Below are 144,179 nucleotides of genomic sequence, written 5' to 3'. Positions count from 1 at the left end.
AGAATGTTTATAGATGGAAACTCTGACCTAAGGCTTTAAACAGACTCAGACCACCGGAGTTTTGTCCTCTCATGCTTCACGTGCCCGACGCACACGGTTGCCTGCGTGGCACTGGTGACTCCTCGGAGCAAATCCCGAGCAAAGCCCTTTGCGGCAGGAATCTTGCGCGAGGACAGTGACATCCGACATGGCAACGATGCGTCTCATGTCAGCGAACGAATTCTTGCACCCAAAAGGGCAACGCCGCTCAGTAGTTGCCCTGATGACTTCCTGACAATCATAATAAGCACTTGTGAGTGGCTACAGGGACAAACGCCCACCATTCATTTCTTAGTAGCAGCACTCATTCCAGCGGAAGTTTCTACTGAAAGGACAACAAAAATAATGGAGCTTTTTTCCTACAGCTATTGGTTGGGCACTAGGGGTGAATGGAAGAGGAAAATTAGGGAAAGACCTGTAGCAATCAACCAAACTAAGCTGGAGAAGTCAGGATAGACACTATTGCAGTGGGGAAAAAACAGCATAAAACCAGTTTTGCAATTTAAGTAATATAAAGCGCACGAAAGAGCAACAAAAGATTACGCTTGTGTTATTTTTTTTTACAACTTCCCTTGCAGTGGGACAATTAATTGCCCTGAAGGAGGTGGCAAGCTCAGGGTTTCAGACCTTCAGCGTTGCATTAATGGGAAGAGAAGGGGAAGGAGAGTTGGGACGCAGCTGGCCAGTCCATTTAACACGTCCTTACAACTTTACTTCAAAATACCATGAATGCATTTTGAGAAAGTATATATTTGTATTTCCCCCTGGAGCAGAGCTTACAGAGGATGCTTCAAGATACACTTCCATCCAACCCTGAGCAGAGGAAATCTGTCTGAGAGATTTTACCAGCTAATTTGAGACTCACTTTGAGGTGACTTCTGAGGCAGAAGTGTCCACTGTACCCTTCTCTCAGAGCTCCTTTATGGGAAAAAGAGATGTGGTAGAAGGATATCGATTTACACCACCAGCTGGTTTTGAAAGCTTCATGCTGCCGTCTGAGTTAACAGCAGTAAAGGTGATTTGCTTGAATTAGTCTTTCATACACAGACATTAGACCCTCCCACAGAAAGCTTTAAAACCATTGCGAACGTCTTCTTCTTAGCCCAGTAAATCAAAAAGACATTCTGAGTTCTAAAATTTACGTGCTCTCATAATAAAAACTCCAAGATAGCATAGCAGCTTTCTCCTCTGTGTAAGCGTGCGGCTTTTAGTGACCTGCTTTAGAGGCTAAAGCTCACGACATCGTCAGCGTGTTGGCGACATTATGAACAACAGCTAAATAGCGGTCAGGTGGTATAACAAGTATATATATGTATACATATTAAATCACGTCTACAAGCTATGTTCCTACACATAGATTGCTGTTGAAGAATAACTTTTGTGTTTCCGAGGGTTTTTTGCGTGTGATGTTTCATAATAGATAGGCATGAATAAATATATAAAATAAAAAATAAATGTATTTTTCAAAGTCTATAAAAAACGTATTTAAAATACTGTTAAAAAGAAAAGAAAAAGGAAATTCCCTGGGGAAGAGGCTACCTCAGCGCACAGGCAGAACCCGTGTTTTCTCAATGGGCCCCTCAGCGTATTCGTGAAAAGAATCGCGTCTAGCGTCTCACCGCACGCCACAGGTCACACAAACCCATTCCCGTCATCTTCGGCCGAGGGTGGCAGCGGAGCCAGACTTGCCGCGTGGGCAGCAGCTTCACGCGAGGATGGGTGCAGGCAGGCGCAGGGCTGGGCTGGGACGCCGGCTGCCCGGACAACCGCACCCTGCTGTCGGCAGTGGTCGCCAGCCGAAATCGCCAGCTAAATTGTTTTTTTTTTACTCTGGCAGAGCTCTTGAGTCCTTTGGTTCGCTTACGGAAACATAGATAGGTGACCGCGGAGTCTGTAAAAGCTGTTTACACGCCTTTTGCGACTTTGTTTTTAATGGAAATGGTGTGTTCTGTCATTTCAGTCAAAAAGGCTCAAACATTTACTTTGGAAAGAAATCATAAGGAGCCAGAGCTGCCACTGAAATGCAACAAAGATAAACATTACTTTATGGTAATTAATTGATAAGGTATTTTAAAAAGTTTCAAACAAAAACAAAAAAAATATCTTGTGAGCCTGAGGCAATTTCTTTTATTTCTCTGCCATGAATTCCCTCTTTATCCTTCGCACCGGGAGAGAACAAGCGGATTCATTTTGTTCCCTGGCACAACGTACACGTTATAAACACTACTTTTTTTTTTTATGGCCTCTTTAGCTCATTAAGGTATCAAAAGTTTCACTAGACTTCGTTCTGCGTGGGGTGCTAGGCGCTGTTGGACACTGGACGCTTGGCAGAGGCTTCTCGCGTTTGACTTGCCAAAGCTCTAATGAGAAGTTTGCCTTTGAAGTTTTTGCCTACTTGCTGTAGGACCGCTCTGTCCTACGGTAATCCCGTTTCCAACCGAAGAGCTTAACTAGAAAAAGGGTTTTTGACCCATCTAATTCTTGGAGACAGAGGTTGCGTAGCCTTATGTCAGGGGGGAAAAAAAAAAAAATACAACTCTGATTAATCTGACACCTGTGTCGGCGAACGTTGCTTTTTCAGCAGCCGCCTGCTGTGGAAAACAGAGCTCTAAATCAGTCGGTGAAATTAGTTTCCTTGTTCCTTATGCTCTTAAAAAGGAGCAAGCGAGAAAGCCAGGTTCATATCTACACCCTAGAAAAACCTAGCGAGAGTTTCATCACCGTGAGGCAGCTTTTTGCGGTCATGACAGAGCACCGAAATGACGATCTTGGAATCGTGCTGAATGGACAAATGCGGATTACAATTTGGATCAATATTCCGTATTTTTCAAGAGAAAGCTTTTTATTAGGCTGTTAACAACTAAGTTTCAAATATCCCTGGCCTGGAAAAAAATAGTGGTACTTCATACTTTGCCAAAAGCTTGGGAAAGTGGTTGGTCTTTGAGTGTACATTGAAGATAGCCAGGAAGACAAGGCTTTTGAATGAGCTTGTTCTTGAAAGCCCACAGGGAACCCTTTGGTGACCCATACTAGAGACTAAAGCACCATCACGTTGCCGGAACAAAATCCACAAGTTCGATCACTTAAAGGAAATTCAGCTCGGGTGTCCCTATTTACTTACCCATGCAAACTGGTATTCTGCTGTTTGGTGCCGGAGATCCCGACCACTGCTCATGTTGTGGTGTCAGACACAAGGAACTGCAGTCTATGAGGGGGGACAACAGTTATCCAAGGAAAAACAAAGAAATGTGGTATTATGTGGGACCATCCGGAAGCCCCCAACCAGGATAATTGGTTAGTAAACCTTATGAACTGATTATTCGTTCTCTATTCTGCCTGGCCTCCAATAGAAATTTTATCAGCTTCTCTCCTAACCATCTCTTCTTTCTTCTGTTGAGCGCCCCATCTATTTTTAAAGCCATTTCCTTCTTCTATTTTTTCAAACTCTTTAAGTCTCACTCATTCTGCAACATGCAAAACTTGTGTGATTCACTGAATATCAACTTATTTTTATGCTTCTGGATATTCTTATGCTGAAACTTACTCAGGATCCATTTTGTTGTTATGTGAGATTGTTGTATCCATATTTAGATTTTTTTACTTTCACAGTATTTGAATGTCCTGGCAACAAAAATCAGTTTTGTAACAAGTAACAGTTATTCAGAATTACTGGACAACGGCAGGCAAAGACTCCATTGTTTAAAATCAGCAGATTTCCATGGAGTAAAGAAAAGGTTTTGTGGATTGTATCTTGAGAGAGTTTGCCATGAGTTTTTTTCCCAGGTGTTGAGTGTGGAACCTTTGGTTATTTGCTTTCTGAACATGCTCAACAGCTGAGGCTTCTACAGGATTTCTTCATCTAAAGAATAAAACCTAAGGCTCCTATTGTCCTGATCACTGTCTTTCAGAACACAGCAAAGATTACGAAACTCATATTTAAAACATTATGTTTGTCAAACTTGAAGAAATTAATTTAAATAATATCCATGGGAAAGATGCATTACGAATGGAGTTTCACCAAATTAAAGATTAAATGTTAATAAAAGTCACATGAAACTACATGAAATGGGAATGTTTTGTCCCATTCAATAGTAAAAATAAATTAGAAAAACAATGACAAAATAAAAAGGTCAAAAGTTTTGTTTGCTCTCAAATTGGTGCACAAATCGATGCACAAATTTACACAAAATCATGAAGGTAGATACCGTCTTCAAAGGCTGTGAAAAAGCTGTATTATAATAATTACGCTTCTAGTGTAACAGTTAACTTTTTCCTATTTTAGACAGTTAGGATATGTGGTTACTTCTCAGTCATCACATTAACATTACTGTTTCTGCAGAGCTTTTTCTCTGGCTCCGTACACTTCATGCTCCAGATACTACAGCTCCCAGTACTTATAAATGATTTACACAGATTACACAATGCTTCGTTTATGTATAAAAATTATACAAATGCACTGGAGTATGAATTGGGAAAACAGTCAGCTTTATGTAGTACATTTTCCAGTTTCCATAGTATTTTCCTAATTCTGTCAAGTAAATTCATGTACTGCTAGACACTTCATTTTAAACAGACTCCGATTGTTGGTTCAAGAGAATTATAATGAGTGTTATTTGTTCCCCTTCATTATTATGCATTTGTAAATGGCAATAGTCATCTCCCACCAAAGGAAAATAATTTTCTACGATAGGAGAACCCTTGTTCTTCTCCTCAAAGCTATGTGTTTTCTTTCATGAACAGTACCCTCATAAAATTTAACCATAAGAGAGGACTAAGAAGACACGCCATAGAATTTCTTAGACTGACCCTGACAGCAGTTCGGCAATAGCAGTGCCCTGATACTATTGCTGATACAGAACATTTTTTTTTCCCCCAGTCATATCTTTTTACCAATCTTTTCCTAATCGTCTGTTTCACCTCTCGGCAGACTCAGTGACTGCACTGGACTTTATATTGCTGCCAGATGGTATTTCAGTTTAAATCATTGAACTAGCCAAAGATTTGACCATACAGGTTATGCTGAAAAACACTGGAGGCTGTGCTCTGCTGGGATAAATAATCACCGAGATCTGCATCCCAGTATGCAAAGTAACAACTGGTGAAGGTCTTGGCAGCTGTTAGGCTCAAAAAGAACAGTTTGGAAGCAGAGCCGAGCCATCGCTAACAGAGACCGAACAGTTTCCAGCTTTTCCTGGGGGGTTATTATAAAGCTGACACCTCCCTGGGTATTTCTGCCTCCTCTTCCTCCACTCGTACAACTAGGAGCATCAGGATGCTCATCTGGCCACCTCAGTCAAAGCACCACACCCTGGACATCTGTAGGACCCCAATACTCCCCTTTCTCTTCTCCAAAACGTCCTCGTTCTGCTTGCACCCACCACCTGTCCCTGGTAAGTCTGGTGAAAGGAGGGTCAGAAGTGCAATCGGTAGAATATTTTCACTTGCAGGAAAGCGTAAACAGGCTGCTGATAGGTAAGACTTGAGCTTGACTTTGAGACCACGAGTTGGCCGTTAGGCTAGATATTTTAACATGATCTTTCTGCTCATAACTAATGCTGAGCCTAATAATAAATGTAGCATACTTATTTTCCTGTGCTGAATGTCTTCACCGGACGTGTACCTTCTTTCATGATGAGGAAAGTCTCAAGCTCACCCATCGGGTTCTCTGCGTGCTGTGAACTCCATGGGATGGGGCAGCTAACATTGCGCTTCCCTTTCACTTGGCTCCCGTGGCTGAGCCATCTGCAGCCAACAAGGAGAAGGTCTGTCCCATAAACAGAAACATATATCAGATGCAATGAACGGTTCCATAGCTACATTTTCAATATATAAAAATATAATTAGTTTCGTTTACATCTTCGGATTTTCACAGCTTGCATTTGTAATGATGACCGTCAAGCTTGGCATTTCCTGGCAGTTAACGACCAGTGAAACTCAGGCCTGGTGGTTTCACCATACCTTTTACCCCAACCAGTCATTAACTGTCAGGAAATGCCCTCCCCATTGGTCATTACTGCTTAATTAAGTTCATTGATTCCACCTGTGAAATGCACCCTGGGTGCATTTTAAAGCATTATAGGAGTATGTCGATGAAAATATTAGCGATGACCTTTTTTTCTTTCTAGTGGGTGCTGTATGCTATTTGCACTTTTAGAGTTAAGGCTATTTCAACTTTTTTCCATTATATAATTCTCCCCCCTCAATGGTTTATAACTGTGCAATAAAAATTCTCTCAGTTTGAATCTTGGCAAAGAAGGTTTCAAGTTGGGAAAAAAAGTCCCTAAAGCCAAGTTGGAGTTTAAAGAGTGTAAAATATAAAGGAAACCGAATTTTCTTAAATACATTTTTGTGCTTGTATAAATGAAAAACAGATTAATCCCTTATATTTATTGAACTTCGATTGCCATACGCAAAATAAGTTCACTGTTGAGTGTGTTTTCCTTGGTCCGAAAGTACAGGTGCGTTAGATATATTACTTTTTGTCAGACTGTGGAATGGAGAAAGGTGGTACCTAGGCAAGAAAAATAATCATACGAATAATTAACTTGAACTTGAAATAAAGCTCAGAATATGAGGTTTTCCCAAGCTTGTCTACTTAAGTAATGAGGCAAAGCATTCATTTAAACAAAATGCAATGTACCTCCCGGTCTCAAAAACTCGGGGGCCCATTTTCCTCTCAGAAACACACTGCTCATGCTGTATCGTATTTTTATCTGATTTTTATTCACCACTAGGACGTCTTCAAGGCACCTACCTGAAGCAAGATGCTCTGATTCATCTCTTGGTTGCTTTAGAAACACTTTGTGAGACTGGTAATGTAGACTGCACCTCTGGATGAGCGCATCTAAATAGACACAGTGGTACCGCGGTGAAAAGGAAACCTGGAACACAAGTTGCTGTTCACAAAGCGTGACTTTGCTATGGCTAAACAAACCCCTTATTAATGCCACCTAAGACGGATTAATTACTTCTATCATTTTGATCTCAGTGGGGGAAGGTGCTGTTAACAGAAAAGCAGCTCAAAGTGCCCAGAATTTGGTCGGTCGTTCAGCTGTGTGAATCAGGTAAACGATGTTTCAAAGCCAAGTAGATGAAAAGAGTCTCGGTTCTCAAACACATGAAAGATGTTTCATTTGATATCTTTACACAGTCTGTTTTATGGCTCTTTCCTGTTTAAGTACAGGAGCCGTGAGCTCTGGAGTCGTTCACGAAAGGATTTTAGCTGCAATCGTTGTGAATAAGCGCTAGGCCAAAGGCTGAGTTAGAGCTACAAAATTATTAAGCGTCTCGTTCTATTAGTGATCTTCACACATGAAAAATGAAAGTGACCGAGAAGAAAGATGAGGAGAAACATGAGCAGAAAGCCCAGATCTAAAATGAACCCAGCAGTGTCAGGTCCCATGCTGAACTCCAGAAGTACTTCTCTTTTGATCTCTCCTCTTAGTGGAACAAGTGCTCCTCTGTCCAGTCAATTGGCAGCATTTTGTTCAGAACCCTCTTTATTTTCAGAGCAAAGAGGCTTTTCAGCAATCTGTGCTTTACTGCTCAGCCAGTCTAGAAGTCAGTTTCTGGCACGGACCAACCTTCACCCATCCCTACTTTCAGTTACGAGATTAACTGCAAATATACCTGAAATTTGTCACTTCATCCATTACACTACAAGCAAAGATGAGCAAAGTCTGAACAGTCAATTATCCTTTTCCCCCCGTCTCAGCCTTAGCAAACATTTACAGACTCATATAAAGAAAGCAACCTTCCCATTTTTTCTTATGGTCAGCGACCAACTGGTCATTAGGACACCGAAAACTGGAAAAGAGCATGGCAAGGAGAGAGCAGCAAGACAACGGCTGTTCTGGTTACCATTTATTCCTGTACCGAAGACGTACTCTTCTCCCACCTATTCATCCACTTGCGTTTATCACGTTATCAACTCTCTAAAGCAGCTGCTCAGCTCTGAGGAGGTCATATGGTACTTTCAAGTTCTTCAGATTCGGGAAGCTGAAGAAGACTTCCTCAATGCGCTTGCATTATGCACTTCCTCTCCAAAACAACGAGCTTCTATAAAATGCCGATGTAGAATTGAAAACTGCTGCTTAATGGTTAGAACAAAGGTCCAAGAATCACGGTTCCGGATTTTTATTGTTAATGTTGCATTATTAATGTTGCCGCACAGTCGTTCCCTGGCTTTGGCAAGTCATTTACTTAGTTTCTCCTGGTTTCTAGCTTTATACTTTGCTTTATACTGATGTAAGATGTATAAAGTATCTAATATGTATTATGTAACATACTATATATTATATAAATGTAGAATAAACAAATGTGCAAGGTAGCCATTGTAATGAACTCTGAAGGCCTTCAGTAGAGGTAGGTACATGTAAATGATTTAAAACACATTTAATAACCACAATTTCAATATTTCAAGCAATGTATTTCAATACATTGTGTGGCATTGATAACGGTAAATTACAGGAGTACCGTAAATTTACCCAAGATTTATCATCTCATAGAGATGTTTAGTGTTGCACCAAGAATAAGCTGATGGAGTATAGTCCCTACTGTTCTTCAGAGATTAGTAATCATGAGAAAGTAAGAGATGTATTCCATTTTGTGCTGTTTCCCACAACAGTCTGACACAAAATATATTAGGAGAACTTTGGCAAGCCCCTAATATAATAAAATATTCAGTTTACAAAGCAGAAAGTGTGCCCTTTTTTCTTCCATAAATCCACTATAACAGGCGCTTGTGGCAAAAAAAAAAAAAAAAAAAACCAACACATTTTTGAATGCAGAGAAAACACAGATTACCGCATAATCATGATGTAATTGGTTGAAAGCCACCACGGCTGTTTTCTGTTGCAAGCCATATAAAAGGGTTTTGACTATTTTAAGTCCAGGATGAAATGAAGTGAGAGGAAGCCTCCACAGATTTAACTTTGCTGGAAGTCACATGAGCAAATGAAATGAGATCAACTTGTAAAGCAAAGGCAAGCTGTAGCTGGAAAGATTTCCTCATGGCTGCTGCCTTGCTAAGCTCAGAGGAGAACTAAAGCGATGTAGACCATTACTATGGACTTAGTGGGCCGAATACAGCGCACTTATTTTCTACCGTGCGCTCTTACATCACGTTAATAAGGAACCGATGGTAGCTCGGTCACTGATCAGCATAGCAACATAACCTTCAGACACAGAAGATACCGACACAGAAATTAATCCTGTTCCCAATGAGTGCTGTACATCTGGCCGTTTCTGTGAACAAACAAGGGATTTTTCCAGGAAGAAGTATTAGAAATCACTCGCAAATGTGTTGCATCGATCCAAAACGTTTACAATCATTTGACTTCGGTTTGGGCCGCAGAGTTTCCGTTTGCACATTCACACAGGCAGACAAATCCTCCCGCTCTCCCTCTCTCTCCCCCTCCCTCCCTCTCTTATGCTTTCTTATAAAAGCAGTTGCTATTTCCTGACTGGATTTCTTCCAAATTTGTGAACTAATTTAATTTGGCACCTTTTAACTCATTCCATTATGCCCACCGCAAGCCTAGCCTAGGAAAAAAAGGAAAAAAAAAAAAAAAAAAAAAGAAAAGAAAACATGGGATCGAGGGAAGGAGGTGGACAGAGATGAAAACTAAAGGAGCCGGGCAGCCAAGTGTAGCAACGGTGGCGTGCAAAACATATAAGGCTACCAAAGAGAATGCATACCGTGTGCAGTGCGTTTCCGCAGAACCAAAGGTGTGAGCTCGAAAGGGTACGGCTGTGCTCTCGGGGTACGGCTGTGCTTGCTTGCAGGCTTCCCATCCCAAGCCCAACGTGGCGCCTACGTGATGTGACTACTTTTGGGCACTGCGTTAGCATCCGCGCGCAACCTTCTCGGAGCTGCCTCCAGCCTCTCCCAGCATCATTCCGTGGGGCAGATAAATCCCCCATCTCAGGAGCCTGTCCACCCCGGTACAGGATGCTGCCACCCTCCTGCCTGAATGGGTGGAAAATCCTGGGACTTTCTGGAGGCTTTCAGATGCCCTTGCCCAGGACAGGCGTTGTGGGCAGGGAAAGGCATCCACCCCACCCCACCAGGTGACGAGTCCCCCCTGGCAGCAGGGAGGAAAATGCAAACAAAGTGTGACGGTCACAGAGCTGGGCTCCCGCACCAGTGTTGAGTCAGCACAGCTGTGTGCTCCACCACCTCCCGGCGCTACGGCCCAGCTGGATGAATAACGCCTCCCAGCCTCACAATCAAGGAAATATGCCGTTTCGGTCAACAGCCATTGCGGTTCTTTCCCAGGAGCTTTTAAAGCAGTCCTTCAAAAAGTTGTAAGGCATTTGGTAAGTGGTATGAATAGTCCAAATTTGCAATATGTCCTTCCATATTTTGCTGGATGGCCAAGTTCTTTACAAAGGCATTAAATATTAAGACACGTTTTTTGTTAAGAAACAAACAACAGAACTAAACAGAAGTTTTACTGCAAACTGTAGGTTTCTCATACATAGGTAGAAAATAACTCAGCTACTCAGTCTTGACTGTGTAAAAACACCTCAAAAGAAAGATTCAAAACACCTAAATTAGATCAACCCGATTGCCTCCTCTTCCAGGATCGCTCGTGCAACTGATGTACAATTTATGTGGCACGAGTTGTTATACGCACCACCATAGAAGAATCAGTGTGGTAATATATCTGTATTATTTCCAGGTAGAATAAACTTAAATAACTGGTATTTAAATAGAAAATAATTTAAAAAATCCAGATGTATGACTTCAGTTATAATTCATCTGCCCAAGGCAGACATTGTGATCCCCCATTCCCATAACATGAAGACAGAGCAGACATTTATGTGCTGCCAATGCCAGCCCGAAGGGGGAATATTTGAACATCCTGAGATCCTCACACCCTCTGTTGCACATGCTGCATCCCCTCCAACCTAGCTCACAACATCCCTGCTGTCAGGACTACCATGAGGAGCCATCGGTCTCCGTGCAGGCAGTCCCTAAGCCGGGCACAAGGGTCAGCATGCTTGTGCCATGGTCAGGTCTCGGCTGCCCTACCACAGCTCCTCCTGGAGATGCCCACTGAGAACTGCCACGGTCCTCGCAGGGACAAACGTTGACAGGCAGGCTGTGAAAGTGCAGAGTAGGCACCTGGAAGAGGGACAGCCACGGTGGAAGGGGCCTTGGTTACGTGTGCTGAACACAGCCCACGTGTGAGAACAGGAGAAGTCATTGGCCAGCTTCGTGCAAGGATAGCGTGTGATACCGCTCTGGACGTGGCATCTCATGTGGTGCACAAGGAGGACGTGGAAGAGTAGCAGAGGTAGAGCAAGCAAGGAGTCAAAAACCCAGCAGGTACACAGCCAAAAGCATCTTAGTTTTCCCACACGTACAGAAAAGTTGGGAACCCAGTTAAATAAATGACATTTGGTTTCTCAGAGTATCCACGGTTCTGCACTGAGTCTTCTCAACAGTTAACCACTTTGGGATCAGGAGCGGTGTCATTTAACGTGCCATATGCCAAATTCGGGAGTTGCAGCCAAAGTGGCAGAAATGACTGATCCACCCAGCAGCGAGCGAGGCTTACATGAAATTATGCGTGAGCTCCCACTGGGACGAGGCCGGGAAGGCTCGCATGGCTGGGAAGGGGGTCACGTTCTTCTGATGTTCTGCGACAAGATTATGTTGTATAAACAGTCACTTGAAATTCATCTCTGCATGTTATCACAGTTAGTCTTGTCAAAAGTGGTGTCTGAACCATTACAGTGATATTATACAGGACTTTCGCATTTTCACGGTTCCAAAAAGTCCCCCTCTCCACCGAGGCCCGCTCCCTAATGCATTAAGATTGTTGTCGCAGTGAATTAATAAAAAAAGCCAAATCAAAACTCCCCAAACCGCTGCTGCCCTGTAACCAGAATTTCCCAGAGTTACCTATCAAGACCGTGGCTGGAGAAACATGAAAGTTCTTTCTTTTCCTTCTCAGTACGGCGCTAAAGAGAAAGAAAGGTGGTTTGTGGTTCACAGCTCAGAGCAGGGCTGTGCTTTCTGGGAACGGTCCATCCATGCTCCCTTCGCCTGTCGAGACGAAAGCCATCCCTTCTCCGAGCCGGGTCAGCCTGACGGCCGCGTTTATCTCGCTTAAAATGAGGTTTCCTTTCGGCTTCATGAGAACGGCAACTGCAAATTATTTTCACGAGTTCAGAATAACACAGTGAACAGGTGAAATGTCTCAGGGAAGACAATGCGGTCTCTCGGACAGCACACGTTCCTGCTTAAGATGTCGAGAGAGTTGGAGCACGTTGTTAACAGTAGGAGCATAGGAAAATGGTTTTCCACACACAGAGGACAAAAGGAATGCAACTTTCAGTCAGATATAGTACTGACACCATCATAACTAAAAGCAAACGCTTTTCAAATTGTGAAATATTTTTCAAAAGCTTGATTAAGCTTTATTCTCAGATCATCAGCCATGGACTCGTAAGCTTGCATGGGTTAGCTACGAGGGGAGTTATATAGCGACTTGCAGGAACACAAACCCAACGGAAAATCTCACAACATACGGACGGCCTTACCAATGAGGATGTACAAACCTTTCTTTTAATGTATAACTGTAACTATTAAACTCACTTAAGGGAGATCCTATTTAGGGAGTGTCGCATAAGGTTTACTGAATTTGCCGATTTGTTTTCCTCAGGAATGATTTATCTGAAAGACAGATTAAGTAGGAGAAAGTTTAAGAGAATCCCTAAATAATGTGTTGATTAGAAAATGGTGTTGGGTAACTTTGTTAATTAATGTCACTAACACCTTTGTCAGCAGTTATTCTCTTTCTTACCTGCACCGACGACCGTCTGTTTTATCAACACAACATTCTTAAACTTGAAGAACAAACTCAAATTCTAAAATTTCTCTTCAATAAGGCAAAAGATACGTATGTGTCAGGCATCTTTTCCAGTCACCAGCTCACAGTCACCTGAGTCCACTGTAATCAACTCCTTCCGTTAATGCCAGGGGCCCTAATTTGAATATCGTCATTAGGAACACTTTCATTTTTATCCTTAGATATAATGTGAATTGGAAAAACAGCTGAAATAGTTACCAGAAGTATACTGCTAAAATAATACATTCCTACAGTCTTATTATCTAATAGTTGCAAATTATAACTTGTAAAACTGTGATATAGAGAGGTCCCTCCTGATAAAATTGATAGGGGTCATAAATAAACACGAGTGCTCATTACAAATACAGAAACCAAAACACCTTCTCTTGTCAAATTTAAATTGTTTACAGCCTTCATGACTTTGCAATACTTTCTCCAAAGAAAAGCTTCTTTACACAATACCTTAATATTGCTATATGTCTAATAAACCCTTTTCGCCACCCTTCATGTACAAGTTAAGTTTAAACAACATTTCATATGCGTGCCTCTCTATGTCTTTCAGGAATCAGTAAAACGAAAACTGAAAATATTTCCTTTCTGCTTCACTTTATGTTGAAACTGCCTTTTTTTTTTTTTTTTTTCCAGAAACAACTCGGCTTGAAACCTTCAGAGCACGAGGCTGTTTTCAATACGGACAGAAGCTTCGGGGGAAACTCTCAGCATTTACAGAGGCCTGGCAGTGCTGGCAAAAAAAAAAAAAAAAAAAAAAAAAAAAAAAGAAAAAGTCAGGAGCAGCTGTGCAGAAGTCACTAATGCAAAATGGGGCAAGGCAGCATAAAATTCGAAGTCAATTATCTCCTCAAACTGTAGAGGTTGGGAAGAAGAGGCAGCGATTCACACGCACCTCCTCCAAAGCGGGGCTCAGAGCGGTGCGAGCGCATGGCCGCGGCGCTGAGCCGGGCTGCTGAGAAAGCCGAGGGAGAGGAGAGACACGAGGCCACGGAAGGGCAGCGGGGCACACGGCACGGCTTTTCTCTCCGGTCTGAGCACAGCCCCAAGGTGCTCGGTTGCAGAAAAAAAAGGTGCCAAGTCATCAGAGGGAGCAGACGATGATGAGAGCCATAAATCTATTTAGATTAACTGAAATTTTCACCATTTGGCTTCAAGTGGAAGAACTAAATATTTTTTCTTGCAACTAATCTGTTTTGACTCTACGAAAAACATTTTCATTGCAATAAAGTTATTAAAGTCTTAGCACTTACTGTTTTGTAGTTAATATAGGAACTTTCTTCTCCCTGCCTGCTAGTTTCTCTGTAATAAATTTCTTTGCACAGGTCAGCTCCTCACTCCAGTTCTCTTATTACTTAATTTAAGAGAATAATTTATTTTAAACCCCAAACCAAACATAGGATTGAAGAGTAGAGGTTAAGAAATGGAATAAAAAGAAAACAGACCTTCACCTTTCATCGTGCTTGTCTTAAGTATCCGCTTTATTAAACTCACTCAGTGTTTAAGTCTGGTTTATTAAAAACCATCAATGTTTAGCTAATGCTATTTTTAAAGCAGTCTGTACTCTGTAGTATTTAATAGGCTGTCCAAAACGGATGAGTTATTTTATTTTTTTTTTTTTTGAAAAGCAAACAAATTCAGAATGCTCCAAGATATCCATTTGTATAAACCCCTTAACGTTCACATAGCCTCGGCCAATGTCATATCAAGTTGATTTTATAAATCAAAATCTGCAGTGCGTTTATTGCATCTAGTATGGCTACTCATTAAGTATATAATCTGGTTCCCTGTTAGAAATCTTAGCGCAGATTGACACTTACATCAGTGTTTAACCACGTTCTTTATCCATATAAAAATTTCTTTACGCCGTCAAGATCATGTAAAGAAGCACCTGTCAGTAGTAACCTGATTTTCGGTTCTACGCCTAAAACCTCGGTTGACAGACCAAGAATCACTTATAATCAGCTCAATTATTACCACTCGGTGCAATCACCGGGAACTTTGTTAACGATTTAGGTGAGAGCGAGGTTGGCGTACGGTGAATTTAGAAGCAGGACCCAGCAGCAGCCATGGAGTTTAAAACGTTACGTCTGAGCAGTCATTCCCATGATGTTCACAGGGAATGTGGCCAACACAAGGAACATGATTTTGGCTATCAAGTGTTATTAGGTCTGAAGCAGCGTAATTTGTAGCATCCCCACTGAATCATCATTTTTAGAAACAGGGAATTGGGTATGAATCACATGCATCTCTTATTTGGTATCGTTTTTCCCTTTTTCTTTATATGATGCAGTTTGGAAAGCTACAGCAAGAGACATAATGCCTCAATCCGGCCAGGAAAGTCCTGGTTTCCGTGGTCCTTATAAAGACAAGACCACTTAACACACGATAAGAGCAGTTATATACGATACAAAGAGATCTTCCTCAGCTCTGAATAGCCAACATCTATAACTTTAAGGACAGCAGACAGCACATGATTTATCTGCCTAAACCCCTTCTGCTGGTTTAGATGCTGTAAGACATGACTGTCCTGCAATCTGGCCAAAAACGCAGAGCAATTTTTGCAATCAGTGCCCCTGCCCAAGAGTGCCCCCTTACAGCAGCTGAAACCTGTACCTACAGAAGCCATGCAGCTCCTCCCAGACCTCCTCTGGGACAAGTCCCGTTGTCTCTCCAACATCACTGCAACGTCAGTCCACTCTCAACCTCCCGGGACCGGGGCACCAGTCGGTCTGCAGCCACCAGGACCACATGGAAATTCACTGGGGTGGCCACAAAGAGCATCACTCGGTTCCCTGCAGCCACTCTACCTTGCCCCCAGCCACAGTCATTTCATTGCTGGCCGGTTTCCTGGCTCCTGAGGGGGATCAGCAGACCATATGGTCCTTCCAGGGTGGGTGGCTTGCAGCCCATGTGTTTTCTCCTTCCCCAACCTGACTTATGCTTGGCTGTGTTCAGCGTCTCATGACTGTTTGGCAGGACTCCTCGGTCACGCTGCGGCGCTTCGCCAAGGCCAAAGGGCAGTGGGTTTGGTGGAACCCGTCTGAGGAATCCCTCTGCAGCCACCAGCAAGGGCCAACACCGTCTTCGGGGACAGGCGTGGGCACCTTGCGTGTACAGGCAGGCGCCGTAAGGGGTACTGCTCGTGCGTTGTCCTTTCTTGTAACTAAGCCTTATGAAGTGCAGCTCTGAAAGTCCGTTTCTCTTCCCTGTAAAAATACAGCGGTATTTTGCAAAAACAAACAAAAAGCCCCAAACTTTGTTCCATGTCAGAATGAAAAGTGGACATTTTTAAATTCCCAGTAGATAAAGCCATGTTTGAGGAAAACCAAATTTCTGGACCTCACAAGTTGCCACATAGCAGAACTGTTGTTGCCCTTCAGTCAGCTCTAATTATGAACTAATTGGATGAGTTTTTGTTTCAGACATTTCTGTGAATAGCCTTGAACTACAGAGCCATGGCCAAATTTCTTAATTTAAAAAGCTGCTCCCGCCTTCATACTCTAAACGTATTGCACACCCTTTTGGAATACCCAGGAAAGCAGGTAAATAATTCCAAATTTGTAGCCCTCCAGCTTATCCCCAAATCTAATGTCTAGCACATTATAGAAATAACGGTGAAAGGAAATAAATGCAAGAGGGAGAAGTCATAAAAACAAAGTTCTATAAGGTTCCCATGTAAGGTCACCAGAAGAGTTTAGTGTGTTGTTTTTCTTCTTCCTAATAGAGGAGCCTAAATTTAATTTCTCCTTTCATTTTCTACTTTCCTCCGCTCTTTTCCTCTCAATCTCCCTCCTCCTCCTCCTCCTTTCTTCTCCTCCAGTTTGAAATTCCATTCCCAGCCATATGTTTCTCATTGTGATCCACCTTCCATTTTTGGTCATACAGCAAAATGTGGTTTGAAGATCCAAGAAAGTCAGAGCGTGTTGACACAAGGACGTTGGATTCTAGGTTTTGTCAACACTGAGCTGAAGAGCTTTGGGCCTTGAATCAATTTGAGCCTCCTTGACCAAGGAAACCCTGCAGAGAGTCAGACTAAGATCAACGCGAAAAGATTTTCAAGTGAACAGAGCCATATAAGTATATCTCGCGCAACAGGGGAGTGTTTTTTATTTTCTGTACGATCTGCCCTTGCTCCAATATTAAATCCAAACACTACGCAACTTTGCTTGGCATGCAGCTCTCTGCAACCAAACCAAAAAGCTTTCTCGTAGGTGACATACAGTAACGGGAGCCTTAAGACAGACCTGAATTTCAAACATCAGATGGCTTTTTTTTTTTTTTTTTTTTCCTAGAAATTGAGATAAATAACAAACCCCAACAACGCCGAGGTCTCGCAGTGATCTATTCCGAAAGCAGCACAGCTGGCAAATGACGGAGAGTCCCGCTCCTTTTCCAGATGACCCGCGGAATTTCCTGTTAAAATACTGTGCGCCCAGACGTCTGGGCACGCGAAAGCGGGTCCACCGGCTAGCGACTGGAAGTCCAGCCCCTACCTCATGATTCAATCAAAAACATGTATATACGGCCGGGGAATGGAAGTGGGTGTAAGGGAAGGGGAATTAAACCGATGTTGACATTATTTGAAATTTGCTTTAATTCATGCCCTGCCAGCTAGCTGAAGATTAATCTCAAACTGTTTATTTTAATGTATCATATTTCTGACTTCCAGCTAGCTATCAGCTGGTGTAATATAAGCTTTAATTTTGGCACCACCGAGTCTTCATTGCGTTTACATTTTCACTCACACTTTCTTTGGTTTTATCATAAGCAATTTCATGATTTAATGGCACTTACTTTCCTGAATAAGAACAGGTGTAGTTAATTTTTGGAGATGGGAGAGAGACTTTTTATAAACCACCTATTTTCCATGTGTAGTTGCTTGCGACGTCAGGGGCTTGAAAGATCCCTTAGTTACACGGCCACTTCTGAGGCAAAGTGAAAACGAAACAGAGGATTATCTTCTTCTTTAAATTCTGGACTGAGGATGGGGCTCATCTGATTAAATCTAAAAAAGTTTTAATCATTTTTCTAGCTAGGACTCCAAACTCCGTGGTGGAAATATCATACGTTAATTCCGCTCAAACAGAGCTGTATTATAATCAGGAAATAACCAGGAAATCACTGGCAATAGTAATGAAAAGAGAGATTTTGCTGGGCAGAGTTATTCTAGTGCAATCCATTCTGTGAAAGAATTTGGATGAATTCATTTGATCCAAAATATCTCGAACCACTTGGAAATATTGCTTCTTTAAATTAGTGTACACCTACATAGGTGGGGGGGAGGGGGGAATTCAGACGAACTGCCTGGACTAACCCTTCGCAGACCGGGATAGCCAAGGCCAGGAAGCGCTCACTGCTGTCACCTCACCGGCCACCTCGTCGACAGCCGCGTTCCCGTCTTCCCTAGGGCATGACGGGCTGCGGCGCTCGAGCCTCTTCTCGCTCCCTTCGTCCTGCCAAAGGAAGAGCTCACCTCTAGATGAAGTTTACAACTGCCGGTCTGGTTTTAGGATCTGTGGCAGGTCTCCAAGATGACACATTGGTGCGTTCAGATGACTCCAATAATTGGTAGTGACAGGCCTAAAAGGCATTTTTATGAAATTCATATACATAAAGCTCAAGGATTCGCCTTTTACGTGGGAGAGTGTGGTCTGAAGGTTCAGCCTTTCTAACCAAGGTGATAATGCTGAAGCGTCCGAAACTACACTCCAAATATCACAACTCACAAAACACTATAAGACCTCTCAAGTGTGGAGACACACAAATAGGAAGCAAAACGCATCATGACTTCTAGCCAGCTTTCTTGGCTCGAGAAAACTTCCCAGCTAGAGAAAGTTACACTGATTTTGAAGCACACTAGAGAAATTCAAACAGGAGCAATACATCTTGAAGATGCATAAAACATTGAAAATAAAGACAACATTTTTTACACCTATATCTACAGCTTTTGTCCTCTTGGGACACGGAGAATTCACACATAGAATCTGTGGGAGAAAAAGAAATGTGTAGGGGTAATGAAAACAGAGAATAAGAAATTATAAAGCGAGCAATAAAACGAAAAGAATAGGAGACAACTCCTAGACCTCACACAGCCTCTGTTAAACAATGGGAAGAAAATCTTTCAGGAATTCAGTAAGACCTGAGAAGAAATAGAGGGACTGTTGGAACAAATGGCTGCTGGCTCAAGTTCCACGGAATGACCTTGACTGTGCACATTAGAGCTAGTTGTTACATCAGGCACTGAAATAGAGAACAGACCATAAAAAACTCTGAACATTTCCTCCCATAAGATTCCTTTGTTATAAGACTCTTTTGTAGCATTTAGTAATAATTTCCTCTCTGACTAATGTTCTTGTGCAAATTATAATGCCATTATGTTCCGATGCGAGCTTTTCCCTCGTTTCTTAGTCAATTCATCTTTATAGAAGTTCTTCAGCTGCCAGCCAGCACTGAAAAGTTATTAATTTCAAGTGACTTTAATAGTGCATGGGAGCTGAGGAGAAGTTTAGCAAACTCTCAAAATATTTCTTTACCGACACTTGACTATTATATTTGTCCACAAATTGCTTTTTCTTTGCTGGAAATCCTTCACCTGGATCTCTGCCATGGTTCATGGCTTTTTCAGCTCTGACAAGGAAGCGTTGGAAAGATGGAGACTGAATCGGCTCTTTATCCCCCATTTACACGGTAGGTTGATCACAGGGTTACTGCAAAACCTCTCCTCCGTTCCTTTCTGCACAAAACGTTAATTTTGTTGCACATATGGCAGAGCCAAGGAAGTCAGACAAAGCAAATGAGGAAAAGAGCTGCTCAGACTATTCCTTCCTGTGTGGTTGGCCACATCCAGCTATCAGAGTAAAGGTGGTTCAAGACAGCAGGAACTTATTGCTCAACTATTATTTCTCTTCTGATTGTTTAGAACGCTGCTCTCTCATTTTCTTCCTCTATACGCCAGTACCTCCATAAGCACTCCAAGTTACGGTCTAGTGGTGCCAATACCTTCGCAAATTATTATTTTCTCTGCTTCCCCCACACATGGCTTGTGCTCAGTCTGATCAAAAAAAACCAAACAACTTGGCAAAAGATGGAACGTGATGGATGCACCAGAAAGTTTGACTTTGGGAATTCACCTAATACTCGCACAAAAGATGGTAGAAAAATGTTTACAAAGCAACTTGTAGCAAACTCAGGTTGCAGGTGGCACCAGGGTGCCTATTTGCGTGTTCACAATTGGAATTGTGTCTGAGATTACACTGTTTTTCTAAATAACATTAACAATAATAATAAAAGAAAATAAACCTGCTTGCTTTAGAGTATCTGGCATTCAGTACCTGGCAACCACTCGACCGACAAAGGAGAAGGGTACCCTCTTGTTCTGAACAACCTCAGAGGAACCCCACCAATGGGAGCTTACTCATCCTCAAGAAAGTTTTCTGGGGAAGGGAATATTTCATCCTTTTGTAAGCTTCCCAAAAGATTCTTCTGACTGGCTGTGAAAATCAGCATGATCTCTCTTTTCTTCTGTTTAGCTTTGTTCAAGTTTAACACAAACAGCTTAAATTCTGTGTGGTTACTGGAACAAAATATAGTGCCAAGAACTGAAACTATTAAATCTTTTCTTTTATCTGTTCCTCATGAATATCACATGCCCAGACAAATTAGGTTGCTCATAACAGTCTGAGCTAAATATTTCCCCTGCTAAAAAAGAAAATAGTTGTGATAACACATGTACAGATGCACCCCTCCGCAGCGAATTTATAGTATTTTTTTCCAGTTACGCTAATTAAACAGATTCATAAGGGTTGCAGCTGAATACTGTTAGGCTTGCAAGGTGCATGCATTCGCTGTGATGCCGTGTTTAGAAGCTTGCTCGGGATCTTCAAATCATAAAACAATGGATCTTCTTTTTAACAAATTAATCACAGCAGGGGACAGTTTTGGGTGGCTGGGAGGCCAGCTAAATAACACGATCAGCCAGGTGCTGCTCACTTAGTCACCCCAGGGTTAACACTCCGAGTGACAGGGGTACTGGTTCTCCACCAGCAGGGGCCGTTACCCTCAGCATCCACACGAAGTGAGCAGAGCGACCCACAGGAGAAAGAAACACGTTGCATGAGCAACATGGGAATTCAGTCCAGCACTTCAGTTGACTGAAGGGCAAGGACGAAAGCCGGAGCATCTGGAGATCTGTTGGGACGAAAACTGTCTCACAGGACTACATCCAAACGGATCAGCTCTTTGTAGTGAACCAACCCCACACCGAGCGCGGGCTGGACCGCTTGCATTCCCTGGTCGGACCTCTGAGGAAACAGGCACAGTCTTACGAAACGGGGTAGACACAGCCTTAATTGCCGTGACGAAGCACACCCCTCACAAGATGCAAACTAGTCTTGGAGACTCGTTAGGGAGCAGCAAGAGTGGGAAACATGGTTCTTGTATGAGACTTCCCTCTCTACAGGCATCCTTCTGTGCTGCTTCTCCTGGATGCCTCTTTCCTTCTCTGAGCTGGCGGGAGCAAGAGGAAGGAAAGAAATGTTTTGTCGAATGCCATCAGCGAAGATAATCCCGCTTATCGCCGCAGGAGATTACACTGAGTGTCTGTAACTACAAGCTGTGAACTGAAGCGGCGATGAGGTGTCCAGGTCCCCCCCGCTGTGACCCTCGTGCTCTCAAAGCTCTCTATGTCTGACTGCTGCCACGGGGTCCTGCTAGGTTAGGGTAGGAAGGCATGGTCTGTCTCTCTCTCTGAGGGAAACGGATGAGGAACGTTCAGAAAGGATCAGAAATGGTGGCCGGATGGAGCAGTGGACAAGATTGCAGTGGGCACAGCGTGTTGCTCCCCAGAACGGAGTTACACCATTAAGGCATAAATAAGTTAGGTGCCTAAAGTATAACTAAAGCCCGATCAAGTACGAGGAGAGAATAAGATGTCCTGCTGAACTCATAATGTAATTTTAAAGGTGAGACTTAAGCTGCATTTAGTCATGTTTTTCCACAGGTCCAAATAAAGCAGGTAAAAATACAGTATCTAAATGACCAGTATTGATGAAGAGACTGGGAAGGCAGAGGGAGGAAACTGAAAAGAGAAAGCTTGAAATAAAATAACAGCAAGCCACTAAAAAAACCCCATGCATTACGGGCGGTTCATATGGAATACCGAAAGTTCAAAGCTTACCTCTCTATTGAATTATAGTTCTGCGTGGTTGACTAAAGATCACTTCTGTGTATGATTACTCTGTGACTACAGTTTGTGTGACAAACACACCCAGAGGAGGGAGGGAGCAGATCTGCTGATGAAAGCAGAGATTAACTTTAAACTGCCCCCTCTTGCCCCAAAACACACCAACATCGGGAGCTCTGCTGGTGACCCTGGTGCTCAACAGGACACATTTTGAAAACCTGAGCTCTGACTTTCCATGGCAAAAGTTGCTGCTTCGGATCATTTTTGGAGCAGAGAGAAGATCTGCTGCACTTAATATTGTAGTAAGCTCTCTCACGTGCTTTGTAGAGTTTAAAATTCATAATTTGTTTTAAAGAGTTTCTGAGCACCTCACTTCTTTTGCCTGGACCTCTGACTTTAACTTGGTAGACTTTGATTTCATAGTATATGGCCGATAGGAAGGAAAAAAATAAACAGAGATTCTTTCTGAAGGAGATGGATGCTACCAGAAAGATTCAAAAGACAAAAGAGGAGGAGGAAGCCGAAAGGGTAAGTCAAACTGTTAAGCTTCATGCAGGAATGCCTAACCAGGGTAATGAAAGCGCGTGCAAATGTTATCCTGTCCGTATGTTAATATTGCTGTTTAACTCAGTATATTTCGCTTGGACTTGTCTGATTGACAAAGTTCTCCACGATTACAGTTCATCCAACAGATATTAAGAATCTTGGGAGGGTGCTGAATTTCAATTAGAGAGGATTTTAGGTTTTTTCCTTAACTTTATACAGCCTTCCGTCCTGTATGTGCACTGCTGAAAAAAACCTGCCAGGAATTTGGTCAAGTCAAAGAAACACTAACTTTGGTCAGTATCGATGGAAAACATTTGGCTTTAAGGTTATTTATTTAAGGTGAGGTTTTGCTTTGGAATTGGAAGCCTCCAAACATATAAACACTGCGTAGGTTTCATTCCTTGAGTATCCTCATCAAGCTCACTTGAACAGCAATATTAAGAAATTGAGAATTTGCTAATGATTATGTAGCTATCTGATGGAGAAGGAGAAAGAAGAAGAATATACACATGTACTTTTATTGTTCCCTTCAGGCATTCTGGAATTTGGCACAACATTTGATTCAAAGTCTTTAAATAAAAAATGTGAACAAAATAAGAGCAGACCAAAAAAAAAAAAAAAAAAAAGCTACCGTAAAAGAAGAAAAAGCTCTGCAAATAAAACATACTTGTCAACAAGGAGGTAAAATATTAATAGTCATGTGGAGGCAATGAGGGTAAAGTACCTGTGTCAGGTATTCTGGGATTTAACGGGACTGTCACTCCGTAAGTGACACTCTAAAAGACTCAGAATCCAGAGAAGCCGCAGCCAAAAACCCGGCACTTTCGGCTGCCCTCCTTAGTTCAACTTCTAAGTAGCAGAGCAGAGATTTATCTGTCAGTCATTGCCCGCTTAGCACAAGCACCCTGCGAGCATTATAAAAACATGATAATTTTTTGGCAAGATTTTATTGTGAGGGCCGTTTCAACAACAACTAATACTCATCCATAGGAAAACCAAACTGTGAGCATATTAATATCCAACAAACCGATACTTTTTTAGTGCAGACAAAAGAATCCCTCTTTCAAAAATCAAGGGTGAACGCGTTTTTTAAATATAAGATAAGGTAACATCACGGCTGTATTCATCAGGTTCATAGAATCTTAAAATCAGGAAATCATTTAAACAGCATCTATGCTATTTTCATTAACGTTTTTAAAAGAAGAGCTACTTTTGCTTGCATAAGTTAGTAGGAAATTAATTAGCCTTTCCTAAAATTGTAAAAAAAGTATTAAATCTGCATAAAATCATAACAGCTGAGTTACTACTTATCCAAAGAATTACTGCTTTCCTGAAGAAAAATATATTTACCAGAGTAAACTCTAATTCGTTTCATAGGAAAACTAGTAACGACAACAGATGAGATTAATGCGAAGATTTTAATAGCAGTAGTATTGTTGCAGCTGTAGCGGTCTAAGGGCATAGGAGAGGAATCCTTAGTAAGAAGATGCAATATCTTTTTATTAGACTGACTGACACGGCCATAAACCACTGAAAAATCCTGGACAAAGAACACATAGCTCGGAAGAAAATGCAGAAACATGGTAAATCAAACATAGATGTCCTCATACCTCGTAGAGGAGCTCTTCGAACAGAGCTCCACGGAGGCTTCCAAGACCGTAAGGGTTCAGCCCAGCCGGGGGTTCAGACCTTGCACAGAAAGGTGTGCCACCAGGGACCTGATTAAACACAGCTGTGCCGGGGTACGCTCACCACCTTGAAAGAAACGTATTAGTCTGTCAGAAGAGGTTAGACTTCATCAGAGTCAGGACGATGAACTCCAGGGAACAAACGAAGAGAGAGATGTCACTCAATGTGATTTGTTCTTCTGGAATTTTATTTACGACTGCTATACTTAAAGGCACAGCAAAGTGCTGGCCAGAGCCAGACTTAAATTTAAATTTGGATTAACCCTGACTAAAGTTTATCCTGAAGAGGATAACTTTATTTACGTCCGAGACTCAAGCAAACTCTTTTCTCTCTCGCCCTATCCCTGCGCGTGAGCTACGGGAAGAAACTGAAGTCTACTCCTCTGCTAAGGAAGCAAAACCAATTGCAATGATTTACAGTCTGACAGTCCCATTCACTTGTAATGAAATGTAGATGCTTATTACCGAGATAAAATTTAAAACCTGAAACCAAGGTAAAAAGCTCTATGGTCATATCCAACAGCCCGAGCGCTTTGTGCATTAAATCAAGATGGCATGCTACGAAAGAGTGGCCAAAACCAGGATTCATTTTGGAAGAAAAATGTGATGAGGGACCGCCAGACCATCAATTCCGTCTAACATTACAAAAAGGTGTATCTTTGCGTTCAATTGGCCTTTCCTTCCTACGCGTGCCTTCAACGGGAGTCAGCTCGCAGCTCTCCCGAGTTTTCCAGTCAGCTTGACATAGGTAAACCTAAACACTCACGGGATGGAAATGGATGTGTGCAAACATACGAACAATAATTTGTACTCAGCCACACGTTCAAAACAATTTGTTAATTTCACATTCACTGAATACATACATTCTTATATATACATAGCCACAACCCCCCCTACCCTGTTGCACAAAATGCTAAATTTCTACAGGTGCAGATTCACTGACGTTACTATACGTGTGCATTTATTTCTGACAAAGGCGACAGCAGAAACAAAAGAACAAAAAGAATTCTCCCTTTTAAGAGCCAAGTGAAAGAAACACTTCTGAATATTAGAATTCATTTAACCCTAATTTATTTGAAATGCTGTTCACAAGCATCACAGAGTTATCTCCAAAGAAACAAACTGAATTGGGATGTTGCCCTGAAGCACATTTTTTTTTTTTTTTTTTCAAGTTACGAAACCAGACATTATTGAATGCAATTGAATGTCTAAGCTGGTCACTGTGAAGACACTGGAACAGCTGAGGAACTCACCAACCACCCATTTCCACGTAAGAAGGGAGATTCCTGAAAGGTTTTTCTTAAAACATAAGCTAAATTTGGCCTCAACGTAAAGGAATCTTTTTAAAAGTACGCTTCTACGTTTCTTGATGAATCTGTGAAAACTGTGTTGAACAGGAACGGTGTCCAAGAATATACCGCTCCTTGAGGAGAGCCAGGTGCTAAAGACAGCTTTTGGGAGTATTAAGATGGAGGCAGCATTTCACATCACTTAACACCATGAGTGCTGGGAAATGGTAGAATATGAAGTCTCTGAAGGTTTTGTTTTGTTTTGTTTTTTTCAGGTTAAACAAAGAAAGAGTGAATAGGGAAAGACTGTACCGTAAAAGAGGGAAAGACCGTGGCATTTCCCTCTTTGAAAATATTGCAGCGGCGTATCTGACTGAAGCATTTGGATTCACATTCTGTTGGGTTGTTGTGGCCACTCGGCCGAAGAAAAATGAGGTTTGTAACTTGTCAGATCGTCACGAGTTTTGAAGTTTTCATCATAAATGGAAGTATCGCAATAGGGAACTGTGTTCTTTTCTCTGCCCTGACACAGCAGGTTTAAGTAGATCACGACTTGTTTCATTATAACCCGCTTAAACCTGCTGTGTCAGGGGAGAGAAAACAGCAGAGGATAAACAAATAGCATCTTAATTTTGTATACAAAGGTGTTTTTATATTTCAATTGTAACAAACGTTTATATATTTTCTGTCGAATGACATAATTAAGCGTTAACAGAACCGAAATCAAGAAACATTCTTCATACATCAGCAAAACTCAGATCCTGAACTTCAGCCCGTGGCCGCCTGTCTGTGCAGCTTTAACCCCTTCAGATTTTTGTTTAAAACTAAGAAAACGACTACAAATTGTGTTAAAGTTTTCACTTTAGCTGATGCAAAGGGGAAAAAAAAAAAATAAAAATCTGTTCAAAGTGAGTATCCTGTCAAAAAGCCCGCCGTGATGAAAGAGGCTTTGTGAGAGACGTGCCGCGACTGGCGGAGGAGTTCTGCTGGAGGGGCGCAAGGCAGGCAGCACGGGCACAGCCGTCCCCCCCCAGTGCCTTGCTGACCAGCTTTGCCAGACTTGAGAACCGCTTAGAGCGGAGATTCGAGTTCGCTTGTGCAAGTATTACTGTCAGGAAAGGGAATTTCTCCTCTTCTAACGTACATATATAACACCACTGCTATGACGCAAGAAATACCTGATACCCTACAAAATTACTTCCTCTGGTCGCTGGAATTGGACACATAAACATCTCTTTAGAGCGACAACTAAGCAATTAGTGTTACTGGCTTATGGTAGCCGAATGGTATTTTCTGTCAAATAACTACAGCTGTAGTAACTTATTATAAGTTATTTATTGTTCATGACTATGCAAAAGTTTGACAAACCATCTGATAAAACTTCTTTTCTAAACTTCTGAGTTATAAAAGTAAGGGTTTAACTCTGTTGCCTTCCTCTTTTCTACTGAATATGCTGTAAAATACTTAAAAATGAATTATTGTTGAAATTCTCAAACCAAAGGTTTTATGTAAATAGTCCACACGTAATTTATAGCATTCTTGTTTGTGTAACATCCGCGCTTATTGGCATTTGTCCTATGAACATACTGTTTTGGAAATTATGCACTAGGGTTATAAAACATTGTTTCCCCAATACACCATTTTAAGAAGAAAAAAAAAATAATAAAAATCAGTCCTGAAAGACTTGTCTGGTAAAATATTTTAAATTTAAAGATCACGGTGAATATGGACTTTCATGAGGTAAGGAACCACCAGCTTGTTATTAGAGCAGCAAACTTTGCAATTGTATAGGTATCCCGTGAAGTGTACAAGGCTTAGGGACGGGCATGAATATTATTTATATTACAGAGACCTTGGAAGCGCTGACCAACTCGTACTGACAGCAAAAATAGCCATGGCCTGAATAAATAGCATCCAAGAGAGGAAAAAAAAAATAAAGGGAAGGAGGATGGACAAAATGATGGGAATTTTCCATGCTCACCTAACTTGCCAATAAGAACCCATAATGCCCAAATCCCAGAGCAGGTTCTTGCCCTGCATACCCGCTGATGCTGAGCCTGTAGCGTTTTTCACATCGATGCATAGGAGTGTTTGATCCAAGTAAGCAAGCACGCACAAAGCAAAAACACATGCAGAATCAGAGTAAAAAAATAAACAACCCCCCCCCCCACTAAAACCACAAAAAAACTCCCAGAAATCTTTCTTGCACAGGAACCACTAGAAGATGTTATTGCACCTGTCAGTCGAGCATATTTCCTTCACATTAGCTATGATTTTGCTGCACGTACAGCTTAAGTATTTGCAGCAGTGGTTGAGCAGGAGCACGTAGCCCGCAAATGTGCTCGGTAAAATACTGATGTAATTTAGAAAAAACAGTATCATTTTCAGAGAGCTTTCTCTGCTCAAGAAGAGCAAAAGTCTTCCTCATTCATATAATGACCTTTTTTTGGTTTTATCACTGAACCTTTCTTTCTCTTCATTCTCTCAAGCCTATCTAAGGCCCCAGGAAGATTTAAAAATACCAACAGCCACACTTTCCCCCAGAAGGAGGAGGTTGGAAGGCAGAAAAGGTAGGTGTCCTTATACTAACTCCAACCTGGACGTAGAATAATAACAACAAAAGGATTCCACATACCCAGAATAACAGGGGACTCATTTTTGTTCTGCAAAGTTGCGATTTGGCCGCAGCCTCTAACTTGATTGACAAAAGATAGTGTTCCCAGCACATTAAAAACACATGTATCAGACTTAAAAACACACAAATCATTTCCAACAAACAGGATAAATAATGGATGCAAAAGCATTAAGTGAGAGAGAGAAGAAAAATAAAGGCTAAATTCTACGGTAATTATAGTCTTAGAACGCCATTACTATACATAAATCATTATCAGTTTCAAAGTCATAACAATCTCACAATTATTAATGCAGACTTAAAATATCAATGATATTGTGGTATCACTAATTTGCATTTGGCGGTTGTTTACTCTCTGCAAGCCAACATTGGACTCTTGCTTTAAGTACTCAGTATCTTCCTGATTCTGTAATATAAAAAAAAAAAATGAAATAATGAAACTTTCTTATTCTTCATTTACTCCCTCCCACATCTACACTCCACTGGAGATGGAAGGTGTCAGTTTTAAGAAGGTGTTTTCCCCCCAACAGGATATAGATTTCATCATGACATTGAAGAACCCTATAAAACAATGACAAATATGTAATTCTTCAGCTCCTTACTAATAGCACGTAACTTAAACAACTCGGGCAGCAGTTTGAGCAACACTAGAATCACAGAATAGTCAGGGTTGGAAGGGACGTCTGGAGATCATCTAGTCCAACCCCCCCGCCAGAGCAGGGTCACCTACAGCAGGTTGCACAGGACAGCATCCAGGCAGGTTTTGAACGTCTCCAGAGTGGGAGACTCCACAACCTCTCTGGGCAGCCTGTGCCAGTGCTCCACTATCCTCAAAGTGAAGAAGTTCCTCCTCATGTTAAGATGGAACTTCCTATGTTCAAGCTTGTGCCCATTACCCCTCGTCCTATCAATGGGCACCACTGAAAAAAACCTCCTCCCATCCCTCTGGCATCCTCCCTTTAAGATTTGAAAACATTAATAAGATCCCCCCTCAGTCTTCTTTTCTCTAAAGAGACCCAAGTTCCTCAGCCTTTCCTCATATGAAAGATGTTCTAATCCCCTAATCATCTTCGTAGCCCTTTGCTGGACCCTCTCCAGCAGATCCCTGTCTTTCTTGAACTGGGGAGCCCAGAACTGGACACAGTACTCCAGATGCGGCCTCACCAGGGCAGAGTAGAGGGGGAGGATGACCTCCCTCGACCTGCTGGCCACACTCTTTTTGATGCACCCCAGGATGCCATTGGCCCTCTTGGCCGCCAGGGCACATTGCTGGCTCGTGGTCATCCTGTTGTCCACCAGGACTCCCAGGTCCCTTTCCACAGAGCTGCTCTCCAGGAGGTCAGCCCCCAACCTGTACTGATGCGTGGCGTTATTCCTCTCCAGGTGCAGGACCCTACATTTACCCTTGTTGAACTTCATTAGGTTCCTCCCTGCCCAACTCTCCAGCCTGTCCAGGTCACGCTGTATGGCAGCACAGCCTTCTGGTGTGTCAGCCGCTCCTCCCAGTTTAGTGTCATCAGCAAACTTGCTGATGGTAGACTCTATCCCCTCATCCAGCTCTTTCACAGCTCGTTTAGAACTGCGGCGGGCTGGGCTGGCTCCGCCCCTGCCGCCTCAGCAGGCCTACCCCCAAGCTGCCGCTTTTGACACAACACGAGGGCGAGCTAGTCGCTTTCTCCGGCTTTGAAAAGCCCCAAAAGAGCCCCTTGCCAGCCCTTTTCACCTCCGAGCCCCTTCCCCAGTGCGGACTCACCTGCCCTGGAGCCGGTCTCCTCGGCGAGTGATGTGCCGAACAGAGTCTCCTTAAACCCCTTTGGCGGCTTCAGTGACACTTAACCACATGCATAAGGCTAGAAGGGATCAGGATTTAATTAAGAGCGCAGCAGACACCGAGCCAGCATTTTGAAAGCATTCAGGCCCTAGGCTTCCTTCGATCACCTTTTTCCCCTCCAAATCTAATCCTTATGTCTCAAATTTCCTAAATACTGACACTGCATTTTCCATATCTGATAGGTTATTACGCTCTTTTCACGCTATTGCTTACCTGAAGTTCATAAAGGAGAGCTGCTGAGCAGGATGCTACGCAAAAGAGAATTACACGGTCGTGTAATAAAGGAAATATTGCAGACAGGCGCAGGAGGTAGAGCGTGTTTTAGATCGTTAGGCATCCGCAGCGCAGTGATTTGCATTTCCATCCCACCTTTCGTGCTACAGTTTTGAAAGATAACCTGCGTAATGCAGACACCAAGCAAACCTGAAGTAAGACTTAGAAAACCAAAGTAGATTCTACTTTTGAGAATAACAATCAACTTCTAACCCCAACCGCTTGGGAAAAATGTTTCCTCTTGTATACCATGGCAGAAATCATATTCTTTGGGATCAAGCTCGTAGGAGGAGCAGCTTCAGTTTTAATCACAACCTAGCCAAGCCTTCTGCAGGTCACCTGGGACAACATTCAAAGGAGATGGCACGACACTTCCTTGAACTTCTCCCGTTTCTATTGATCAGTGATTTATTACATCAATCTTGGCTAGGATTTCATATTGGTTTGATACTTTGAGTTTTGAAACATTAACCGGTCGTTCCAAGCAAACCAGAGCCATCGAACTGCCCCCAGCATCCGTAAGCACTACATCACTCTAGCAAGTCAATTTTAAAATCTCACCATCAAGACTCCCATTTGCAGTCTACCGTATCCGTAAGTCCTCATTCCCCCCTGACCCTCCTGGGTTTTGTCTCACCCACGCCGTGACCATCGCCTCCCGGTCCTGTGCTCCGTAGGGTCGAGCGTGGGCACCTCTGGCCCTCAGCCGGGGAAAGCGAGCGGTGCCGGGCTCTGACCTGGTCCACAGCTGACCAAAACCTCACCCTGAGCTCAGCCTTACCTCCTGCAGCCCTCCTTACGTCTGCCTTCACTCTCCTGGTGGAAGTCATACTTCGGCTCATGCTCTTTATAAATACGAACCTTAAGACTCTCCCAGATTTTCATACCTACTCTAAGAAAGGATATTATTATTATTTCCACAAGCCGCCTGCCCTGTGTCCGCTCACCCCGGGAGCACTCGAGGGAGGTCTGGGTAGGAGGCACACACCTCGCTCGCCCCGGCGATCCTCCGGCTCCTGACCAAGCTGCTCTGCCGGCTCAGCCACCTCCTCCTGGGGAAGGATAGCTGTCCCGCCGTAAAGGACTGGTTTGAACACCCCTTCCCCAGCAGGCTGGGGGATTGGGAGCGGGAGGGAGGTGGGCAGCCGGCAGCCCACCAGGCGCTGCAGAGAGAGCACGGCTTTCTGCTCCCTTGCTCTGCCCAGCAGGCACCGTGACACAAGTTTGCTCAAAGGCTCCTGCCTGGACAATGAAAAAAAAAAAAAAAAAAAAGAAAAGATAAAAAAAAAAAAGAGAGAGCCACAAATAAGGTTTTGCCCTCCTGCGAAGTCAGCTGTTCGTGCTGGATCCAGGCTGTGCGGCCCCGGGCATCCTTTGTGAATTTTCTGCCTGATGTGACGAGGCGGCGTGGTGCCTTCTCTGTTCACCTCTCAGACCTTAACGTCCCAACAAGCAAATTAAAGAAGGCTTCATTCTTCCCAGACATCAGACGAAGCGATACCACCACCAGCCCACATATAAACAGATTTCTGGAATCTTTTCAGAAGCTAATCAGCATCGGTAACCTTTTAGTTTCCTTCCTCTAGAGAATCTTAGACTGGCAACGCTATTTGCAGTAGGAAAGGCAGCCAAACCCTTCCCTGGGTTTAGTTTTTTTTCCTACTTTATCTACCCAAACAGCATTTGGATGGTTTAGCTCTCTCCCAGCTAGGGGATATCAGTGCTGGCAGCTACAGCAGCCCTGAGCAGCGGATTAGATACAGCCGGTACTACCGCTACGACAGTAGTCAAAGCCAGCCTTGCGCGTTCCTGCCTCCGCAACCTCGCTCCTCTGACGAGCTTCAAGGTGCTGACTTCGAAGCAAGCGTCTGATGCGTCCAACTCCCTCCGTGGGATGGGCAGAAGCACAAGAGAAACTGCCCAGGGGCCACCTGTACACAGCCCTTCGCCCCCCTCTTCTCTCTGCAGGGAGAAACTGGGCTGGGGTCAAACAGGGATAGTTCAGCTGCTAAAATCGGTTCCTACAGGAGGATTGGAGAGGTGCAGCCCCTGTCTACAGCTCTGGATGACAGGTACATTTCCAGAGAATCGAAATGCTTCGTTCTCACTCAAGTCGATCATCAGATTTAGTCTAAAGGTGTAAAATGAGACGAACTGCAATATGCAGTCAGACATAAAATCTGATTTGTAAAAGCTCAGTTGAATTTGAAGAAGTAGGTTACCTGTTATTTACAGCTGTCAGAAGGAAACCCAGGGCAAGATATATGCCTGTAAACTACTATCCTCGTGATTTAAGTGCAGTGCCTTATCAGCTCTTTTGTCTGGACTGATAAAGACGCATCAACCTTCATAACTAAGATTAAAAACAAGCTCAGCGTAAGGCAAGCAGCATGCAAGCCTACAGAGTTATGCTCCCTTTCAAATATCCCCTTGTCCAAACCACAGAGGCAAAAATCCTTTTCTGTTAGTCCGTTACAAGAAACAAAATGGAATTCTGAAAGAGAGGAAAAAAAATAATGCTGGAGTTCAACAATTCCTAGTGTGGAGAAAAGCAAAAGATGCTGTAGTTGTAGTAATAATAATAATAATAATAATAATAATAATAATAATAATAATAATAATAATAATAATAATAATAAACAATTCCTTGTGAAAGTCAAAGCACGAGCATCCCCCTTCCAAGATCCTCCTGGCTCATCTTTATAATCTCCATGGTCGTAATTAGAAATCAATGTGTTTTATTAGGACCAGAGCGAGTGGTCAAGCTTGTGGGCATGATTTCAGGTGTATGGGGAATGAAGGACTGGAGCCTTGGCTAAATGCAAACCCATGCCATTTACAGTCCCTGCACGTCAAATGAAACTTTCAAAACTCTGTTCAGGGTGGGTTAAAAGTCCATAGTTTTTAATAAAGAGAGACGTTTGCCTTTACAGAACTGGGCTCTCGGTAACTATATTTCTCCGCCGCTTTGGTATGCGTTCAGCCTGAAGCTACTGGGGGGCTCGTGCAGTTCACAGCAAAGTCCCCACCACTTGTTTCCACCCAGCCGTCCTCTTCGCCGTGCCGGTACAAGTGCTCTCGGGCAAGTGGAGGAAGAACTTGAGAAGAGGAGACACATCCGTGAAAAGCAGCATTGCCTTGAGGGGTCTGCTTCAGGCCGTGGCGCTGGTTGTACCCAGAGCCGCTGGCACCAAAGGTGTACCTGAATTTGAGGAGACCAAGTTATAGATGCTCCTGACTGCATGTCCTTGCTGTGGTGAGCGTTGGCTGGAGTGAGGGCTGCAGAGAGGCTCTCCTCCCTCTGCCAGAGGTCCCTGAGGGCTTTTTTTTTTTTTTTCTTTTTTGAGAGGCCAGTGCTGCTTTGCTGCCTGACTCCCATCCCTCCCCAGCCAGCCAGCACAGCAGGAACGGGAGACAACTGAGAATAGACTCCATGTGCAGACTGCAGTTTTAGGGGAGGAGAAAACATGCAATCAAAGAAAATCACAAGTCATTCTCTTTGGAGTTGCCAAATACTGTCTATGCAAAGTATTTCAATTAAGGAAAGGTAAAAGTTTTGTTTCACAGTAGTGATTGTTTTTTTTTTTTAACAGCTTAGGTGTCTAAATTTTTAAAAAAGACCCCCCTGCCCCCCCAAAAAAAAAAATTAAGGCAATAATTCTTCCCTCTAAGATTAAACTAGTGTTTTTCAATTCCTAATGTAAGCCCCCGATGCCTTAGGAATTGCAGTGATATGGGACCGGACTCTGGGAACGTTTGCTAGCGCTGCTTTCTGGTGTAGGCTCTCCCACTCTCATCCAAGTCAGGAGAGCAGACGGTGGGAGAAACCTCTTAAATATAGGCATAGAAATTCAGAGCAGAACTCCAGTTTATCCTTTCTCTCAGATAATAGCCAGTGGGAGAGGTCTTAAAAAGAGAATACAAGCAGAAAAAAAAGGTCCCCAGGGAAAGCACTGTGAATTAAGGGTTGGCTTATGCCACAAAGCACGAGGATTTCTGTTCTTTGCCTCTTTTCAATCCTACACTACTTTTTATTCCTGCATAACGTAGAGGTGATTTTACATAAATGCCTAAACTTTCTCAGTTCCTGTCAGATCCTTTATATCAGCAATATCTTCCGAGAATGAGTTCCACATATTTGTTATAACCTGCCAATACATATAAGAGTGTGTTTGTGTGTGCGCATTTTCTAAGTTTTTAAGTGCTGCCATTGCGTTTTGTAGATTATTCTGTTTAATAATCCAAGAAAAACAAATGTAGCGGCAAACAGCTATTTAAAAACATAATAGGAAAAACACCATTGATATATAAATTTTGAAAACAAAGGGAAAGGATTTATAGTTTTATGCTGCAATTTTCAGAGCCGTAAACCTTGGAGGGAATAGAAATATTAGTATCATTCTTTCAGCAGGAAAATAGCTCTCCCTTTACCCGTTCCTCCAGTGGATGGCCACTGACTGACTCAGCCATCTCCTCTCACCGCACTGTTTGAAAACTTGGGTACACTGGACACAGCCAGAGCTATAAAAACAACAAAAAAAATCGCCTGCGTTTACTTCTCACCTCTCAAATTCTGGAGAGAAAAAGTAAGAATTTAGGTGGACTCATTCTCAACATTCATAAGGGACCACAACGCTCACATCTCTATTTCTGGACAGACATCCCTGGCTGGAGAGAATTCCTTTCTGCTATTCTTGACCAGTGGCTGAAGCCTGGCACAGGAGTGTTTGATCAGTTTAAAAGTATTTCAAGGCCCTACTTTCTCTTAGACTTTCGGGGGATTGTTACTGAAAAATCCTTTGCCAGGTTAAATATTTGTGTTTAGTTTTGTGAGGCCAGAGACCCAATTTGCTAACGTTTCATATTAATCCAACTACCGTAACCGAAGGGAGATTAGATTGGGACACGCTCACAGAAGTATCACAAAAATTTGCTGTTGTTCTATCTTTTTCTGTTATCATGGAGGGTAATTTTCCCATGCAAAAAAAAAAAGCTACCAAAATATATAAAAAAAAAAAAAGGAGAAAAAACATATTGCGTTTGCTGTGCTTGAATAATTGCTGTAGAAAAGCCAGCGCTCCCCGTGCGGCATCTATCTGAGAGCTCCCACAGGACTGGCAGCAGTCGTTGGTCTCCGTCTACTGGGAAGTTAACACCAGATGAAACCTTTTCTTTATCCAAAGCTTAGATGTTGAGTTAAATCATTGCATATGTACTTTGTATTACCTATTACACATGACACAAAATATTTGCCTGACTTTAATTAGACCGATGTTATTCGACCATTTGGGGGAAAGAGTATAAAACAGAACAAGTAACGTTTAAGCAATATCAGAGCGCAGAGGGACGGTGCGGAGGTCCATATTTAAAGTCTAATTTCACATTCAATTTTCTTGTTGCAAAGAAACGACACTGGTAAAAAAAAAAAAAAGAAACAACCAAACTGCTTTTAAAATGGAGCTGGACGTGCTCAAAAAAGGCTAAGAGTATATCAGACTTGTGATAACCCATCTCATAGCTTGAGGAGGTCCCACATAGTTATACGTACTCAGAGGATAAACTAGCCTGGCTTCGCTAATATCAATAATCTTGCTAGAGTCACAGCAGGAAAGAATTTGCCGCATAGTTTTTCTAATTGCCGGGTGCTCAAAACGTCCAGCAACAACTCTGCTTCTGGAATCAGGAGCTGACTATCAAAATTCTATTAATATATGCTCATATTATGAATTAGTAACTTGTTGAATACCTCCCGTGAGGGAAGCATCTGTCTCGCCACAGTGCCTTGGCCAGAGGGCAGAAGGACACAGCTCATCTGAGTTTACTTAACAGTAGTTAATCTTCAGTGTGATCTCAGCCCATTTTGAAGTTGACAAGCACAGACACTTTCATCCAACGATTGCCAAACAGAATTTAAAAAAAAAAACAAAAACCAAACGTTCCTAGATCTACCTATGTACTTCAGTGACTCTTACTAGATTTGACGTAGGATGTGCTTTTGGTTTCCCCGACAGGTTTCAGGCATTTTTCTTCTGTTTGGAATTGAAGTAGTGACCCATAATTAAGTGCTAAACAATAAAGAATTATTTCTGTTAGGCTTGGGATTTACAGAAAATTGTTTTACATGATCTGTGGAAAACCTCAAAGGAAGACGATGATGAGCTGGCTGGGAAGCAAGGAAGGCAATTAGCACCATACACATTGCATACGCCTTAGGAGCATTTGGACTGTTGACAGTCTTTGTCTCCTCTTCTCTCCTCCTTCCTCCCTCTTTGCCTGCTTGCTTTAAAGCTCCTCTGCAGAAGACCAACGCGTCAGCAGCTGACTGGATGTTAGTGGGCTGGGTCATCCTTCGAAAAAACCCTGCAACCTTCACTCAGGACTTCCCCCCCACCCCCTCAGAAGAGCGCCCAGCTGAAAGTGTATTTGACGCTATGAACAGGAATCCCATCTGCCTCCCGAGCAAATCGCTTTTCTGGCGAACCCGCTGCAATACTTGTGCCCACCAAACACCACGTTACGCGACGGCTGTGATCCTATTGCAGAACAGGTACCCTAAAGCAGGGACTTTCCACAGGGGTAGAAGGTTTCTTCCTCATACATATGGTGTGCCCCATCCTTTAACATCCGTAGTTTGAGTATAATTCCAAGCTTGCCACACAAGCCTGGGGAAGTGCCGAAGCTGCCCTGTGCAGGGGGATGTAATCCCGGGGGCGTTGCAGAATACGACCATTTGAACCCAGTGGCCAGGTAAAGGTGTCGCTCAGTGCTTTGCCTTTGAAACCGGAGTCAGTTGAGTTCCCACTGCAAAGCTGAGGCTTGATTTAGGTTCACGCCTTGTAAGCGTGGCCCTCGTGACATGTTTCACTACCTTCCGACCAACTAATTACAACCTTCTCTCCCTCCCTTCCCAGATTAGTCAAAAAGGACTCTCAGTCTCAGAAATTAAGCATCAATTTTCAGATCACCATCATCAACCTCGTGCTCATCAGCTCACTAAAAAACCTTAAGTCTGAGCGGATTTCTGCCCAAGCCTGGAAAAGTGGCAATATGGAAGGTGTTAGAGTTCCGGTCCATCCGTAACCCCCCGCAAAACCAGAGCCCCTCCGCCAGGACCGATCGGACCAAACCCTACCTCCGATTTCCCGCCTCCTTCATTCTTTTTAGGCTATGTCGCCATTATATTATGTTTCACGTCTCTACTGTTGATCGGCAAAGGCAAGCCTAGAAAGAGAAGCAGGACTAAGCGAACCAGGGGATCGGCTCGAGGGTCAGGACGCATACGGCGAGCAGCTGTATTGCAGCTGCGGAGGCAGGCTGTGAATGAGCTCATGCAGCCGAGGCTGGGGGAAGACAGCTTTGAGGCTACCCAAAATGTCACTGCCAACCAACCCGCTGTTTTCCCAGCTGAATCGCAGCCGCGTGGTTAGAGACCGCGGTAGGAACGCAACGGGCTGGGCCGAAATTAATAACTACGGTTCAGGTCATGAAATCACCGCAGCACATCTCAATTCCCCCCCGCTGCCTTTACCCGACCCCGACTGCAGAATACATCGGCGCTGCACCTGGATGTCCTGCAGCGGGTAAACCCTCGAGTAGTTTATCGAAAGTTTAGGTGTTAAGTTTGTTTATAGCAATGGGTAAGTGCTTGAAAGTTGGGAAATTCTTTCCAGTCTTATCTGAACCATCACGAACTTCCTTAAAAGGTAAGTCTGGGATCATGCTTTCATGACGGATTTCCGGTACTTTTAAGACCTTATTCTGCCTGGAAAGGCCCAACAGCTTTAGGCCTTACTGAAACACAGCTTTTCTCGCTGGACTTCAGTAATGCTGTCTCGCCGGAACCTTAAATCACTGCAAATGGTCAAGAAGCAAGCGCACGCGTGTACAGAATGTGTATACAGACAGGTCAATGCACAAGTTATCTGTTTCTGTAATAAGTTCACCTATTTAGCAAAAGCAGATTTTTGAAATAACAGAATAACATTTGGTAGTCTGCTTTTAAAAAAATGTATCACTTCTTATCTCTTTCAAATCAGCACGTTTCTTCTTGCAATACTGAATGTACACAGAAGAGCGGCCCAAATTTTACTGATAGCATACCAAAGGCTTTTGAATGACTTTAATGACTCCACTATGGAGTTATCATTTTGGTTTCACTGTTAAGTTTAATTCTGCTCCTGGATACCTCAGCGCGTGTCTGAGGTAGCACAGCCTGAGCCACTCAAAACTACGGAAGTGCAGATGTAAACCTGCGCAAAGCCCACACTAGGAAAATTCGGCTGTCGGCAGAGAACAGACAGATTTGGGAGCTGCCACGGAGCACGCTGAGTGTGCCTGGCTTGCTGTAATACGCTGACTCTCTCAAATTTCAGCTCTTCTGCCTCCTCCAGACTGCTGGCTTCCTATCCGATTAAAACGCAATCAGTGTAACCCAAGTATTAGAAAAAAAAAACCCGAGAAACAGCAAACCTCAGTAATGTTAGGTTATGTTTAACTGGTACTGAGTGAAAGAAGTCGATGAATCTCTGCAGTGTAAATAGTAGTGAACGAAAAGTTGTAGGGAGAAACTAAGCCTCTGTCACTTTAAATGTTATTAATTACAGAAATAAGCTTGGCTGCTGAGTGAACATTTCATTTTGAGAAATAAGGCTTGAAGGACCGGCAGTGCCGTTTGTCCGTAGCAGATACACTACAGCGCAGTATAAATAATCATGGCAACGCCGGCCTTCAGCACCATCGTGAACTATTTATCAGCAAACTGTATTTAACTGAAGGCGCATTTTTGCTTGCGGAGAGGTCACGTCTCGAAGCAGAGATTAATTCCGCTAATGGATTTTCCATACCTCTGTGAAACAGGCTTTGTATGCTTGATGGTGGTACCCAGCGCACCAGTGGAGCTCCGCGCGATGAGGGTCTGGCGACAAAGGGTTGCTGTGCTTCGCTTCTCCTCTAAGGTAGGGTACCAGGGTGCGGGATGGTGCATGGCCAGTGCTGGCCTCTTGGCAACCCAGCATGATGCAGCATTAGCCGGGCTGTTTTCACAAGACCATCCCACAACTGTAAACACAAAGGGTTTCAATACGTTTTGCATCTGATTCTGATCTCCATTATCTCAGTGTCAATCAGAAGTAACTCCCATGAAGCCAGTGGAGTTCCACTAATTTAAAACTAATGAGAATAGAGACTCGGGCTGAGTTGTCCCTCTCCCTTATTTCCTGCCAATTACTGCCTTCTAGAAAGGCATATTTTTCCTTATGAGGCTACAAGCCCAAGGTGGATTTCACAAACCAGCACTGCTGCTCATCATCTCTTCACCGCTGAGAGCACCAGCGTGGTTCTGCAGCCCCAGCCCCATCGCCCCTGCCCATCACACCCAGATGCTGCTCAGCTAGGGGACACCTGGCAATGAATGCTATCGGCTAGGGAACATCTACCAGTCAATGCTATCAGCTAGGGGACACCTTGCAGTCAATGCTATCAGCTAGGGAACATCTAGCAGTCGATGCTATCAGGTAGAGGACACTAGCAATCAATGCTATCAGATGGGGAACATCTAGCAGTCAACAGCACATCAACATCACACCGTTCAAGGCCCCCTTCAGGTAACCCAACCTCACAAGAAAACCTGCAAACGCATTTTCCAAAGCACTGGGAGCTGGATAGGTGCCGGATTGCTCCCTTCACTTGCTGCTAATACCACCTTGTCTCTCTGAATAGGATTTTTTTTTTTTCCACCCTTGTTCGCATTTCAAGACTACAGAAATGCAAGGCACATTGCCCGACTTGGCGCTCCAGTCCAGAATCTGATTGTAATTAGTCAAGAAGGAAAACAAAAGGATGCAACAACAAAAAAAAAAAAAAAAAAAAAAGGCAAATGGGCAGTTTGCCTCACCTTTCTGAAGGTTGAGAGGCCATACAGAAATTATGTTGAAGCTACTGTAGATCATTATATTGAGGCAGCTAATTTATGCAGTCTCAGAGGGGGGCTGACTATCATTTAGCACCGGGAATTTGAAAGCAATTGTTCCAGATTTCTGTTCCCATCTCTGCCACCAGCTCAGACCCTTATCAAGCCTGTTGGTGAATTTGGGATGAGATTTTAGCCCAAACCAAATATTCTGTGGCCCGGTGTGACACCAACATACGCCACACAGGTAAAAAGAACATAACTGGGTAGGAGAGGGGAAAGTCACAAAACAGAGGGGAAAAAGGAAAAAGAAAGGGGCTGTATGAACAAACTCACTGCAGCTTGCTGGCTCCTTGACAGATGAAAATAGCTTCAGCAAGTACTGTTTTGGACGGCTCATTACTGTTTTCTCTCACCAGCATTTTGTGGAATGATGCTAGCGGAGTTTTGCTGGTCAGACTGTCAATATATACAACGATAATGCAATAATAAACATAGAGAGTCATGACCCCAGAGCCAGGCTGTTGAAAGAATAAAGCTTTGGAAACACCATGGTTTACTGAGGGCAGCCCCTCCCCTCCCCCATCTCAATCCCAGCAAGCTTATTTATTTTTTCAGGGTCTTCTTATCACTGAGTGTTAAAAACAACCCTGCCCTTCCAAAAAAAGAACCACCCAGCAACACAAAGAAGAATGCTCTTGTAAAGACAATGTGCAGATAGCAAGAATAATACTGCTATTTTTTGCTATTTTAAGGCCGAATGTTTGCTCCCAGCTAATCCGTAAGACGTCTATCTTTATTTCAATGAACTCATTTACAACACAAACGCCAACAGACTTCCAACAGCAATTACAGAAATAAGCCACTTTGACAGCACTCCGCTATGCTTCCCGTTATTATGAAAGCGAACCAAAAGCAATTAAGCCTTGATAAGTCCGTATTTTGGAATCACTAGATGCTGGCTCAGCTTTGTTTGGTTTGCTAGAAAAACTTTAGGCCGGGAACTCTGTAAGTGGTAGGAGAGAGAAGGGCCCTGCCTTACGGAACGCTGTATAGCGGGCACAGCGCGGGGCTGATGTGGGGCTGCTCTGGCAGCCTTGGAAACGGCAATCACTACCTCCCCGTAGTCGTGCACTCTGATATATCTCCTCTGAGCAAATTGGGGACCTGAGATTACTTTTAACGAGGGTACAACTGACAGGCTGAAATCAGCGTTTTGAGAGCCGGGCTTGCTCTGGAGCTGAGGTGCATCACGGCGGCTCACACCAGGCTGTGATGGAAGAGGACAGCACGGGCACTTTTCCTTTCTGCGCGGCAGAGCGTGCAATCAAACCCGCTGGTTTTGATGGTCTCTCTCTATCCGCTGTTTAAGGAACGATCCCTCTAAGCAAGGCAGAGGTTTCATTAGCCGAATGTAACTGCTCTCCCAGCTAAACCCATCAAAACCACAGTCAGTGTGGAACGTTTTGTGATTGACAGCACTGAACCCCCACACCAGAGAAGCCTGGAATTGTACTCCGTGGCACAAAATGCTGAATGGATGTTATTATGAGGAATACTATTCCCAAAACACATGGGAAATTTCTTCCCGAAGCCTTAGGTGCCATGACACAAGTGGGCAAAGCAACACCTGTGCTATCGGTCCTTTAGAAGTGACGAAGCTCTCACGAAATTCACATACCCCCATGCAGCTCTTCTAACCTCTGTTAGCGTCTGTGAAGCCAAATAAATCTGCCTTTAATTAGCAAGGCAGGGGAGCGGGGAATGGTCACAAAGAGAAACGCAGTCTCTCCACAACCCAACTTTTTCTTCTTGCCCAGCCAAGCAACGCTGAGCACCGTGGGGGTCTTCTACAGACGAGAGAGGGTTAAATTTCTGCTTAGGTGTGCTTCCATCAGCACTTTGCTAAGTGCTACGTTTTCTCTGGAGTTTTCCCTAGATTTAGAGCTTCTAGCTATAATTGATCAGCCGTATACAGATCACATAAACTGCTAAAAGAAGTGCGGTATAAACAAGCGGAAAAAGTCATCCAAAGCCAGGAAAGACCGAACGACAAAACGGAGATCAGTTACGCCGGTTCTTTGCAGACTGTGGAACTAAGAAATCAGCCTAATTGCTGCCCACGTATCACCGCTTAGATCTGGCATTTGGAGCACAGAGCTTGGAGGATAATCTTTTCTTCGAGGAGGAACCAGAAAGGCGTCTTGATAGAGCCCCGTAGCCTGAGGTCTGTTGGGTGAGACTTGCTCAGGCAAAGGGTGGCGCATCCTCCTGATGGATTATTGAGATGAGGGGTCAGCCGAGGAAGATTTGGTAGTTGTTAAGTGTCAGTAACTCATGATTCCCTTTGCCTTGGGAATGGAGATTTCAGTGAGAACGTAGCACTTCTTAAGTGGGGAAAGGAGGGGAGGAGAGGATAAACCACAGCTGGTGTCCGTAGGGAAAAAAAAACAGAGTGGCAAGTCTGCAGTGGGGAGCTCCTTAAGATGCTCTTTCATGCGGTTCTGCCATCAGACGAATTCACTTACTTAGCTATTTCAGCATTTTTGGTTAGTGGGTGACCAGAGCATTATGATGTAAAACATAGCTTATGTATAGTTTTCTCTTTGTTCTTGATTCTTGGCCCCAAATCCCACTGGGCCAGGGAAAAGCTAACTCATTGGATTTATTAACAAAGGCTTCTGCAGTATTTTCATGCAGAATATGAAGTTTTGGGCTGCATCCTACCACTGAACCCAGTATCGCTTCTTGCGTGTTTCCATTTCAGCCTATGATTCTTCGTAGATGCTCCTGTTCTCAAGAGGGTCTTCTCAGCTCCTAAATTTGGGTGTAAAATGCTGTCCTGTGCCCAGGACATTCTCCCATTTCTGTGCCCAGGAGCCTGCAGAGCTGCGTGCTGCCCGACCCCCGGACACTGCACCACATCCCGGAGAGGTAAACCTCGGTACAGCTGGGACTGGAGACACTGCTTTGTGGAATAATCAGCATTTCATTAAGGTAAAAAGCAACGGCATCCGATTTTTTTTTTTTCTTTTTAAACCCAAAAGTTCTCTGTCAGTTTTGCACGTGCATGTTTCCTTATGCATACAAACCATACATTTGACAGAGCTGTTTTGGAACAGCTGCTGGAGAAATAGCACCAAATGAAAAGCAGTACGCAAAGAAATTCATTAGCCCGTTCTGCAAGACTGAGAGCCCAAAAGAGCCATTTGCTAAACGTGGTGTGTCTTTCAGCACAGGCCGGGTGGGAACATTAAATCTGGGATCGGCAGCTACCATAAACACCCGTTCCTTAAGAAGACAAGCAGTTTGTTTGCTGTCACTCATGGCGAGGAGAGGAGGCCGACGCTGGAGGTCCTTCCGCAGGGACGTGATTTAATGCTGTGCGCTTAGCTTTCAGGATAGCAGACATCTCATAACTGCGCACAGTGAGTAAATAATGAATACCGAAATACTTAGTGACTCTAAAACACTGCTGAGAAATTAATTTGCTGTTTATCTCATTTTTAAAGACAAACCCGTCCAAAATACGGGTCATCTGCTATGAGACCCAAATCTGCCGAGAAACCGCTTTTAGAGTTCATAAGCTTTCTGCCCTTTCCCTGGAAGGCTCCCTCTTTATTGTAGGACCGAAGGAACCCATAAAAGCAATGCTCTCAGCCCCTTGCCAAGGCAGGAGGGAATTATCCCGCAGCAGCTCTCCACCCGGGAGCCAAACCATCAGCCGGAAACACGCAGAGCAGCAAGAACTTCGCGTTGGGATCTTGTACTGAACAAGATCCCCGTGGACATCTCCACACGCGGGTGGTTTTACCGCCTTACAGTGCCGCAGCCTCACCTCTCCTTTATTTCTCCTCCTGTTCCACTCTGGTCGTTGGGGTGACCAGCAGCAAAGTCCCTGCTGTGCCGTGGCTGTCACACTAAGAAAGCCTGCCGCTTTTCATCAAGCTGGTTTGGTTCTCTGCTGCTCGATCCGCTTCTGGGAAGCCAGCTGGGAAACAGAGATGCGGTGGTTTAAATCACTTCCAAGTGGGCTGCGAACACAAAAAGTCCTGTGTTGGCTCAAAAGCACCGCAGAGGCTCTAGATAACTGGTGGCTGAACTCAAACTGTCAAGAATAACCTAAACCACCTGAATACCTCATGGGAGTTTTAAAGATCTAAACATTTGGGATCAACGTAGTTTAGAAATGATCGGACTTTATACGAGCAACAGAACATCCTCACAAAATAACACGTTCTCACCAGACCCTCACCTCTTACCCCACCAGCAGGAGACTGCGCAGCTTTGCTCGTGCTTATCTTTTTATTTCGCTTTAATTCTGTGGTGAGCAATTAAGGAGGGAGCGCTAGTTTCCGTCCCCAGCAGAAGAGACGGCAGGGAGCAGCGGGGTGACCCCCGAGCCCCCAAAAGCACCCGCTAGCACTCTGAAGGACCGTTCCCTCACTATAAATGTCAGAAATCAGGGATAAAAGGGAAAGAATGTGTCCTACCACAGCCGCTCCCAGGGCAGCAATCTTCGGTGACGTATAGAGTGGAAAATGTGTCAAAGCGGTTTAGCAGGGGAAAAAAAAAAAAAACCAAAAAACAAAAAAAAACCAAAAACAACATGATGAAGAGAAGGGTGGCTGAGTGACAAAAAAAGTCATGAAACAAACATCCAACCACAAATAATTTGCTGGGTTTATTTGCTCGTATTACGCTGCTGACAGGGCATGTTTCCCCCCGCTGACCGCGCTCGCCGTATCAGCGCTGAAGTCTGGCAAACTTAGGGACTGCTTTCCCGGTGACAAAAGCGGTTGTAACCAACCGGCAACGCCTCGCGCATCGCCCGTGTCTAGATGGGAGATCGGTAGAACGAAGCCAAAGGCACCCCGAGAGCTGAAGTCACTGCGGTATGGTTTTCTGTAGCAAAAGAGCAGCACAGCCTCTTTTGGGGTGGCCCTACAGAGCCGCTTGCCTTTCATGGCCTCACAGCGCGGTGCCGGCTGGGAAAACGCAGGAGCTGTTGCCTTTAATGATGCCGTGAGCTGGGAAGTTGGCTGAGACGCTTTCGCCGGCCGTGGGATCTGCATAACCTCGTTAAAAGGGTGGTTCGGGTGCCCGGCGTCTTCTGAAAACGGGGTTGGACGGCCCAAATCTCCGGATGTACGGCACAGTGCCGATCATAGCAAGGGTCTACCTGGGAGCAAGGAAAAAGGTGAACCAGAACCCAGATCTGTGTGGTGGTTGACTACTCTGGCATCAAAGTGGGCCTAGAAGACAGCAGAGCAAAAGAAAAGGCTCATGCTGGAAGCCGAAAACTGGTGCCTTTCCAAGGCGGACAAGGATTTCTCTCCTCCGTGTGGGTTTTGTCCGGTACGGAAGGTCATCTGGAAGTTGTGCGTGACCCTCCCGATCATTTTTTTAAGCCTTAATAAGCAGGGGGAAGAATGCACTAGAACAAGAAGAAAGGAAAGTACGATAGAGCAATTAAGACCATGAAGGGCTGTGGAAAGGGAAACCTTAAAAGATTTTTCTCCCCAGAACTCTTTAGAGTATACCAAAAATGTAACGGACCCCTTGAAAACGTTAGGTTGCCTGCTGCTTTTTGTTTGGGAGCCTCCATCCAGCCGTCACGGGAAAGATACACAGCCCCTTGGACGTTTCCCTAACAGTTCTCATTTTAGGTAATGTAAATAACATTTTTTACATTAACATCTTATTTATGTAGAATCTTCTGTCTCAGCAGATGTCCTACAGCTGTAGGTGTATAAAATACAGAGCAGGGCCGGGGGCGGAGGATTAATCTCTTCCTTATACTTACGCAACTGAGGAGGCAATTCGGCAGAGCGATGGAAGCGGTATCAGGGCAGCACACGGCACATCGGACCCAGAGCTGAGGCTCTGTTTGCTTCAGACATGGTTTGCCTCGTCCCTTGATGTCTTGCATATTGTATTTTTAAGTCCAAGATGAAGAATTCTAATAAATAACGATTATCAGAGAAGCAAAATCTTTTCTAGGTAGCAAAAGAGGTTCGCGGGTGGAAGCCTGGTTTGCTTCAAATCTGGTTTTTTGTCCCCTCGGGGGTACTGTCATGCCATGGTAGTCAACAGACACGCAGCAGCCTGCAACCGAAACAAGTTCTTCATCCATAGAACCCCCTTGCGACTCAGTGAAAAACGATAACATTTACGGACCACTAATATTTGTGAGTCGGCTGCCTTTTTAAGGGGCTGGAGCATCTTGTCTAAACCACCGATTTGCGTCAGTATGCAGGTCCGAAATGCAGATTTCCCCCGGCGTGCTGCTCCCCTGCTTACTTGTGAGCCCACCTGACGCCAGATTAAGCCTTTTCTGACTCACTCCTTTAAAAGTACAGCCGGACCCTTCCTGTGTTAATCGTGAAACACAGCAGCCTGCGGGCGCTGAGACCCGCACGTGCTGGCAGTGTCGCTAAGGGCGCAAATCACAGCTAACGCAGCGATGCTCTAATAACTGCCGCCAACGGTGAACAGGAGCTGCTTAATTAGCGGGGAAATAAATGCCTGCTGTGTGTAAACTGTGCCGTGACGGTGGTTGCTAACGTGAGAAGTTTACCCATTTGAGTCAACGCTTTGTGCAGCCGGTGTGGCAGCGCATCGGTGGGAAGACGTACCTATGGGAGGAGCATCTAATTCGGCTCAGGCGCTTCACCCTCACTGCCCAGTTGAGAACTCCACAGGCGCGTCACCGCGGGGACAGAAATCTATTCGCAGAGGTTTGGGGACCCGGGCTGTTCTTCTTAACTAACCATGAAGAGTCAGCTCTTCAGCTGCTATAAATCAGTGAAGCGCTCTCTTTTTTTTTAGGGAAGAGGGGCCAGCTTTGCAGCGGGACTACCAACACTTCAGAGCAAAAGACAGCACGAAGCAGTCAAACCGGGAATCTGCACTACTTGATCTTACTGACAACATTTATTTAGGGCAGATTTTAGCTTCGTAACCTGTTGCTTGTGCATGAACTCTATGGGGTTCCTTAAAACCTTTGTTTTTCAGGCCCTACAGGCTCTGCAGTTTTGTTTTTCCCAAAGTGACAGTGCCTCCTGCCAAAGAGCAGAGAAATGCTGATGAGACAAACTGGAAAAGGTTCTCTTAGTTGTTATACCACAAGCTTTTCTCTTGTCACTGACATTTGCCAGATTAAAAACTCTCAGTGCTCTACAAAAGTAATAAAGTTCATTTATAAGTGTCATCCCCCCCCCCCCCCCCCCCCCCCCCCCCCCGAGTCCTAGACTCCTAAACTAGCTACAGAGAAGTCCCATTAAAAATCCAGGACATAGAGTACTGCGCGAGTAGAGCGGTGAGATATGTACATGCCTAGCTATTTCATGGGTGGAAAAAGCAAAATCGACACAATTACAGACTTGCCATACTCCGCTGCTTTCTTCAGCGTATTGAATGTCACTTAAAACAAGACAAACGGCCAAGTTCATTTCCCATGACAAACATCCAGGGACGTCTTAAAGTCAAAACAGAAACAACCAAAATCAGAAGGCAAAGGAAACTTTGACGAAGCTTCAGAGCCTTGTCAGATGCAATTATTCAGTAAGCGTACTCAAATCGATGAAAAAGAAGGGCCCCCTTCACCACCAACTGCTGAGCCGTATCGAAAGGTTTCGCGTGCAGCGCTATCCACCGCGGTGGCTCAATAGAGAACCTGCCGGAGGTCTTAATGTCAAGAACAGGCGAACAAAACTAATCTTGAGAAAAGCAAATGGGGTACAGACAGCAAACAACAACAGAATCTCTGATAACGCTCGGGGAAAAAAAGTCAAAGTGCATATAATTTAATATAATCTCCCTCATAATAATAAACTACTCCTTACTGCAATCAACACAACTGATTTTTGTGATTGAAGTTTTTAAAGTAATGAGAAGATTTCTTACCTCTTTTACATGACTTGAGCTGCAAACTACTTTGGGAAAAAAAAAAAAAAATGGATCAAACCCATAAACATAACATGATCAGAAAAGCCCCAAACGACACCCATAGCGCACGATTTGTCCAAGCTGAAAAGCAATTTCCTGATAAAACTGAAGCTACAAGTTTTGAGTGTCACTGGAACTTACCAGGAATGTTCTCCTTCAGGAGAAGTAGGGAAAAATTGTCATCCTCTGGGACTTATTTGTTCCATCAGGAGCTGTTTTCTACTTGCTGTGCTTTGAGTGATTGGGTGGTGCTGTCAGTGCAGCCAGCGCACCATCAAGGTACCCACTGCAGATTCCGGGGGTAATTTTAATAGATGTATATTTGATATGGATAAAACAATCCCGTTATTTGGCTTTCCTGTGGCATTTTTGGGAAGCCAGAGTTTTTATGCCATTTCATAACACAATCGCTCAAACTTTGAGGTGCTCCTGTAGATTGGATACATTAATTTTTGGCTTTTAAAGGATTGCATTCTTACATGCTGTTGCCTTTAAGTGCTTTCAGCTTTGATTAAATCTCAAACAAAATCCAGTTTCCAGTCTATGTTGCCTATATGCATTCTAATTCAAAACCGGCACAGCAGTCAGATGAAACTGTACAAGGGTATCTCTGAGCCTGTATCTCAGGCTCAAGGGTACAAGGGTATCTCTCTCACCTGTTCAGCCAAAAAGCTTTTGAATGAGAACATGGACATCAAGAAAGGCAACAGGAACACTGAGAAGATGACAAGCTTTTGCCTATCCTTTTTCTTGGTGATAGCAATGGGTTCAGACTGAAACAGCAATCAATGTCACATTGCAAAAGCATTTTCTCCCTTGTAAATAAATATTTATGCAGAAATTCACAGGCAGTTACGAATGCCGTCCTGGCAATATCGCAAGCGGTGGCTGCGTTTGGGACCCGAGCCTGGTCCAAGTGCTCTGAAGCTGAGGGTTGGTTTTCTGTCTCGTAGCTCATCACTCCTTCCCCAAACTAGCATCCTGCCTCTGGCACTACGGTGCAGCAACATTCTTCCTAATAACATGTCTTGTCAATTGTAACCCTCTTCTACGAAGTGGGGAGGTGTCATCTGGTGTTATCTCCGTGACATTACAAAAATCTTCTGCTACATGGTGTTATGTGGCTCTAAGAAGTCCTGCCTGTTTTCATGATTGCGATGAATTTTACAGGTGTAAAAAAATCATAAAGAAGTGTTCCTTTTGCTTTTTAATGCGCTTACCAGCAGTTGTTTTAAGAGAGACAAACCATTCCCGTTCTCATTTAGCTTTCTACAAACTATAAGGAATTCTTATGAAATGATGCTGTCTCATAGCATCTTTGCCAAGGTTTAACAAATTGTTTTAATAAAGGCTTACATTATTAAGAGGGAGTTGTATTTTAAAGGAAATTACAATGCATATTTGGAAGTATTCTACATCATTACATCAAAGTATGCTTTTCGAATGACTCAACAATATCCATTCCTCATCCGGCATATGTTCTTTTATGTTTGGTTTTTACATTCATGTTTATTTCTTATTCCCTAATTTGCTGTTTTAGCTAATTGCACAAGATATGCAAGAACAAACGCTAACTACTAAATCAGGCTCTAGCTTTTAAAAGACCCAGGGGAAATAAGCCAACAAACGGGAAGACCGGGACCCGTTTATTTCCCCCACTCCTTGTCTGACGGGCCGCACAAAGAGGCACAGTACTTTAAGAGAAGGCACAGAATTATACGGAACAGTGGCTTGGGTTTTTATTACTGGGGGGAAAAGAGGCTGCTAATCTGTTTTCCAATCACGGAGTCTTGCCAGGGAATTTGCAAGGTATTAATTGCCATACGGAAAGCACGCTTACGAATGTCTACATACGTACGTTGCTGTGTGTACGCATCGACTTACCCATGTGTGCATAAAAGCATCCTCCTTTGTAAAGAGAGTTTCTGTTGTCATATTTTTTTTTCGGGCTCCACAACAGTTGCTGACCACACACACGCCTGAACTGTTGCCTTGCGTGTGCTGACTGTGGCAACGGGGGTGTTTGATGAGGATGCAGATCCTTGGGAAAAATACAGAAAATTTTCATTCTGTCACAGCCTTCTGTGTTCTGCTGCTGCTCCCTCGATCTCCTCTTTACTCCCGGCTTTTCAGTCCGGCACATCTTTTCACACTGAAGTTTCTGATCTTCAGTGGCTACTGCGCTATGATTTCCACCCCGAGCTATCTCACTTTCTTCTCTTGACAATTTTAACACAGTAGTTGACACAACATGTAAGTTATCTGAGATACCACACGTCGTCCCTGGGGCTCAGGCAGAACTCTAGAAAGCCTGTAACGATTTCGGCTTTTAATCGGTATGCTGTTGATTTCTCCTGACTGAAACAAATTTTCAGATGTGGGGCTTTCCGTCTTCATTTTCTTCTAGCTGACACTGTTTGATGACTCCCCGAAAATGCTCCCTTGAAAAGAATTTAAAGTAAAGTAAATGCATTTCCTTCAGTATTCCTGTTTAGTGGTGGTTAGGAAGAGCCATTTCTACTCATGCTCCATCTATTCCCAGTTGCGTCTTCCAGTTGTAAGGGAGGAGGGAAAGCAACACCCCGCTGGATCCTCATTTTGCCCCTCACTGAAAGCAGAGAAGCAGGAAAGATCGTGTAAAATGCAGGCTGATGTAGGGCTGGAAGCAGCCACAGTACGACCCATAACAACCACGAAGAAGAGGCAGAGCATGCCGCCATTTGACTGCCCTAAGGCACCGTGCAGGGTCTCCCCATAACCAGCCCTTCGCCAGTTCTCAGCTGAAAAAGGGCTGGAGGAGCTCCAGCCGAGTTGGGTGGAAACTTCCGAAAATTGCATCTGCCCCCCCCCAAACGAAATAATTCCTTGGAACCACAGATTGAGAGGCTTTTTTCCTCCCCACCAGCAAACGGCACATTAGAGGAACAGCCTTTGGTCACTCATGTGGAATTACTTCCGCGCAGCCCCTGGAAACCAGCCCTTCGCTTTGGCCTGAGGCAAAAGATAGTATTACTTTTGAAGTTGCCCTCAGCTCAGGCTCCTGAAAAGCTCGGAGCACGCTGTAAGAGCTTCTGGCCTCGGGCGCCGTCAGCAGCGGATCCCGGCTGCGGCCTGCGAGGTGGCCGGGTCTGACGCAGGCTGCCCACAAGATGGCTTCTACGCTGGCTCTACTGAGGGCGGCTCGTCCTTCGCCGGCTGAACGACAAGCAGTTTTCAGCATGAGCCGCAGACACACTCGTCGGTATTTTCTTCCCAGCGGAGGACGTAATCAACTGAAATGCCCTGCGGTTTTGTTTTAGCGGGTTGCCAAACGCTCTGGCACTGCTTTTGTAGACTCTTCCCTTTTATGTTTAGAAGTTGTTGAGAAATTCGCCTGCTGCTATTGCAAACGGTATTATTCATTTATTTATTGAACGTGCTGCTAAATGAAATAGACGCGGGCCATAAAATTCAAGAGTGTTTCTGTTGAGAATTTGCTTTGTGAAGGCCAGAGATAAAGGTACCTTTAAAGACAAAATCCAACCTAGAAACACCCTATCTGCTGCTGATCACCTCAGTGCAAACCTGGAAGTCACTAGAAAAAAAGAAAAGGCTGTAAAACTGACTAAGAATCCAACTGGATTTGTTTGCTGGAAAAAGCTTTTGTGAGGCTTGGCTGGATGAAAGGCGAGGTTCATAGGAAAGGCCAATTGAGTGCAAATGTCCAAATGAAAAAAAAAAAAAAAAAAAGACAGGCTGTGATGCTCACTGACAACCTGAACACATGCAGTTCGTCATCCTCATTAAGTGCTATTTATAGAAAACAAAGTGAGCGTATTGGGACGAACAAAGCACTGACTTCACAGAGGAGATGAAAGACTGTTGAATGAATACGTAGATGGACACGGGAAAGGATAAAAATATGAACAGTAAACCACTAGCACGAGAAAGCAGAGATCAACCTTTTCAGATTCTTATTCCCTCATTCCTGCTTCCAAAAATAGCAACCTTTTATCTCCTCATTCTCCTCCAAAAGAAGATCCATGACAGAAAACATTAATTAGGAGGCTCTTACGGATTTCAGTAAAGGAAGTGCCCTTTACATGGCAACATTTTTAAATTAAATACTTACACTGAAGGATAATATTATCATTTGAATCTTATGCTTCAGAAATATAACCTACAATACAATAAAAAAGACAGTACTCTCAAAGCGGCCCAGGAGGCGATCAGTAAAAGCACACAAAACATCATCTCAGGGGCACTTCAGATTATCCCCTGGAGGAGTCCACTGGCAAAAAATCAAATACGATCCATGTTACACAGAAAAAATAACTGAAATACACTAAATTGCTGTAGGGAAGCTAAAATTATTTGCCAATATAAACTCAAGGTGCTCTTTGCACTCCTCATTTGTGACTCAGACAGAAAGATCTTCAAACGTATTGGTGCTGGAGGAGTGGTGGCCCAGGCCAGCATGTCTCACCCGCTTCTGTCACGCCAAGAAGGGGAAATGGAGGGTGCTGGACGTACCTGGAATCACAGGAGGTGATGTGGTCCAACGCCCTGCTCAAAGCAAGGCCAGCTGTGAAGTTAGGTGAGGTTCATCAGTCTGTTGTCTAAGCAAGTTTGGAATATCAACAGGGATGCCACAACAGCGCTGGGCAATCTCTCCCAGCACCTAACCACTGCCATTGCCAGAATAGTTTCTGTCATATCCAACAGGAATTTTACCTTTTACGACCACTGGCGGCTCTAGTCCTTTTGCTGTGCACCTCTGAGGAGTGCTTGGCTCCATCTTCTGTTTTTGAAGGCATCGGCGAGATCCCGCACCCCCTTCCCACCCCAAGGCTTCTCATTTCCAGTCCGCAGTAACGCGGCTCCAGCTGGATTTTGCACTGCTAACCGATAGGCTTTGACATGGGTTGTGGTCTGCAGCGTAGACTCACAGTCTGCTTGTTGATGGGGGATGTTTTCACCAGAATTTGGGACTTGACATTCCTTTTTAATTTAGTGTGTCTTTCTATTAATTTTGTGGGGTTTTTATAATTACAAATCTAGATTTCATTTCTTTTAATAATTTATCCCCCTACCAGAAATTACAGTATTTCAAAACTCCGTTATGTTTTCCTTTTCATTCCTTTTCAATCCTAGATTGAAAACGACCTGCAAGATCATCTAGTCCAATCATTCACCTAAACACTGACAAGAGAACGCTGAGTAAGTCTGCCATATCCCTCTCCATTTCCACCTGATTAGTCATCAGGAGAAAACATCCCCCATCTGAGAGAGCAAAGACACTTCAGCTGTAGCACTCTAGAAGAAGGTGGACAGTGGCGCAGTTCCCTCCCTCATCCCACGGGAAAGAAACCGGAGTGTGTCTCTGCGAGCCGCTAGCAGAAAGATAGGTCACCAAGTCAAAACTGCTGACATGAGAAGTGTTTGGAGGCTCCTGTGCACTGAAGTGAGCAGTGCAGACTGTTTTCCTTTCCGTGTATTTGTGACTTATAATATGTCCCAGATTTTGAAACGGGACCGTGCAGTTCCGATGATGAACCAGGGGAATTATGCAGCTCGCTCCTCACGATTCTAATAAATTTGGATGATTGTTTCACATGATTCACTTGGAGCCCTTTTCTGATCCTCATCGTGAAAGAATTAAAAAAAAAAAAAAAAAAAGAGGCAGAAACGGATCATATGTTTAAGTGTCAAAAACATCTCTACGCTTTGCAGAAACAGGGAAACAAGGAAATCAATAAAATATTCTTTTGTCTATCATAGAAAGTGTCAAAATTCAGAGGAACGCACTACAAAAAACTGTAAACTGCATTAAAGTTCTGATGTAAATTTTGTGTAAGTCCACATTGCGTATTATTTTCCTTTAACAACACTTTTTGATAATCTCAGAACGCTTAACTAGCCTAGTGCAGTTCTCAGTATGTTTGGTGTTACATTTAAAAGATTTCATTTGTTAAAGTTTTCATGTGTTATTAAAATCACTGCTTGGATGTGGTACAGTTTGTATTAAAGGATAATATTCAAACTAAACATACAGCTTTTTAACAGATGTTTAATTACAGCAGCTTCTCAAATTCCAAAATCGTTTGTGGATCTCTTGTTATTTCAGATGAAACTACTTACTTACAAACTTGGGCTACTTTGGCCCATTATCTTTTTGCTATTGTGGGGCAAGATGAAGTTGGCAGCGGTTTGAGCCAAAAAGAGTCGGTTCCTCATCACTGGTTCTGAGAAAAGCTGACCAAAAAACTCTAAACCAAACGAGTAACAGATAAAAAAAAAAAAACAAACCTCGAATTGTTATTCTTTTTCTAAGTTCTTTAAACAAAATACCACTAATTCAAAGTGTAACCTCAGACCTCACCTCTTGCCTGCAGTCTTAACTTTTTCACTCTTTGCACTCTCCAGCAAGTTGTCCGAGTTTGATTTACTCTCTTATAAATATACAAGAATGCAGTTATTTATTGTTCAGCTGCTGCTTTATTAAAGAAAGCTCTCGTTCTCACACCCCTAACTATCTATGTGCTGGAAAGCTTCAGCTTGGAGCGGAGGTGCAAGTCTTGGTTAAAAAAGGTAAAACCAGTTAATAAACCCCTACAGACTAAAATACAGTTTTATTATTAGAAATCTGAAAGTACTTTTGGTACTTTTTGACATTATCTTAGGTTCACCAACGTCCCAACACCATCTCTTCTCCCTCTTCCTGAGATGTTCTTTGATCGCGTCACGGTCACTGGTGAAATAGAAGAGGGATCGGCTGAATGCTTCTCCCACCCTTGGTAAGGGACAACCACACTGGACTCAGTGGGACCTCAAGAAGTGCACTGGGCTTGTGCTGCTCCTCTGCAGGGAGAATTACTTAATTGCCACAGTGATACCTGTGAATGAACCCCAAAAGTGTAATTTTACATCATTGCTGTGCTTCTTAAAGCACATTTTCTCAATAAAAAGCTAGTAAAAGTGAAGATGAAGGAGTGGACGTTAGAAAGAGAGAAAAGACGAAAGGTTTCCAATAATACACACTAAAGATTTTAAATAAATATTTTAATTCTATTATTGGCATTTACAGGTAGAAAGCATACAGTATGTTACAATTTTATCAAAATGTGAAAAATATGGATGTTACATAAGTAACAAATGTAAAAAAAGTATTTTTCTTACCTTCCCTGAAAGTAAGAAAACTATTCAGCATAGGAAAATATTGATATAAAAACACGGCTTAGGTAAAAAAAAAAAAAAGAAGTTTTTACACAGTACAATAGGTTCATCAGGTCTGCATGAAGATGTAAGGACTTTGTGAACTTCTACTTTGCCTAAAACTTTAGGGAATTTGGGACAAACAGTAAGCTACATTAATGAATCTACAAGTAGTTTTCCCTCATATCTGCTCCAAAATGCTAGAGTGCAGTAATTTTCTATACAATAAATAATTCTTCAAAGTTTCCATCATAGAAAAATCATATAATGCAGAAAATGTCACTCCAAGGTCACAAAGGCTAGGCAGTGCTTTAATAATAATTATGATAATACTTATTATAGTGCTTTATAAAGTCGAAGCACTTCAGATGAGTTACCTAATTAGTCCTCACGACACCCCTGTGAGGTAGGCAGTAAGTGTTACTCCTACCTTTCCGTAGCACAGACGGGAAAATGAAATGTGGGGAGAAGCACGGACTGCAGCAGCAGCACAGCCGAGATGGGAGGCCAAGAGACATGGAAAAAAAATCAAAGTTTGTTTTTTTCTTCCCTCTCTCCCACGGATGGTGCTGCTGCGTGCCAGGCTGGGCTGACAAACGCCGATCGCTCCCCTCCCACTGGAAGCACTGAGCAGGGTGGGCAGGGACCAGGGTGAAGCATCCCCAAATATTTCATAGAGATTCAGAAGCTCTCACACAACTTTGTCAAAAAACGAAACAAAACAAAAAACAAAAAAGGGGGGGGGGGGAGGCCAAACAAACAAATAAACAAGCTGAAAATAAAAAAAAACTCCTAAAGTGCTGACTGGCTTGAGCTGCTTCTAGCACCTCTTGTATGGAATAAGACTTACAGCACTGTTGCCAGCAATTATTCAAGCTGATTTCGTCCTTAAAGTTACACGTGAGCAACTGCAGGATATGGTAACTACGTTTTCTGAGACACCTCACTACTGTAATTCCTTCATTCACCATCCTTCTTCCATGCACTTCTTAAGGAAAATTAAATCCTCAATACTCTGGCACTGTAAAACACGTTAGTAGCTGGAGACGATATGCACATCCTTCACAATTAAAAAAAAAAAAAATTAGTTCATTTTCAGAACAAAGCATTATTAATTTAAGAATCACAAACCAACCAATGGTAAATAGGGAACCCTTTTCAAAGGCTGCATGCCGAATATCTTGTTTTCAAATACAATGCATGCAGGAGAAATAAATTCATCCAAGTGTAATTAAATTAAAAACCTTTTAAGTCTCTTTCAGCAGCATAATGGTTATTATTTTTAAAGTCTCCTCCAACCCAACTGGCCTGGGGTTCAAATGCTGACCTTTGCTTTTCTACAACCATATAATGGTTTGACCGGTCCCCATGGCTTTGCACCGCGGCAATACCAGGAGATAAAGCCTATACATACTGTTCTCCTTCCCCATCCTTGGAAACAGGCTTCGTTGTACCACCTTTGCTGTCTTCGCTCGCTGCTGCTGCTGCTGCTGTTTTTTCAGGAAGTGATGCCAAATCTTTGAAAACATCCACATAATGCCCAAAGCCCGGGCCCCAGTTCAAGAGGTTGTCCCAGTTGAAGCTTCCCGCTTGCTGCCCCAGCTTCACGGGCAGGGAGCTCTCCCCGGAGCTGGTGGCGGTCGCCTGTGCCCCCACCGGTCCCCCCTCGCCTCGGCGGCCAGGGTACCGCCGGGGCTTCAGCCTGGCGCCGTAGTTGTCCTCATCATCCGCATCAGACTCGTTGACCTGGGATAACTTGGGCATCCTGGAGGTGTACGCTATGGGCTTATCCCTGTCGTACTCCATCTCTGAGCAGGTGAAGGACTCGTGGGAGTCGCTGTCGGAGGAGGACTCGGGTGCGGGAATACCATCGGCCGGGTTCCTCGTGCGGGACAGAGGCCTTCTGCAGTCCTCCTCAGAAGAGGACCGGCCATGGTCTGCGCTGCAGATGCTGGGGTTTCTGGGGCGAGGGGTGTTCAGTCTCTCCACCTCTTCGATGGACAGCCCCACCGGAGGAGCCGTCTCCAGAGGGATCTGCCCGATGGGCTGCTTCAGGCGGCTTCCCGGTCGGGAACCGTGGCTCGCCATGGTCTGCGGACTCTTACTTCTCCTCCCCAGCCGAGTGGCGTAGTTAAAAATGCCGGGCTGGCAGACGTCGTTGTGCATCTCCAGTGGACTCCCTTCCCTTATGGCGAGGTGAAGCTCCCTCGCCGGACTGTGCCTGTAGAAAGTGGACGATTTGGAGAAGGGCGCGGGGCTGTGCCGAGACAGGGGGTTGGGAGTAGGGCACGCTGAGTGGCTTAAAGAGGTTGTCCTCAAGCCCTGCCCATAGGCAGGCTGGTAGGTCAAGCTGCTGGCTCCCAGGGGCATGGGGGACTGCCGAGCGAAGCCCAGCGGGCTGTGCCTCTGGATGGAGAACTTGGGCGTGTGGCTCCGAAACTGCTTGTAGTGCTGGATGATGTCGGCGTCTGAGGGAGCGATGCTGCTGGCGTTGTCGATGTCGTAGTGCTCGATCTCAGGCTCGGGGGAAGCCAGCGGGGCGCTGGGGATCGTCTCCGTGGCGTGCGGGATGTCGGTTTCGTCGTAGATGAGATATGGGTTTTCTCTTTCAATGATATCGGGTTTCGGGTTCCCTTCGGGCTGCTTCCTGACCGTCATGTCATCACCATAGGGCGGGATGTTGTCCGGGTCATCAAACGCCACATTCTCACTCCCTTTTTTCTTCTTCTCCTTCGTTTTCTTCTCCTCTTTTGGGGCTTTCGACTTCTTTCCCCGGCACTGGTTGCAGAGGATGAGGCTGAGGACCAGCAGCGCCAGGACGGTCGCGCAGCTCCCCACGATAGCCGGCACGGCCCAGAGGGGCAGGGACAGCTCGGCAGGGTGCGGGGATGGGAGGCAGATGTGGCCACCATTGATCCCCGCTCTACACTCATGGCCCGGGGCGCACAAGACCCCCAGGCACGCCACCACCGCCTCGCATGTCCGTCCCGCGTACTCCTCAGGGCAGCTGCAGGTGAAGCCGGCGTGTGGTGTGGGCTCGCAGCTGCCCCCGTTTTGGCAGGGGCTGGAGGCACAGGCGCCTGGTGGGACGCACTGGTAGGCGTACCACTGGTTGATGCACATCAGCTCGCCCCAGCAGGGACTGCTGGCGCAGACGTTGGGGCCGCGGCAGCCGATCTTCACGGAGGGGTCTGTTTTGGAGACAGTGGCGAGGCTGTGCTTGCCAGCGAAGGGGAGGCTCTCCCCGCCGTACTTGATGTAGGAGATGCAGCCGTCGAAGCCTAGGAGGAAAAGCAAGAGTCACGTCGGGACCTGAAGACTGAGTATGCACTGTCAACAGAGGCCAAAGACACCCTGCGCATCAATGTCACGCGGAAGGAGAAGCTTTTTGGATCAGCAGATGACAAGCTCTGCGGCGTGCCTCTTGCCCCCCCCCAAAATGAAAGGGGAAACACCGACACAGAAGCAACAAAATGGAAAACCCGATGCTACAATGGAGGCGGCAGCCTGGTTTCCTGATGTGGTTTGAAGCAGCGTGTGGGGTAAGTCACACACACGAAGCCTCCATATTTTCACGAGTGAATCTTATGCGTACTGAGCTTACGATTGCTTCCCCGCATTTTTATATTGAGTTGTGATTAATGTACAAATATCTGTAATATTAACCATAATGGTGTAATATTATATTATATAGTATATTATACATACAATCCATATAATATTATATTATAGACAGTAACATATAGTATATTTTATATATAATCTATATAACACTATATAATATATATCATATGGTATTTCGCTAGAAGGATGGCCCGTTCATAGGTGTTTCAATATCTGACAATCTGCGCTGAGTCATCTAGGCTCATGTGTAAGGAATGTTTTGTTGCTTCTGTTGAATATTTCCTCTTCCACTGCAATGCCTATTTTGTTCATAAGCTTTTGATAATTTCGGAGGCTTCATATTAGATAGGAACTGAAATCTCCTTTTTAAGAGAACAAGATTAAGTAAAGGCTGGTCACGCCTGGAGCTTCTGACATAACTTCTACGCATGCACCTTTTAAAACTAAAGATTTTCACATCTAAGCTGTGCACAGAAACAGAGATTAAAGATAAGAAAGTAATTAAGTAATTTCTCTGAAGATACATGAGTGGCACTTATATAAAGGATACCAAGATATCTTGGTTCTTTTAAGCCTGCCAAACAAGAATTCAGAAACGGAAGTTTTTAACTTCAACACTAAGATTGCAAAGTTACGACAATATTCTCAGGTCAGTAAATAAAATGTACCAAACCCTGCAATTAAGATGCTGAAATTAACATATCATGTTTCCTAAACCGCCTGTAAGACAGTTTACACTCTCATTACTTTCATTAAATCTGAAAAAACAGGCAATTGTAAGCAGAAGCCTAAATATAATTTGAAATGTCAATCTGTCTTTTTAAGAATTCTATAGGCTGTGCGGGAGAAGGAACTGCTGTTTGATTAGGAAGGATTTATCTCAAGCTTGGAGACTGGGAGTAAAGCTGAAATCGAGGAAAAAGTATTATATAAAACGAAATGAAAAAATGCATTTTGGGTAAAAACAGGTTGCTCACACATAGAGACTCAACTCCACAGCTCACTGAGCAGATTAGATCTGAGGTTTGCAATGCAAATGGATACTTTTGTGATTGTAGTGTGCTTATCTCACAGATAGGCTCCTTGAAGGAAGCCCGAAAGTTATATTCTCTGATCTTTATTACAATGTAGTTTCCCCTTGAAGCAAAATTAGTTTGCCAAAATACTGAGCAATGAGCAAACGGTTGGATTTTGCAGAAACATTGTATTTTGTAAAAATAGACTGTTAAACTGACTCAATTTCAATTCATACACCCATTTCACTAAAGCTAAATGAAGGGCTCCATTGTTCAGTAAACAAGCCAAGAATTCACACAGTTACCATAGGGAAACATCTATTCTAACAGCATTTAAAGTCTTTAAAACCAATTAGAAGAAATATTCCTTCTAAGAACTTCATTCAATATACTTCAATGTTTTTTGTTTCCTGATTTTCCTGCATTTCTAACCCTTCTTACCATCCCCACAGAGGCACCTTACGCGCAGCTGGCTTGGCTCTGCCCCCTTTCCCCTGTGCTTTCCAGCTTCCCCCGCTCCCGGCTGAAGTTGCCTATCATGCTTCAGCCAAGCCTCCCGTCTTGCTGCCTCCTAAAATCACGGCAATACTTTTACGCCCCTGAATCCCCAGTGGCCTTTTCCCAAGCTTCCCACAGCTTGGGCGTAGCGCCCCCCTGTCGGTGGTGACGCTGAGTTTCAGCGCTGAGAGCGCCCCGGGAGATGGGATTATCCCCCAGCCTTTGTGCGGTGGTTCTGTGTGAGGTCGCAGGCAAATCCAGCCTTTTGCCAGCCTAATAATTCTCTGGGTTCCCCAGACTTAACCCTTTCTGTGAGGCTTTTAGGATGGTGCAACCTTATGCTGACCTCTGCGCGGAGCTGTGACAAAAGGGTACGCAGAGGTGTGTTTGTCAGTTACGCTCTCGGTGCCCACACGCATGGTTGCTGTAAAAAACATATTTATTTTTCCTTAACTTCTGCTGGATCGTCCTTGGGATGCTGTGCGTGGTGCCAGGTTTGCAGGAGGATATTATGTAAGGCCAAACTTATCAGCTATTATCAATAAAAGTAATCGACAAGGAGAAGGAAAGTGCCACTACTCAGTTCCGAAGCATTGCACTTGGGCGAAAGAATAAACAGGAGCAAATTTTCCCTGTGTTAGCCGTGTCAGGGAAAGGTTCATTTCTGCAAAGGTATTGCTGGAATGGAAGAACTGCCACTATGAATGGCTATTTTGTGAATAGCGGGAAATCTCTGTAAAAAGGAGTAGCACGGAGATGGATGTTATGAATATTCACTCTGTCGTGAAATAGCAAATACACTCAAGCTGTGTGAGGCGGTATTACAGATTTACAGTCTTCAAAGTATGTTGTTTTAAAATTTGAACACCCTCTGATGTCAGAAATTAAATACAAGTGGGTATCAACGTCAAATACGTTTTGCTGAGAGATGCAATTCACGGGGTGTAAAGGGACATGAGAGGGCCTTCCAAGTTTTGCAAGCATGCTACTTCTGTATTATTTCCATTCTGAGAGATGTATTTTCTTCCAGCACTACTTTATTTTCATTTTCTCCCGTTTTTACATTCCCAAATAAAGAGGAAATTGAGGATTTAGGTTCAGGTGGGAGCCCAAGCAAAATGGATGATTACCTTGCCGCACGCTTGGTGGTCCGTTGCAGCAGTGATGCGATAAACAGCAACCGGGATTTTGTCAGGTCTACCCGGCTTTAAAAATGCTATTGGCTATACCAGCTCCACAGCCCTGGAATTGTCACCCGCGTATGCTTTTTTCTGCCTTTAACAGCGCTGCAGATATTTTTGACTCTCTGAGTTCATGCAGAGTTTTATACCTCCCCCTTGTAAATCCTTGGTATGTTGTACACAATGTAATCCAATATTAACATAAAATAAAATCGTATGAATAAGAGATTTTGGATTGTGTATTCCTAATGGAAGCCAGACACTCCTAATTTGCCTGCCACAGCATCAGGCAGTGGTGAGATTTTAGCGTCCCCAATTTCCTTTGTTCCAGCTTTCCTAAAAGCCTCTGACTTTTCCATGCACACACTGCTCATAAAACATACATGTAAAAATGGTAAAGGTAGGCATGGTGTTCATATGGTCTCATACCGCATGTCATACAAATTCACAAGACACAAATGTGAAGTGTGAATTTGCTCCAGTCAAAGATCCTTTATCTGGTCACAACTCTTGAAGTCAGGAAGATTTTTTCAACATAAAAACTCTGCGAAACCTACGCCTGCATTGTCTGGAGTATCTCACAGTTTGTAGCTAAAAATCACTTCCATCTTTACTTATCACTGGGGGAATGATATCAAATATATGTTATCTACGTCTTTTGCCAGGGTCTAAGACAGTTTATTTAACTCTTAAGGGAGACTGATTTACTTCTTAACAGCCAGATTTCAGTCAGAGGGTGGTTCCTCATTGTCCTTGGTTTCTGTTGCTGAGAAATAAATCCTATTCTTCATTTGACAGCAGAATAAAGCAGGAGGAAGTTGGGAGTTTCAGAAAATATTTTAATCATATTAAAACCAGGCTAAATCCTGCAGTACTTACAAACCCCTACAGAGACAAAGTTCTCATTTACCATTTTTGCCCAAGCAAAAGATTTGCTTTGATTTTCCAGATTCTGACCCAGGTGAAGAATAGACCCTTTCTTCTCCATTAGCATAACAAAATGATAAGAACTGATTTACAGCCAGGCAAGCCAACCCACCCCCTGCCTCCAAAAAGCCTTGCAGCTGGAATGTCTGCTTTGGAAACAACAAGGCTGCAACGTGCATTGAACGAACAAAGCCTGCGGATCCTTACTCAGTCAATTTGCAGTTTTCCTGGCAAAGTACGGAAGTATATTAATTACTAATAAAGAATTACAGCACACTCTGCAACCTTTGAGCAAAGAGAGACCCTTTGTCTGCTCAAATCGGCTTACGTGCACTATATTGAAAAAAATTACCTGCAACTGTGCTCTTGAAAGGTTGGCTTGATGGGATTCCCCCCAAAGAAATCGTAAGAACGTTTAGTCCACCAAAGTCTTGCGTGGTGTGGAGGATGTCTCGGCTATGAGTCCTGTCGACCGACAGGATAGTAGCAGACCCGTTCTTCTCAATGAGCACCGAATGCCACTGACCATCCGCAGCGTACACTTCCGGGATATTTCTTTCCACTTTCCCAGCAATTCCAGCATCGGAGACGTAATGCACTTTGCCACCTTTTATCTGATGAGAAAACAGCGAAATGCATCATTTTAAAACGATACGCACATAACCACTCCTTTACACACAAAACCGATGTAATGCTTACGCAGTACAGCTGCAGTAGCTTTGGTTGTAATCGGAAGGCTGGGTATATTTTTCCCCAAATAATTGCTTTGTACTGAAAACGCATTGATTATTTAGTACGAAAAATTTGGACGCAATTAAATACATCATTGCCTCTGTAGACAACTTCGAGCTGCCATCCACTCGTCCCCCGGCTAATCTCATAAGAGAAAAACCTCTTGAGAGGCCAGCAGTAGGGCATGCACATGACAAAACGTTTCATCCAATAAAAGAATAATTCTTCCTCCTTCTTCAATGCGAGCGTGGAAAATGCTTTGCAGAGTAAACAGATGTCGGCCCTGCCCGAAAAACTTCCATCTAGTTTTCATTACGACACAGTAGGAATATACACGGCATGGCAGGACTTGGACAAGATCCCCATTTCCTATCTGGTTTTGCTGCTAATTTGCATTTTGCAGAAAAATAGTTGGATTTTAGAAACCTTTCTGAAGAGTTGCAAAGCGTGTGAATTTTCAAATGGTGCTTCCTTGAGCAGACTGCTTTTAAACTTGTGAACTGTTAGGGGAAAAAAAAAAGTTACTATTAAATTCCATGAAAAATTTTTTGGCTTTTCCTCTAGGAGTGACGCCTCGCAATTCTACTGAATCATGAGACGCAGGATTTCAAACCTCTTATTAGCTTAACATTCAACGATCCCAAAATGAGATCAGGGCAAATTCTGCATTTAAGAAACAGGGAAGAAAACCCCAACAAAACAATAACCCAACGTCCAAACCTGCCAGCTTCTCAAATATTGCGTAGGAGTCGGGTACATCAGCGGAGCTCCTAAGGGCGTACAGACTTGCGTACAGCTCCTGTAGGGTGGCTCTGCAAATTGTCCCGAGTTTCCTTCCATGCTCTGCATGGTTGGTCCCACGCGTTAAATAAGATGACTCTCTTCCCTCCCGTGTTCCTCGCTGCAGCTCGGTCGGTCCGGGATCTGTAACACGGGCGTGCAGAACGCGTGCATGCATAGCCCAGGAAAGGTCGAAGCCTCAGGTTTGTTGAAAGCTCTGTAAGCCTCGCGTGCTGCGTTCCCGGAAAAATAACGTTCACCTGGGAAGAACTGTGAGGTGACACACCGGCTGCAAGAATGCTGCTCTCGTTTCCAGAAACTGTTAAATGCTCTGGATTTACTTCTTTAGTGATGCAAGCTGAGGACTTTGTTCATACAGATCAGCTTTAATACGGCTGTAAGACCACGCTCACGTCTTGGCAGCGGCCTGAACTGAATGCACCTAGTGCGTATTCCACTCGGATCAAGAAATACAATGGTTAACACGTGCACGCACTTCATTTATAAACGCAACAATTTGGACTATTTGCAAATGTATTGTTTGAGGGACTCTTTGATAAAGCCGCCCCTCAGAGACAGGATGCTTTTGTTCCTGGCAAACACAGGTGGCACGCTTCTAAACTAACGTGCAGCCCAAAGAAAATTTCTGAAAAGTTGGAAATGCAGTCACTCAGACTATGACAACATACTAAACAACATTTGCCACAATCAAGAGTATTTATTAAAAGATTAGCTGGGAAGAATATATACATATATTTATGTTTGTAACCTGTAACTGGCCTGTTAGTCTTATTTTGTCTTTTATGCTCCATGAAAATACTGCCTTGTGTTTCGGCCTTTATGGAAACGAAAAGAAATATGCCGTATCAGACAATATATGGAAAGACTAAGCACAGAATGGTAACTTTTAATTCCACATTAGAGAAGAATTGCAGAATTATTTACCTGTCAGCAACTTATATTTTCCATACTGAATTATGACTCTTTAGGTCTATTTCTGTTTCTTTAAAATTGCATGTGACTAATGCTAACAGACTCATAAATAATACACTAGTGGCATATGGAAAATAAAATTTCCAGAGACAAGACAAGTCCATGACTTCTTCAACCAGGAAAAAACTAAGGAATGTTCATCTCAGTTCCTTGAAGCACAACATATTTCTAAATTTGAAACAAATGCTGATGCTGACAATACTGAGCAACACCCATTTCTGGGTTTTATTTAAATGGCAGAGCAACTGACAAGTAGAATATAATGAAAAGAATGAACCACTAAATCAAACATATTCCTATGATTCAACTTTAGTAATATTCTGAGTCTCCTCTACTGAACAAATTGCTTCTTATTTGTCTTAAATCTGAGCACTAGTCTTTACAGATTTATGGCCCACTGGATGAGCTATCATTGAAAGGAGTTATGTTCTGATTTATTCCTGCAGCTCAATATGTGCATGGGCTCACAGAATGGTTTGGGTTGGAAGGGACCTTTAAAGATATCTAGTTTCCCCTCCCTGCCAGGGGCAGGGACATCTCCCCCCAGCCCAGGTTGCTCCAAGCCCCATCCAGCCTGGCCTCCAACACTTCCAGGGATGGGGCAGCCGCAGTTTCTCTGGGCAACCTGGGCCAGCGTCACCCCACCCCAACACATGCATATAAGTAACGTGATCCACATTCTCTACCCGTACAATTCACAGACCTTAGAGCTACAGCTACAGCTACGCTCATTTAATCTGATCTCAGGTGAGATTTCCAGCTAAAACAAGGCTGGCAATTTCACCTTTAACCTGCTGTATTTATCATATTACTTCTAACTGAATTAGCTGCAACATCTATTATTTGTAGGAAAATAAGCTGTGAGAAAGAGCTTTACTCATAAGGAATCCCCTACCCTCTTCCTTTTGGTGTGTTTTCAGGGGGGCATTTTCCATCTGAATTTGACCATTGTTTAATTTAATCTGCTAGTTTTTGTATCTTTCCTGCATTAAGGACCCCTTTGTATCATAAAGGCCTCTCCTGGATTCTTTGGGGGGAATTTACCTCCATCATTTCGGGAACCAGCTGCTCGCAATCTCAGTGGGTCTGATTTATTACCGTATTTCTTTAATTTTACCCCAATCGCCGCTACACCAAACCCAGTTAACTACAAGAGGAAAAATGCGGAGGCACAGAAGTAGCCACAGGACTTGTAGCTTCACCCTGGCACAGTTTAATATTAAAAAACACATGGCAGGTTTTCTCTGAATGCTTACTCTTGGGATAAAACACATATTAAAAAGACCTAAAAATCAAGTTATAAAATCGCCTGTTTTGAGGACTGACACGAGAGTGGCAAGCAGAAGCTCCCACAGCGCATCTCCTGCACTGGGAGTGGAGTGAGATGCTCGTCATGATACCTGCTCCAGGTATGAGCAGGGGCACAGGAGCTATACTGTACTAATTACAGTTAAATTACTACAGTTTTATTTACTGGCATCATCTGGGAACTTTTCGGCCATAATCGGTACAGTGATGTTACCTCTCCCTCCTCAAACTGCTGCATCTGTTCCGAGGCAAACCTCCGCTCTCCACCCTTGCACAGCTGGGTCTGGGACTTGACACCCTCTGCTTGCTTGTATAACTTCACCAATATTAACAATAATAAGAGTGTTTGCATAAACACACCACTAGTGCTTTCAGCCAGGAAAGGCAACTCTCTCTCTCTCTTTTTTTTTTTTTTTAATAATGCTTGTGGAGCTGACCTAGCAAATTCTACTAGGGAGAAAAAGGTAGTATTTGGTTTGTTTGGTTTTTTTTTTTTCTCTCCAGAACTCAAAATAATAAGATCTTATCTGCTAAGATGTCTGAGGCAGAAACTTCCTATCAAATGATGTGGGAAAAGCGTACGCCAGGGAAGTAATGTGGACTTGCTTCTTAAAACGCAGCGGTGTGTCAGGAAAGCTCTGTACCTCTGACCAGGCAGGTGGAGAATATCCATGGGGCTGAAGCTTAGAAAGTGTGAATTTCTGTATTTGAGTTTCTTTAAAAGTCAGGGGGAAAAAAAACTTGGAAAGCCTTAGAGCAGTCAAGGAAACTTGGAGCTTACACCAACCCTATAAAGGGGCTTGCCAACATCACTGCTGTACTCATTTAGAGTTATGAGTAAATGGACTGAGTCATAGCCAGGAACTGAACCATCGCTTTCTCTTGAGAAAGGTAACTTCTGCAGCAATAAACTCTTTGGGGAAAAAAACCCCAAACTGTGTGGCATTTGAAGCATTGGTTCAGCTACGTATCTTAAAATAGTTTGGTATTGACATTGGTCTGTGGGCAAGCTCATGAATTCAAGTTATCCCTCACTTCCTAGTTTGATAAGCATGAGCCACGCTAGTAGGAATTTATGAAAACTTTTTGGCAATTGTGTGCTAGCTTAAGGAGGGTCTGGGTTCCTGGCCCCAAAAAATCAGAAGATAAAGGACCAATAACAAAACGATTTGTTCTGTGGGGCGTAACTTAATGACGATAACAAATATGGCAATGAAGACTGTACTTGCTGCCTTAAAACAGTCACTATTTGGAGTCCAGACAAAAGTGATTAGATACAAAACCATCAAGATCTTCTGATACCTTGGCAAATAGCAAGGGAATTGTTGAGAAGATGAATGATACTGGACCAGTGCCTAGCCTCAGTTAAAGACCTAATATTTTATATAGGAAACAGCAAGAGTAATGGAAAAATGTGATTTTGATCACCATGCATGAGGCAGTCCAATCAAATCAAGCTCGGCATTAGCGGTAATCTTACCTTCACGGTAGTGAAGTTGCTGCTTTCCTGGACGTGAACTAAAACGCCGTTCTCGCTTCTCGTCCTGAACTTCACTTCCAAGCGCTCTGCGTTCGGGGGTCCCGGGCCGGCGCCTCGTGTGCCGTGTCTCATCATGTATTCTCGCTTCTTGTTTGGGCTCATGTGGTAGTCAAGTCGTCCTTTGCCTTCCAGCGATAAGGCAGTGTCGGCGGTAATATCTGGGACAAGGATTGGGAGGTACTGAGTAGGCAGCTCGTTACAGCTACAGCCATCATCTGCCTAATAACGACCATTTTCTCTCGGAGCAGAGATCAAGTTCAGAGCAGGTCAGGGGGGAGAGCGGGAGCGAATGGCAATTTCAGCCCCTCTATTCTTTGGCTTGCACCAGAATGTGTGTTCGAGAGTGGGAGTGTGCTAGTAATTTACTGCTGCTATCAGTCAATAGTAAATTAAAACTCGCCAGGGAACAAGTGAGGGAGTAGGGAAAAAAATTTGGCTCTCAGAACTGTAATTCCTTCCCAGGGATGTTACTGTTTCCATTACTGCAAGCAGGGCTTCATGATATATTGAACTCTAAGCTCTTCAGGGCAGAGATAATGACTTTCTATTTGTTACGGCATGAAAAAAAAAAAAGAATAAAAATGGCAGAGCATTGACTACCAAATGCTGTTAAAATTATGGCTAAATTCTTTTGTAAACCGGCGCAATAAAAGCATATAAATCAGCTAAACAATAATGGGACATGTAAGAAAACAAAGCCCAGTCATTATTCTGCAACTACATGGAAATAAATCACTTTGCTCTCCCAGACAATCCCGTATTGATTTACAGAGCTATCCATATGCCAGTTAATAACCCCAGAGCGTAAAAGGCTTGCTTTTATTTACATTTACCATATTTTCTTGCATATAATCCGAGGGCCATTTGATAAAAGGGCCTGCAGTTCAGAAAAGCCGTAAGCACATGCACACCACGTTTACGTGAAGGGAAGGGTTTTCCCTTACCCTCTTACCTCCCCAGAGCAGACAAATCCCTCCTTCGGGATCGCTTTATTTTAGTTACTGATTACCTGTTATTGGGAAGCGGTAGTTTTAAATGAGTGCAAGATACCTGAAATGTGATATACGGACCAGAAAACATGATATATGTCATTTGTTGCTATTTTTAGCTCCTGAAAGGACAACAGTCCATCGTGGACTTTTCCTTCAAAATTATTTAAGAGGCAAACATGCTGTTTGTTCTCATTATTTTATAAAATTCATTATCCCACGCCCCTGAAAAGAAACTCTTAATGGCATTTGGTTAAACCATAGCTAGGTGTACGTTAAGGAGAAAGACAATGAAACCTTCTCCGTACATTTTTCACAGTGTTTTCCCGTCAGTCCATCTCTGCAGTGACACTGCTGCCACGACCAGTGGTCAACGCAGGTGCCACCATGCTGGCAGGGGCTGGTCGTGCAAGCGCCTTCTAGTCTGGGACACCTGAAACAAAGCGGAAAAGTAGATGCTGAAGAGCATAGGCACAAATAAGCAGAGAAAATGTGCTGGGAAGTATCCTTCCCCCCAGAAATGCAAAAATGGAGAGGCTCTTCTCCACAGACAGCTCGTGTTTCTAAACAGATCCCAATTTTCAGCATCAAGTTAACAGTCTTACGAAACAGAAAAGAGTTCAGAGACAGTGAAACTCCTATTATCTGTTACGCAAGAGAAGAAGAAACTCTTTTAAGGGCTCTTTACGCTGCAGATCTCCAGAGGTTTCATACCACAACGAACACCGCAAACTTGGGGGCTGAAAGAAGGGTGAGCTAGCAAATTTGGACGAAAGACTGACATAATTGCTACGGTGGCGACTTCAAACGCCAAGATGGAAGAAAACCCAATAGAATCAGATAGTCCATCATTTCTGAAAGACCACTTGGAGGATATGAGGGAAATTCAGTGATACTTGAGAGGCAAAGTGATAGAACAGACATTGTGGATTAAAAAGAAATAAGAGGGAGTAGAGGGTTAGCAAACAGTATGAGTACAGTCAAACCCAGGTGGAATTTATAAAGAAACCCAATAACAGGGCTACTCTATTCCAGCCTGCAGAGCAACATTAATAATAATTGGCAATAGAAATGTAATGATGTTGCTTTTTTGAAGCCTCTGTAATCTTTCATGAACCTTTCATCCTAATTCACTTTCTTCCTACATTTTTCACACTTTACAGTAAATTCTACAGTCATTTTTTGACAAGAAATATCTGACGGTGTCTGAATGGAATAGTGTCTGGCTTTCACGACGGCTTCCTTTATTGTAAACACGGTCCAGTCGATACCGTATATAGCAGACGTACTGATCTAAGATTCCTTGAGCTGCCAACGCCTGGCTGGGCTCCAGGGGACGTCCGTTGACTGCAAACTCCATTATACAGCCCACAAAGTCATGGCTTTCCACCTGTCCTCTCCTTTGAAGGATGGGCTCTACAGACCTGATGCCACCAACCGTAACTCGATTGGGTTGTACATCGAGAGTCCTACAAAAGAGTCAGAAAAATAATTTATCAGACATTAAGATAGCAACAACACCACAGGAACTCTAACCATCAGCTACGGTCTGCGGCTAAAATTCCCCTTCCAAAATTCGTATTTTACATTTAGAAGGGGAGACAGAGAGATAGGTAGCGCTTGAACTAACAGTTATAATGGGTATGACTCTAAATTCACACTCAGTTATCGCAGCTCAAAAATTTCTATTCACTTGACTGAGCAGCGTGCTTGAAATCATAACGAATAAGGTTTTTTAACTCAATTATCATTTAAATTGTAGATGATACTTAAATAGATGGAAGATGGATTCATTATTTAACAAAGGTATAACAGCCTTGCTAGTGGGGAAATCACATGTGACAGGAAATATGATTGCGATTATTGTAAGAAATTAGCCAAAGAGATTGGGATTTAAGTTATTGTCATCTGTGAAGAGGATCTAAAGATGCGACAGAAAGGCTTCCGAGTTAGTTACGGTAAACACAATAAATAAGGTTTGTTTTCTGTACTGGCCAATGTTTAAGAAACGCAAACTGCAAAAGATGACATCTGGAAATTACTCAAAACAATGACAAAGTAATTACTCTGATTTTATTTTTGTTTTAAAATAAAGCAGTAATCAGGTATTTCTTACACCTTTGTAAGAAATGAGAGGTGCAGTTTAAATAAATAAATAAATAGAAGACCCTAAGTCAAAGCCCCAAACCGAACACTGGAGTGAAATATAGGTGCTACCAGAGTTAATAGCATTTCAAGTCTGAGCCTGGTTTTGGCAAGAAAGATACAATTCAAAATGTAAAAGTGGAGGAGGCTTTGCTAAAGATTTGTAGCACTAAATATTGTAAAACTTCAAACTGTCAGAGAGTAGTGCTGTATATTTAAGAGCCAGTTGATTATCACAAATACATTTGTGTATTACTGTATCTGATATTCTGATTTGTTAACATTGTCTCCATTACGCTGTGAAATCTCATACTATTAGGCAATGAGTCTTGTCCCTGTTTACACCACAGTGCGGACTACCCAGGGCTGTACTATTCTTATATGGCCCCAAAGCCTGGGGACAGAGACAGAGTCGAGAACTGAGGATTTTTGAGTAAGCTCCTTGTCATGAATGAAGTCCATGCAGAAACGTAGCCTGAGTTAGCAAGTAGCAGTACATGTGGAAAATTTAATATGCTTCTGTGAAGATGGGAGAAAATGACACTTCGGAGCCTTGCCTTTGCATGCCTCTGAAGGGCATGTAATCGTTACTCCAAATTTATCTGGCTTTGGAGAGTGATTTCTTTATCATTTTACTCCAGAAAAACGCCCACAAAATGAAGAATTACTTACCAGTCAGTAGAAACAGCAACGTTGCTAACAGTGCAGTAGCCTGGCTCCTGATCCTCCGAGCAGGAGTCCACCGTCAGGGATGCCGCCTGCAAAAGCCACACACACAAATATGCTGAATATTACAAGGTTGTAATCCCCAACCACATTAAATATTTATGATTAAATATATTATATCAAAGATTTTACTGTGAAGGTGGCGAGACACTGGCCCAGGTTGCCCTGAGAAGCTGTGGCTGCCCCATCCCTGGAGGTGTTTAAAACCAGGTTGGACGGGGCTTGGAGCAACCTGGGCTGGGGGGAGGTGTCCCTGCCCATGGCAGGGGGGTTGGAACTAGGTGATCTTCAAGGTCCCTTCCAACCTAAACCATTCTGTGATTCTGTGACTTGGCTAGAATGGAGCACTTAATGTCACTCGGGATCACAGGGTGCTTCAGAGTCACTGATCAACTACGTTCTGCATCAACATAGTGAATACCAAGATGTGGATCCTAACAGAGAGTGAGCTAATTGACTGCTTCATACAGAGAATCAGTTAAACACAAGGTTTTCGGATTTGGGTAGGGTTTCTTTCATGTTTGTTTGCTTTACTGCTTGAAACTGCAGTTATTTTGGCTCGTACCGTATCCTACTCTTGATCTGAACAGAGAGCTGCTCCCTCCAAACACAAAGGACATTCATTCCTTTAGGGGCTTGACTGTGACATTAAACACATTGCTTAAACCAGACAAAAGGCACGTTACAAACGCTGGGAGTACAAACACTGAGATTACTAGTTAAAAATAATAACCAACCACTCCTCAAAGAGTAACCAAGTGGACCCGATTAAGGTAACCCTTAGGCTGATACGTCATGAGGGATGTTTGCCCCGTGTTGATAATGCTGAAACGTGGGGATACCTACAGTGGGACCAAGCTGACGTTCATAGAAGTACCAAGCATCGCCAGCACGTAGTGCAGTCTTCCTCTTTAGTATTATCACCAAGCCATCAAGCCCCAGACAACGGGGTTGCCACATTACCCATCTCAGTCATTTACACTAAAGCAAATCACCGCACTTTAATTTGTAATCTATAAAAGTCTAACCAAAGCTTTCACTGAAATAATGAAATAATTCCTGCTGATTTAAAAAGGACTTTTTCTTTTATTCCTTATTTAGCAAAGAATTTTCCCCACAGTGATTTATTAATAACAGATGCGCTGCAAAAAAAAAAAAAAAAACCAAAACAAAAAAAACAACCCTGAAGGTCAGTTATTCCTTAAAACAAATTTTCAGAAAAATAAACATAATCTCCAAATTGTACATATCTGCTCCTCATGTTTCAACTAGATGTGTGGTACAGTTTTACGGCAAATTTAAATCAAACGTCACTTTTAAAAATGCCTTGGTTTCTATTTTGATTTCAATTACTCTACAGGAGCTGAGCAAACAGCAACAGCTATCAGTATGTCATTACTTTGCAATGGCTTTTTTCCTGCGTACAACTAAGTTCACTAACAACGTCCTGCTGAAATCCCCAGAGATTGTCCACGCTCTTTCCAAATACATACTGTGAGCCGACGCATTGTATTGACCAAATAAATTCATAGCTCTTAGCCCTAAATCATGCCCTACAGTACGCCTAAATTGTTCAATTTGCTATTTTTAATGAAAGCTTATCTTGAATTTCTTTCCATGCGTAATGAGCAAACTGCTTCTCCCGAAAAATGTCAGTCTGCAGTTCCAAAGCAGATTACAGCCCTGTATAAATTAAACAATTCATAGAAAGAATAATAAGCTGGCTGGCCTGTATGCCATCACACACATACATATTTTCCTTCAGAACATCAACAACAAAAAATGAAACGAGTTTTTTGTTCTTAGCTCAATCAGCGTAATCTCCCTAACTTGCATCGCTATGCGCTGTGAAAGCCAAGCTACAACCCCAGCTGAAGGGCTGATATTTGAGAATATATTTTACTTGGACCGGAGTTCATACAATTTATTTTCTAATGTTAGTCAAATGTTCCTGCTTGTTACTTAAGCATTACTCTACGGTTACCTTGCCGCATTATGAGACTTTCTACCCTGTCACTCTGCAATAGCTCAGGACTGACAACTTAATGATTTTACCAGTTTCCGATAAAATCCCACTGTGCTGTAGGAAATGACAGATTTGGAATCCTGAAGGGGGGCTATTTTATACAGTTTTGGACACCTGGGAGACATTTTTCCTGCAGCAGAAATATCTAAGACAAAGGCGATTCTTTTCACATAACCGTGTTTGTAAACAGCTGACGTTACTGAGAAGGTTTAAACAGTACAAAAAAAAAAAAAAAAAAAAAAAAAATCACACAAAGGTAGAGGTTCTCTTAAATGCTTGCTTTCGGCTTGAAGTGTTCATAACTGAAACATTCTGTAAATAGTCCTTTTTATGTTATCTCTTCTTCTGTAATCCAGCCCTCTGGCATATCTACAAGTAAAACATTTTCCCACTATACTTTTTTCTTAAGCGTATTTCATTTATTTGTTGCAATTTTTAATGTGTGCTCCTATACTCAGCCATTTCCGTCTCATCGATAGAAAGATCACACCAGTTTAGTTGCTGAAATGGGAACCTGGTGCCTTTCAAGATTTAGGTGCACCTTTGGGCTTTACCGTTTGGAAGCTGCGATGCAGATTGTTAAGTATCTGATAATAAGGCACGTTACTCATTACTCAACATCACAATTAGCCTTTATCCTATTTGGATATATAACTCCTACAAACACGCACAAATTGGATTTGCAAACCCAGCTGAAGACTAAACCATCCCCCCTTCTATAAAGGGAGGAATTAGGTCTTGTACTGTGCAACCGAAATGCAGTTTCAGGCTCAAGACTCTCTTAAGAGATAAGAAAAAAAGCACCGTTTAGGAAAGTCAGGAGACAACCCCGGTCCTACAAAGAACCCCAGACCGCAAGGTCATACATCCCTCTGCTGCTCTTGGGACGTTTGTGCCTATGGACGTCTCACCCCAGACCTGAAGCTCTTCAGCACAGTGCTCTGAACAGAGCAGCTTAAAAACACACCAGGGCTGTATCTCAGCCTTCTGCAGCAGCTCGTGATGGGAAATCTCTACCAGGACTCGGGGGGAGCCACGCTGGGTAGAACAGTTTATTCTTTTATTCCCTACATCACTTCTGGCTTGAAATATATAAAACAAAATGTGGAGCCCCAGCCATCGATTGTTCTTATATGACTTTCATTGCAAACAGGGGAAGAATATGGGATTCCACGACTGCTGGCCAGTTCTGCCTGAGAAGGGAGCTGTCGGGCACTAGTTACTGATTAGGGATGGCAAATAGATTTGGTTTCATTTCTAAATCAAACACTGTGGAGTCAAAAAGCTTGGCTTGAACTCAAAGAGCATTTGGTTTATGTTCTGCTTTGGAAATATTATTAAAAAACGAGAGAAGAGGAATAGAAAACATTTACTGGAGAAAAAAAACAAAACAAAACAAAACAAAACAAAAAAAACGAAGGCAGGAGAGGGGTCAGAGTGCCAAGCATATGGCAATCTGTTGTCCCAGTTCAGTTTTTGGCAGAATTCCTCCCCTCAGATGCTTCTTGGGGGACAAAAATAAAAGTGACTACCCTCCTTCCCCCCAAAAAACCCTCTGAATGTTCCACCTCAGAAATTTCTACACGTATGCTAGGGAGAAAAACAGGCTTTCAGTCTGACGAGATTGGCAACATCTCTGAAGTAGCCCAAGGAGGCCAGGGACACCTGAAATTTTAAGTTTGCCCACTTCTATTTTCCAAATGTTGAGGGGTTTTGCAGTTCCTATGGTTAGTTAGCCTTCCCTGATAATCATCCCTGTGATCTGCATCAGTTAATTAAGACTCATGCGTAGTAATTTATTTCATTAATTATCCCTGGTTCTCATTTTCCACATTTAGAGCACAGGGCATTGCACACGTCTTTTTAATTATTCTTTATCATCATCGTTCTAAACAAACGATTCTAGGTCTCTGAGTCAGTTGGAGTAAGACAGAAACGAGGGAGGTTGTTTCCAAAGTTGGAGGCTCTGCTAGCAAACGCAACGTTACTAATTTTACGTTCCTCTGAGTTCACGTGGAAGCCAAAGCGAACTCTTGGCTGAACTCATCTTAAATTCTCGTTTTAGCATTTCTTACCATTCCAGCCCTCCGGGCAATCACTGTGTGAAATTGTCCATCCGACACCTTCTTAGCCGTGGTAAGCTTGTATGTGCCACTGCCGAGATTGTAGGAGAATCTCAGCCTCCCCTCTACTATTTCCAGGGCCAGAAATTCTCCCCGCTCTCCGGTTTGGTTATCGTAGTTATACAACATTAAGGCGTGTCTTTTTATAGTGGCAAACTTGATATAGATGTAATTATTGTTTGGATCCATACTGGGAAACTCCATATACGACAACTCTTCAAATCCGTAACTGTTCAGTTCGCAATGATTCCCAAAAACACCTGCAAAATGAAAAGTGATGTCTGCTATCAGATCGTTTTTTTCCTCGCTGTGCAATCTTCCAGAAACAAAGTACTGATGTGTTCTAGATATGGCTATGATACACGCGCTCTTTTAAAAACCTCTATGCAACTTCAACAGCAGAATCCTATTACCCACAGGTGGGTGTTGAAGTATATGTATTTCAACTTACAAACCGAGTTACAAATGTCAGTTACATCTATGGAAAAACAAAGTACGTTTCATTGAGCTCTATGGTTTCTTTAGAAAACAAAAAAAACAGCGAGTTCGACAGCTATGTCAAATACGGTTGTTAATTATCATCAGGCATTTGTTAATCCAGCTGTGGAAATAAATTTGCAACTTGAGCTTATTTTTCTCTTTATCGCTGTTACCTGAACTGTTTCTCAATGGGTGGTTCATTCGTTATACTTATGATATAAACATATATGTGATTAAAACATTATGCCTTCTCAGTATTTTTACCGATCTGAATATTTGGGTGCATTCTACATATTTCTTTTGAGAACTCTGTTACAAAAAAAAAAAATCAAAAAAAAAAATCAGGGGAAATTATAACTGCAGGCAACAATGAGAAAAAGCTTACTTAATTTGTGAATATCTGTTACATTTACAATGGACTATGACTATATAGGAAATGAATAAACTCTGAGGAAACGTAAACCAAAGGAAATAAAATGAAGTTATTCCACATGTTAGTAGAAAACCATATTCAGAGGTAGTTGCAAACGTGTATTAAGAACAATACTTTTGTGTGAATGTATTCATCAGTCTTAAAACGTTGTAGATGATTTCTCAGGTTTATCTGTTTTTTGATTAATCTGTTGCATTTACTTTCATGCTTTTCTATATGTACAATGACAATTCTGGATTAATCTGCATTCAAAACCAATCTTGCTGCAATTATACCATGAAACCTTGAAATATCTTTGTCGTTTTGTTTCTTTATTGGGTTCATTCCACAACCCAAATTTGGGATAATGAAATTCTAACAATTATTAAACTATTTTGGCAGTACTGTATGCTTCTCTGATTCTCGGAATTGTACTCCGGTTTTGGAAGTCAGAACTTTATTAGTGTATAATAAATTGAATGGGCAAGTCCTGGTGTGGGCTAACAAAGCTGGTTTGATTTGGTCTGGTTCTCTTGATCAAACCTACTAAATATAAAACTGCCATCATCTCACGTTGTGCTCCTCACTCGCAGAAAATCATGGCTGCTCACTATTTCTTGCTTTACAGATGCTTTGACAAATTAGGCAAACTTCTCAAAAGAAAAACCAAGCCCTTGCGCTCAGTATCATTCCCAAGTCCCCTTTTCTAGTTCAACATCACGACGACTCCCTGGCATGTCGCAAGTGAGCAGGATACAAGAATACTGATGTCATTTCCAGAGCTCTTACTCTTCAGCCCTCCTAATAATATTAGGCAGGAGAGCAAGCACTGCTTGGAGTCCTCGGCATGCCCCCCCCCCTCCCAGCAGCCACAGTGACCCCCCAACGCTGCCACATTCTTCCACCTCCTGCCACGCCAAAAAATATCATTTTCTCCCACTTGCAGCCGGGGAAAAATGGAGAGGATGGGGCTGGGGCATGGCCAACACCTGCCCACGGACCAGGATCCATATACACACCTATCGCTTTTATATAGGTAAAAATAAACGTATATGGAAAGGGAAGACGAAGCAGAGGAGAGGCGAGGCGAGGCATACTCACCGAAGGGGCAGTGGCAGTAGTACCCCTCCACCCCGCTTTGGCAGGATCCACCGTTGAAACAGGGGTTGCACTCGCAGTAATTGACAGCGGAGTCGCACGTTTTCCCTGCAATTAGAGGACAAAAGCAATTCCCAGGTCAGAGTATTCAGGTCAATAGGAAAGCCTGGCTGGTATTTCGGGAACGAGCTTATGAACCAATGCTGAACGCGTGGCCAGGAGGGAAGGGGACAGGGACCAGTTGCGGCTGTGGGATGGAGAGAAGAAACACAGACACAATGCCGGGCTGCTCCCAGCCCCGACACGGGCATAATACGCAGAGCAGAGAAATTAACTTTACTGTTCAAGTGTCTCACATTGTAATAATCTCATATAGGTTGTTGTGGTTTGGACATAGGTATCATCTTGGTCAGGATACAGACACATAGCAAAGGCTAGGACTGCTTTAATGCTTCTTATTGCACTGATAATGAATTATTTTATTCCTCACACCATATAAATACAATATATGTTTAAGTTTAAAGTACAACATGAGCTCACATAGAGGGTGTCCATTCTTATATGTGTTTGGGTTTGGTTTTTCTTCCCCCCTTTTTTTTTTGGCTTTACTAACTGGTATCTGTAAAAGAGAGATCATGAAATGAAAGGAGATGCTGAACTATAACAAACAAAAAAATATTATTTTCCCCCTTCTATTTAATGCAACGTACTCTTTAGAGTGCAGGAGATACAGACAGCCCTTGCTGGACCCTGTAAGAACAGCGCATGCTGAACACAGGCTGTTATTGTACATTATATGATTTCTCTTATTTTTCCTCATCAATTACAACCTCCTTCCTGACTCAGAGGGACCACAGTCCTCTGGAGCTAAAACCAACTTACCCTGGACACAGTCCTTTTCTAAGCAGACATTGTGACATGTGGTAAATATTATTCACCAGAGAATAAACTGAAATCACATAATTCATTTAGACAAGGAAGGGAACCAAGAGAAAAAGTGAAGATTTTAACAGATGCCGAATACTGACAAGGGGATTCTTTGTATAAAACTAAGATTTTCTTTGCATGGCATCACTACCTACAAAAGTATTGGTCTTCATGGCTAAGTTCTTCACTGCTTAGCTTTTATCAGCCTAGCGACACTTCTACTCTATACCACTCTTCGTACCTGCCTGCCTTCTGCCGGCAGCGCCAGCCTTCGCCGCCTGCTCAGCAAAAACTTTTATCGTCACGTCTGTCCTTCGTGTTTCTCTGCAAAAACTGGCAAAATCAGCCACGTTCTTCCAGACATCTCCTTGAACTTCACCTTGGCCAGGATACAGACACACAGCAAAGGCTAAGACTGCCTTAATGCTTCTTATTGCACAGATAATGAATTATTTTATTCCTCGCACAGATAATGAATTATTTTATTCCTCACACCATATAAATATAATATAGGTTTAAGTTTAAAGCACAACATGAGCTCGCATAGAGGGTGCCTATTCTTGTATGTCACATATATCTTACAATTCTTACATCTCACATGACAGCAATGCACAATACGCTGTCCTCAGGGATTGCTGGTCCCTAAAACTGTGGAAAATCAGGACTGTGCTACATTAACTCTGCTGGCTTTTTCAGAATCTCACAACTTCAGTCACCTCGTTAAGAAAAACTCTTTTTTCCCCTCCCTCCACTTTTCTGTTTAACCTAAGGAAGTTTGCAGGCAGCTCTTCCGCGTGAGCAGCAGCCCTCCATGTGCAACCGCGAGCAGGATGGAAACGGAGCACTGGAGGATTCCTGTGGTCAATACGTAACTTGTAGATTCACCATAAATCCAGGAAACATTTCCAGTGCCTGAATCTAATTATGCTTTGGGGGTATTTATTTATATTTTATTCTCTAATGGGCATGACAGAAGGATGAGCTAACTTTTTATGTTCGATTTTGCTGTTTTCTTTATTTTAAAATTATGGTACGTAGGACAGATTGTTGACTTATTGAGGAGAACACATAGCAAGAGCAAAGCAGAGATGCTTAAAATAGCTCAGTGATGTTTCTTAGTTTTCACAAAAATCAAGTGTAGCTAATAAGGCCTACTCAGTTTTTTTTTTTGCAATTCAGTCTAACTAAATACTCTTCTTTTGCTCAGCTAACATTAAAGCTGGCATATTTGCTGAGTCAGCAACAGAATATGGGTGTTTATTTTAGCTGCACATATTTTAACCAGCGAATAACATCATCTTTTTCATATTTAACAATTGTTTGAATAATTCATGAAACTAATAAAAGTGTGTTTGCATTTATTCCAACTGTTTTGACACACGAGAAGACAAATACTCTGATTTAACAATTCATCAGAACTATTAAAACTAATATTTATTTAAAAATGAAGAAGAAATCCTGGCTATTCTTTGCCATTCACTGAAGTGCTAAAGACCCGGGAAAAATGTATCTATTTACATTTGGAATAACGATCCAACGTCCAAGACGTCTATGAACCTTATTTTTCCTCCTTAAATGCACATTAAGCTTGCTTATCCTAGAAAGCAAGAGTCCTTCAGCCAGATATTGGCAGGACAAAAGTATAACTTGGGAATACTGTTCTAGTTTATCACTATGGTAGTTCTGTATAAGAATTTGAAATAAATGACTTTGATAAAGCTAGATCGTTAGAAAAAACTGGTAAAGAGATGACGAGAGTTATAAACTAGAAACTGATAAATAAATAAGTCGGTAGGTAAACAGTATAATATAATGTTATGTAACTACCGAAAGAACAGAAACTTATTTTTATTTAGCATATAACCCATTTTCAATTTAAAAAAAATAATCCTGGTACGATGGCCTAAAACTCTTAAAGACATCCATCTTTTTTTCCTGCTTTAAGATAATTTTTAGTTATACTTTTTTGTTCTTCTAAAAGATTCCAGCTCTCCTGAATTGCTTCTCCTGCGTGTCTCCCTCCAGGCAACCTTACCGACCAATTACCTGACATCAGCTTCTTCTGAAGACCGTTGCTGCTACAAGGCCTTATTCCCTCTTTTCTGCAGAATCCTGAACTTCATCAGCCCCTCCTAATTTCCTGCTACCTTCAGCTCTTTGGTCAGCCCCTCCTTAGACTCCTATGAGGCACAAACTCCTGCGCGTTCCTCGTCCATCCGCTAAGGAAAGGTCTCCGTACTTCAAGCTAGTATTGGCAGCCTTCATTTGTTACTCTGCCGAGATCCACAGAGTTTCTATCAACTCCTGGTTTTCGGATGGCCCACCAGTGTTCAAACTGTACTTCCTTACTCTTCCCTTTTCATCTAAACCATGTTCCTCCTGCGCTCCTATTTTTCCCCTCTGTTGTTATTGCTCAGCCTTGATTGGCCGAATCGTCTCTTTCTAGACCTCTGAACACGGACATATGCTGTAGAAATAATGGAAAGTTAGGCTGGAGGGACCTTGGAGGTCATGATGTCCAACCCCCCCTCAAAGCAAGGCAACCTTCCAAGTTAGATCAGGTTGCTCGGGGCGTTACCCAGCAGGGTCTTTCTCTTTATCCATTCTTCACTGTGGGGACTCCTCTAGGTAAGCTGCCGTGATACCAGTTATGCTGTACTTGGTCCTGCAACTTCTACTAAACTTTGACTTTTTTTTTTTTCCTTTTAACTCCTTATTTTTCTAGCAAGTAGAGCCACCTGAGATGGAAGCAGTATGTCCCACTGCTTTCAGTTATCTCCCTTGCCACATGTTAATGCTAGCTTTCCAGAATCTTCATAAAAGAGCGTATTTGTTCAAGTCCACCTTGATGGCCCACCGCTTTCAGGCGTTACAGACACATTAAGGGGCGTGCTAAAGATTTAGATTTGGAAAAACAAAACACAGCTTGTGAACCCATTGCTTTTGCTGTTCTGCATAAGGTATTATCCTTATATTTAGATATATGTTTTGTGAAGAGGTAAAAGAAAAGAAAAAAGGAGTTTTAGAGAGGACTTTTTCTTGAGTAGAGAATTTACACAAGTACTAGCCATTTTGAAATTCCCCCTTGCACAGATAAAACAAATCATTCAAGGAACCTTGCTGGATTGCAGAGGATAAGAAACTGTTTGCCACTATGCATAAAAGCATCCTCACCCGAACCCAAGCGCTCAGTTTTACTGCTTTCCAGAAATATAACGCCGATGATTTTAACCTCAGAAAACTGGAGTGGAGTTTTGGTTTTCAGAGGTTATTTTTCCCCAACGGTCTGCTGATTTAAGTTTTACAACATGAATTTAAGAGTAATGTTCTGACAGATCTTTATCCCATGTAAGCAGTGCACCTCAAAAAATGAGATGTACGCGTTTTCATGGCTTAAGCAAGTCAACCTTCAAGAAGCATTGTCACACCTTCGGACTACTATGCACTTCTCAGCCAGGGAATAATTTTATTTGGACAGCATAAAGAATCAGGCTAATCATACAGGTCTGATTACCATTTCAGGGTATCAAATCCAGCGAGGGGCAGGAAACGCCTCAGCCAAAGTTCTGAGAACCAAAGGGACTCCAAACCAGAGCCATCCCCAGTAACGTTCCAGTTCAGGTGAACATTGCAGTTAGTCAAGTTTACAGATCTCAGCTGAAATCTCAAAGGATTTGGGGTATGCATTTTTGTGTCAGAAAGATCTTTTTCTGAAGGCCATGAAAATGAGGATAACGCTGGATAATTGATAACAGACAGCGTTCAGCATTTATCATTCATCACCTCGAGCTGATGATATCACATGCAGGGGCTTATGCAAAAATCTAACTTCCTGAGATTTTTTTTTTTTTAATTGAAAAATGTAACAGGAACAGATACCAGCTGAATGCTCTCGGCTTAGATTTCAGCTGATTTGGGAGTTTCAGTTTTTGTGGTTCTCCGTGTCCATCTTTTAAAGTGGTTGTTCTAATATTTTAATCTTGCATTTGAAACAATTTCACAAACCTACATTCCTTCATCTTAATGAGTCTTGGAAAACAGGAAATGAAGGGTTCAAAGGAAGGGCAGACAACTACTGTAAATCACAAAGTATATTCCCTCCAGAAAGGGATTATTTTAAAAACAAAACCTGATCATCATTAAGACATGTAATTATAACAGATTGTTTAAAACCTAATGATGTTGCTCTGAGGTAATCAGTCTTTATAATCCTATTCAGTGAAAAGAACTACATACCTTTGCAGTATGATGAAGTGAAATGCAGCTGACAAAACATAATAAATCAAGGAAAAGCAAGACTCGGTTTTCAGGTAGGCCATTACAAAGGTCTACAGCTCATGTACTCTAATTTACGGTGAACAGAGAGTCTGTCTCAGAAAATACTAATTTCTACTTGCACGGGGTACCGTGTAAATATTATTTTTCTTCTGAGCATGCAAATTCAATTATGAGACTGTATTTTCATTCCAAGAGAAGCAGCAAAGCTATGTATATGGTAAACTGAATTAGAAATCCACTATTTTGTATGTCTTTTTTTTTTTTTTTTTTCCCCCTTCCTTGAGGCACTCAAGGTTTATATTAATAAAGAAACAGTTTCAGGCTTTATTTTTACATTCACTATAGCTACCTTTAATCATATATGAAGCAGGATTAAACGCCCAAGCAGCTGTGTTCTCTTTCTGTTGGCAGGATAATAATGACATAATAGTCTCTATGTCAAGCATTCTCAAACAATCTGTATTCTGACATTTGTTTGCAGAACCCATTGAATATTAAATTTGCAGAATTTCAAATATGCTTTTGCAGACATAAAACGTCTAAATGTACTGAATATTGATTGTGATCTTATCGGATAAGCTGTGCTGATATTCAACTCCAAGGATATTTTAGTTTTTAATTACATACTTTGGTGCCATTTGTTTTCTGTCTTGATCAATTAATCTCCAGAGACTTAAATAATTCTTGATTCTGAAACGGCCAACCGATTTAAAAGGATCTGACTCCCAAATAGAAATGTCTGCCTCAGTGGTAGTCTGTTTTAAAGTTATTTGTGTTGACAAGGAGTTTAAGAAAGCTCATATCAGATGCCACATTTAATTCATGGCGTGAAAGAAATCCAACACTTCAAACTGTAAGAGTCTCTCGTCGCATTTTCTTAGTTAAAATGTTCTCCTTTTTTCAGGCTTGTCACATGTAGAGCTTTATTTTTAGCTGACATAAGAGTTGAACAGTAAGATATGAGCTTTAATACCAGAAAAAAATTAGCTGGATGTTTCTTTAATGTTTCAAATTATAGGCTAGAGGCATATCCAACAGTACGCTGCTAGAGTTAATGAAGTGTGTTGCTTCGTTGCAACAGCAAACATATGCCCATGTAATCTCTGGTGCTAATGACCTAAAGAGTTACAGGGGAGAGGTGTCCCAGAATTATTTTGCTATGCTCCTGGCAAAATAATTTGATGTACTAATACAACATGAAATAAAACCCTGGATCGGTAACTTAATTAGAACTGCTGGGCAATTAACGATAACGGCTCCTGACCTGAGGCTCAGTAGTACATTCATGAGGTTCACACAAAAGACCACATCGGTGTCCTGTGTGTCAACAGATCTTTCACACTGAACATGCATCCACTGCTGTAACTGCGTTTTAAATGAAGTAGTTAAACCTCTATTTTGCAAACCATTAACCTTCTCCTTTGCAATAAAGTATATGACATCTCCTATGCTAACCTAGTTTAAGAAAAAAACAAACAAAAGAACAATCAACCCCCTGATGACTCCACTGTTACAAATGAGTTTTGGTGGCAGTGGTGGCAAGCCTAAACACCCACACCGTAATGAGCACAGCCATGCTGACCTGGGCTGCTCTGGGGCATCCGAGATACAGAAATACTCCTGAGAAAAGGTAAACGAAAGCTCTACCTAATCTTCTCTGGTTAGGTTTTTTTATGATCTCTCTAAAAAGTGGCCATAAGCAATGGTTAAAATTGTTCAAGTCCTTCCTTAAATATCATACTCATGAAAAAAGCAACCATCAGCCTGCTTTTCTAGGGATAAAATGCTGCTATGTTTGAATGTGTAATAAATATTAGAGGAAAGGACACTTAGAAGAGGTAGGAAAGCTGCAGATGTTTCTGCTGTTAATGAAAAAAAAAAAAGAATGACAAAGGGACAAAATATGGAACAGACATACTTGGTCATTTTGTCTGAATTCTGTTTTTTCCCATACCCTTCATCTGTTTTCTATCTTGTATGACTGTAAGCAATTTGGGGCAGAGGCCGATTCTCTTGCTTGGCACACTCCTAGCAGATTTGAAATACTACCACAATATGCATAACAAGAACAGAAAAATCATACTTAAACAATGGAAACGGTTTCTACAGATTTAATAAATCAAAATAGCTCTTGTAAAAACCCTTCTGTTCCAATGCAAATCAGGTAAGTGAGATCTGCCTGAGGACAGAGCTAAAATAAAATAATACTGTGGGCACCCGGTCTTCTCAGTTTTCATAACTGTAACTCTTCACCTATCGGGGATGCTCGTATTTAGACGAACTTGTGCTAAAAAGGCACATTTCCACCCTCTTTCCGTCTCTCCTGGACTGTAAGATAGAAAGAAGGAAAAGCATACCTGTATACCCGGTCTTACAAACGCAGTTGAAGCTTCCTGGGAAGTTCTGGCAGGCGGCACCATTCTTGCATGGGTTGGAAAGGCACTCGTTGACGTCCCTCTCGCAGGCCATGCCAGTGAAGCCCTCCGGGCAACTGCACGAGAAGCCCCCCACCAAGTTGTGGCAAGTCCCGTCGTTGTGGCAGGGGGAAGGGAGGCATTCGTCGATGTCCGTCTCGCACAGACTCCCATCGTACCCCGGCATGCACCTGCACACGAAGGGCCGGAGGGGCTCGTTGGCCACGATGATGACGGGGACGCTCTCATGGCTCTTCAGAGCCGGGCTCACTGCCAACCTCCTCAGGCAGCTCCCTCCATTCTGGCAGGGGCTCTGCAGGCACCAGTCGTGGTCCACAGCCTCAATCCGCACCCCGCTCTGGCGGAAGAGGACATCTTTGATGCTCTCGAAGAAGGTGGCCACACCACTGGGATTCACATATTGGTTGTTGCCGCGTTTGACGGCCGCCATCAGGAAGGTGTGGTTGCTCTCCTCATAGAGCCCATAGAGCTGGACGGCGGTGCCCAGTCCTGTCAGCTGGGAGCTGGCGATGCGCAAGAAGTGGAGATAGTGATTCGTCAGGAAATCCCGCACGCTGTGGGCGCTCAGGCGGAGAAGGATGCTGTTGTCAATGGTGGCATTGCCGAAGCCCGCAAAGAAAATCCGGACGCTGCTGGTGACGGCACCATGCAACCCGTCATTGCTGAGGACGGCCAGGTCAAACGTGCCATCCGTGGACCTCGCCTGCGAGTACAGCTCACAGGTGCCCCCGGGAATGCTGAAGAGGCTGGTGACTCCTGAGGTGAGGGAGCACTGGAAGCTGTCTAGCACATCTGGATCCTGTGGCTTTACGTTGCCCAAAATTCCACCTGGGAAGAGGTTGCCATAATAGTGAACAAAGATTTCTACCGTCCTGGGCTGAGATGGGTTGTCGTTTTGGTCTATTACCTTGATTTGCACAGTTCCTGTAGAAGACATCTGAGGAACACCAGAGTCTCTCGTAATCACCGACAGGTAGAAATCGCTGATTTGCTCCCTGTCGATCTCTCTCGTGGTTGTCAGCACCCCAGCGGTGCTAAGGCTGAAGTAGCTGGTTGCGGGGCCAGTGCTGAGCAAATAATACGTAAAGGGACCTTGGTTCGGAGGGAGATCAGGATCTGATGATTGAAGTGTCATCACAAGAGTTCCCGCACGGTTATTCTCCATGACTTCTCCTTGGCGGGTGGACAAGGTAGGGCCGTTGTCGTTGATATCTTCCAAAGTTACCAATAAAGAGGCACTCCCTGTAGCAGATGGCGTTCCTGAATCGATGGCCAGCACAGACAGGTTGTACACAGGCAACGTTTCTCGATCCAGCTCTGCAGTGACCGTCACCTGTCCTGTCTGCGGGTTGATGGAAAAGGCACTGTTGTCATTGCCAGTCCCAATGAAGTAGGAAAACCTGCTCCAGCTAGGGACAGAATCTGAATCAAAGGCACTCACGAACGTGACATGGGTGCCTGGAGGAACACCCTCGCTGATTTGTATATTGTAGGTTCCTAAGGTAAAAACAGGAGGATCGTTGGCATCCAGTATAGTGATATTAACAGTTACTTCATCTATATCTGCCCCACGAATGCTCCCAAAATTTTTCGCGAGGACTTTCAAAGAGATTCGTTCTTCTTTTTCTCTGTCAAGAGGTCCTGAAACATAGATCTGGCCACTTTTCTCATCTATCTGGAAGCCCTTCTTTCTGCTGTTGCCAAAGATAAGGTAGTGGACTTCTCCATCAGTTCCCATATCACGATCACTTGCAAAAACTTCACCTACAACAGTACCTTTGGAGGCTGCCTCAGAAACCTCAAAATAATACAGCTTGGACACAAAACGGGGCACGTATTCATTTGTCCCTTCTAACTGGATGTTGACACTAGCGAAGCTGCACCTCTCTTCATCTGGAACGTTAAAAGCCTTTACTGTTAAATGGTAACTTTGCTTTGTTTCATAATCTAAAAATCCCTGGGTGGTGATCGTTCCTGTATTGGGGTCAATGACAAAAAGGTCACTATCTGAGGACTGAATAGCATATGCGACCACAGCGTTAGGTCCAGAGTCAGCATCGGTGGCATTTAAACGGATAACAGTTGTCCCACTGGGGGCATTTTCTAACACGTTGGGAAAGTAGTCCTCAGGGCTGAATGCTGGAGAATTATCATTCACATCAACGACATTAACAGTGACACTGCAGTAGCCTGTTCTGGAAACCCATCCTCCATCCGTGGCAGTAATAACTAGCTCATGCTTTTGGCGTGACTCAAAATCAAGTGGTTTTGCTAGTGTCAGTGTACCCGTAGTTGTATTTATAGCAAAGATGCCAGCCTCATTTCCAGAGGAAATATTATATCTGATTAATCCGTTCATAGCAGCATCTCTGTCGCGGGCTGAGACCGTCCTGACCACCGCTCCAACAGAGTGACTCTCTGGGATAGTAACGCTCATACGGCTTTGAGAAAACTCAGGTGTATGGTAATTTTCCTCTGTCACAACTATTTCAACAGCTACCTCGGATGAGAGAGGAGGATTACCTTTATCCTTTGCTTTCACTTTAAACAGAAAGTTTTTGTTCAAATCAGCCATTAGCGAAGATGACACAGAAATCCAGCCTGTGCTCCTGTCCAGTCTGAATTTATTAGTCTTGCTTTCCTCAGAGATAAAGTACTCCACTTCAGAATTCAAGCCAAAATCTTTGTCATCCACTGCAGTAACTTTAATTAAGTTTGTGCCAACCCTCACGTTCTTCGTAACAGGAGTAAAATATTTACGAGCGAGGAACAGCGGTGCGTTGTCATTGCTGTCTACTATGTTAATGGTGACGGTTGTCTCGCTCATTAACGGAGGACTGCCTCGGTCTGAAGAAGTAACGATGAAGCTGTGTCTATTAATGTTGACGTTGCTTGAACCGCTGGAGTTTTGGTACCTTAAATACTGCTTGTTGAAGATTTCCCCTGTGGTTGCATTGATTCGGAAGAACTCGGACTGGGATTTTATGAAGTAGAAGACTTGACCATTCGACTCTTCATCAGGATCAGTGGCTGAAACCTGGGTGACCTTCAACCCGATCCCAGGAAGCTCAGGACACTCCAAGTAATAGGATGGCTTTGTAAATCGAGGGGCATTGTCGTTGACATCTGTAACAAATATGGTGACATCTGTGCTCACCGTCCACCCAGAGTCATGCGCAGAGACCCTGATTCTGTAGCGGTCAGTGTCCTCCCTGTTTAGCGGTCTGCTGATGGTGATGTCCCCAGTGTTGGGATTTATGGTAAATGGGAGACTCGTATCCCTTATGGAGTACCTGCTGACCGCGTTCACCCCAATGTCTTCATCTGACGTCGTGACTCGGGTTACCGTAAAACCCAGAGGTGCGTTTTCAGGCACAGAAGCACTGAATATCTGGGAAAACCTTGGAGCATTGTCATTTTCATCTAAAATATTTATGATAACTTTGACAGTTGTGCTCTGGAGCGGGGTGCCTTTATCCGAAGCTTTTATGGTTAGTGTGTATCGAGACAATTTCTCTCTGTCCAAGGGCCTGACGCTTCTGATCTCACCAGTGGCTCGATTGATACTGAAACTATTTTCTGTATTGCCCTCAATTATTTCATAATTCAGCTGTCCATTTAGACCACTGTCCCTGTCGACAGCAGACACGACCAGTATCTTCCGTGGGGACAGGTTCTCCACTATTTCTGCAATGAAGGGATCTTGCTCAAACTCCGGCGCGTTATCATTGACGTCTATCACTGTCACTTCCAGTTTCTTATACGAGGAAAAGGGAGGAAAGCCCATATCTCTGGCCTCGATCCAAACCACGTATTTCTGTATGGCTTCAAAATCCAAAGCCCGCCCGACAGAAAGCTGTCCTGTCGCCTGGTCGACCAGGAAGGTGCTGCCCAGGTTACCACTGGCGATATAGTAAGACAAGGAGCCTCCTCTGGCTGAAGACCCGGAGACAGTGGTGACAAGCGTACCGACCGCTTGGTTTTCAGGAAACGTGAAGGTCTCCTGATCCGCCTGAACACGAGGAAATTCTGCTCTGTTCACAAACCTCACGGTGACTGTTGTAGAGTCCGTCTTGGGGTACCGGCCGCCGTCCCTCACGTGAACAGAAATGGTGACTTCAGACTCTCCCGCCAGCGGGTTCGCAGCCAGGATCGCCCCTCTCGCTGGATCGATGTGGAATTTCTCAGAGTTTTTCCCCACGAGGGAGTAATGGAGCTCGGCATTGGAGCCAGCATCCGCATCCGTGACGGTCACAGCAAACACAAACGAGCCTGAAATAGAGAACAAAGTTAGGGCATCTTCAGATGCCAGCTCTTCACTTGGAAGCACTTGAGAGGGTCCCCATCCCGGTATTCGTCCTGGAGCAGTATGCTGTTCCTTACACAGAAGCTGCATTTTTCACAAGATGAAAAGTTCAACAAGGGGTAGGTGAGTTTGTGAGCCTGCAAGACATGCACACAGCCAAAAAATGTGGCTTTGAACAGATGTCAGTGGCTGCACATACATCTGCACCGGAAAAACGGACCTGCAACTTTTGGGAAGGCTAGCATCCCATCTCTAGAAGTTATGCACATTACGAAAGGCATACATCTAACAAAGTTGAATGTTATTTTGATTTTTTTTTTTTTTTTTAAATTACTCATAGTTTATTTATCCATGTAAAAAAAAAAAAAAAACCCAAACCCCAACACCTGGAATTCAATGACTATTAAGGTGACCTAAGTGAACAGGAGGCACCCGTGGACATTTACCCTACACACCAGCCCTCCCTTGCAGCCGTTTTTCTTCCTATTCCCCACATGCTGCTCCTTTGTCCCCAATAGCCTCTTGCTTCTGGTTGTGTAAGAGTATTCTGAGGACGGTAACTAATGGGACTGCATTTGTAGAAGCATGCTGATCCTATGAGGTAGGGGTAAAATCACACAGAAAACCAAAACTATTGCACACTAGTGCAATAACACAAATATGTTACGCTTCAGGTCTGTTGAATTTATGCTTCACAATGAGCTCGACTATACGGGCACTGTTTGCATTACCCTCTACATGTGCCTGTCTGCAAGGAGAATCCAGGGCGTTCGTTTGCACTGGAGTTTACAGATCTAATGCACGACACGTCTTTCAAATTTTACACTGTCCAACCAATTTACAGAATGCTGTTGATGTTTTACTGGTACTGAAAGACAGAAAATACCCACTCCTGTATAAAAATCATGTTGTTTGCAACCTCTGAAGGCAAAATCATTTACAGGCAGGAATGACTTTGACAGCGTCCCCTTAAAACTACACTTCGTGTCACTCTTTGTCATGTGCAATGATTTATACTCCAGGGGGAGGATTATTTAGACAAGAACAGTATTCAAAACCTTGTCAGAAACGGGACATGAAAAAAATTTGATTTTTGCTGCAGTTAAGCAAATATACTATTAATTATTGTTATTACTAGTTACCCCTTTTAAACTTTATTTAAAAATAACAAGGAAATTAAGCTTTTTCTTTCCAATGTACACTAGATAATTCTGTGATTGGAATAAAAGTCTTCATCATGAGGGTTTGTCCTTTTTTTTTTTTCTTTTTGGAAAAGCTATTCCAGATTCTACATTGGACTGCAATAAAGTTGTTTGGTTTTTTTAATGGATGCCATGCCTGCTACTAACATCACTGTCAAAAGCCTTTCAAAATAATGTGAAAAGATACTAACATCTCCTTTTAAATGACAGCGAACTGCGGAAGTTGCAAATAAAAAAAATCACATGCATCCCTAGGTTTTTGCTAAGTTAAAACCAAAGTAAACATAGCTTAGGCTATCTATATGTTTCTAGTTATAAGGGGTTACATACAAAAAGCATCCAAAAAGAGATTGCCACAAAGCACCGGTTAGACCTATGTGTACTCCTCATAAATACATTTAAAGAAACACCCCAAAAAGAACCACCCAAAGGCACTGTGTCCTAGTCAGAGTACACAACGATTCACCAATGCAATAATAAAATAATTTCATAATGCTGTTCTGGAAACTGGGAAGAAATGTAAACAAATTCGTTCTTCCATAAAAAGGAGAAGTATTTGCAATTGTTTAAAATTTAGAGAGAAAACTCAAGACATGGAAATAAGGCCTTTTTTTGTGCTTTTAAAGGAAAATTTGTTTTGTAAACCATTTGTCTTGGAAACCTCTCTGTAGGCATCACATATGCATGTATGCATGTGAAAACACACAGCGTCACCAACTTCCACAGCCAACCACTCTGACTGCAGTTTGGTGAATCTGTGGTAATACAGTCATCATATTATAAAATCTTTTTACTGTTTTGAGATAGTAGAGGTCCCAGTAATAGCTCATTTTAAATCTTGGAAAAAAATCTCAGAATAGCAGAACCTCTCAGTAAATTCTCTCCATCCTCATGCAAATATGCATATTCTCCTTTCTTTCCCTTTGCCATGCCAATTCTGCAAATAGAAAATACGAGTATTTTGGATCTACCCATTTCTACCCATTTCTATTGTATTTATTTATCAGGCTTGTTTAAACATAAACTGAATGAGAAATTTATTCCTGCACTGAGCCAAGTCACTTTAATTTACGTGTAGGTTCCACAAAAGGAAGGTTGCTGCTCGGCTTTATTTTTATTTTATTTTTATTTTATTTTACTTCACCACTTGGTTCAAGGAAAGGCAACATAATTAACATCTGATATGGATACAGCAATTTTGGAAGATTTTGACAAAATTCTCTTTAAGAACTGCTCAGGGTGAAAAAACAACATCTACACGTAGGAGGAGTCTTTCAAAGGAAAAAAGAGGCCATTGCCTTCCTAACACAAGCAAAATAATTTAATCACTTGTTTGAGTAGGTGCTCATTTACCCTATGTCTTCTTGACATAACTGCAGGAAAATAATTGAATTTGGATGGAAAAAAACCCTAAAAAAATATTGAAAAAATTGTGGGTGATATATTGCACCTTCATTCCCGTGCAACATGAAGATAACAGAACCTGGAAAACAGCTGCAGAGGAACATCTCAGAAACATCCCTCGTGGCACAGCTTTGCATAAACATCTTACAAATGCAATCTGATGTTTCCCAAGCACTACCACTGATCCGGTTACCTGAAGCGGTAGGCGATGGGACGTGGGTGACATAGGGATGGTGTTGAAATTTGGGTGGGTTGTCATTCACGTCGGCGACGGAGACGAGCACGCTGGTGGAACTGGAAAGAGCCCTGGGGAAGCCCCCGTCGCTGGCCACCACCACCAAAGTATAGTTCTCCCGAGCCTCTCGATCGAGGAGGGCACTGGTGATGATTTGTCCCGTTGATGGGTTGATTGTGAATTGCGAATTGCCACCGGTAAGCCTATAGCTGTTTGAAAGAAAAAAAAAAAAAAAACAAACAAAAAAACAAACAAAGAAGAAAAATTTGATTAGTATCTCATAAGGCAGCCTGCTCCTTAAGATTATAACCAATTTCTATACTTTTCAGACCACCATGCTGATGGGTATCAACACACGGATTTTCCTCCGACTGTCCATCTGTCTTCACTTCTCTTCTGTATTTTGAGACCTGTCATAAATGACATTTCTGGGGATTTGCAAGCGTAGTTGCTTAATGCAGGTAGATTTCTAATAAGTGAGAAGCAGACTGAGCCTTTGTACATTTGGAGATACAGTCGGCCATCCTCGCAAAATTGCCTGCTGGAGGCATCCTCTAGTACCAATTTCCCTGGTCTGATGCATTAAGTGATATTCCAAAAGGCTGACATACCTCTTAACTGAATCCGCAGAATATAATTAGAAGAAATACTATTTTCTGAAATGAAAGGATGACAATTTTAAGAAAATAATATAGGATTTATAATTCATCTTGTTTACTGATACCAAGCTAAGTTTTGCTATTCGAGACTTCATCGTTAATTCATAGGAATTCATAGCAAACTGGTAACCAGAGAGCTATGTTAATAGAGACTAATTAGGACCAGAATTTGACCCTTGATTGGTGTGTATGTATGTGCACACATCTGTGTGTGTGCAAAAATGTGATTTGATAAAAACTGGGTGTGTGCTCACTACAGTGCGTTGTAGGGGCTACCTCTGGCTTACGAGCCCAGGCAATTTGTCCTTTCGCTTTGAACGCTTGCCCAGTTTGAAAAACAGATCTCAAAACATATGTGGAGCGGTGGGCTGTATTTTTGAAGGTAATCGGTTAATATCACATTTTTTATTAATTCAGATAACGGGTCTTCTACGAAACAAAGGAAAAAATAAAAGGCTAAAATGAACAATTCCCATATTCAATTTTATAGCCCTGACAAAAACCAACTGAGCTGTGATTAGCGTTGCTTCTTCAGAGAAGCCCGGTATGGCACAGTAGCAGCTTTTCTGAAGTACACTATTCTATAAGATTCAGAAGAAAATGGCTTTTATGAAAGAGAGTAATATTTCTATCATCACCTTTTTTAAAATCAAAACAGGTTATGACAGAAATAATACCCCGGGCAGAAGCTTTACCTAGCAGCCTGACAGCCAGCCCGTGTAATAAGCTGCGGCAGCTTCTCCTGTTCAGTCATTAATCTCTACAGAATGCCAGGAGCATACTTTAATTGCTTAATTATGATATAATATGATGGCCATATGTAATTATTCTCCAGCCATAGCAATGTGCACCCAGGGTGGAAAGAATGTGCACAAAGCCTAAAGCACCATTTAAATCTCCCTAAACACCAGCAGGACGGGCAAATTTCATCTGCAATCCCTGTTTTAACCCCGTGTGAGGTGTCGCAGAAGACAGGGACTTTCTCTTCTGTATTTCCACATACATAGAATGCGGAAATAGAACGGCTCAAGCTTTAGCATTGGAAAGATGCTATGAAAACTTTTTAAAAAAAACAAACAAACAAACAAAACAAACAGAGAATAAAGACAAATTATATTTGCTATAGGATATTCTGAGTTATATCTGAGTCCAACTGCATACAAACCAACTGGACAATCTAAGCGTGTCCCAGCGTAGTTACAAAAAAATTCCAAATCCAAGCCAAAAAAAACCCCCAACCCCCCAAAACTTTAATAGTGACAACTAGCATAAAAGGAATTTGACTGAAACACTTAAAATCTGGTCCTTTGGTTAGTCTGTGCTGACCCCTCTTATCTACACCATCTTTACCAAGAGTGCTCAAGTGTGCATTGCCATTAACAACCTCATCAGCCTCCTTTAACCACTTCACAGGTTATCGCCAGAAACAAGAGAAAGAGTTGGCATGTAGGGATATGCAACAGTTTTGCATAAGATTATCTACTTCTGGCATGACATGGTCCATTTTTTGACTTTACATGAAATTTTTAGCAGAGGATTTTACATACCATCTTTGGAAACCAAAGATTTGATTTTGAAACAGGCTCTAACGAGACTGAAAAGGAGTTCTGAGTGCTCAGCACCTCTGACAAGACGACCTTGCGTGTTCTGGTCCCTCTGGTTTTTGCCAGTTTTGTAATACCAGTCATATTTTAGGATTTGCATTACTCTAAATGCTGAATCTGGACAAATTCTGTCCAAGAAAAACAAAGTACGTTCCCGAGTCTAAAAAAAAGTGTAAAATAAAACCTGAAAACAATTTTTAAATAGCTACTTACCAAGGAAAAAAATATTTTTATCAACTATTCTACTATGAGGTACTGAGTGATTGACAAAGACTAATGGCAAAGATATTAAAGCAATTCAACCACACTAAAGAAATCCGAGAGCACCCCGATAATTCCTGATTATGGGATGGAATCATTACAATCATTCATGCTTTGTATGGAATTCTTTTTTCTAAAGGAGCTTGCCAGAAATAGTTTCTTCAAGTGAGAGTGAATAGAATTAAAAGCTTCATTGTTTCACAATTTAACAAATGGTAATTTTGGATGCTTTTCAAATATTTAAAGATGCCAAAACATAAAGTTTCTATTTTTGGCTTGTAACTAGTTGGAAAGAAAATATTACAGTATTTTATACACACTTGCTTTACAATACAATAGATCTGTTTGCTTTTAGTTCCTTTTTAAATAAAAAAATAAAAAAAAAATGACAACCACAGTGATATTCTTATACATTTTGAAGAATGAACTGTGGTGAACTAACAAAAGTAAATGAAAAAGCTACTATTATATCCTGTTTTGTAAGTTTGGAAACAGAGATAGAGGTGTTTGCAGTCACAACAGTTGAATGTGATGAGATTACCTAGGTGTCCTTCCGATTAATGGCTAGTAGGAATCTGCTTTTTATTCCACCAGCAATAAATCAGTCCTCGGTGGACAATTTCAGCTTGTAGCACCTTCACTACTCTGGTCTGTGTAACTGGGAATGGCCAGCGTTCAGCCCAGAGCCCAGTTAAGTTGCATCAACTGATGCAACTAACACAAATATGCCAAATTCGTTGGTTACCACGTAAAGAGACGTGAATGCAGCGGCAGGGCAGGTAGCGGCTTCTGTTGACCGCTCAGCGGTCTCTCCCGTAACACGTGTATTCGCGCGCCAGGTGATACTGTACCTGCTCCGAGAGTTTAGTACAAATGCAGCCGAGTCTGCATAAGCAGTCATCTAAACTACAGTGAGGTTTGAAAAGCCATTTAAGGTTCAAAATAAGATACTGAAGCCTTCCCCAAACATATCTATGCTATCACAGAAGTAACACTACCCACTAGTTCGGATGTTTTTATGCAAAAAAAGTGATATTGATTTCTAGACTTGCTGAGCTTAAAAATTAAAACGTAACCGTGTCTACAGATCCAAAATATGTTCTGTACTTTTTTTTTTAAGCTGAGTGGCTTCATATGAACATAAGTGAAAAAAATATTTAACTCTGCCCCAAAGTCAGCTTTTGTAGCAAATTTGCTAATGATGTCTGAAAAGCACATCATCCTCGTCCCCACCAAGACCTTCCTGAAAACTCCTTTGATTAATATTTAAGAAGTTTGTCAGCCTCCAAGAAGAATGGTTTCTAGCTTCTTCAGGAATACACTTTTAAAGATTTGTATTATATCTATTAACTAGATCCCTCAATACAATGCCTCAATTCTAAAAGCTGTGCAAAATAGAAGGCAAAAGCCATTCCAAAGGCTACACAAGCTGATGGCAGTCAGTAATGACGATCATTCACAGCTTATATTGTATGTCTTTATGCAGTGAATGTATACATAAAGACTGCAAGCTGAAGTGAGTGCTTAATCCATTTATGATATTATTTGAAGTTTCAGGGTTTCTTTGTTTTTTATTCTTGTAATTCATCTAGCTCTAGGCTCACTGAGAAATATCAACCTAGCCTATTAACAATTACACCTCAGGTGCAAGTTAAACTCGTCTCCTTTTCACTTAGTTAAAAAACTAAAATAACACTGCGACTCTATTCGTCCTTAATATAATTCTAAAGGACTATAAACAACAACAACAACAACAAAGCCAGATTTGCTGAAATAATGTAGTTACACGTACACAGCTGTCCTTTTGTATCTTACAGCTTTATGGCATGCTGGTGATGGACACTGGGGGATAAAAATCTTCAGGCAAAGTATGAGGCACTATTATATACCGCAACAGTGAATGACCTACCTAATAACAGCATTTGTAGAAGCGTCAGCATCTGAGGAGTTTACGAGCAAAATATCTGTCCCCGTAGGTGCATCCTCTGGAACCGTGGCAGAATAGACGTTAAAAGCGAATGTGGGGACATTGTCATTGACATCATCCACCGTGACAGCAATGGTTCCAGTGCCAGTGAGGGCAGGAGACCCTGCGGGAAAGCGGGATACAAAATGCCAGAGGTTACAAATACCACCATGCTAATCCGAGGTCTGCCATCCCCGATTTAAAGCCTAGCGCTTCAGCATGTCACAGTTCACAGAACAAGAAAGCCAACTCAACGTGCAGGACAGGGTCAGCTTTGTTCCAAAGGCATCTCGACATAAAGTACAAGTTGTAAAAGAAAAAAAAAATATTGTTATTTTTCTTGCTCCATCTAATTCCAGAAATATTTTGTAATACAAACTCAGTGGAAAAAGATGGTCTTGGAACCGCACAGAAGCCTTCCTGTAACAATTAGGACCAATTTGAACATGCGGTTGACTTTCCTGTTTCTCTAAGAGAAGATGTTCAAAGGTGGCACACTGACAGCCGTGAAAACTCCAGCCCTCAATTTATTTATCCGCAGAACAAATAGAGTGGAAACAGTGGCAAACCCCAGCTTTCCGCGTGGTTTTTCCACTGCCGGTCGCACCACTGACCTGGGGAGACCTTCTCTGAGCGGGTGAGAAGGTTGCACAGTCTCCAGCCTCATTGAGACTCAATTTCTCCATAGATGCAATCATCTATAGCAGCAAATAATGCTCACTCAGATGAGATCTTGGCTTATGGGAAATCGGACTGAACTTATTTAACCTACGGCTTTCATCCTCCTTGTTATTCTAATACTTAACTCTGACGAGCAGAAACAAGTGAGAAATAGCATGTTTATTCAAGTGCAATCTCTCAGTATTTATTCTCTTAAGATTTTCCTTTGTCAAATCAAAAAATAAAAAAAAAAAAAGACAAAGAAGAGTTTTACAAGCTCATGTTAGTTTTGCTAGTCTATTACGCTTCTTTTCAGCCAAGAATCAGCAAGACATCTTCTGCTAACCAAATTCCTCACTGAGGGTCCCTGACCAAAATGGGATTGTTCCTTTCTTTGAATACATAAACAAAAAGGAGAAGGAAAGAGTGATAGTGGAGCACAGAACACATGAGTTATGGCCCCTTTTACTCAAAAGACAGGTGATGACCATGGTTGTTTCACCCAAGATTGCATCGCTTTCCCCTTCAATCTCAGACAGAGACAACAATTCACCATTTGCTGCGCTGGGAAAAAAGCAATGATAATGAAATGGTTTGGGCCAGAGACTGGTTTAAGCCCTTCCTGCAAGGCAAGCACATTACATGGAGCTGTCATTTGATGAAAGGCAGGCAGCTCTCGTGTGACCGCCCTCCTCCTTCCATCCCAGCAGATGATCGGGTCACTGCTACCCGAGGTTACTGCTGGACCTCAACTGTAGGGCTGGGAAGGAGGAAGGCTCTGCTCTTGGGTCTCATGCAGACCTGGCAAGGGCTCCAGGCATTGAGCTCTTGTAGAAAAGGTGAAATAATGACCCACACGTTAACCCTTGCAGGCTGAAGCATCACCACACTGCATCGCGAGAAGCTGGGAGCAGCTTCTGCATGGTAAGGAGGTCCTTCCCTGTGAAAGGCTTCAAAGTAACTTGGCTTAATGCAACAATGGACTGAACGGAAGAGCTTCCAATTGAAAGGCGCTGTAAATCTCGCAAGGTTGACTTTGAAGCCTGCTGATCGGACGGGATGGATCAGGATGCCGAGGAAAGAACGTGCAAGCCAAAGAGTATAGGTTTCATGCCACGGCCGTGCACAATGGAGGCCTTTCTCTGCTCTAGTATGAGGTAATTCATTTTGCCAATTAATATACATTCAGCCAGGAAGGTTACATTAAGGCAATAACTCTGACTCATTTTTTACCCTTTTTCTCCCCCCTTCCCCCCCCAATTTTGTCATTTAGCCAAGCACATATATAGATAGAAAAGACTGCAAAAGTGTTCTTGATTGCTGAAATATTGCCTGTGGAGTGTTTATTATTACTGCATTAAATGAAATGGAGTCCTTAGTGCTGTTTGCTGCATGTGTCATCAAGCTCTGGCCTTCCAAACACATTTAATTGACATTCATCTCACAGCTAATGAAATGAAAAGTAGAAAGTTGTTAAGTTTCACAGGTGATTAAACAATTTATACATCATTCAGAAATTAATCTTGGGTAATTCACATTCAAAGAGCATCAGTAACGCAATTCAGTCAGGAAAGGAAAGCTAACTCGCAGCTAAAACCCATTGTTTTACATGCATCTGCTAACACAAAGAACCAACACCGGAAAATTCACGCTGTCCGTTTATTCACAAAAATCATAGAATCACAGAATGGTTTGGGTTGGAAAGGACCTTGAAGATCATCGAGTTCCAAACCCCCTGCCATGGGCAGGGGCACCTTCCACTAGACCAGGTTGCTTAAATCCCCATCCAGTCTGGGCTGGAACACCTCCAGGGATGGGGCAGCCACAGCTTCTCTGGGTAACCTGGGCCAGTGTCTCTCCACGCTTAAAGTGAAAAATTTCTTCCCGATATTTAATCTAAACCTGCCTTCTTCCAGTTTAAAGCCATTCCCCCACATCCTTTCACTGCATGCCCGAGTAAAAATTCCTTCCCCAGCTCTCTTGTAGGCCCCCTTTAGGTACTGGAAGGCTGCAATAAGATCTCCCTGGTGCCTCCTCTTCTCCAGGCTGAACAGCCCCAACTCTCTCAGCCTGTCCTCATAGGAGAGGTGCTCCAGCCCTCGGATCATCTTTGTGGCCCTCCTCTGGTCCCACTCCAGCAGGTCCATGCCCTTCTTATGTTGGGGACTCCAGAGCTGGACGCAGTACTCCAGGTGGGGTCTCACAAGAGTGGAATAGAGGGGCAGAATCACCTCCCTTGACCTGCTGGCCACACTTCTGATGCAGCCCAAGATACGGTTGGCCTTCTGGGCTGCAATCTCACATTGCCAGCTCAAAATGAGCAGCAAAATGAGTGCCTTTAGAGGTAACCCGGCAATGGGACTAGCTCCAGTGTGGCTCTGCGGGCTGGCCCTGTCCTGGCTGGGAGCACCGAGCTCTATCTACGCTCACAGGGCTGGTGGAGGGAGGAGAACGGAAAGAACGTGTTCACATCTGCTGGCAAAGTACCACGTGGACATACGCTAACAGGAAAACGCTGCAAGGAGTTTGTTCTTTCTCCTGCACGGCTATTAGATCTTCGGTCACATAATGGAAATGGTCAAAAGGCATGCCAGATGTAATAGCCCACAGGGCTGCAGATATTCGGGCTGTGGCTATCCTCCTGCTCAGGATTACACTGACAGCAGCAGCTTTTGACTTGGCCATTTGGCTCCAACCAGCCCCTTTTCCCCTCTAAAGAATCCGAATTCACAGGGTACCAAACAAAGGCTGCGAGGGTCAAATCCCAGCCCCTGCCTCAGCCCCCGAGATATTCCACACCATTACCTTCCGATTCCGCTTCCCCACTGGATGCGTCTATAAGGGACTGTACAGCGCAGCGCAGACATATTTATATTAGCCCCGGAGAAGGGAATATACCAGCCAAGGTTGAACAGCATACTAATAAAATTCGCTAGGGTAATGTAAGTAACCCAGCCCTCATTCAGCGCTAGCTTGTGGCTGCGCCGTGCTCGCAGAAACATCCCAGAAGTCCAATATTAATTCAGCTGTTTGCAACAACCCAAGCCACCGCTCTTCAGTTCAAACCCCCAAATCTTTCTCATTTTACTGAGATGGAAAAACTCACGCATCTACGTTGGTTTCCTGTCTGTGTAGTTATCCAAGTATATTTTTTTTCCTCTAAGTAAAACATCACGTCCACAAATCTATTCCTTTATCCTGTTACGCTGAAAGATAAAGTTGCAGTTTCACAGAGAGTCCTCAAGGTTTTTATGCGCTTGAAATTAAACGACTAGCTCACATTTCTGCAGTTACTGAGAAATATAAGAAGAGGAAATCACAAATGAAGTAATTTTCTATGGAAAAGAAATAGCTCGGGGCCAAATTCTACCGTCCTCAGTGAACCTTCAGTGAAAGTTGTGCTTGCATATGGACCACAGAATTTGGCCCCTGGTAATAAGTAGGTTTCATAAAATGTACATGTCATATTTGTGGTGAGAGAAGTAGTTTCCATGGTCAGGCCGAGTTCCCAGATTTCTCAGTTTTGCTTCGATAGCAAATCTTCCCCAAGTCAGTTATTCTTATTATGCTAGAGCATCATCTCTTTTTTTCTTCAAACTGCATTTAATATTTTGCATAAATAAGTGTAGTAAATTTTGTGTAAATTCTGCAATATTAGCCACTCAAGATGCTCCCAAACTGTTTTTAATAAGCCAGACATGTTACAACCTATATCAAATTGCTGCACACAGCCACACAAGCCTCTGCGTACTCCGACAAACAGCCCCAAGGGCCAGAGCCACGGAGAAACGTACGCTTTTCCCTTAATGAACTTCCACTAAAATTTCATTTTTCATAACAGTCTGAACTATTTTTCAGCAGAAGCAGCAACTATTTCTTTGTCAGCCACCTCTTATTTAACAGCATTTCTCTAGTGCTATAATACTACTAGTTTGGGGTTTGTTGTTTTGTTTTTTTTTTTCAAATCCAAAAATACGACGTCTCACAGAGGCTTAGGATATTCACTTTGAATAAAAGTCTTCTAGAAAGGTGGAGGAACGAAAAAACCATCAAATAATTAATAACCGGAGAACATACAGTTAACTGTGTGAACTAAATGGGAGAGATCGGATTGACTGTTCAGTGAATATCAAATCTTTAACATTTCAAAGATGATGACATTAATATATTATTATTATCATTATTTTGAATTTCCCATCTCTGTGTGCTGTGGTCTGTTTCTATGAACGGAACAGTTTATTTTCTAGGTGACAGCTGTACATATACATTAAGCAGACAGTCCCACAAACGTCCACACGTCATTGTTGAAATAAAGATTAACCTGGGATAGTGTCAAAATAGGATTGCCGAGTTCAGGAAGAAAATTGCTTCCCACGGATGTTCTTCCAAAAATCTAAGCTTTTTGCTTACATCTGCAAGTAAACATGTGTCTGGGGACGAAGAGAAGGAGCAGACCTTGGGAGCCTGCTCCTTGGAGGCCCGCGGTGGAGGACGAGTTACAGGGGGAGGTTACAAGAGGCCACCTCAGGCTTGGCCAGTGCCAGGCTGTGGCTCCCGTCTCCGCATGGGACATTTGAGGAGGTGACAAGAAGAAACAGCCACGGGGGACTGTGGGGCGGGCAGACGGCAGCACGGGAGAAGGATGTCTCTTCTCCCAGCAGGGAGGGACTGGCAGAGACCTACAAGCTGGTCTTCCTCCCCATTCACCAACGCCTGTTTGCGGCTGCTCGCCACGAAAATATGATGATATTAGAAGTTATAATGAGCCCTCTCAACTTTTTCCTCCCCCTATCCATGAGAAGGGGGACAAAAAATATTGGCTACCTGTAGTAACGCAAGTAGAAGACAGGAAACCAGATGCAGGACGGTGACAGTGGGGAGAAATATCATTTCACCTGACAATTTCTACTTCTCAAATGCAGGACAACCAACCAGCAAAGAGAGGACGATATGCATTTTTGGGTGAACTCATCATAAGTCATTCATTCCCCTTTACGAGCCATGAAATCATCCACAAGGGATGCACCTAAAGACTGCTTCCACTTTGGCCTTGGCCTACTCATGCACCCTTAGAAGAAGGGAACACCGCCTGCCACCCCGGTCCTGGGGAACGGGGAAGGTAAGCGGTCTCAGCTCCCCGGAATCCCCAAACACATGGCATCGTCTGCTCCGGTGTATGCTCAGCTCTCCACACCATCGCTGGATACCAGGATGAGCGGGGAACGATCAGAGTACATAGTGGACTGGAGCAGTAAAAGCAAACAATTGAAGGAAACTTGCAGAGCCATTTACATTCTTCAAGAAAAGTCAGGAAAAGATGATGCTATTGGAAATTATCTCGGCTGTGTGGTACCGTATGGCTCACAGTAAAAATTAGAAATAGGAGAATGTGTTCAGCACATTATCCACATATTGTTTGAAGCTTTAATGGCTTCTGGGTCCCGTCTGTGCCATGGTTAGCACCAGATAGTAAAACCATCATTCCTTTCAGAAACCAGGAACTCAAAGGTTTTGCCAGCATTAAAATATCAAAATTAAGTGCTAGAAAACTAACAATAAACTTAAGCAAAAAACCCTACAGATACATTTCACTAAAATGAAAAAAAGAGATTAAAATTAAATAAAATGAATCTAAATGACTAATCGAAACGCGTACTGCAGGCAGTTTACCATGTTTTGTGGTAAATTAAACACATCATTATCCTGAAAATTGGAAAGCGATTTAACAGAAATGGAATTTTTGCTTCACTGAAATGTGTTGCTTTGCAACAAAGCGGATTTCACTTCTCCAGTCAAACACTCAGTGAATGAGTCCCAGGGCTAGAAGTTGTATGCGTTATTACAGAGCATTAACTTTTTCACTCAAGTAAACAAGGCCTTTCTCACAATAAAGCGGCCAATCTTTCTAAATGCATTTAAATGCAGACAGAGTGTGCCGAGCCCCACACAACTGGTGAGTTTTAAAAGAAATATGGAGCTCGGGTACGCTAAAACGCAACTAGCTTGCATTACGCTTTGGCTTTCTAGCGCACGCGAAGCTTGATTTGAAACGTGGATGACCTTAAGTTAACTTATTTACCGGGAACACGAAAGAAAGCGCATATGTGAAATGAGAAAAATAAGTAGTTCTTTTTACAAGATTGCACCACAAATATTCGCCCTGGCTGGATATGCTGATTGTGTTTTATTTTCCTCTTACTCAATTTTTCGCTACAGGCTTCCATACTAAGTCTTAAAAAACTGGCGAACCTACTATATTGTGAGACAAAAGCTGAAATAAGCAGTTAATAAACAAACATAATAAAAAGCTTAGAAGGTAGCCCTACTCTCATGCAGTTCAGCGAGCGACTGGTGAATGACACCATGAAGGAACCCAGATTTTCCAAATTTCTGAGTGCGCCAAATCAGAGTTTTTCTCAGTAGTAGCAGTCGTTCCCAAAGCTGGTTTAACAGAACTTTATAGCACAACTTCAATGTCACAATCTCTTTCTACACATACACACGCACATTATCACCAACTTATCACTTACACATCTGAAAAATGGTAGGTAATATATTCCTCCAATTCAGCATTTTTCCCCATTGCTGCTTTTGTTTAGAAAATTTCAAAATATACAAAGAAAAGGCTGAGAGTCCTGCTCCAACGCCCACAGCGTAAGCTGGATACGGCGCCGCTGACATCGGCAGATCCCAGTTAGCGACTTGCGGCTGTCAGGTTTCGTTCTCCTTCCACGAAAGACACAGGCATTAATCCTACATGCCATAAACCCCTTGACATACACTTGTAATCCATTAACATCGCAGCTATAGGTCACTGGAGATGGCGCTCAGAAAAGGCACGGGTATGGCAAGTTTCTTAGCCAGAACTGCTGTGAATCTCAGAGCAAGAAGTTGCCTTCTTCCAAATAAGTTTCAGAAAATGAATCTTTAAGGAAAATTTTTCACCGCTTAATATAATGCTCATTAAAAAAACCTGGCAAAAGACTGGTCATAAGGGCACATTGACCACAAATATGATCAGAGGGCTGGAGCACCTATGCTGTGAGGACAGCCTGAGAGAGTTGGGTTTGTTCAGCCTGGAGAAGAGAATGCTCCAGGGAGACCATAGAGCCCCTTCCAGTACTTAAAGGAGGCCCACAGGAAAGATGGGGACAGACTTTTTAGCAGGGTCTGTTGCGATAAGACAAGGGGTAGTGGTTTTGAACTAAAAGAGGGTATATTCAGACTAGATATAAGGAAGTAATTTTTCACAATGAGGGTGGTGAAACACTGGCCCAGGTTGCCCAGAGAGGTGGTAGATGCCCCATCCTCGGAAACATTCCAGGTCAGGTTGGATGGGGCTCCAAGCAACCTGATCAAGTTAAGATGTCCCTGCTCATGGCAGGGGGGTTGTACTAGATGACCTTTAAAGGTCCCTTCCAACCCAAACCATTCTATGATTCTATGATCTCCCTGTGCCCGCACTGCTGGTGGTTCTGGGAGGGTGGGCACGGCAACATGCACCACCAAGGGCTCTGGTGGCCAAAGTAAGATTTTGAGAAATTGGAACTGCAACTTAAAAGAAAGGCTGAGACATTTTTAAAAAAATATTTTCTTAAAACCACCAAATTACTTCTCCTTGTTATAAGTTATTGCTGTAAACACAAAAAAGAGAGAAGCTGGCTCCTGCAGGGACTGCTGACTAAGGCAATTTTTGACTGCTTGTGACTCCTGAGTATCCCACAGCGAAATTCCTGTAATGCATGATTTTGAATTATGCTTTAAAAACACCCTGTATAAACAGTGAAGATTAACCAGCAGGATAAGCGTCCAGGCCATATGTGCATGTTTTACTCGTTTTATCCTTGCAATTAAGGCTTCCTGAAATTCTAGCTTTGCATTTGAAGAGTGAGCTAGCAGATTTTCAATTTATAAGGTGTGACGTTTAATTTAAAAAATGGTTTAAGATCACCTAGACTGGAAAAATCTTAGTATTTCTCAAAGGCTGAGAAACTGCACAGCTCAACGACTCCTCTAGTCATCTTATTCTTCTGCAAAACAGATTACGTTCAGTGAATTCATTAGCGCATTTGATGTAGAATTTCATATAAAAGTGACGTAAGCAGAAGGACAATAATTTTCAATTCATTTTCATTTAAAACTTCCAAACTAATCATAGCAAGATGGAGGAATGAAGAGAAGACAGGAAGCGTAACAGCCTGAAAATTTACTGATGATTTTTTCTTCCTTGAAATTTTCAATTATCTACTAAATCCTACACATTAAGCATTATCTTCTAGCTTGTTTTCCACTTTAAATAAATCTACCTGAAATTTTTTTTCAAAGAGATATACCTGCTTTTTCCCCCCCCTCAAACTAGCACCAAGAATTTAAGAAATAATAGTAGAGAACAAAAAAAGGCAAAAAAAAAAAAAAAAAAGCCAGGACAGCAGCGAAGACAGCTTAAAGATCTGACATTGACATTTTCATTCCTTTGGCTCAATACTGCACAATGTTTTTCTGTGCCACGGCAAAAAAAAATCAATGACAACTGAATTGCTCTGGCATATTTCACATGTTCGGTTCTCACGTTTTCATCAGCCTCTCTCTGTATGTTCACAGTAAACTGGTTACTGGTAAGAGTGCCTGACTGTCCCATCTACGTCCAAAGAAGCTGTACTGCAGCAGTGGTAGGGCTGAGAGATGTAGATCTTAAGACCATGCTTGGGAGATGAGACAGGATCAGCATGATAAATGGCTCATTTAATGAACTTCACACTAATTTAAGCAGGTCCCTAAAGTGACCGCATCTCATTCATATTTGCTACCCATGACTGTGAGTGCCCCTGAGTCTTTTGTGGACATGGGGTGACACTCAAGAATTTAACACGAGACAGAAACACAACTTGAGAAAACAATGGTATTGCACCCAAAGCAAGAGAGGACTTTTACCCGACTGCCAGATGGAAATTTCCATCCCAACGTGGGTGGAAATAAAGGAGAAAAAAAAATATCCCTACCAAGCTGATAAGCTACTTGAAAAAGAATGGTAAGAACTTCTTTGAACCATGTCTTCCGTACAGTACATAGTGCAGTTGATCTCAGCTTAACATATATATGAATACTTTTATCACTTATGACTGAAAATATTTCAAAATTTAATCAGATAAATCTGTAATCCTGCATTAAAGATTATGATAATTGCTTTTTATTCGATTAACCCTTTAAGAAGGAGCAGAAATCAGCTTTGACAGTTCATGGCACACGCATCCCTGGCAAAGCTGGTATTTGTAGCCCTTAATTTTTATTTGTTTCCTTTGTTACTTTTACAAGGTTCTTGTAAGAAATTCTGGATGATGAGAAACAACACTGAATTACTGCATATTCCTGTTTACCTCATGAGTGATGAGGTAACTTGATACAATAAGAAAGACCATCACCCACACTGTCTTTTTAGGTGGCATAAAATTATTTTCCTTGAAAGATACAACAATCCTAACCAACGTTTATGACTAACCAAAATTTCTGAATAAATAATGATGTTTCTATCAACAGTCCGGATTTATTTTACTTTTGAGGAATGCAAAGAGTCAAAAGATTTAGTTACTTAATAAAACTTGGTATTTTCAACTATAATTCCAAGAATGTCTGCAGAGACATTAAAACTTTTGGCTGTGTTACTACATCTTATCTTATGCTTTCCAAGACACTAAAAGAAGAGAAGTATGTTAACCTCATTAGGAATTTGCAAATCAGAAGATCTTACATTATATAAAATAATCTCCCTTTTTTGTTGAATGCAGTCAAATGAAGAGCAGCTCATGCAACAACCGTCAGCTAGAAGGAGTTTATTCCATCCTAAACAAGACCATCAATTACTCTCTGGATTCTCCATGAGCCCAACTGAGAGCAGAAAGGGAATTACACATGCGAGAAATGCTTGAATGGAGAGGCGTGCACTTAAATTTTGGACTTTTCTAAAAGCCCACAAGTACGTCTGAACCATAGAGAATAAACATCTTTAACGTGTATTTCTCACTCTGCTTGCCTTGTCCAAATAAAATCCACCATCAGTTTGAGTTGGTTTCAAAGCTGAAGTTCTGCCTGTGATTTTAACCTGACTGAAAAACTAACTTTCATCATTTTCACCGATATTTCAGCTTGCGCTGGCCAACCTGAGCCCTTTGCCAGCCTGGATATGTCTCTCCCGCGCCCGCCCCCAGAAAGCATAGACGCTTGGATTTAGCCCAGAGGCTCTCGCTGAACTATTTTGAAAATGGTGATCTAATAATGAAGGTTTAACTCCAAATAGAAGACAAAGTTCCTCAAATGGTATTCTAGGGCTGGATTGAGCATCTTGTGGGGTGGTCCTCTGAAGGGATGGGCTAAAGCCCTCATCTCCTTTGGGGAGTAAATGCGTCGCATCGTATAAACATGGATATGCTCTCGCCCCTGACAATTCCTCTCTAGGGGACTTTGCCATAAACCCACTTTCTAAATAGTTATTCGAGCTTTTGTCTTCTAGAGAAAAATTAAAAAGTGCTAACGGTTTCTGGGCTCCGGGAAAGGGTAGGATCCTGCTATTAGCTTCCCACAACTACAACAAAGCCACTCTCGATTCTCTTCTCTCCTGATTTTAGATGATGGTAAGACAAAACGAACACTATGAACTCACTGGTGATTCTGTTGCCATTTCACTTCTCCCACTGTGTGATGTCAAAGTAAATTAAAAAGTCACGCAGAACTACTACAATGATAGTTTTAGTACCAGTATTAAAAGAAGGAGTAAAATAGTAAACCTGTAAAACTAGACTCAAGTAGACAGCATTGATATGAGGAAGAGCTTCCGTAAGGGCAAGGAAATAAATGGAGCTGGGACAGGAACCAACATTAATTTTGAAACAGCTGTGGCATAGAACAAGACCATGGAAGAGAGCAATAATCATGTAAACTGCTAAGCACCAAGGTAAGCATACGGCAGCTTCATTTAGCACACGAAGCCTGAAGCGATGTGTATATTTAGACATAGCACAGAAAGCGCGGAAACCAGGACGTTGCTAACCGAAGTTTGTGAGTTGCTTGTTTGTTTTGACAGCACCAAGATTTCAACATAGCTGAATTTGTTTTTAAAATACAACTCATTCTTTTCAGGCACCATCTTTTCACGCTGTAGGCTGCCCGTTAAGTAGAAATACAGTGTATGCTAAGAAAACACAGCGAGTATAAATGTCTTTAAGCTCAGTCACATAAATCCCACACAACGTTAACCCTGGAGACTCTTTCTTACCAGTACAAGAAAATACAGTCAGCCTTTACTTGTCACCCCAAACTGGGAAATATCTTAAAATGCGTTAAAAACCAATACAACTCCTTTGTCAGATTTCATTTGATTTTAGGATTGAAGGGAACCAAAAGCCTATCTCAAAAGAGAATTCCTGAGGAGGATATAACCTCTCTGCTTGGTTGCCCTCCTGCATTCTTGAAGGAAAGAATGCACGAGTCGGGGGCCAACACTTTCTAAAGAAAAAAACATATGGTTGTTTTTCGTACGGGCCAGGGATATATACAAAAAACAGCTAACTAAATATAATAATCAGTCCACTGCTTCGTTTCTTTCCGAACTATTTATCTAAATCAGTAAACAGATAATTAAAAAAAATAATTAAAAAAACCCCAGAGGAACACAGCTTCTAATTAGAAACATCATGTTTCGATTTTGGTTTTGTCGTGGCAATGAGCCATTCTGACCAACCAAATCAAGAGACGGTGGTTGCAGTTTATTTAAACAGTAGTCCTGGGCCGCTAGCAGGTTTCCAGATGTGCTACTCCACATCCCTGCAACCAATAAATAAAAGGAGGAGGACTGTTGGAATGCTAACATTTGCTCCAGAAAATTGCTCAAAGAGTTAAAGACAGGGATGATAAAAGCGGCTACACCAGTTCTTGTCATGGTGCCAGAACCGAATATTTACCCAGCGCTGCGTCCCCACCAGATGGGGGTGAAAAAAAAAATTTAGAAAGTCTCCTTTCCCAACCATTTTGTCATGAAGAAGGGTATAGAGAAGCAAAACCGATGATTTATGGGGTAGAAACAGACCCATTAAGACACATTCAAATAGCTGCATGTAGGTTTCCTGGCGTTTATGTTAGCAGACATTTTGGGGGAGCATCTGCAATCTAAACACTATCATGTTATTCCACAGTCCATCATTTTGCCTGTCGTTGTATTTATAATTCACGCACTCTGGTCTCGCAGCTTGTGCTGCAAGAGGGGCTCTAAATTGGGATGGCTGAACTTTAGGGTTGAATCACGTTTTATTTCTTGACCAAAGCCACAGGTGTACAGCTCTGGAAGATGCTGAACGTTGTTAGTGATGGGTGCTTCGGGTGTCTTTGTAACTCCGTGCTGCCCAGAGCAGCAGCCCAGGAGCTGAGACCCAGCAGAAGTTAGAGCAGGGTGGAAGTGCAGAAGTGAGGGAAGAGTGATGGCAAAGCAAGGTTGAAATCAAGAACCTTTGTGCAGAGTGGGCATGAAGCGGGCTGCCTGGCCACAAATCCCCGAGCCAAGCACCACCAAACGTTTTATCAGTGTTATCCCTCCCCCAGAGCAGAGGGAAGACTCTCTGCTGACCCAAGGTCTACCCTGAGGACCGCGTGGAGGATTAGCAGGCGAGGCCAAGGAATAGCTGGGCCAGAGCCAGGACGATGCATATATCACGACTGACTTCTCTGGGCCTGAGGGAAGCTCTTGCTTGGGAAAGGATTTTTCCAACAACTGCCTGAATTTCCATCGCCGGTGCATGTGGTCCCACCAGCGGTCCCTGTCTGACCTGCCCGGCATGCTTATGAGCAGCTCAGCTCTTAATAACTCAACAACTCCTCTCATGGAGTCTGCTGCTTCGCAGTGTCCTAATCCTCCACCTGCTGCAAAGGGCCTTAGCGTATGTGCTGCCAATACTCGCTATAAATCCCAGAAGGTACCGAGGATGAAATAACAGCCATTACCAAAGCGTCTGCCCCTCCTGAGGCCACGGATTGCTTTCAGTACGTTGTTTTTCAGACACCTCTAGATTAAAATAATGGAAAATTAAAAATCCTTCTTCTTCCATCAGCTTCCCCACACACAGGCTAGGCTAACATTTTAAGATCCACAGTCACAAGTTGATGAAGTGATAATAAACATAAGAAAAGTAAGAAGTCTTTGATTTTGTATAGAGAGATGAGGAAGACAGCTGAACGCGAGTTGAGAATCCATCAGTTCTTAGGTCTAAAGGTGCTTCTAAGTATGTATTGTGTCTGCTTCCTTGAAAGAAAGGGCATAGACTTCTATAGGAGCAGGATATCATCCTTTAATGTTTTAAACCAGTCAGTGTAGCCTATAAAACTTGAGATGCAGATCCTAAGAAAAATGGGAAGCAGGTTAGACTGACAGAATTTTGCCCTTCATATGCTACCCAGATATTTCCAGATTTGACTGCATCTGGATGTCTACCATGATTTTTATCTTAAAACAAAACCAAAACAAAACACCCACCTAAATAAGATGTACCATATATGGCAAGACTTGCTTGGGCCGCTAAAGACAATCTAAAAGACTGTTTATTACAGCTAATAAAATCCAAACTCAAAGTGCAAAGTATAATACTTTTCCCTTGATTTATTTTCAAAACTAGTACGGATGTGGATAATTTCAGACAAGTCTGCTTTCTTCAACATTTTGGCAGGCACGGCTTTCCTACAGAGGAGCAGTACCTGTTTTGCGTGTGCTTTTGTGGTTGAACTGTCTCTATGCAAAATCCTTCTTTCTAAGCACTCCCAAACAAATACAAAGGCTCTCCAAAGAAACAGCTGCATTAGGCAGAGAGCTGGACGTGCCTGTGAGAGTTTCTTTTATAAACCTGGCTCAAAACACTTTTCTTACCCAATTCAATATTGTGTCATTGCCATCTTTCTGCGAGTACAGTCAGAACTACCTGACTTAATGAAGCAGGCACCGACTACCGAAGGTCAGTGTGTTACCACCCGGATACCCATCACAGACCCATATTGGGGGCTTTTGCACTGGTTTGTATATTTTAAAGCAGTAACATTCTTCTGCCGATAAGCTGCAACTCTCTTACAAAGGGCTTCCTCCCACGTAATATTTTTCTGTCTCAGCTGCCAAATGTCTACCGAAGTACATGTGCATTCTATGTGCGATAATGTAATTTATAGTAATATAAAATTTGAGACACAGCTCGACAGAAATCCCAGAGTCTGTAACTTGGTCCGTCTGTTGAATGTTAATTGTGACAAACATGCCTTTTTAAGAGGTCTCCAACAAATTATACGCCAGAGTGTACTTTACCAACTGGACTGCTTGAACTCAGTATGACTAATTCAAACATAACAGGGATCCCCTAGAATTTCTTAAAGTACTTTAAATACGTTGTGTACTGAAGTATCTATTATGACTATGGTCCACATTCTGCTTCCACAAAATCAAGTAAAATTTTGGCATTGACTTCTACAGAAGCCGGACATTTTCCTGTAATGTTTTAGTTTAGATAAATCATGGCTAACATAGTTTAAAATGTATTCTTTGATGGCATGAATTTAGAGCAAGTCTCCAGTCTGATCAGAAGATACTACCTAACGTTATTCACCAGGCTAGTTGAAAACTATACCAAATCACCCTAACTGTGGATTAGTGAGATTGTAAATTTCAACATAGTAGAACAGTTAAATTTGGCTAAAAGTTACTCCTGAACATCTGCTTCTGAACACTTTCGCTAGGACCTTTTAACACCGGTAGGAGGGAATAACGACTTGTGAGTTACCTTTATGAGAACATAGCAAATTTAAAAAAAAAAAAAAAAAAACCACAACACAAAACAAACACACACAAACCAACCAACCAGCTTCAGTGTTCAATCAGCATAACATCTACATGTTTAAACATGGGAACTAATGAAACGTGCTACGGTTCTTGTCAGCCACTTACAGCAAAGGCCCTGTGCACACTTCACGTATTACAGTCTCCTCTGGATTATCGGAAACTCAGACATCTCCCAACACAAATAAATATTTTCATTTGGAATGGTTGGGTGATTTCCTATTTTTTAAAAACCAAAGTCCAGGAAAAGATTGTGCTTTTGTCAAACTTTTGGCTTACGGGCGGTGCAAGGCGTGGGGTACAGCTGACTTCTTGCTCCTCTCCTCTTTCCAAGAAGGACAATAACTGTTGGCCATGTGACTCCCCTTATCAGTTCAGACTTTGGGTATTTTGTGTGTCCAGTTAATAAGTTCTGTCTTAACTGACTCCTGCCAACTTGGACTGGGAGAGTAAACAGACATCAAGGATCTGCTTTCCCTTACATATCCAGCCTCAGCTTCTGAAGGAACCCAAGGACGTTCAAGCCCAAGCAAGTCCAAGTCACAAGTGAGCAGTTTGCAGCTATGGAGTAATGGAAAGCCAGCGTAAAAAATACAAAGCATACAGTATCCCCAGCCAAAGTACAAGACAAATGACACGTCAAGTCCTAAAATTGCGTTTCGCAGCTTCAGCTGTGCTCAGACTGTGAAATACCTGAGCGCTGCTGCAATAGGAAAATATAAGCCATAGATATTGTCACTGACACAAGATACTGCACGTAACATGGCAGAAAACAAAATTGTATCCACTTGTCAACAAGTTGGGTTTGCTTCTATTTTTATTATTAGAAAGTAAGAACAATTCTGCAGTCAATTAAATCCAATAGACCGTGGGGGACCGGAGATCAGTCCAGAATATGATGTAGGATGTCTTCATTACTAATAATCATACCAAAATCTGAAACCAAAATTTTGCGCTTAGGCACCTCAAGTGGAAGTCTAATTAATCTTCATAACAAGAATTCACGTCCTGTTTTAAACTGAGGGAACCCGGAATACATTTGGGGTTCTGGAGCAAATGTATGACTGGATGCTGAGCAAAGCAGAAAATTAAAATGCCAAAATGTAAATTTCAGTAAGATTTCAGTAAGATTAACTGAGTAGTTCATAGCTGTTCTCTGGCCATCGATTTGACCTGTCTGCACGTTTCTGATAACAACATTGTATTGGGGTTTATTGCCATTTATATTGGTTTTCCATTGCCGTGCATGAGGCTCTTATGACTTGGGTAGGACCGCTTACTATGGCAGGGCAAAAGTCAACCTACCTAAACCTATAGTGAGTCCTACCAATATCAGACAACTAGACATAAGGATAAAATCCCGATTTCCAGAAACCAAACTGCCTTTGACATCAGGTAAGCTCCCCACAGAGAACTACACTGAAGCCTGGGTACCAATCTCCATCCACTAAAGTTTCAGATCATCACGAAGATGCTTCTTTTCTATCCAGAATGCAATATTTTCAAGCGCCAACGAGATTTCATCAAAAGAGACCGCCCATTTGCTTTACCTGCATCAGCAGCTGTGATCAGTAGTACGTACTGCTCCTTCGTCTCCCGGTCCAGGCTCCGCACCAAGCGCAGCTCTCCGCTGGCCGAGAGGGTGAAGGCTCCTTCTTCATTTCCAGCCACCAGCACGTAAGTAAGCTTGCTGTTTAGGCCTTGATCATCATCCCTTGCTACAACCTACAAAAGCAATGCAAATGCGTGGGAAAAAATACCAAGAACCGGTGAGTGCGGGGTCTGTAAAATTTTGTAGCCATAGAGGAATATTCTCTATGACAATAATCCAAATTAACAGACTGAATTAATCCAAACGCTTTAAGGGCTAGTACACTAGCTGTAACTCTAAAAATGACTTAACACAGTGGTGATGGACTGAAAAGCATAGTCTGAAAATATTAAATAGTTGATTACTTATTTTTCTCAGGCACAAATACAGTAAAGACTGTGTTGGGGCTCAGTGAAAACCAGAGATGATTTGGTATAGGCTGAGCTCCGCACCAAAGCAAGCATTGCACGTCCTGAATCCATTTAGTGCTCCTTCAGTGTCTGGCACAGAGCCTCATCCCATGTAGGCAATGATCAGACCGAGAGATTTGTTGCATGAAAATTGAGATCGAGATGAGAGACAGAGGAAACTCTTAAAGTCCCAGTGTAGGTGGGAAGATAGGTAGGGAAAACACAAACAAAACTCCAAAGCATCGTATAAACTTTTGGTAAAAAAACAAGCAAAAAAACCCACCCCACCCAAACAAACAAAAAGGAAAACAAGCCAACAACCACCGCATGTTACATTACAGCCAAGAGGCAACTTTTCAATTGTCTTGCACCTTTTGAATTTTGGAAGAAAGACTATATATGAATACAATATACTGAAGCATGCTAATAAATGTAGGAGATAAATATTTATTTGCCTAATAGACTCACCTGAAGAATAACTTTTGGAAGCGTCTCTAAATTCTCAGGGACGTTCACAGAGTAGGGAGAAAGTTCAAATGTGGGAATATAATCATTGACATCCTTCAGAATAATAGTGACTGTCGCGGTGTCGGTCCTCGGGCTGCTCCCGCGGTCGGCCGACTGAACAGTCAGTGTATAGGAGGGTTGTTTCTCTCTGTCCAAAGGCTTGGCAACTGTTATCACCCCCGTCACAGAATCGATCCGAAACTCATTATTGGCATCTCCGCTCACGATGGCATAGCGGACCTGCCCGTTTGTACCTTCATCTCCATCTGTAGCAACCACCTGGATTAAATCCGTCCCTGTCAGAGTATTTTCCCCCACCTCTACTTTATAAAGCTTTTGGGCAAAAAGCGGGTTATTGTCATTAATGTCCAGGACTATAACCACCACGTCTGTAGATGAAGAGAGGGAGGGCTGGCCCTTGTCTGTGGCTACCACAGTCAAGGTGTAGTTGGACACGGCTTCTCTGTCGAGCTCCCCAGTAAGCCTCACTTCGCCGTCAATGGTGCCGATGCTGAATTTGTTTCCCAGTGGCCGGAGCAGACTGTATTCGATGTAGCTGTTCGGACCGCTGTCGGGATCGGTCGCCTGCGCTTTGAACACCACCGTATCTATCGGCGTGTTTTCCGGGACGTAGGTCAGCTTCGGGGAGATAAAGCTTGGAGGGCTGTCATTGACGTCCAGCAGAATGATGGAAACTTGGGCTGTGCTTGTGTACCTGGAGGCCGGGAGAGGGGCCATGTCGTGGACTTGCACGACGAGGCTGTAGAAAGACTGGCTTTCGCGGTCCAAAGGCTGCCTGATGCTCAGCACCCCGCTGTTGTCGATGGCAAACTGCCCCGCGCTGTCCCCGGACGCGATGCTGAAGGCCAGCTGCGAGTTGGAGCCTGGTGGGGCAGGGAGAAGAAAGGTAGAGAATATGACTACATCCCACCGACCTAGACATAAATGCTTCTGGCCTCGTTTCCTATGGAAACTTATTTATCTCCTACATTTCCTATGGAAACGAGGGCTGTACGATCGTGCTGCCTGTTCAGCCTCCTCATCACCATTTTTGAATCCATCAGCTAATTTCAGCCAAGTTTCACAGTGGAGCAGAAGCCTTTGAAATAATTATTTTCCAACAAGAGTGGGAGAGAGAAAAAGGGAAGGATGTTAACTGGAGAGGCCGCAGAGGGAACAGCCGGCAGAGCTCATCTCTGCATTGCATTCGGCAGGAGCTGCGTGGTGGCAACATGCGTAATTTTACCCCATCTACAGTGGTTAGGGATAAAGGTTTTGAAGGGTTTTCCTTCAGAAACCAAGACTCAACAGTTCTGCTGCTCACTGAACAGCTGTTTTCCTCTGTTCTCCCTAGTTCAACTAAGCAACACTGTTATTAATGTAATTATTTCATGAATTCTTCCACCCAATTAAAAAAAGCCACAACCAGAAACTCCCAAGCCCAGCTGGAGCAAGCCAAGAGTGAATACTGGGGAGAGGTATGCTTCCCATATATGGCATGGTATTCCAAAATATCAGATGAACAGCCCTCATCTTATGATCGAAACATAACTAGCAATTATGGTCAAGGGAGAGATTTATAATTCTGGTAAGGGAAATGCATTTTCAATCTTGACAAGGCTGTGAAATGACCTTAAATGTGCCATAAAGGAAACAAATGTATGTTACCACTTCAACTCCAGAGTTCACTCTAAACAACTAATTTTTGGGAACACCTAACTGAAATGAGTCTTCTCTCATATATATACAAATATAAATAAATATAGGTATATAAAAAAATATAAATATATATACATATTCTATACATATATCAGTCTCATATCTATATATCTTACTCTAATTTTAATTAATTTTGATTTTTTTTTCTTATTTTGGGTCATAAAGACTGATTTAGGCTTAGTAGATTAACGGGCCATTCGCTACTAATTTACCCCTCAAACTCATGCGAAGAAACCAAGCTGTCTGCTTAAATAGCCCATTATTCTGCTGTGAGTTTTGTCATTTTTAGTCAGAAGCTCTTTTCCCTCTGACTGTATTGCTTTGATAATAAAATTATTCCTGCATTAGATTTATTAATCTCTGCTGTTGATTATGGTCAGGCTTGGGAACTCCAGTCTTACTTGTCTTTCCCCCAGCGGCTACGCTAATTGGCATCTTTCCCTCTCTCTTCTTCTCTTGTAGGAACTTAATTATAAAATAAATAGAACCAAACATGAAAGACAAAATATTTTCATGCAATTAAAGAAATTAATACATTTATATGCCAGATATTAGTGTTTCTACATTACTTTGATCAAGTGACGCACCGCGAAAGTTTAATGCGAGTCTATTTTTTTTCAGCCTTATTTTCAAATGACTAATTATATGGATGAAAGCCTTCTGGTTTCAGTAAAGTACTTCTGGCAATTCAAGATTTTTGCCAATTGACTTTGGAGATGGGTAGGAATTAAATCTTAGGGAATAAAGTTACTTTAAAAATACTCTTCCCCACCGCCCCGTGTTTTCTATGGTGGTGTTTGTTCCTATAAAATTTACTGCTTTTTCTTCTTTATCTCACCTCCATGCACCTTGTCATTCCTTGTGCTGTATTCACAGGTTTTGATGCTGCTAATGCTTATATAGATTAAACTGCGAAGCAGAGGGAGAGTTGCCTAAATATCAGCAGAGCCAGGACTGGTGCTTAATGAACTATTCTTTTTTTAAACACAGCATGCCCAGCTGGTGTCGTGCTCCTCATCCATCCCCTCTCCCCAGGTTTGGAGCTGGGCTTTTCTTAGGGAGAAGGTAGGGGTATCCTCTTTGTTGAGCTTTGGGTTCATTTCATCTGAGGGTTAATCTGATAAAACTTTGAGCGAGAGCTCAGACACGGAGCCACCAATTTAATGATGATGCTTTTTTAAGGGTCTTGTTTCTGTGTTTATTTATTTACTAATGAGACAAAAAAAAAAAAAAATATCCTACTTCTCGCCCCCCCTTCTGTAAATACCGGTGGAGTCTAACTGGGAAATCCCACCGTTTTTTGCCTGGGGGAACATCTTGCTATAGTTTTTAACAACTAGACAAGCGTGCGCTTTGCCCTGAGATTTTTCCTGTTAATTCACTGTGGAAAGAATTAAAATCTGAATCTCAAAATGAATGTGTTTAAGGAAACTGAGTTCTTTATTGCTTTGTAAATAACCAAGAGCTGTAGCTGATATTTACTAAGCGTGTGTATGTGCAACTGGCCAAGCTGCGACCAACAGCTACTGTTTCCCAAGGGCGGTGTCGAGCAAGAAAATGAAAAGGAGCAGTTTCGCTATCACCGTGTTTTTGTCTTTTATCAGTGTTTATCCTAAAACAACAGCCATACCTTCAAACGATGGGATCGTATAACATAAATAAGCAACAAAATTGTATTTGTTTGCATTGAGTGCATTATGTGCGAGCCACATGCAGAGGAGCATAGTATGAGCTATTTCTGTACTCTAGATAAATACAAGATGACACAGGATAACAAGTCTGGGCTTGAAACAGAAACACCAATAGATCATAACATTTGCTGAAGTTACAGTCCTATGGGGGAACTCAACCTGGCACGCTCTTGGAATGAAATTTCTGCCCTATTAATTTTAAATCCAGCCCGCTAGAAAAGTAAGTGTGCCAGAAAATATAAAAGGCAAGATATCTGACTTTTCATTGCATTGCTCCTCAAATACTCATTTGCTTCCTTGATAATTGAGTGCATGATAAATGTAAAACGATATGTCAGTGCTATGATATAGTTCACATCCACTGCGCGCAGATGGAAATGAATGTATGAGGTGCAAGAGAAAAGGAAGAGAGACCCATAATGGTTAAGTGAAATTAACTCCCAAAAGATTTGAAACCAAGCACTGTACTTCTAACAGGAAAATAAGAAATAAAAGAGGAGATAGATTGGACACAACCCCATTTATCTACAGGTGTGAAGGAACAGTCCCTTCCCTGGATATGCACGATGCAAGAAGAACTACCTCCTCCAACTTATAATTGGTTTGCATAAAATAAAAGCTTTAACAAGGAGCGGGGAAAGAGAGATCCGTGCAAAAATAGCCAATATCACCAAGTTATAATTTCTGACTTGTTGGCTTATCTTATGGAATCTCTTCTTGCTCGCCCTCTCAGTTTGATCTCAAAACCAATTGCACAATTTTTACCATGGAAAGTTCTATCCATCAGCACAAAATTTAGGTTCCCACAAAAATGTTTGAGTTCAACAACTCAGCATTTCCTGAGGAAAAATAATCTTGATCAGCTCAGCCGTTTTATGTGCATAAACTAGGGTTCCTCCAAGCCCGTAGGTGCTTTGCGCTTGAAGCACACGTTTCAGTCTAAGATATTTCTATGGGCTCTGCTGAGCCAGTGTCAAGTTGAGGAGACGAGGCTGCTTAACATGTCACAAAAATAACTTTCACCTGTAAAGTCACTACGAGTGTTACGAATAAGTTTGTATTAAGTCACACTGACTAATGTCTGTGGACACTTAAGAAAATTCAGTACGCTACGGAAGGATTTTTACATATTTTATGGGCATATTCTATAATCGTTCTTACTTGGGCATAAACTGTATGGCAAAATGCTTAAGCAAGCTATAAAGATTGTATATTTTTCATTCCAACACATTAACACCTTCTAGATGCCATAAGTAGTCCTGAGATTAAAGCTTATTTTAATGAGAAATTTTGTCACCATCTCTTTTTATCAGTTTTTTAACCTCCACTATCAATACCCTGTAGATCACAATTCTCTTCACGATACACTTAAAAGTTACAGTACTTTTAAGATCATTGCAGATGATGTCTCATATTGCCAGAACCTTATTTAGAATATATTATAAACTTTAAGAAAAAAAAAAAACAATCTGAAAGAACACTTCGGTCTAATTTAAACGTGTAACCTAATCACCAGGGGAGAAATCATTGTGTTCAACTGCTGTAACATGCTTGGGGTAAAATACAGCTCTGCAACAGCAGTTAGAAGCAGTATTTGACTGTATTTTTAATTTATCACAAATAAAAATCAGGACGAAACCACCCACTTAAACCTAATGTGAAATATGAGAAAAATAACTTCTATTTACACAGCACGCAGAGAATTTAAGCATATGATAGCATCCTGAGGATAGTCCTAATTTGCCCTTTCGACTGGGTCTTCTAATACGTTGCTAAGGTGAAATACGTATTTATCATCAGTGATACAGAATATAAGAAAATGCCTACCATCATCCGCATCAGTGACACTGAAGTTGAGAATAGCGGATCCTGGAGACAGGTTCTCCATCAAAGACGTGCTGTATGAGGTCATGCTGAACACTGGCGGGTTATCATTGATGTCCAGTATATTGAAGTACACTCTGATGGTAGTAAATTGGCCCCCCCCATCTTCCGCGCGGATGGTGAGAATGTAATACTGCTGTGCTTCGTAGTCCAGCACGCGAGTCAGATTGAAGACTCCGGTAACGGGGTTGAGGAAGAAGATGCCCTCTTCATCATCTTCACTTACGGTGTACGTGATTTCCCCGTTGATACCGGAGTCGTCGTCAGTGGCCAGAATGGCTGCTACTAAGGAACCTGCACAGCACAACAGGACAGCAAAATCAGTCACTCGCAAAAGGCAGCTCAGCGGCTCGGCCAGAATCATAGGATGGTTTAGGTTGGAAGCAACCTTGAAGGTCATTGAGTTCCAGCCCCCCTGCCATGGGCAGGGACACTTCATACTAGACCAGGTTGCTCAAAGCCCCGTCCAACCTGGCCTTGAACACCTCCAGGGATGGGGCATCCACAGCTTCTCTGAGCAACCTGGGCCAGAGTCTCACCACCCTCAGAGTGAAAAATTTCTTCCCAGTATCTAATCTAAATCTACCCTCTTCCAGTTTAAAGCCATTCCCCCTCGTCCTATGCCCTTGTAAAAAGTCCCCTCCCCAGAGCAGCTGACCACCACGCAGCAGCATCAAGCAGCTCTGTAGAATAAGAGGTATCCTCTGGTGGAAATTCAAGCCTCAATATTCTGCGACTAACTACTGTGAAAGGTCTTTCAAAGCTGAAAGGAACAGTATTCAGTATGATGTTTATTTTAAAGGGCTACTCAAAACCCCTGAGAAACGGTCAGGAATGTTTGTTTTTATCTTTAAATGGGAATATGTCCCGATTAGACATCAACCGGGGCAAAAATACCTTTTCTCATCCTAGGCGTTTTCTTTCTACGATTCAAAGGACCCTTCTCCTCCCTGCAGACAAATACAAATTCTGAAACCTTCTAGAGATTTCTTTCTAAATGCAGAAACCGGAGTGTCAGTACATACCAAATATCCCAGCTCTGCCTTTTGAAAAAGTGCCTTTGCAGGGTAACTGCGGTTAGAAAACTAGAAACCTTATAGGGGTTCGTTCTTTACTGTTTTCTGAAATCCAACTCCTTGTGAATTTGTGCCATTGTTTGCATTTCTGCATAGCTTCCTTTGCCTGACTGCCCTATCTTACTAAAGTTTGGGAATTAAGTGTCACTTTTTAGTGTTTCAAACGCTAACTATAATTAAGATCAGCTCATTTCCAAAAAAATAAATCATCTAATTTCTTTTCCGTGGAACCAGACGAATTACACACATTGCAGCACAGTTAACTATTTTCGAGCAACGTGACAATGCAGACTGCATATCAGCAGAATGAAGAATAGTGCTACAACTTCCTTTAATCCAGTTGAATACACTGGTATCTTTCACATACACACTGCAAGTATAAAATCAGCCTGTTTTTTCCTTCGGCATCCGTCGCTGCTGAGCTGGGTATAAGGCACAAGGAACGATTAAAGAAAGAAGCCTCATCTTAACGTGGAGGGAATGATACTCGCCACTTCCAGGGTGATTCCTGCTAAACCAGACTGAACCTCAGGACCTTTGAGTGGCAAGAGAGAGGAGCATAGCTGGGAATCCTAGTCTAGTGGGAGGTGTCCCTGCCCATGGCAGGGGGGTTGGAACTAGATGATCTTTAAGGTCCCTTCCAACCGAAACCATTCTATGATTCTACGATCAGCGACCAAACCGCCCTGTGCTACACAGGCATCTCGATTACCCCCAGATCAGATTCCTGAGGTGCAGCTGATTGCACTGTAATCCTTTAATGCAAAACACCACTGAATTTGGGGACTGCGAGACTGAGTGCACAAGTTGGAGGCAAGGGGGTAATCTTGGTTGTCCCAAGCTGAGCCTCCCACGCTTGTAAGTCAAAACCCTAATAAAAGCTTGAAAGCTATCACCATGTCATTTGCATCTCCTCTGTTTACTCATATTTTAGAACAAGCTTCCAAGATGCTTCAGTTGCTAGTACTGGCAGATATTGCTTTTATACTAGCAGTCTGTATAAAATACTGGAAACTTTTTATTGCAAGTATTATTCATTTCTCATCTGGAGACATATAATATAGCATAGTTTCTGAAAACTCTTTTTTGGGGTCTAAATATTTTCTAGTTTACAACCTAATTTTTAAATGTCAAGACTCTCTTGCATATGAAACAAGCTTTAAAAGAAGAAAACAACAACCGAAGAGGTTGGTGATCATATTTAGGAACTAGAATTAACTATCTACAGGTCAGATTTTCGGCAAAAACCTTGTCAAATACAGGAGTTAGAGAAAAGAACAAGGAAATACAATGTTAGGGTTAATAACTGAGCGCGCGTAAGGAATATTATTAAGGAAGCAGTGTATTACTGGCTGCTCAGTGGTCACCCATTTTGTGACCCTACACTTGATGAATTAAGTACCGTATCACTGAAGACGGCTCACGAAATCAATCCTAGCATCACCATTCATGAGAGGCTATACTGTTTGTGTCCTGTAAGTTGTTCCTCCTCCCAAGTTCTCTGTTTGCTATTTTTCAAGTAGTCGCACTCAGAGGCTTCCACTGAGATACAGGCGTAATTCTTATTCTGCATCTAGGATTTAGTTGAGTGGCAACCGTTTCTCCATTTCCCATTGAAAAGAAATTTGACCTCACTAGTGACACAGATTGCCTTGAAAGCAGACTTTCAGCATGATGTGATTCCCTCCATTTCTCCACCCCATAGATGCCTTCAACATCTTCTGTCTCCTGGCCGTGTCAGACAGGTTTGCTACCCCATTCCCCTCAAATCCTTGTGGATTGACAAAAAGAAAGAGATTCAGGCAATTTTAGGGCTGTTTCCTATTTACCTGGAGTGGCATCTTCCGGGATGTCGAAGGAATACACTGGCTTGGAGAATTTGGGGATATGGTCATTAACATCGCTAACGGTGATGTTTATTCTCATGTCTGAGGACTGGAGGCCATCATCAGCACGAACCAGCAAGGAGTACTTGGAGCGGCGCTCCCGGTCCAGGCGCTTGGTGGCTATCAGGTCTCCTGACTCGGGGTCAATGTGGAAGCTATCATCCGCGCCGCTGATAATAGTGTATGTGACGAGGGCATTGGCTCCCTAAGTAAAAACAGAAGTGGTCAAATCAAGTTATTTGCCAGGAAAACCACATCATAATTTTCAGTGAGACAAGAATCGTTCCAGTAACTGCAGTCGGCGAATATTTTTCAGAACAGTTTCCTTTAATAAACAGCCCTCCTGCCCAGTCCCTGCTTCAGTCCCCCAGTAAAGATGCACGCAGTTTTTATTTACAAGATGTGAAATGACAAGATTGCCCAAGACTTTTTGCTCCGCTGTTCGTAGAAGGACCACATCCAATCAATACCATGAAGCTCTGATACATGTTTTAGTTTCAAGGCAGCACCACCAAGCAGCGTAACATCTTCCCTCTTAACAGGGATCAGTGTTTATTCTTCTTGCTTTATGTTCAAAGGTTAAATTAAATCCCTGCCAGTGGGATCAGCTCTGCCGTTCTCGCTCTCCGGAGGTGGGATGGAGGGAGAAGGACGGGGTGGGATGCAAGAAAGAAGGACTAGGGCTGGCCACGTAGCAGCTCCACCAGCCAGCAGACACGGCACAAGCTGCAGCTCCCGGTCAGGAGAAACTCACAGGAGCCGTGCTCACAGCAGCCCCTCAAAGGCCAGTTTCTGCATGGAAATACATTTATCCCTGAAAATAAACAGCCTCAAAGTGACAAATCATATGTCGTTAAAATCATAGTTCTGATCTCTTGGGTTGTGCTGGAAGCCAAAAGCATTTGCTTTTGGGTCAAAGTGTTTCATTTGTCCTCGGAAAAAAAGGATTCATAGGGACTTGGAGCATTTTGGTTCAAAGGAAAATTAAGGAAAAGTAATGTTACATAGAAAAATGACCACCTTTTTTTTTTCTTCCCCTCTTAAAGGCTGAAATTAAAACATAGGAAAAAAATATGGAAACTTCCAATCAAGAAACATTGACACGGTGCATTTTCCCTCAGCGCTGCCCTGTCACAAACACAGAGAAGTCACCTGCATCCAGACTGTATCATTGATTCTTAACAAGAAAATCGATGCGCATCACAGCTCTGAGGAGCACTGAGGTTTGCTAGAAAAAGCTATGCCACCTGAGCTCTGTTCCCATCCGCCTCCTGGGGACGGGTCGTGCAGCAGGACGCTGCAGCCAGAGGGTGGCTAGAGGACCCAGCCCCAGCTTGGGTGACATTTCCACCCAAAATCCAGTACTCAGCTATAAATTTTGCTTCTTAGCAGACCGATATTGGTCTTTAAGGGAAAACAAAAAGAGATCGAAGATCCTGGGTGGTCCTTCTTTTTCCAAGGCAAGGCACTGAAGGTTTGGTAACCTCCAACCTCGTACACATGTACCTACACCCCAGGTGCTGACTATCCGCAGCGATGTGTTTTGGTGGGCAAACAGATATTTAGCATGTCCCCCCCTCCGGTGCCAGGCCAGAGCCCGGGTTTCCCAGCTGAACCACACTGCTGGCAACCCGGGTGGCATTTTTGCGGTGAACAGCAGATCAAAGAGATCGGGGAGAAAGAAAATCTATAGCCATTTCACACACTCTTGCCTAAAAAAGCAAATTAACAGAGATAAACACCCGCTCGCATCTGTGAGATGAGAAACAAGTGTTAGTTAGCTGACCTTAGGAGAGTGCCTCGTGCCAAACTTTTTCTCCGGGTGTTTTTTCAAGGGGTCAGACTGAGCCAACTGATAAAATGAAATTTGGAAAGCAAACAAGGTCCTGCAGGTGCCCAGCCCCGAATAGCTGTGGGCAGTGCTTCAGCATACACAGCGTCTCTGTGTGCTCAGGTGTAGCTGGGGGAGGCCACGCACCTTCCTCCCATTGTGCGGCTTCGCAAAAACATCGATGAGAATTTAAGATATCAGAGGCGAGCGCGTTCTCCACCGCTTGTTTGATGAGCCAGCCTCCTCCTAACAGAGCACAGCTAAAACCGCAGCCACCTGTGGTACCGGTTTCGTCAAAGCAGTAACTTTACAGGAGTTAGGTGAGAAGCAAACCAAAATAACAGATATGTAAAGCCTGTTAAAAAGCTGTATAGAAGTTTCCCAGCAACAACAGACTTTAAAGAGTTGCAAAGTGCTAGAAGCTGTTGCGTTAAAGCCTTTGGTACCACGTAGCACCTAGAGAATGTCTTTACATCTTTTCACAGATCTCTACAATGTCCTTATTATAACAAAGGTTTGAAATTTGCTGCCTTCGTATTAACATCTAAAAAGATTTGTAGGAGGGGTTCTTGTACACCAGTCAGCCATGAGTTCTAAGGGTTCTGTCACTTACCCTTTTGAAGCTAAAACTTTGATTCTGAAAGCATCCGTGCGCGTAGCAAAGGCAGCACACAGTTTTACTGAGCTGCGTATATGGGTTGCGTGTGCAAAGAAAGAAGCCGGAAAAGCATAATGTTGCAGGAATATTATATGAAAAACAGGGAGTATTCGCTGTGCCCTCAACTTCAAAGGCGACGAGGGGGAGGTAAGTATCTCGACCCTGAACTGCACATGGCTAAAATACGTTGGCCTCTTTGTGAAGGGTTTTTGTTACAAATGTTCTGCTCGGGAAACTGAAGTCATCCCTTTTAACAAAAGGATCAACTGATTTCTGTCTAAGGTAACAAATCAGTTCCCAGTGGATGGTGTGCTTCAGAATGGATAACACATTAGGTGCAGTTTAGGAATGGTCAGAAAGAGGCTGGAACATAATATATTGCGAAAATCTTAGATAACTGTTTGCCATATCGCAGCAGAGAGTGATTTTTGTTACAGATAAGGGCCTTTCCAAAATCCTATTTTTTTTGTCTGTATGTCAGGCTGCTACCAGAATAGAAAGATCAACAAATTCATAATCCCATTTGTACCGTTCCTGAGGGTGTTCCAGTGGTTCCCCTTGCAGCAGTAAGATTAAGTACATCAATTAACAATCACAGGACAACTAACCAAGCTAACACAAAAAAGGCCAGAAAGAAAATTCTCTTGAGGGGGTTGAATTACCTTATTACTTGAACGCAAGAATTGCCCGTTGTTGTCAAGTGTAACCCTATATTTTAATGACCATACAAACTTCTTTGCATGCTTGTATTGACTTTTTAGGACTTTCCCTAGTGGAAAGAATCAGTTCAAGTGTACGAAACAATATGATTAACATTCTTGTATCTTACTTTCCAAAAGAAGTGAATACATCAAATTATATGGGATATATTTGCCCGACGGATACAAGACGACTGTAATATCCCTCACTAAGCTGATCGGCCAACTGTTTAACACCAGTTGCTCAAAGGATTTTGCTATTTTCTTTATAACTCCTTAGTTGCAGCATCCTCACCCTAATGAATCTAAGCGGGCAAAAGGATTTTTCAAACTGCTTTATGTACAGAGCACATATTTTAGCATTCTTTCTTTCCCCTTCTTTTTGGTGAAATAAAACCTTCTTTAGGAAAGAATCATACTGATATTAAGTAGTTCTAGTCAAGGGGCGAGCAGGCATTATCAAAAGTTTTCTTGTTCTCCAAGGCTCGTCTCACATTAATTTTATTGCACACCTTTAAACCGGGGCTCAACTACAACATCTCTGCATCAAAGCCCATTTAGATCTCAAGCTGTGGTCTTCAACTGACTGTCAATAAAGCTTTATCACAAGCTGGACGGTCCAGCACCTTCAGCAAGTTAGTGGGTATGGTGTAGGATGAGACTGATAACAAGACCATCTAAAAATCAAAGTGTGGGGCATTTTCTGCCGTTAGCGGCACCGCTCATTAGGAGCTCTCACAAAGGGAACAGGAGAAAAACACCTATTTCCAGAATAGCATTTTTAGTACAGATATTCAAATATGAAACCATGCTCCTACCTCATCAGCATCCATGGCTGTCAGCTGCAATATTTTAGATCCATCTCCTATATTCTCTTCTACAGTCAGATCAAGCATATCTGTGGGGAACACCGGTGGGTTGTCATTGATATCCTGAAGTGTTATTTCCACCTGTGAAAAGCAGGAATCGGAAAAAGTTGTGTGAGCACCACGAGTTAGACGCTGATTGGACCTGAATGTTACAAATCGCATAATTTTGAAAGAAATCGGGCAAATTGCTCTTAATCGCATGAATTAGAACATTCCCAAATCACACCAACAACAGGAAAAGCCCCTCCGGATATTAAAATTCCACGTTGTTATAAAATACTCATAGGAAAGTCTCTAACATAAATAAAGTTAATTTGACTTGTTGATAGCAACTGATTTTAAATGGTCCTAGTCTAGTTTATATTGGAAAAGATCCACTGATAGACTGTCACTGTAATCCTCAAAGTCGGCCCCTGGAGGATAGCTGCCAAGTCCCGGGGCAGGAGATCATTCAACCATTAAATGCTGCCTGACATAAAGATGAGGTGGTGTAAAATTCTCTCTGAAATGTTTATATATTGGCAACTCTCCGTTCTGAGGGAGGAAAAAACACCCTTGCACTTTATATATATATTTTTAAAAAAAAAAAAAAAAAAAAAAATCTGTTTTTCTCTCTCTCAAAGCTCTCTTCTCACTGCAACCATAAACGTTACTTTAGAAGCCCCCACTAGCATCTACTCTCCTTGCCCACACACACCTAAACAAATGTTCTTTTCACGTGCAATATTCGTAAGATTTTCCAAGTAGTAATGGTAGTTCCCGAAAGGTTGTTGCGTGTTGTTTATTCCTAGTTTTTCATGAGCGAGACTGCTGCCCTGCTGACGCTAATTCAAAAAGCTGCAGAGCTCCGTTTTCCCTTGTTGCTGGGTATAGCATGAAATATTCCAAAAAAAGAAAGAGAGGACACAGCTGTTTTACATTTGTCAGAAAAAAAAAAAAAAAAAAAAAAAAAGGCTTGTTTTGGACCGAAATGGCCACCAAACTCTGAAGAAAACTGAGTAGCTGAAGAAAGTCTGGTTTTATTGCTCATCAAGGAAAGGTAGATAGGGCTGTTGCACAGGAAGGGAGGCAAAGGTATGGATGACTTGAAGAAGATACCTAGATTGACAGGCAAAATATTATGGACACTACAGTACCCACCGCGCCATTATCCACAAGGGATCTCCCTGCATTTAGGTGAAAATATATGGGTTAGCTGCTCTGGATATCATCAACACAGATGTCCCTGGTGATCTGAAGTCTATGATTTCTACCATTTCTAGTCACCTGCCATAACGTTTTCTTTTTTTTTTTTTTTACTTCTGTTTTCATACAGACCACCAATTGCCAAGCCCTTCTCACTTGATCACTGGGACAATCCCAAAGATAAGCACTTCGGTGACAGCAGCTTGGCTGTCCCCGCAGAACAACTGAGTCACCTGGGCTCGCCTGCTGCATCTTTTTCCCAGCTCTCAGTGGCTGCACCCAAGGGTCATTGGTCCCGAGACCACATCCTGAAGGATGCTCCATCCTTCTGTCCTCCCAAAAGGAACTGTTTCAGAAAGCCTAACACTCCTGCCAGTGCTAGACTTGGTGATGGAACAGATTTGGTGCGCCGTGCTAATGTCCTTCATCAAAAGCCCTGAAAATATAAATTGTGGTAGACATGTAAATACTCTGAAAGTGTATTTGATCCTAACACACCCATCTCTTCTGCCTCAGAGGATGTTTCTAACGCAGAGAAGGCTGCAGAGCTCAGCTGTTTCCCTGATAAGCATTTTTCCTCCAAGGGGGTATCTTCAGAGGGTGGAAAACACCAGACCACTGTGAACATGATGGCCACATTGGTCTCTGGTCAGTATGTACACCACACAGGGAGACACCTTCCACCTGGGGATCTAAGCCATCCTCAGTCACCTCAAGTAAGTGAGCTTTTTTCTTTTAATTATTTTTTTTTTTTTTTTTTTTTCAATTTGCGCTTGGTATTTATGCCCACAGTAGGTTACAGTTACTGTCAGCCTGCCAGAACATACCATTACAGAGAACTGAAATGTCTTTAAAAACAGGTGAAAAATTACATTAATATTACGGTCGTCTCATTAATATTACGGTCGTCTCATTAATATTATAGCTGCATCCACTGGAAGTGCAGACAAAACACTGGTCCTATAGGCCTTACATGGCCATGTATAGAGGCCATTATTTATTTATACCATATTTAATTCCTATGACCATTCACAAATGGTACAGAAAACACTTCATGGCCCAAGACGGATTAACCCAGGAGGTTTCATCATCAAATTTAAATCCCTGACAACAGAAGCACGAGAAGCGCTGACCGCAGCATCACAAGCAACGATTCGACAACTAACTAACCAGACACAAACTTCCCGAGAATTAAACCGGCCCACGTTGGTTTTCATGGTGACCGCTGCATCTGGGCGACAGTTCATCGCAGAAACGGGAGAGGTGCGGCAGAAGAGAGACGAGAAGAGAGCAGAGGGAGGAAGGATTTGGCCCTCCATCCTTGCCACGCGGGTCCTGCCCCCTGAACTGGCACAGCAAACTACGTGTGCTCCGAGTATAGCATTACCCCCCAGGTACGGTTTCAAGGTAAAGCAGCTGCGCAGCTCTGCCATTTATTTATTCATACCCTATATGTCACGCGCAGCTAATGTTTCAGCTGCAGGTGACGTTTCACCACCAGAACCCATTTTCACGATGAGAGATTGCCCTTTGTAAAAATCGTATGAAAAATATATGACAGCTTCTGGGGTTTTGGGTTAGGAGCTGTGCATTGCCTACAGCTTGCATAATGTCAAATAGTCCAAGACTACAGATGGCTAAGGGTTGTGGGACAAAATAAATTAATTATAGAGTCAGATTCCGGAGAACTGGAAAAAAAAAAGGGGGGGGGGGGGGGGGGGGGGGGGGGAGGGCAGAGAAGAATAACAGATGAAGTAATTTTATCCTGAAAAGGCAGCTCCCAAGTAAACAAAGACACTGTATTTTATATTGAAGACATGCTTTACGTGGCGGAAAAATAAGAAATTCTCTAGTAAGGCAGACAAATTTTTAGAAAGAGACCACAATATTTTTAAAGAGCATTTACACCATGATTTACTATTTATCCACAGGGCTTAGATAATGAATATTGCTTAATAATTCACTGTTGGCTAAGTATAATTAGCATCCCTGTGTAAAGCTATCTTTTTACTTCTGCTGTAACTTACTACTTCAGCTTATGCACAGTACTGCGAACCTAAGGAATAAGATCCTGCGATGTGCCCATTGGAAGAAATTTCCCTCAAGTAATATGTCTCTGAGAAAGACTTGAGAAAAATCTTCATGTTTTCCCCAAAACACAACAGTCCGTTAAGTTTTATGCCAAACGCCTCATTTAAGAAAGTATACATCCTGAATGAGTTCAGGTGTAAGCTGAGTGTCCAGTCTTCAATTCAGGAGTTCCAAAATAATTTCAAGGTGAAATGAATTTCTGAAGTCCCGATGCTAAGCAGAAGTTCACAGGACAACCACAACCACAAAGTCTTTCATTGCCAGGGGGCACTGAAAGATTTCAGCGTGTCTTATCGCATCTTTATTGGGGAGGGAAAAGAAAAAAATCCACAAAGCTTTAATCAAACATCTGAACTAAATCTCTCCTCAACCAACTGCCTCTATCTTTCTAATCCCACATTAGATTTCCATAAAGATATCAATGTGTGTGACGGATTCTGGAAATATGTAGTTTGATCAATATCATATGCTACCAATTAATAATAATGTGCAATTCTTCCTCAGACTTAATGAAGGCAAGACAAGGTGGTCATGGCAGTATTACTGTCCACCTGTACCACGGGCATCACGTTCAGAAGGGTCTACAGAAGGTATGCTGTGCTCTCAGCTTGCACCGACAGCAAAACACCCACCGGTGACAACAGTACATACAAGAACAAACATCTAGGAAACTAAAGGCCTTAAAACCTGAAACATGCCACAGGAAGAAAAAAAAAAAAGGGGGGGCTTAAGGGATTTGTCCAAACCTTGGTCCCTGGAACAGAAAGGAACCATTAGGTGACCACATCTGCACGACTGTAGGAAGCAATACCCCCAGGAAAGTGATAACCACCACCCCCAAATCTATCCAACGTGGGCATTATTCTTGCCTCAAACCCATCAGTCAATGTGACTCTAGGACGCAGCCCAGAGACACAAACCAGTCACCTGAACCGCTCAAAGTACTGCACCACGGCCGATCACAGTCAAAACCAGCCTCAAACTTCTACAGAAGCCATAGACCATAAATAATCACAGACACTTCTACTTCTCTTAAGACTGTGATGGAAAACTGATGAATAGATTCGAAATATTGCCTTATTTGTTCAACGGGAAATGAAAAAAAAAAAAACACAGAAGGCTTTGTTCTGTCCAAGAGCATGCGTGTAAATCGCCAAAAAATTACTCTGCGTTTGTAGAAATTCCAGTATAATGCTTTTCCCTCACATGTTCATTGTCTCTATAAAACAGACTGAAAATCAAAGTTCTCCCTCACAGTTTATTCTGCAGAAAAATACATGTTGCTTATTTACTAGGCCTTGTAAAATAAACACAATAATTTTACATACATTCTATGCAAACTATCTTTGGGTGCGTTTTTTTCCCCATTCTTTTTGTTTATGTTCGATTCAACCGCTATTAAACTAAAACGCAAAAATACAGACATACAACAAACCCCAGAGATTAGCAAAAGTAGCAAGTCAGACAATACCCCAAATTTCCGTGTCCGAATTGAATTTCTCATTCAGCAGCCTTAGGAACATTCTCCCAATAACACCATGCCACTGCCACTGCCACAGATGGTCAACCCAACCTCATCTGTGACAATTTTGATCACTGCAGCCTCCTGTCGCAGACGTTTTCAAAGCAGAGGAAGTATTAATTACCTTGATCTTGTTAAGATTCTTATTTGCTGCTCAAATCAGTCTCTTGTGTGCTTTCTCCATAAACAAATTGAGAACAGATTGGGGCAGGGCAGCACTCAATTCAAAGAGTTTTGCCTCAATTTGCTTTAAATGTAGATGTAAGAAAAAAAAAAAAAAAAAAAAAAAAAAAAAAAAAGAGTTCTTTTCTCGATTCAGACAAGCCTCAGGTCTTAACAGAGATAAGGAATCATACCAGGACTTCATTTCACAAAGCATACAGCATCTATTTCAGCATTTAGGGCATGAACCTGAACACAACAAGTCACTGGGAAACTCACTGTTGTTTCAAAATCTTGTCTTTACTTTGAAGAAAGTAGAAAATACCCTCTTTGAATTAACTGATGGCATTTATAAGGAGTCTCTGAAAGAGACTTTTTACAAAGAGTGATGCTGCAGCGTAAAGTCTTCAATAGCTTCATACTTTGTACCCGGTTCTGAAAACATTTTATTCCGGGGGGGGGGGGGCAAGGAAAAACTCAATTATGATGGAAACCAAGGAAAAAAAAGATTATTTTTTTGGTTAACCAAAATGGATATGAGTTTGTATTTGAATAATCTATTCTTCTTCAAAATATTTTGTTGAATTAAGAAACAGTTGCTAAAAGACGAAGTTTCATTTCTTAGAGCAAAAGAACCAATCCCCTTCAAAAATACTAGTACCCCAGAGAACTGTTGCTGAACAGGCTAGACAAATTCCATACTCAACATAAAAAGCTTAACATGAGAGTTTTACTCTGGAACAAGAAATTATTTTAGTGACCAAACTACCGGGTTTATGAGCTACAAAGGTATGTAAAATAAAATATTACACTGGAAGGCAACATGCCAAATTCTATCCAATCGTAACACCTTCTATAAACCAATGGGCTCATTTGGCCAGAACTGATCCCTCCGGTTTATTACGCTTATTAACATTTATTTTTCTTTTATTTCAAGGTGAGGAGGGTTTATAGACAGAATACTTTTCTAAAGTTCTTCCATCTATCGAAGGAAAATGAGGGGAAAAAAAGATGCCACAGGAAACTTGAATGAGCTCATGTGGCGGCAGCAAGTTTCACCGGGAGTCCCAAAACACGTGTAGTAATTCTTGCTTGCAGCCACCCTATCCATGTTACATGCTCGATCAGAGATCTATAGATAGAACACGATTTAAGAAGAAAGGAACTCCCAGATGTCTCACACGTTCGATACTTCTTCAAACGCTACAGCTATTTGATTAAAGATCAAACAGAGTGGAAAGGCAACAGCTTTTCTTTCAATTTATACGTCGTTGAGTCATTCTTCTTCCCTTTGCTTACTGCCGTGATGTTCACTGCCTCTCTCAAGAGATACCATCTAATCTACAGGCACCATTGGCACACATCGCCCCGGAGACTTTTGTTTACGCTTAAGCCATTATATGATCTTTCATATTAAAAAAATTAAAGAGCTTACTCTTCTTTGCGGCAGACTGTGGCAGTGTGTTTAACAAAATAAAAGGATTCTATCCCCCATCCCTCGGTAAATATTCTAAATATCACTCATGATGATAAAAGAGAAAAATTCAACTATTATCTTATCACATCCAGGTAACTAACTCAAGAACTGGGCCAACACTAGTCTTTTTTCTCCGGCCTCCATCAGTTTGGCTTTTTTGTTAATCCAGAAAACAATTCTTCACTAGTCCTGAAGAACACATATGTATCTATAGATTCCTTTTTTACTGATGTGAGTAATCATATCGGCTACTCACATCAGTGAAGTTATGGTTATACTAAGTGTTTGCAGGACCAGTGTGTGCATGCTTCCTTCGAACTGTGAAGGCAAAGGAACAAAAAGATTAAGTATCAGAGTACCAGCAAGTAAAAATGCATTTTGAGAAAGAAAAGGAGAACAATACTGTTTTGTGGGGTTCTTTTAATAAAAAAGTATTTATCCTGATATTCCTAGAAAATCTCTAAATAATGTTTCTAATAATGATAAAAAGCCATAGGCTACCCTGAACCACCTTGCTCTGGGAAAGAGTAAGCATGGGGGCGAAAAATAACCACTTGTGTTTTAAAATTACCTGAATAACCAATAATAGCAGAGCTCAGGAAGGTGGAAAACCTTAACTACAAACCATGCATATTTAGAGTTTCCATAACAAGATGGAAAGCCCATTTATAAAGAAAATGTCTTGGGACAAGGCAATAGCTTTTGCTTAGACAGAGGCCGAATGAGGCATCTGAATATCCCATTTTCCAGGAGGCAAACAATCCCAGTGCATGCTAGTACAATAAAAATTGCATTAGTCTGTTGTGCTGCAGGCCAGCAAACCTGTTAAATAGAAATACAAAGTTGTTAAGAATCCCACTATTAACAGGGGGAAGATTGCAGCTGGGGAGAAAATGTGAAGAAAAGAAAAAAAAAAACCAAACAAAAACCAAACAACCCTCTACAAAGGCACTGTTTGGAAGAAAAAAAAAAAAAAAAAAAAAAAAAAAAACCAAGAGAAAAAGAGAAGTTTGAATACCCAGGGGCAGCAGCAGTCACTGGATCCTTGAGTTTTGAGGTAACACCTTTGGAAAAAAAATCAGGATAGTGACTATAATCCAAACTCCTCCTCCTCCTCCATTTCAAGCAAAGTCTCTAATTTTAGGTGCCAATGACAAGCCCGTAGGCAATAAATGGATGCGTTGCCCATACACTGGGGCCTTAGACACTTAAGATCTCTCCACAGAAGGAGACAAGGGCCCAAGACTTAATTTTGATGTCTGAGCTCGAGTACCTTAATGAAAGTCAGGATGGGAAAGCTGTCCCGGGCTACGCGACTGCCCGCTCCAATCACCTCAGTGCAGACCACGGAGATCAAGTATGGACCCAGCAACAAGACAACAGTTTGAGCCTGTTATCTAGAACAGGGATTATAGCAGTATTTCCTTTTCCCTCACAAAACCAGGAATTACTACTGATTACCAGCCTTGACATTGTTTGGGAACTTATGGTTCAACGCGTTTTGTCAACATGTTTCATTGTCTCGATTAAATAAACAGGCACAGAAACGTGATTAATAAGATTTATATATAATGCTGTAATTTACCGAGTAATTTTAATCCAGTCTTTAACACCACGTTACTTTCCTGGAGTTGAAATCATATTGTAAAGTACAGTTTAGTAAAGTGATTTGATGTTTTGCAACAAAGTCACTTTCATAAATCACCAATGTTTCTTAAAAAAATGCCGGGAGATCAGAGCGCTTTCAAAAACTCAGCGATTTAACTGACACTATCGGAAAAATCACAGGATCATAGAATAGTTTGGGTTGGAAGGGACCTTTAAAGGTAATTTAGTCCAACCTCCCTGCCATGAGCAGGGATATCTTCAACGAGATCAGGTTGCTCAGAGCCCTGTCCAACCTGACCTGGAATGTTTCCTGGGATGGAGCATCAGCCACCTCTCTGGGAAAACTGGGCCGGTGTTTCACCACCCCCAGCGTCAAAAATTTCTTCCTTAGATCCAGTCTAAATCAGATCTAAATCTGCTTTCATCGCTACTTAAAACTAAAAAGATGTCACTTTCTTGTCTTGTCTCTAACTAATACTCATCTTAGCGCTGCAAAGAAAAGGTGCCATAATTTGTTTCTTCTTTCTCTCTCTCTTTTTCTCTTTTTTTTTTTTTTTTTGGTTAAGGTGACCAGTGGGAGTTGCGCTGCCTGGAGTCCTGATTAAATGTTTCACTGCATCCAGAACACTTCATCATGCAGCATAGCCAAAATCTATTATGGCTTGCAAGTGACTCATGCTTTAGCTATGAGAAGGCCATAATAAAGAACATTTTACATAAAAATGCCAAAAAGGTTGGTAATTTAATCTCGATTCTAAGTAGGTATGCGAGGTCTCCGCGTCCAGCCTGTGCTCTCCTGCGGAGACAATAAGGCATTGTCTGGAAATGCGTTACCTACTGTGGCTACATCGAACTTTCCGGCAAAGTCCAGATGATACTGCCACTGAAAAGAATTGGCTCGTTTCTTGCGAGAGCTGCAAATACCCCTTTTAGCAGACACGCGGTATGATTTATGCACTCGTGCTAGGGCTTCATCAGTACCTGGGCAGAATATTCACTAAAACCAGCGATGTGGGACCATTATGGTCCCGCAAGTAAACACACGTGGCTGATAAATTGCGTCCCTGCGAAAAACCACCAGAATTAATTTCAGAAATTGTTATTTACAGCACTTGCTCCTCACATATGTACCATACGTCACAGGAGGGGACACAAGCGGTACCAGTATTTGAAAAGCCAGAACAGAAATGTTTTCCTAAAGGCAAAGCAAGCCATGTTGCTGTTCCCACTCTTCCTGAAATCAATATTTTAAAGTAATTGTTTAAGTGCTACATCATTTACTGCTCTCCCAAAAGAGGCATGGTCTCCCATGCAACAGAGGCAATGAAGACTAGGTAAGGAATGCACTACTCAAACCTTGGCTAATTTAAGAAAGCAACAGCACGCTCATTTTAAAACACACATCAAAACGTACATAATCATATACACGGAAACCTGAAATAATCCACCTTCACATAAGCGAGAGATAAACATCAAAGTGGTACCGGGACTAAAAATGATAAGAAATGCCACAAGCAGTCCTGTTTTTTCCCCCCTTCGCCATCAAAACCATAATGAAATACAGGTTATTTTGTCAGTACTGGTAAATGAGTAACATGTGTAGCTCAGTCAATATTCATCCAGTTTAAAAAGAGAGATTGATTGTCTGAATAAGTAATTCTGAACTCCGTTTCAACAGGACCAACGAACATACTGGGACCTCTCCCAGGTCTGCCCAGAAATGGCAACCCAGTGGGACCAGTGCAAAGCTGGGCTGGCGCTGAGGACCATAAGCTGCTCCAAATGCATATGGCACCCACATGCACGTGTGTGTAGGTACATACGCGTACAGCAAAGGCCAGGCTGCTGTGCCAGCCTACCTGCTGAGAGCAGGCACAGGGAGAGGGACACGTCTCCCCTCCCACCGAGCCGGTCCCGATGGCACAGCCCAGGCAGCTGCGGCAGGCGAGCACCTTCCCACAAGAAGTTGACATGAACGGCAAGTGTCAGTTTTCCAGTCTGTGCTGGAACAACATCTCGAAGAGGCCTGCAGCACATGTAATAGCCCGGGCAGTATTGCATTCGGTTAGTCCAGGAGACCTTGAGCATGTACGTGACCCAACTCGTAATCTCAACATGAAGATGCACCGACCTGGGGAGCACCATGGGGGTACGCACCTCAGCCACCGCTCTACGTGTACCAGAAAGACCAGTTTACTGCAGCACATGTTAAGAGGTGAGATTGCTTCTCACACTGCTGTCGGGGGATGGTGGATGGCGAGGAGGGCAGGAAGAGCAGAGCAGCTCCATCCGTCCCTCCAGTGCTGAGTCAGCGGCACTGCTTGGCCACTGCAGGGACCCGAAAAGCCACTCCATCCATCCTTTCACTGCCTGCCCATGGATGCTGGGAGATGTGCACACATGTGGTCCTATGTCATCTCCCCAGATAAAAGAGGCGATTTTCTCATTAATTCTTCTGTATCTAGCAGCACCTCTAGTTACAAAACCTATTCCAAATACCTGCCAAACCAATACAAACACTTGGCAAACACTTGCTAGAGAGGTTTTTCTTTTCTTTCTTTTTTTTTTTTTGTTAAATACTCAAAACATTATACATTTGGGAACCATTTAGTTTATAACTTTGCATTTAATTAAATGAGGTCTACTGCCACATAATAAGAAATGGATTGAATTGGTAAGAACATTTCTGCCCATGCCAGAAGAAAAAAAAAAAAAAAAAGGGATAAAGACAGAAAAAGTAAGCATTAGCAGTTCAAGGATGGGAATGTCACACCTCTAAATTAAATAAATCACCTAATTAAACTTACAGGTGTGACATTTAAGACACATTAAATCATCAGGACAATAGGATAAATTCACTCCATCACTGAAGTCTGCCTGAACAGCAGAAGAAAAGCTTTTTACCCAGAGCCATGGCAGCAAAAGCATTGTTATAGTCATTTAAGAAACCACAGGTTTTTTCCCTGTGAGTGGAAGGGAATTAAAGACATAGGACTGAACGCCGACTGATGTTTTGCAGTGTTACAGGGGGCTTCATAGTGGCACCTTTCTGAGAAGAAACCTTACATGAGTCTAAATAGATTTTGGCAAATATACACACAAGGTTAATGTGTTACTTTCTAGTTTCACATTTTGAAGATCAGGGCCATTTTCTAGAAATGCCTAAAAGCTTTTCCCCCGCAGCACCGGCAGGCTGCTAGCAGGGAACTGCGAGGCTAGAAACTCCAAATATTTTCACATCCTCCTGCAAACTTCAGCGAAATGTCCTCCTCGCCTCATTCCTCGTTTGCAGACTGCAGTCTTCTGCAGCTTTGCATCTGCTCCTGCAGCGCTGGGGAAGGGTTCCCTCCCCGTGGTCACAGGCCGCTTGCGGCCAGAAAGGCTTTTTCATGTGGCCACAGATGGACCTTCTCATTGTGGCTGACCCCAGCAGACCATCAAGGCTATGCTGGTGGGGTCTCCTCTGCCAGCTTGGCAAGTTCTGGGTGCTCGGAGGATCTCAAAGAGGTTTGTTAAGATGAGTTTCCTTAATGCCAGCAAATCTGCACCACCTGGCTGCGTGCTGCAGATTCCTACTCCTCTGCCCTTCCTCTCTTCTGTGTGGCTGCAAAAGCCACCGCAGGTCTGCTCAAACAAACATAGGTCACGTGGGACTCAAAAAAATATTGTACATCCTCGGGAACATTTCAGGGGCAAACACCAGTCCTGGGAAGGTTAAACCAGATTCGCCTTAAATTTATCCAGCTTCATCCTCGAGCACTGAAGAAAAATAAAGCAAAAGAAAACAGGCGTTCATAGAAATAGCTGGAATAGCTGGAACAGTGTGCTTATATGGGATTCTTACAGTCATCTTCCTTAATAAATAATATGGTGTGTTTTATTTGAGCATAAAGTCAGAGATTTGACTTTCATTGGTTCCTGAAGATCTGCTACATCTTTCCTTATATGTAGAACCTACATCAACTGGTGAAGTTACACTCTTTGGCCACTACAGTCAATAATGAGAATTTTTAATAGCCCAAATCCTATATCGACACCCAAGTGCTATATTACAGCTCTCTTCCCCCAATCCCGATGACTGCACTGCAGCCAATCTCTCATTGACTGCAACATGTTCAAAGATGACACCTTAAGGGAAAAGCAAAGAGAGACTGTAGACATATGTATATACAGCACATGAGCAAAGTGAATTTACTTAACAGTTTACGTGGTTAATTCCTTTCTCAAAGGATTTACTGATACGCTTTTCTTTCTTTTCTAGCTTTAGCGTGGTACACTTCTAGGCTGCCTGGGAGGAGAGGACAGAGGTTAATGCCTGTTGGTACACGCGGTCCTACAGCCCTCCTACGGGACACTCCATGACTGACCTGGGGACACTTCACAGCCAGCTGCTCCCAAAGGATATTAGAAGAATGTGGTTTTATTGTGGGTAGTCGTACACAAGCCCTGATTACTGAGTTTGAAATATCACCAGCAGTTGACAATTATAGGACAAACACAGCTGTTAGGACGGCCAGTTGGACTACTCTGGACAAAGAATCACCAAACCAAAGCCTCCCTTCAATCAAGTCAAAACTAACTCTGAGTTTTGACAATTTTAGTAAACTTTAAAGGGGGGGGAAGGGGAGAAGAAAAAGTATACTGGTGTTTCTGCATATCTTAATTTCAGTGTGGCGGGAAGCAGAAATACCACAAGAGAACGGTTCTCATGGTATTTCCAGCACAAGTGAAACCAGAGACTTTTCTTGCTCAGGTCCCCATTGGATGTCCTGACTAAAGCAACTCAGCCATCCCTTGCATTATAGAACTTGGGTTTTTCAATTATTATCCTGGCGATGCCAAATCTTTGATCCTTTGAAAGGTCACCACCACTGGTCATTACTACAAGCCTCTGGATTTTTAAAAACGTATGGGAAGAATTTTAGCAGTGCTGAGAATCACCAGTTCCCTGCTGAGGAACACACTCAGAAGGAAAAAAAAACCAAAACACACAAAAAAACCCCAAACCCAGAATGAATGTTCAAATGTAACCATAAAAGATTCAGAAATTCTTCAGAGAGTTTAAGCACCCTTAAATACACGACTAAAAGATATAATTCTTTCTTTGGAAGATTGAACCTAAGCTCAATTTCTTTGCATTTTTCCTTTGTTTTGCTTCTCCATTCCTCATAGGTGATAATATACATCATGCCTTCAATAGGGTGTTTATGCTGTGGCATGCAATTTTTAAGAAACATATGGTTTTTCTAAGTGATCTTGGAGGTTAAACTGCAACAGCATCAGCCTTGCTGGTTTTAACTGAATCAAGAAGTTCAATGTACTGGATGTACAAACTGGCCCACTAACCATGTGGAACACATTAGAGGATGATCATTCATTGTACATTCACAATTGAAGCATTTCAATAGTTTTACAAACAATCAAGCAAAAAGTATTTTGAGGACAAAAATGGAATGGTTTACAGTGAAACCATCATATTATATTAAAGGGTAGGAGAACAGAAACAGACAGGAGGCAAAAATTAATATATTCAACCAAAGAAAGTCATATATTGACTCTTAGCAAGAAAATTAGAGCAACACAAACCTGGGTGTCATGGAGGGGTCTAGAAAATAATTCTGCGTTTTCCCCCTTTTTTTTTTTGTACTGTTTCCCCTACACACACCTAAAATTCCTAAATCTCAGTCTGGTTTGATCCTTCCACAGTGTATGACACACCTTATTTTTTTTCCTCAGCATAATGCAGAAGAATGCCAGAGCAAAACTTTTATGTACAAAATTATTTTCTAGGTACAAACGTACTAATCCTTAAAGCTTCCTGAGAAAGTCATTAAGCAGTGGAAAGAAGGAAAACAAGGCAGCCAAAGAGTTCCGAATAATTAAAACAATGGCAACAACTCAGAAGCCTCCGCTAGCTCATAGTGTTAATGGTGACAACAACATAATTACCAATGTAATTTCATAATGAACAGTTGGTGATACAGCAACTGGGAAAGCGTTCCACCTCAAAGACAACATAGTGTGCTTTACAGGGATTTGCTTCTCTTGCTACAAGTAATTCTGCAGGAAGTTGAGATGAGGATGCTCTGTTTAAAAACACTCCATAACTGAAAATACAAATACCTATCTAGAAACATGCTGTTTGCTAAGCACTATTAGCATTTGTGAGAAAATAACAGCAGCAATTTTACATTTATCAACAGCTGCTTACTACACACTTCCCGCAGACTTCTCAAACGCAATTAAAGCCATCTTTGCAGTAGTAAAATGATTACTGTGTTTTTCTTTCAGTGGGGAAAAAAAAAAACAAGGGTCAGAGAAATAAGGTGATATGATTGGTACAGTGCAGTTTATGGCAGATCTGGCTGCCGGCCTAAGCCCTCATCATTCCTCACTTTCACAGTCAGCATGTGACACTATCCAAAAACTGAACGGACACTAATGACAAAGCGAGGAAGGAAACCGCTTGCGAGAAATCTCTGTCTTGCACTCAGCCCCAAAAAAGTCCCCAAAAGCACGTGTATAATGTAGCCATTCCTTCAGTGATTTCTGTGACCAAACTACAGTACAGAGACGCAGAAGCTGCTATTAATACAGAAAATACTTCAAGGGATGGTAAGACAAACAGTATCCTCATTTTGGAATCCTAAAGTACCTCGTCTAAGAGAGACATACCACAATTTGAAAATCCACAGTTTGCAAGCAGCAGAAGGATGAGAAATTAATCATACAGTAACTTTATTCTAAAACTACCATGGAAATGTACTACCATACGGTCAAAGTTTATTCCCCATTTATGGTTATCACAGGGATAACCATAACAGTGAAATAATCTAGCTACAGTTCCCCCATTCCCTAAATACAGAAAAAACTGAGTAAACAGAAGTTCATCAAGATTTTCTATTTATAGAACAAAAAAATCCCTGTTGGTGTACACTGTTACACTTTCATGCCATTTATTAAGTAAATACGTATCATACAGGCATGCACAAGTCCAGAATAAATTAAACGATTTGCAGCGTTTTTCCAAAATTTACTCTGTTCTTATGTGGACAAATGTCCTTTGAAGAAGGAAGCCAAAGCAAAATCTCACCGAGAACTGGCTCAGCTAATCCACTATCAAACACTTGTGCTTTCCTGAACAGTATCCATCATCTTAACTGATACCACCACGAACCAAATAACACACAATAGTTTCAACCTGTACCTCCATCTGGATCGGAATGGATCTGAATCATTCTGCTTTGTAGCAGTGATTAAACACAGATACCATTACCGCTATCTGTTACCACTGCATTATGGAACAAGAAAAAAAAAATGGGGGAGATCATTAGCATTTTTGAAAATTCCTTATTTCAGTATTATATATAAAATTCAGTATTTAGTGACTCACAATCACTGCTCTATAAAGTGATTTATATTGCAAGCCTACCTGTCAAAACCAGATGAATGAAACATTTGAATGAAATTATTAAACTCCTCAAAGAGCGTAGAAAAAGTAGCACATCTGTTGCCTTTCATTTACTCTTGGATATTTAAAACCATAAATCCTGAATTACAGAGACATCAATAATACTGAGAGCCTTGAAAACCGTAGACCGTAAGTAAAAGGATGACTCCTGCCTAGCAAGATGCCATGGGAAATTCTAAGAGCTATATATTCAGTGTTGGATTTGCCTCCTTCACAGATAAATGTCAATCAAACTCAAAGCCTAAAGGACAACACCATGTCCAACATGATATTGAATAAAAATGCATTTCATTTTAATGTCAAATTATGGTATAATAAATTCAGATTTTTTTTTTTTTTGATAGCTACAAATAATGAAGTTAAGTGCTTTTCTCTTTCTACAGTACAATAGAAATATACTCATCTGTTGCATTTGGTAGCAAGCAATAAACACGAGTTGATCATGAAGCAGGCAGGGAATGGAAAGCTTCGAAACTGGAATAAATCTGGTAAATTTGTCATATGCATCCCAGTCCTCAGCCCTCTCATCACTAGCTGGGGGATGGGCTAGCTGTGCAAATGACCAGAAACTCATTAAAATGAGTCTTAATGATGCAGAAATTAAAAATAGCCAGGAAATTATCTTCTGCAGCAGAAACAAATAGTTAAAGTTGTTTTCGAGTATCTGCTGAGTGTGGCGCATTTAACATCAAAAATGGATGTATGTTACCATCCTGGCTTACAAATATTAAGGATAACATAAATTTCTCATACCTTCAGACACATTACCTTGCTTTGCAGTTTCTATCTGCTTATGCGCGGCGTTTTCAATACAGTATTTAAATGCCTTTTTAAAGGCATCTTTACCTTTCCTTTACACTTTATGAATCAATGACACATACCCGCTGTGTGCCATTTGCTGACATATTATGTTTTTTCTCAAAAGAAGATGTTTCTTAAAATGATGAATTATAGATTGCTGGTATATTCAAAAACATCTTCCTGATAACTATTATCTGTGCATTTTTTTCAAGCGTATTTGTTACATAGGCATCACCAAACAACACACA

The 144,179-nt window shown here is 42.5% G+C and overlaps 1 protein-coding gene across 1 annotated transcript; it reads right to left on the bottom strand.

Moving 5' to 3' along the window:
• Nucleotides 1–56,739: 56,739 nt before the first annotated feature.
• Nucleotides 56,740–130,046, bottom strand: FAT4 (FAT atypical cadherin 4; the record flags this gene model as incomplete). The annotated part of the gene is made up of 17 exons (XM_082482446.1): nt 56,740–58,686; nt 63,004–63,265; nt 67,945–68,162; nt 69,302–69,426; nt 70,283–70,462; nt 71,811–71,896; nt 75,966–76,273; nt 78,007–78,111; nt 85,566–89,915; nt 92,749–92,999; nt 97,224–97,404; nt 114,345–114,519; nt 115,264–116,186; nt 120,540–120,890; nt 123,502–123,763; nt 127,564–127,695; nt 129,981–130,046. 17 exons carry the CDS (start codon nt 130,044–130,046, stop codon nt 56,810–56,812), a joined length of 9,852 nt encoding a protein of 3,283 aa, XP_082338572.1. The 3' UTR covers nt 56,740–56,809.
• Nucleotides 130,047–144,179: the final 14,133 nt, after the last annotated feature.

Source organism: Vanellus vanellus, assembly GCF_965231255.1.
Source record: "Vanellus vanellus genome assembly, chromosome: 4".
Taxonomy (NCBI): Eukaryota; Metazoa; Chordata; class Aves; order Charadriiformes; family Charadriidae; genus Vanellus; species Vanellus vanellus.
This window is presented reverse-complemented; position numbering and strand designations above follow the sequence as displayed.